Below are 144,179 nucleotides of genomic sequence, written 5' to 3'. Positions count from 1 at the left end.
ATATATACTGGCATGTACATTACTTTTGAAATGTCAGTTTGAAACACCCGCGTCGTTACCTAACTGTGACGTCATGAATGTTAGTGGCGTTCCGCGTACTTGGGTCCCTAGTGGTGGAGTGAAATCTCTCGAATCTTGTTAAATTCGGTCCTTTGTTCACCTAAAATGTAATGCATATCATTTTTACCCATAAATAATTACTTAGGCACAAGCAGGAGCCGTACATATTCACGCCTAGAAGGCGAGCTGGTGTCGGAACATTAGTATGGTGATGCCAGCCGCGCTTGGTTCTTGAGCCTTATCTAGCTCCGAATGGTGTTAGCATTACTTTGGAGCTTCATCTAGTTTGCGGTTTGTCCCTACGTTTGTCCACGCCTAACATCCGCCGTTTCGCCGTTCTAGTAATCTTTTATAAAACATATCATGAACAGTTACCCAACCACCCTAATATTGATGTCTGATGTCACTAAAGTCAGAAATCGTCCCTAAATGGTGTATGTGTGGCCAGCTTTAATGCGATTGGCACTTTTAAGGTATTTCACGTACTTTCCGAGGGTTAAGTGTCTAATTCCCTAACTTTTTCGCGCCAAACTGACTTACTGTGCAGCCCGTGGCTCTACGCAGTCCATGCTACTGTGCAGCCCTTGGCTCCATGCGCCGCTCTTTAAGGAACCTCTTTCACGCCGACATCAGTATTCAAAATCAGTATGTTCCATTAGTTATGCACCTCTTTTCAATGGACTTCTTTGATGCCAACTTGTGCCATTAGATGGCTGCCGCTCTTCAGTGAACGTTTCCTACGCCCGCTTTATGCACTGTTGATGCACCACTGGGAATTGGCCGCTTTCATTGGCCCTCTCGGACAGCTCACTATGGCACTATGGTAATGACAGAAGAATTATTTAAAAGTTCTGCGCGGCTTGAGTGGAATCGTCCAAGTCATTGATGGAGTGTTAGCTAAAAAGGCGAACCATTTCCATTAAGCTTATTTGCATTACATACATGGAATACGAGAGCCTACGCTAACAATCACATTAAAGTGCCTTCTTGTAAACATTTTTATGGGAAGAGATCATTGAAATTTAATTGGGCCATAATTTGAAATTATACGCCGAATAATGTTAAAGCTGATCGCTTTTTACCAGCAATGACGAAAAAATATAAATTATGGGGCTTTACGTGCCAAAATCACTTTCTGATTATGAGGCATGCCGTGTTGGAGGACTCCGGAAATTTGCACCACCTGGGGTTCTTTAACATGCTCCTAAATATAAGTACATGGCCGTTTTCGCCTCCATCGAAATGCGGCTGCCGTGGCCGGGATTCGTTGCCGCGACCTCGTGCTCAGCAGCCGAACACCATAGCCACTGGGTAAACCAGCAATGACGAGGTTCTCATTCAATATTTAAATAAGTATTTTTGACAAGAAATTACGAGCTTAATGTCCAGTTATTGGTATTTTTATAGGTTTTGTTATGCGCCGTATATTATGTTGCTGCAAATAAAAAGTACGCGTTTCGCTAAATGGATCCACCATTAGCGGCGAAGGTTGTAGGCTGCAAGAATAATTTATGTATGTTTAGTGAATTCCTTGGCGGAAATAAATGAAAGCAAAATAAAAACTGAAATGAATCTGCAATAAATCTACATAAATTAAAGTTGTCTGAATGTACATTCAGACAACCATCACAAGCGCGGACTTCGCGGCGTCGTCACTGAATGACGCTGCGTGTTCAGTCGGAAGCGCAAGGTTATGAATACGCACCCACCCACGTCTCAAACGCAACGCGTCTCTGCGGCGGCAATACAGTGGATCGCCGCATTGCGTCAGTGCTAATCGCATTACCGTCGACATTCATCGTGAGACGAATTCTGCCGGACCTCCTGTTATTGTGCCTTTAAGAAGCAGCTTAACTTTAGCGTGGTTTCTACTCTAATGCCACCCATTGAAACATTGTAATATGCAAAAATGCTTTTTCTGAGGTAACGTCTTGGCTAATATTATTAGAATATTCTTATTATTACTATTATTATTATTTTTAGTTGCAATTCAGAAAGAAAGTTATATTGGAGTCACTGTGGGCTGCGGAATGTTGACTTAGAACATCAATGTTTTTACATAAGTTAGAAGCTTACGAATACGTAACTTTGCAACGAAAACAAATATTGTAGATGTATAAACTGTATCTGGTAAATAAATTTAAAGCGCGCAAATTTGATGAACTAGTTAATGTTACGTGATTCTTTCACAACGTTTAGAAGTGTTTCGCAAACGTCCACTGATATAATATTGGTGTTATTAAAAGCCATGTGTCATAAATCAAATTTTTCTGCTTTATATGTACCGCTAGATGCAATTTACAGGGTTGTTATATCAGTATTCGTCGCTGAGTAGGAGATTCAAACTTGACAGTGTCATTTTCTGAAAGTTTGCAATATTAAACAAATTTTTGTTGAACTATTACTGCCTAAATAAAAAAAAAACCGCTTGCAAGAGTCACTGCAGACTATAACTCTTTTTCGTTTACACGCAACAAATCTCGTGAAATTTGGTGGAGTGCTTAGCGAGAAAGTCGATTTCTCATTTCCCATGTATTTACATAGAAGCCCCGGGGCAAGAGCTCCGTCTCAAACTGCACGTGGAGATAGTTCCGATGGATGTCTTGTCACCAAGAATAAAGGGGTCGCAAATGATAAGATACGGAGGGACGCCACCTTAACCTTTGGGCGCCTACTCCAACCAGCGTTGTTGTTTATGAACTGTCGTGCCATAAACTAATATTGCACCCACAAGGAAGGCTTGCATTGATATTCGAATGGTACCAGCGACTGAACTTAGCTAGCACAGATAACTTTCCCTCGCCCAATATCCAACAGTTATATATAAAAAACTTTGAAAACCGTGACGTCACATTCACGTAACGAAGCAAAGGTTTGGGCGCAAGTGGAAAAAATAAACCTAGGATCTCCATTTCCTTCCCCAGTAATCTGCAGTTCCCGCCAAAGAAACTGGCAAACAACTCTTAAATAATATTTTTTTTCCGTTATGACTTTGTTTAGTGTTGCCCAATAGTGTCTTTTTAGGCAACGACCCTCCTAGTTACAGTTACAGCTGCTGCAGCTGTTGTGCCCTCAGGTAGTTCTTAATAATAAAAGCGCTCGTCTCCACATTTTTCGTAGATTCCGACATCAGGACTGCCTCCGTCGCGTCGTAGGGCAGAAAGTGTTCGCAACAATCACTCTTCCAGTGGCTTCACTTCTTTCTGTACATTATGTGTTACAAATGTGATAAAGCGACGTCACTTCACTTTCGTTTGATTTCCGAAGGTGGTGCTCAAAATAATTCGTGGTTTCAAGTGCGGAGACTTTCACGATTTGGCACGTAGTTCTAGAAGTGCAGCGTACGGAAGCACTGTCACGTTCCGTAGCTGTGCTAGATAATTTTGAAGACAAGGTCTTCTAAGCCGATTTCACACGGTGTTGGCGCATCTGGGATCTGGTAACCTTGTAAGCACTTCCAGATGAAAAACGGCCCTTTTGCGCCCCCAGAACATCGTAGGTAGTCGGAACAAATAGGTAAATGTATTTAGCGAATACAGTTAGGCTAGTCGGTGTTTAGTATAGACTTGATGCACTAACCAGCGCGAGAAAAACAAAGGACGACAGGACGAAAGCGCACTGTCCTTTCTGGTTCTTGCTGTTGTCCGATGTTTCTCACGCTATAGTTAATGATGTCTGCAGTATGAAAACCTAGGTGTCAACGCGACAAAAGAAAAGGAAGACATAGTCGCAAAGTAGGTAAAAGAAAATATGATGAGGGCGTAATTAGCGCCAATATAGTCGAAATTCACCGCATGCGGGCATAGTGCCCCTCTAAAGCGTGCACCGCCCCAGGGAGTGTCATGCTGAGGCAAAGCCGCCATACGGCATATTTTTGTGAAATAGAGCGATCTCGTTTGGGCTAAGTTGCGTTCGAGCGAATCAATCATGTCTGGAAAGCAGCCTCGCGGGTGCCTTCATGAAGCGAGAATTAGTCGCTGAGTAGATAAAATTAAGAGAACGAACGTAATTAGCTCCAATATTGTCGAAATTTAAGCACATTGCACCATAGACTACGTTATTTGCCGAATTGGCTCGCCTGGCGGTCTCTTGGCAAGACAAATTTAGGTTCCACCAAGCGCACTCACTAAGCAGGAAAGGTCGCCGTAATTGCGAGTGAAATGAATAAGGTACGAAGTGAGCGAATCAAGATGGAAACAGAGACCTAAGGAGACAGTAGAGAGAGATATCGTCAACGTCGAATCAATAATCGAAGTATTTGAGCCGCCGCGTGCCTACATTAAACGCGGGTCTATTACGACCAGGTGACCGCGCCGGGCCCGACGGTCCCAGTCTCACCTCTTCAAAAAACCTCAACGAGAAGCTAAGGCACTCCAGCGTCCCTTGTTCACTGTCGAAGATGCACGCACGCTGCCCTCGTACTTACTGGCATCGCCGATATCCGGTGGTGCTCGGGTCTCATCACGGCAGCCGTTTTGCTTTGGTTCGCTTTGCTTCGCTTTGCTTCGCTTTACTTCGCTTTGCTTCGCTTTGCTTTCCTCCGAGACTGGCTCACACCCACTATGGCCTATTGGCCAAGAATGGGGTGATTTAAGAAAAAGATCATCAGAGTCTCAAAAGAATCACCATTGATAAATTTTGAATGAATAAAGAAATGAATTGCAAAAAAAATTTGAATTTTAGAAGGAACTCGTCCTGATTTAATTATATACCCCATGACAGCTGCACCAACATCCATATGATAATATTCATGTTCCTGGTCTTCTTCCCTAGGGAAATGGAGCAACCCACCTTGGGGGATCGGCCGCGGATCGCGCGGTGGAGGAACTGTTAGCATTTTTTAAAAATAAGCTAGGGTGAAGTGAAATAAGCATCTTGCAAATGGAATTTAAGATGTCTACCGTTGCAGGTATGATAAATGAATTATCTAGGTATCTTGTGAATTTGTGAGCATATTAAGTATTTGGAAGAATTCTAACATGCAGTACGTTTTGTCTCATGCAGAAAGATGCAGATGGCTTCACAAACGTTCCTGTGGCTGTAACCCAGTACTTGCCCCCAAGAAAGAGCTACAGGAAAAGTCAAATTCAAGCCAAAGTTTTGCAAGAGTCCTTCTCAGAAATCTGTTCCGCTGAGTAATGAAACGGCGGCATGTCGAAAGGAAGTGCTCTGGAGATTCATTCTAATTGCATAAGGGGCACAAGGGCGATATAGCCAGACCACACCTGTGGAGGTAAAAGTTCTTTGGGGGGACTCGGCACCGTTGTCTTGCAATCGTTACTTTAATTCTTCTAGAGGAGCACCATTTGTTGTTACAAGAAAACTGCGAGGCGGGAAATCAGATGTTGATATTAATAATGAGTGCGCGAATTTATTTGTAGTAGTACATTTTATGAATCGCGCCACAGTGATTAAAGCTGACGTAGGTAAAGTGGGGATTATAGGACCATCGTGGGATGCTACTGCGAGGGTGTCTGCATATTCGTTCAACGCTAGAGAAGAGTTTGTTGGCTTGCTCTTCTACTTCAGCTAAGGCTATGGCGCATGCCCACTGCGGCAGGTTGCCGTAAATGATGTACCAAATTTTTTCAAAGTGGCACGATTGAAACGAAGGATGAAGAACATCATGTTGGCTTTAATTTAAACGACGAAGTATTAAGGACGGCGTAAGAATGAAATTGGAGGGAAACATGCGTTGCCGCAATCGGGCGACGAATCCAAATCGCTCGCGCGCGGCCATAGTACACAAATCTTGCGGCTCTTTAGCTATTAAGCTATCGCGACTGCTACCCCTTCCATCAACGTTTTCTGGGTATTTTTGTAGGCGTACAAGATTAGTTGGCGGAGTTTTAACTGGGAGGCAGTGAAGGAACACGCCTTGTGGATGCCATAGTGGAAGCAAAGGGAGAAATTGACACTGACGATTGCGTTCTGGCAGCATTATATTATATTTATTGTAATGAAAAATATATTTCGATGAAACGGCATTTTAGTGCTTACAGTGTATAACCGAAATTGTAATGGTGTGTTGGAAGGGGCCCTGTAACCGCGGGCCGCACGTAGTATGTCAGTATAACAACAGCCAACTTATCGGTCAGTTACCTGAATGAAGCTCACTTATTGGTTAAATAAACACTAAAGATAAACGCTTAAATCAGGTTTGACTAAAATGTGATTTCGCCGAAAGCTACATTCTTTAATTTGATGTAACATCATCATTCAAAAAAAAAACGTTTTTTAATATTTTCACGACGAAGCACCATTGCCAGGCCGTTAGCAAAATGACATTTATTTTCCTGTATTTGCTTAGTACGCCTGCCGTTGTAGAGCCTAGCAGACGTTTTGAAAACGTGCTAAGTTCAGTGTTTGACTCATTCAGAGTACAATGTAGTCTAAATTTAGTGATAAAATGTGATCTACGTTTAGCGATAAAGTGCCTACAACACCCAAACAGGGAATGTTAAATATGCGTGACGTCATAGCAGGCTAGTGCGGAAACTTCAGGACGGTGGCGCCGGCTGACTTCTGTTCGTGGCCGCTATTCGAGAGCTTGTCACAGTCCACCATATTATTACATTTGGTGATGGCGGCATTTTGAACCAATAAGAGAGGCCATAGCAGCCATCTGGGCCTGTTCTGGGCCAATCAGAACTGAACGAGATGGTTTTTTGTCTTGCTACTTGTCGCTGGGCCAGTTGGCGTATCTCTGTGTGTAGTAAGATACGACAATGGATTTTTGTTTTGCTACTTGTCGCTGGGCCAGTTGGCGTATCCCTGTGTGTAGTAGGATACGACAATGGATTTTTGTTTTGCTACTTGTCGCTGGGCCACTTTGTGTATCCCTGTGTGTAGTAGGCTACGAAACGGGATACAAAACTGTCGCGGTGTATATTTATTTATTTGCCAACCCTTGTGCACGCGGCACATCGATCGTGGCTATGGTCGCGCAGCGAGTGACGGCGCGGCTGAATTCGTTTTTCTTAGGCCCTACGCACGTTGGTGGCAAGGCGCTAAGACCATCGCCGTGTTCTGTTTTAGTTTTTGCAAAGAGAACTTGAGAGTCCCCACGAGACCACTCTTAAGCAGCGCATCCTGGAGAGAGCCGCACGACCTGCCGCCCGGGTATCCTTTTGCCCATCTTACAACCTGGTGGGTGTCCGGTGATGGGGTTCAACCCACTGACGTTCCGGGCCACGATATCCCCTCGTTAACGCTTAACGTGTCGGCACTCTAAGCGGAGACCAACGCTTTTATTTCCGCAGTTTGTTCAAAGATTAGCTTGGAAATTCGCCAATACCTTACGTAAATATTTAACCACACGTAAAACACGTCATTAGTACAGCTACAAGTTGATACACCACCAGCATTTCTCTTACTTCCTATTAGAAATTTGCAACTGGAATCATGCATGCTTCAAGACCTTCCGAATGTTGCTAAGAATTTTATAGTTCTAAGATTTGAATCGTGATTAAACGTTATAATGCTACTTTTTAACAGCTAATGTTACGCCGCTCGTCTCCACGTCGTAAGTCGTTAGGATGGCTTCGCTTTTGCACCGGGGAAATTGCAATGAAGAAGAAGAGCGCAAGAACAAGGCCAGCCAGATCGTCTGTTCCGTGCCTGCATTGGAACCTGTAGGCCAGCCGGATCACCAGTGCTTAGCACGAGCGTGAGCCATTCGGGCAACCAGCTGTTCCTGCTCTGCGCAACCGGCCTTCCCGATTACGAACAGAGGCTACCAACTGAACTGTTCAATACGCCAAATTACACCCAAATTACGTATTGCATATGGTTAACTGTTCACTTCAATATACATTGATCCCGGACTCTTGGAAAATTGCATGAATTGTGCGATTACTTAAACATCAAATCGGCTGATATATCTTGGACAACATTCAGCAAATTTCCCTTACAGTGAATCGAGTCAAAATAACAGAAAAAACGTAATTCATGTCCGGTGCAATGAATTTAATTCTTCTGAGGTTATTCTGTGCTCGACAAAAATCGTATTAAGGTCTCAATGTTCCATATGGTCAGCTCACATTGACTTAGAAAGCTGTATTCGACTGCCACGACTATCAGGATATGTATTAACTTTGGTAACTTTAGATGTTGCAAAAGCATATGACACATGTCGAGGATGGACTTTTAATTTCTAGATTAGCCAGCCGTGCTGCTCTACACCCTATAGTGGCCTAGATTAGAAGAGTTGCTTTCTTACAGTCAATTCTTTTATTTCAAGGATTGGGTTACGTCGGGCTCACATAAACAGACAAAAGGCGTTCCGCAGGGGTCAGATCTTGCTCGGCTTTTGTTGTATATTTTATTATGTTATGGACTAGTTCCGCGGGATGTACAATTCTTTATTTTTATGGTGATGAAATTGCATTTTCCTTCTCATCGTGGCATGGCACTACGTTAGGCCAAATTTTGCAATCTTATTTGGCTGCACTCCAGTGCTGTCTGCACGGACTCTTTCTGCCTTAACGTCACGATATGTGAGTGTCTACATTTTGCGACAGTAAGGGCTCCTAACCAGGTCTGGTTATTTTGAGTTAACAAGCAGAGCATACAATGCGCGATAACGGTTGTCTCTACAAAGCATTACATCCCTACGCGCGGCGCAAAAATCTTAAATTTCAAAGCGAACGCAGCTTTCCCTTCCCCTCGCAGCCGCTGCGCTCCAAGCCGGAGGTGGACGTGCACGTGCTAGTGGGCCTACGTACACGTGTTTGCTGTGACGTCACAGGTGGCGACACGTGACCTCGAGAATTATTCTAGGTAACATCTGTTATTTATGTAATATGGTGTTTGAATAGACGAAATAAAACTTAGAAAAATAATAAAACACACAAACCAGATGTATGCATGTTTTTGTTTTACTTCGCACCGCAGCAAGAGAGATGTACTTCAGTTTCGTCTGCTTGTTCCCCCGTCGTGCAATTGCGCTTGAGATCACGCTCCCACGTCGTGCACTGGAGATCCGCTTGTGTCTGCCTCAGTATTCGAGTAGCACTGACTTATAGCGTTAGTCAGGTGTCCGCGTGCACAGCGCGCAAAATGATGCGCTGCGCGAAACGAGACAAACGCAAGAGCTTGCGCGAGAGACCGTCAGCGGAAGTGCGCTGTGGCGCAAAAAAGCGAGGGGAAAGCAAATGAAGACGGCGCTCCTGACGTATACGTCACGTGATTCTCGAGGTGCTGTATGGGAGAGTGCAGGGAAGGCATTTCGCTTGTGGAGGTTAGACGGGGAAAGGGGAGAGAGTATCTCGCTTGGCAGCGTAGCTCGCTTCCTGAAATCATGCGTTCGTGGCAGTGAAATATTTCCATGTTGGCTAATAATGAGCCGATTCGAAAAATTTTTGCTGGAGAACGCTCCCTAGAGGACACGTAACAACTTCCAGAGTATAACCAAAATTTGCTATGGGGGTTGGCGAGGGGCCCTTCAAGGGAAAAATAGCCTGTCCAGCCGGAACTTGATCTGGCATTGCTGCGACTACACACGCCCTACACTCTTCGACATCTCTTGGGGGTGAGGGGGCACATCTGAACGCTCAAAGACGCCTAGCACGTAATTTTAGAGGTAGGAGGCACAGATGACCGCTGATACCCTGGCGAGCCAAGAAGCGCTCATCCAGCAAGTCCAGCCATGGCCAGTGAAGTCCTAGAATAAGGACACATTCACCAGCCTCAAGAGCAGCGACCTCGGTATCCAAAATAAATGTTTTCTCTCTCTCTCTCTCTCTGTCACTCTCTTGCTTAACGTCAAGAAATGGCCGTAATTAGTGTTTTCATTATCAAACCTTGATTTCATTTCTCTTCATTATCGGCATGAGGTGATACAGCAAGTTGCCGCCTTGAAGAACTTAGGGATAACATGTGGTGCCACGCTGAACTGGCAGCTGCAAATCGAAAGAGATGGTAATAAAGGAGAACATGCAATGGGTTTGTTACGCCGTTTAAGTAATAAAATGACTGGTTTGCGTAGGGCTACGTTGCTGATTATTTATGAGCTTTACGTCTGCCCCGTTCTCCAATTCGGTGGTGTCCATTTTTCGGGATGTGCAGCAAACCAAGGTGAGATCTTTAATATTATTAGAAATGTAAGCCTTGCCTTGGGCTGCAAGTTTTGTGGGTGAGAATGCGATTTATCTGGAAGCTGTAATTCTTACCCTTGACTGCAGATGTAAGCAATTTACTGTCCGGACTTTTCTCAAAAGCTCTACAATGCATCCCTCTTCCGTTTGCAGTCCGTTTTCACAAATTCTCCCGATTCATTTTTCCCAACACGTTGACGGCATTATCGACAACCACAAGTTCGTTTTCTTCAGACGCTGTTATCAAAACTTCATATTCGGCTACCTCGCCAGAGTTTTCCAAACAGTAATGCGTTAAAGGTGAAACTAATTTTTTAGATTTTTTCCAAAACACGCAAAGCTTCCCGTAGCCGCACTTGAAGGTCGCCTTCAAATGTGCCAGCTTAGCTAGTTTCCGTCTCACTTGGTGATATCTACGGATGCGATACAAAATTTAGAGATGGCAGGAGTTGCCATCTTTTCAAATCAGCTTAACTGCTCTTTTGCTCTCTGTCGCTCTGATTACACCCCATTATTTCTTGTAGAATTTTAGGCAATTATTCTGGACATCAGAAAATTGTGTTGACAGACATCTAAAGTAACAATTATTACCGATGCGCTTTCGCTTTGTACAGACTTCAAATAATTGGTCCCAGCTGCTGAGCATATTTTCGAATATTGCTCCCGACAGTTTGTCCGACGTTCGCTTTGTCTGGATCACCGGTCATAGTTAAATGTTTATTAAATTAGTCAGCTGTCTCACTCGCATCGTCGTCACTAAATGGCGCAGTCTTAAGTATTCTTCCTGATTTCGCCTTGATAACAGAAGCTAGATTTAAGCAACTTTTATCTCTAAATTGATATTAACGATGCCTACTTCACGCAGATAATTTTCAACACCTAAATTTCGGGCCGAACACGAGCAAATGCATTTCAGGACAATGCGAGGTGACCTTATCAAGCTTCCGTTGTAGTGTGCCATGTGCACGTGTCCTTCATAAACTACTAATACTGTCCGGAGACGTCGAGTTAAACCCAGGTCCAAGCACCCGTGCAAGCGAAACGCAAACATCCAGTGACATAATGACAGCACTGACTGAAATTCAATCTGGCCAAGCTTCACTACTAAAAGAAATGAAATCCCTGCAACGTAAGCTGTCCCAGAGCGACAGCGCTATAAAGGAGATTAAAGACCGCCTTGTCAAAATTGAAGAAGACTGCGCATCCCTGGTAGTAATAAAAGAACAAGTTCACGATATCCGGACGCTTGCCGATCAAAATGCAAAAGATATATCATTGATTAAGGCCAGGCTGGACGACTCGGAAGACCGCGTGCGTCGCTCAAACCTAGTATTCTTTGGATTAACAGATCGCGAACGTTAAACGTGGGCCGAGTCAGAATCGTTAATAATAGATCTATGCCGTAAAGAATTAAATATAACTATTCAGTCGGTGGACATCGAACGTGCCCACCGTTTGGGCAAATCCAAAGTAAACAACAACCGGCCAATTATTGTAAAACTTTCACATTTCAAAGTAAAAGAACAAATTCTTTCACAGGGTAGGAAACTGAAGTGCACTGAATATAGAATTTCAGAAGATTACTCTCCTAACACTCTAACAGCTAGAAGGCGTTTAGTCGAATTCGCCAAGACACAACAGAAACCATTCAAGCTCCGACATGACAAGCTAACTATTGGAAACAAACCTTACACGTTTGACCGCAACGCCCAAAAGGTTGTCCATCGTGCTTTAAATGCCTAGGCCCCTGCAATGCTAACTCCAAGAAAAATAGTTTTCGTTTGTTTTTACTAACATTAGAAGCATTTTTCCGAAGCTTGACGCTCTCAGTAATCTTGCCGACACAACAGAGTCTGACCTAATTGTTATTACTGAAACTTGGCTGAATTCTACAATAGAAGACTCTGAAATATTGCCATTTTTCCCTAATTTCAATATCTTCAGACATGATCGAACTACCAAACGTGGTGGCGGCGTATTCATTGGCGCTCATAAGGGCCTTCAATGTACAGAAATTAAGACATCGTCCTCCCTAGAAATTCTGTTCGTCCTGTGTAATGCCTTTTACCCACCCACAATAATCGCAGTCTGCTATCGCCCCCCTGGTAATGATCCTAACTTTGTTGCAGAATTCCACGAAACATTGCGTTCGGTAACTGAATTGCATCACCACTCTCCGATGTTACTGTTCGGTGATTTTAACTTCCTCGCCATAAACTGGACTAACCTAACATCAGCAACTTCGCAACACAGTACCGAAAGCGATTTTGTTAACTCCTGCCTATCCTTTGGATTAACGCAACTTGTCACTGAACCTACACGTCAAAGTTGTAATTCTTCTAACATACTCGACCTCATTTTTGCCTCTGATCCTGACAAAGTTTATGCAATGACGCATTTGCCTGGTCTTTGTGATCATTCTATAATCCATGCATCGTACTCCTGTCAGCTTACACAACCTACAAAGATAACCAAAGTGATCAAACTGTATGACAAAGGAAATTACTCGGCAATTAACTCGGAACTCGCACATTTTGCTGCTTCATTCCACGCCAGTTTTTTTATGCGTTCTGTCGAAACTAACTGGCTGCTTTTTAAAAACAAGATGCTCGATGTGTTCGCGAGATACGTACCCGTTATTACCCTAAACGAAAAACAGTCATCCCCATGGTTTAATATCACACTAAAGCGTCTTAACAATAAAAAGAAAAGGCCTTTTCGCTCGGCTAAACGATTTAATAATGCAGGCGCATGGAATAAGTATTACCTTGCAGAAAAAGAATTCGAAGCTCTAGCAAATAAAGAAAAACGCACTTTTTTTTCGCAAACGCTGCCGTCTATGTTAAGAAATAACCCCCAAAAATTCTGGAAGGTTATTAACCCTAATAACTCCCAACCATTAGCTCTGTTTGACGATCAAAACAATCGTATTCCCGATTGCGAAATTGCTGAACAACTTAACCGTACTTTTTCTTCCGTCTTCACAACTGAACCAGTGAACATATTACCTCGCTTCCCTCTTTCGGATCATGAAGCCATGCCTGATATTACCTTTTGTCCTTACGGCATTGAGAAACTAATTGATTCATTAAAACTTACATCATCCTCTGGCGTCGATGAAATAAATGCTAAAATGCTGAAAAACACCAAAACAAATGTGAGCGCGATGTTATGTGCTATTTTTCAGCAATCATTGTCATCAGGAGTGGTGCCGGAAGACTGGAGAGTAGGCAAGATTGTTCCAGTCCCCAAAAAAGGTCCTCCATCGCTGTGCTCTAGTTATCGCCCCATTTCACTCACCAGTGTTTGTTGCAAATTAATGGAGCATGTTATTTACTCTCAGATCGTAAAGTTTTTAGTATCCAATAACCTCTTTCACCCAGCTCAACATGGCTTCCGTAAAGGTCTCTCATGTGACACCCAACTAGCTTTATTTTTTCATGATCTAAGCTCTAACCTCGACTTGAACGTACCTGTAGATGCTATTTTCTTAGATTTTGAAAAGGCATTTGACAAAGTTCCACACCAACGGCTACTCCTAAAACTTTCCCGTCTCAAGATTAATCCATTTGTACTAGACTGGATACGTAGCTTCCTCACTAACCGACAACAGTTTGTATTTGCTAACACACAGTCATCTAAAAGATCTTCTGTCCTTTCGGGCGTACCACAAGGCACAGTTCTCGGACCACTACTCTTTCTAATTTACATTAATGATCTTCCTACTGCGATCTCTTCTAACATTCGATTATTCGCAGACGATTGTGTAGCTTATCGACGCATAACTAACACTTCAGACATGCATTTGCTTCAAGATGACCTAAAACGCATTGAATTATGGTGTAACAAATGGTTGATGTCTTTGAATACTAAAAAAAACCTCGCTAGTTTCTTTCCATCGCAGACAGCATCACCAATCGGGGAAATACACCATATACGGCGCCGAAATCTCATCCGTAGACTCGTATAAGTACCTCGGCATAACCTTTTCCACTAGCCTAAATTGGTCACATCATGTCATTAACTTAGCCAATGCCGCGAATCGAACCCTCGGTTTTCTCCGCCGGAATCTAAGGCTTGCTCCCCCATCAGTAAAATTGTTAGCTTATGTTACACATGTCCGCCCTAAGTTAGAATATGCATGCTCTGTCTGGGATCCTCATCAACATAACCTATCTAATACACTGGAATCAATTCAAAACCGTGCAGCCCGGTTTATCTACACTGAATATTCTTATCATGCAAGCGTGTCTGAACTAAAATCCCGTGCCTGTCTTACTAATCTAGAATCGCGACGTCTTATTTCTAGACTGTGTCTTTTTCACAAATTCTATCATTCACCACTCCACATTTCACCGATATTACCAGCTCATCGTCAGTCCAGCCGCATTAACCACAGCAAAGCCGTGTATCCTCCCCCGGCGCAGACTACCTTTCATCTACGATCATTTTTTGTTAAAACCGCCAGGGACTGAACGGTCTGTCCGCCGACATCACGCACCACTCCGACACTGATCACTTCAAGGCTGCTCTCGAAACAGTGTTTTGTTAAAGCCCATCCCTCATGTAATACCCCATCTCTGGGGCCTTTGAGGTATAATAAATAAATAAATAAATAAATAAATCAAAATGTTTATGTTCAGAGATTTCGTTTATCCATTGCTTAACGTGTTCTTTTTGCAATGAACCGAATACTATGGAGGATTTCTTTTTTTCCCGCCGATTCGTCTCGATTAGTGGAGTGTTTCGCGTATTTACAACCTGTAATCTGGGATTAGCACTTACTGCAACAAACATTTTGTGCGTTGGTTCCTGTCAATTAGGAACAAGCCATGGCGCGGTGATTGCTGCTATACGCAAATTCATTGAAGCGTCGGGTGTGTGTGAATGTTTGCCTCCACTCATTTTGATATTTTGTTGGATGGTCTTTTCAATCAAACTGTTGTGGCCAATATCACCTGTGGGTACGAGCCATGTTTTGAGGCAACTACAACAACTTCAAAGCTGTGCTTCGGTAGAGACGGCCAACATGCAATGCCGTCAAATTCGTTTGGAAGTAGACAAACAAAGTTTATGCGAACCTTAGTTAATACGTGTCATATTCAGAAAGCTAATAATCATCATCACCATTGTACTAGACGCCTTTCGCATGCAGGCTAAACCGCCATGCTTGCAGCTTCTGTTTGCAGCTCCAAATTTGCGCTACCTTTTCTTTTTGCGGGAAGCTTTACTGGCGCTTCTACTTTCTAAGCTATATTAAGGTGTTTTGTAGCTTTTGTTTCGATTTATTGCGTGGTGCACTGGCCTCCTCAATTCTTGTTTACTTGCGCTAGGAGGCATCTATGACTGTCACCCCTAATACTGCACCCCGCATGGATATCATTTAATGTCAAATGTCGCGGCGTTTGGTGCAATACGCGTATATGCGAGATTAGATGCTAACAGTTATTTCTGAGCAACTTCTCCCGTTTCGAGTCTGTTCATGTTCGTAGGAATTCCGGACCGAAAACAAAACAAAATGTTCCACATAATTGCAGGGAGAATTCCGCTGGTTTCTTGATAAAAACGGCTGGTTTCAGTCGCAGTATTAGGTCACCGCCCTAAATGAAGCTCCCGAAAGACCACTGTCGACGAAACAAAGCGTGAGAAGAAATCGCAAACAAGACGCGCACGTGTTTCCGCTGATGGTGGTATATATGCAGTGTACAACCGGAATCGCGTGCCTTCTCGTTGCGTTCGGGGCATCAGGGGTTCATACTGGAACCCTTATTGCAGTGAAACGCCGAGACGAAGCTCGCGGTCCCTCGAAGCGCCGCGTTGCAGTCGAAGGAAATCCGCACCCTGCTCTGACTGTGACAGTAGCTGATGAAGAACATCATTTCCGGAGAGAATGTCTTGTCGTTCGCTAGGTGCTCCTGGTGCGCCTGGAAGGCGCGAAAAGCCGGAAGGAAGCCTGGCGCTGCGGTCTCGGGGAGTGGACCTCGAGGCCTGGACATGGAGGCGGCTTTGTGTGGTGTTCGCATGCTTTCGTTCGCCGTGACCTCCTCCAGAGTGACTGCCGGGTCCGCTGCTTCTATTTCAAGCGCTCCCGCAAGCAACACTGAAGAGAAGGCGGCTCCCAGACCTCCGTAGTTGACGGCAACGTCACCGTCGAGATTGAAGAACGGCTCGCGTGCGAGCAACATCGACACCGTGGCTTCGTTGAGAAGCGAATCGTAATAGATCGGTTCCTTCGAGAACGAGTGAGGCAGCCTCTTGTCTTCGAAGTAGGCGTCGCTTCCGATGAGCTTCGCGTTGGCTCGACGCTCAGTGATCCAGTGGTCTAGCGACGTCGCCTTGCTCGTGTAGTGCGAGGCATAGATGCGCTGAAGTTTCTCCCGAGAGCGGTACTCGGGCTTCGGCCATAAGTTGATGTTCATACTTCGCAGCTTGTGTCCGACGTTCTTGCCGGCGAGCGAGCCCGACTTCTCGAACAGGGCGGCTGTCTCTTCGCGAACGTTGCGGAAAATTTCGTCGACTTGCTGCCTGACTTGGTGGGGAAAGTTGAGGGCGACGTGCTTGGAGAAGAGCAGGATCTTGAAGGAACTCTCCATCTGAGTCTCGCAGAATAGCGGTCTGATTAGGTCGGCCAGTTCTTTCGTGCCGTACTTTTGGACGAAAAAGCGGGCGTCCGCGATCGGTGCGTATATCTGGAGCACCCACCAGCCCATGTGACTGCGGAGAAGTGCGGAGTCGTGGTTGGTCGTGATGTAGCGTACGGCTTCGCTGGTGCCTCTTTTCTGGACGATGGCCGCATCACCTGGCCCGAGGGCTTTTGTAGGTCGAAAATACTCGTTCATTAGGTTTATAAAGTGATCGGGAGGCTGACCGAAGGCCTTCGCCAGCGACTCGAAGGTGTGGAACTCGGGTCCGGCGTTTTTGTGAACGGCCTCCAGCATGAACGTCACGTTTCGTGTGAAGTTGAACGTCAAGTAGGAGTCGATGATCTGCGATGCGTTTTCCCCGTAGTCCTCGTCGAAGTAGAAGAGGTACTGGCCGATGTACTGGCGTATCTCGGCTTCGCTTCCCATCGACCTGTACTGGCTGCCCCAGAACTTTGCGTACACGCTCGGACCGATGTAGACCGCACGTCTGCTTTTGAGCGCGTCTTCTGGAAGGAGCCTGACGTCGAACCACAAGGGGATGTTCCAACGAACGCAGAGGTTGAAATGGACGATGAACGGGTCCGCGTTTCCTGTGGGCACTTCGGGCCACGGAATGTTGAGGATTCGCAACAGCATCTTGAACATGGCGCGAGTCTCGAGCGCGTTCTCGGCAGACCGGCTTTCGCAGGACCTGAAGGACGACGCCACTATGCTCTCCGGCGGCGAGGCGTAGTGCGGGCCGCTAATCTGTCTGGCCGACGAGCGCATCCATATGTACTTGACGTCCCACTTGTATTTCCAGTACTCAGTCGCGTCGCTGTTTGGGTCCGGCAGCCAGCGTGACGTCACGAACGCCTTGAAGTCATGGCACGGATCCGCGCTAACGTTGAGCATTTCGACTAGCAGCCCTCCGGGCGAGAAGCAGTCGTGGCAGTCGAGGCTTCCGAGGTACTCCTGTCGACTGGACTTGCCGAGCGCACCCGCGAAGAGGTAGGACACCAGGAGTCCCGTGACCAGCGCGCATGCGGCCACGAAACATAGAAAGCTGCACACCCAGCAGTTCAGGTTGCCGAGACACTTCCTGTCCATGTCGCTGTCCCGTGGCGTGCACTGCGAGGTAAGAGAAAGGGCACGAATCAATACAGCAACGAGAGAGGGCGGCGAGAAGGGGCGGGCCTTTGGCGTGCTCGCATCTGGGTAAAAAGTGTTGAGTAAAGCTCAAAAAAGTAGAAAGGGGCGAGAAAGGGTGGAATAATACGATATCATAAGCATCGCCTGTTCGATATGTCAGATTCTGCCATGTGTCGCTGACAACGACACCGCGATAACATAGGCGAGGAGACGCGTTTGTGGTCACAGCATGCACTTCGTTAGCTGTGTGAACCATAAATTGCTCATTTGCACCTAACGAGACACAATAGAGGGATATTTCGTTAAAAGGGTCTTGTATAAATGGAAACCCAAAACAAATATATACTGGCATGTACATTACTTTTGAAATGTCAGTTTGAAACACCCGCGTCGTTACCTAACTGTGACGTCATGAATGTTAGTGGCGTTCCGCGTACTTGGGTCCCTAGTGGTGGAGTGAAATCTCTCGAATCTTGTTAAATTCGGTCCTTTGTTCACCTAAAATGTAATGCATATCATTTTTACCCATAAATAATTACTTAGGCACAAGCAGGAGCCGTACATATTCACGCCTAGAAGGCGAGCTGGTGTCGGAACATTAGTATGGTGATGCCAGCCGCGCTTGGTTCTTGAGCCTTATCTAGCTCCGAATGGTGTTAGCATTACTTTGGAGCTTCATCTAGTTTGCGGTTTGTCCCTACGTTTGTCCACGCCTAACATCCGCCGTTTCGCCGTTCTAGTAATCTTTTATAAAACATAAACCCAACCACCCTAAGATTGATGTCTGATGTCACTAAAGTCAGAAATCGTCCCTAAATGGTGTATGTGTGGCCAGCTTTATTGCGATTGGCACTTTTAAGGTATTTCACGTACTTTCCGAGGGTTAAGTGTCTAATTCCCTAACTTTTTCGCGCCAACCTGACTTACTGTGCAGCCCGTGGCTCTACGCAGTCCATGCTACTGTGCTGCCCTTGGCTCCATGCGCCGCTCTTTAAGGAACCTCTTTCACGCCGACATCAGTATTCAAAATCAGTATGTTCCATTAGTTATGCACCTCTTTTCAAAGGACTTCTTTGATGCCAACTTGTGCCATTAGATGGCTGCCGCTCTTCAGTGAACGTTTCCTACGCCCGCTTTATACACTGTTGATGCACCGCTGGGAATTGGCCGCTTTCATTGGCCCTCTCGGACAGCTCACTATGGCACTATGGCAATGACAGAAGAATTATTTAAAATTTCTGCGCGGCTTGAGTGGAATCGTCCAAGTCATTGATGGAGTGTTAGCTAAAAAGGCGAACCATTTCCATTAAGCTTATTTGCATTACATACATGGAATACGAGAGCCTACGCTAACAATCACATTAAAGTGCCTTCTTGTAAACATTTTTATAGGAAGAGATCATTGAAATTTAATTGGGCCATAATTTGAAATTATACGCCGAATAATGTTAAAGCTGATCGCTTTTTACCAGCAATGACGAAAAAATATAAATTATGGGGCTTTACGTGCCAAAATCACTTTCTGATTATGAGGCATGCCGTGTTGGAGGACTCCGGAAATTTGCACCACCTGGGGTTCTTTAACGTGCTGCTAAATATAAGTACATGGCCGTTTTCGCCTCCATCGAAATGCGGCAGCCGTGGCCGGGATTCGTTGCCGCGACCTCGTGCTCAGCAGCCGAACACCATAGCCACTGGGTAAACCAGCAATGACGAGGTTCTCATTCAATATTTAAATAAGTATTTTTGACAAGAAATTACGAGCTTAATGTCCAGTTATTGGTATTTTTATAGGTTTTGTTATGCGCCGTATATTATGTTGCTGCAAATAAAAAGTACGCGTTTCGCTAAATGGATCCACCATTAGCCGCGAAGGTTGTAGGCTGCAAGAATAATTTATGTATGTTTAGTGAATTCCTTGGCGGAAATAAATGAAAGCAAAATAAAAACTGAAATGAATCTGCAATAAATCTATATAAATTAAAGTTGTCTGAATGTACATTCAGACAACCATCACAAGCGCGGACTTCGCGGCGTCGTCACTGAATGACGCTGCGTGTTCAGTCGGAAGCGCAAGGTTATGAATACGCACACACCCACGTCTCAAACGCTACGCGTCTCTGCGGCGGCAATACAGTGGATCGCCGCATTGCGTCAGTGCTAATCGCATTACCGTCGACATTCATCGTGAGACGAATTCTGCCGGACCTCCTGTTATTGTGCCTTTAAGAAGCAGCCTAACTTTAGCGTGGTCTCTACTCTAATTCCACCCATTGAAACATTGTAATATGCAAAAATGCTTTTTCTGAGGTAACGTCTTGGGTAATATTATTAGAATATTCTTATTATTACTATTATTATTATTTTTAGTTGCAATTCAGAAAGAAAGTTATATTGGAGTCACTGTGGGCAGCGGAATGTTGACTTAGAACATTAATGTTTTTACATAAGTTAGAAGCTTACGAATACGTAACTTTGCAACGAAAACAAATATTGTAGATGTATAAGCTGTATCTGGTAAATAAATTTAAAGCGCGCAAATTTGATGTACTAGTTAATGTTACGTGATTCTTTCACAACGTTTAGAAGTGTTTCGCAAACGTCCACTGATATAATATTGGTGTTATTAAAAGCCATGTGTCATAAATCAAATTTCTCTGCTTTATATGTACCGCTAGATGCAATTTACAGAGTTGTTATATCAGTATTCGTCGCTGAGTTGGAGATTCAAACTTGACAGTGTCATTTTCTGAAAGTTTGCAATATTAAACAAATTTTTGTTGAACTATTACTGCCTAAATAAAAAAAAATCCGCTTGCAAGAGTCACTGCAGACTATAACTCTTTTTCGTTTACACGCAATAAATCTCGTGAAATTTGGTGGAGTGCTTAGCCAGAAAGTCGATTTCTCATTTCCCATGTATTTACATAGAAGCCCCGGGGCAAGAGCTCCGTCTCAAACTGCACGTGGAGATAGTACCGATGGACGTCTTGTCACCAAGAATAAAGGGGTCGCAAATGATAAGATACGGAGGGACGCCACCTTAACCTTTGGGCGCCTACTCCAACCAGCGTTGTTGTTTATGAACTGTCGTGCCATAAACTAATATTGCACCCACAAGGAAGGCTTGCATTGATATTCGAATGGTACCAGCGACTGAACTTAGCTAGGACAGATAACTTTCCCTCGCCCAATATCCAACAGTTATATATAAAAAACTTTGAAAACCGTGACGTCACATTCACATAACGAAGCAAAGGTTTGGGCGCAAGTGGAAAAAATAAACCTAGGATCTCCATTTCCTTCCCCAGTAATCTGCAGTTCCCGCCAAAGAAACTGCCAAACAACTCTTAAATAATATTTTTTTTCCGTTATGACTTTGCTTAGTGTTGCCCAATAGTGTCTTTTTAGGCAACGACCCTCCTAGTTACAGTTACAGCTGCTGCAGCTGTTGTGCCCTCAGGTAGTTCTTAATAATAAAAGCGCTCGTCTCCGCATTTTTCGTAGATTCCGACATCAGGACTGCCTCCGTCGCGTCGTAGGGCAGAAAGTGTTCGCAACAATCACTCTTCCAGTGGCTTCACTTCTTTCTGTACATTATGTGTTACAAATGTGATAAAGCGACGTCACTTCACTTTCGTTTGATTTCCGAAGGTGGTGCTCAAAATAATTCGTGGTTTCAAGTGCGGAGACTTTCACGATTTGGCACGTAGTTCTAGAAGCGCAGCGTACGGAAGCACTGTCACGTTCCGTAGCTGTGCTAGATAATTTTGAAGACAAGGTCTTCTAAGCCGATTTCACACGGTGTTGGCGCATCTGGGATCTGGTAACCTTGTAAGCACTTCCAGATGAAAAACGGCCCTTTTGCGCCCCCAGAACATCGTAGCTAGTCGGAACAAATAGGAAAATGTATTTAGCGAATACAGTTAGGCTAGTCGGTGTTTAGTATAGACCTGATGCACTTACCAGCGCGAGAAAAACAAAGGACGACAGGACGAAAGCGCACTGTCCTTTGTGGTTCTTGGTGTTGTCCGATGTTTCTCACGCTATAGTTAATGATGTCTGCAGTATGAAAACCTAGGTGTCAACGCGACAAAAGAAAAGGAAGACATAGTCGCAAAGTAGGTAAAAGAAAATATGATGCGGGCGTAATTAGCGCCAATATAGTCGAAATTCACCGCATGCGGGCATAGTGCCCCTCTAAAGCGTGCACCGCCCCAGGGAGAGTCATGCTGAGGCAAAGCCGCCATACGGCATATTTTTGTGAAATAGAGCGATCTCGTTTGGGCTAAGTTGCGTTCGCGCGAATCAATCATGTCTGGAAAGCAGCCTCGCGGGTGCCTTCATGAAGCGAGAATTAGTCGCTGAGTGGATAAAATTAAGAGAACGAGCGTAATTAGCTCCAATATTGTCGAAATTTAAGCACATTGCACCATAGACTACGTTATTTGCAGAATTGGCTCGCCTGGCGGTCTCTTGGCAAGACAAATTTAGGTTCCACCAAGCGCCCGCACTAAGCAGGAAAGGTCGCCGTAATTGCGAGTGAAATGAATAAGGTACGAAGTGAGCGAATCAAGATGGAAAGAGAGACCTAAGGAGACAGTAGAGAGAGATATCGTCAACGTCGAATCAATAATCGAAGTATTTGAGCCGCCGCGTGCCTACATTAAACGCGGGTCTATTACGACCAGGTGACCGCGCCGGGCCCGACGGTCCCAGTCTCACCTCTTCAAAAAACCTCAACGAGAAGCTAAGGCACTCCAGCGTCCCTTGTTCACTGTCGAAGATGCACGCACGCTGCCCTCGTACTTACTGGCATCGCCGATATCCGGTGGTGCTCGGGTCTCATCACGGCAGCCGTTTTGCTTTGGTTCGCTTTGCTTCGCTTTACTTCGCTTTGCTTCGCTTTGCTTTCCTCCGAGACTGGCTCACACCCACTATGGCCTATTGGCCAAGAATGGGGTGATTTAAGAAAAAGATCATCAGAGTCTCAAAAGAATCACCATTGATAAATTTTGAATGAATAAAGAAATGAATTGCAAAAAAAATTTGAATTTTAGAAGGAACTCGTCCTGATTTAATTATATACCCCATGACAGCTGCACCAACATCCATATGATAATATTCATGTTCCTGGTCTTCTTCCCTAGGGAAATGGAGCAACCCACCTTGGGGGATCGGCCGCGGATCGCGCGGTGGAGGAACTGTTATCATTTTTTAAAAATAAGCTAGGGTGAAGTGAAATAAGCATCTTGCAAATGGAATTTAAGATGTCTACCGTTGCAGGTATGATAAATGAATTATCTAGGTATTTTGTGAATTTTGTGAGCATATTAAATCTTTGGAAGAATTCTAACATGCAGTACGTTTTGTCTCATGCAGAAAGATGCAGATGGCTTCACAAACGTTCCTGTGGCTGTAACCCAGTACTTGCCCCCAAGAAAGAGCTACAGGAAAAGTCAAATTCAAGCCAAAGTTTTGCAAGAGTCCTTCTCAGAAATCTGTTCCGCTGAGTAATGAAACGGCGGCATGTCGAAAGGAAGTGCTCTGGAGATTCATTCTAATTGCATAAGGGGCACAAGGGGGATATAGCCAGACCACACCTGTGGAGGTAAAAGTTTTTTGGGGGGACTCGGCACCGTTGTCTTGCAATCGTTACTTTAATTCTTCTAGAGGAGCACCATTTGTTGTTACAAGAAAACTGCGAGGCGGGAAATCAGATGTTGATATTAATAATGAGTGCGCGAATTTATTTGTAGTAGTACATTTTATGAATCGCGCCACAGTGATTAAAGCTGACGTAGGTAAAGTGGGGATTATAGGACCATCGTGGGATGCTACTGCGAGGGTGTCTGCATATTCGTTCAACGCTAGAGAAGAGTTTGTTGGCTTGCTCTTCTACTTCAGTTAAGGCTATGGCGCATGCCCACTGCGGCAGGGGCCCGTAAATGATGTACCAAATTTTTCAAAGTGGCACGATTGAAACGAAGGATGAAGAACATCATGTTAGCTTTAATTTAAACGACGAAGTATTAAGGACGGCGTAAGAATGAAATTGGAGGGAAACATGCGTTGCCGCAATCGGGCGACGAATCCAAATCGCTCGCGCGCGGCCATAGTACACAAATCTTGCGGCTCTTTAGCTATTAAGCTATCGCGACTGCTACCCCTTCCATCAACGTTTTCTGGGTATTTTTGTAGGCGTACAAGATTAGTTGGCGGAGTTTTAACTAGGAGGCAGTGAAGGAACACGCCTTGTGGATGCCATAGGGGAAGCAAAGGGAGAAATTGACACTGACGATTGCGTTCTGGCAGCATTATATTATATTTATTATAATGAAAAATATATTTCGATGAAACGGCATTTTAGTGCTTACAGTGTATAACCGAAATTGTAATGGTGTGTTGGAAGGGGCCCTGTAACCGCGGGCCGCACGTAGTATGTCAGTACAACAACAGCCAACTTATCGGTCAGTTACCTGAATGAAGCTCACTTATTGGTTGAATAGACACTAAAGATAAACGCTTAAATCAGTTTTGACTAAAATGTGATTTCGCCGAAAGCTACATTCTTTAATTTGATGTAACATCATCATTCCAAAAAAAAAAAACGTTTTCTAATATTTTCACGACGAAGCACCATTGCCAGGCCGTTAGCAAAATGACATTTATTTTCCTGTATTTGTTTAGTACGCCTGCCGTTGTAGAGCCTAGCAGACGTTGTGAAAACGTGCTAAGTTCAGTGTTTGACTCATTCAGAGTACAATGTAGTCTAAATTTAGTGATAAAATGTGATCTATGTTTAGCGATAAAGTGCCTACAACACCCAAACAGGGAATGTTAAATATGCGTGACGTCATAGCAGGCTAGTGCGGAAACTTCAGGACGGTGGCGCCGGCCGTCTTCTGTTCGTGGCCGCTATTCGAGACCTTCTCACAATCCACCATATTATTACATTTGGTGATGGCGGCATTTTGAACCAATAAGAGAGGCCATAGCAGCCATCTGGGCCTGTTCTGGGTCAATCAGAACTGAACGAGATGGTTTTTTGTCTTGCTACTTGTCGCTGGGCCAGTTGGCGTATCTCTGTGTGTAGTAGGATACGACAATGGATTTTTGTTTTGCTACTTGTCGCTGGGCCAGTTGGCGTATCCCTGTGTGTAGTAGGATACGACAATGGATTTTTGTTTTGCTACTTGTCGCTGCGCCACTTTGTGTATCCCTGTGTGTAGTAGGCTACGAAACGGGATACAAAACTGTCGCGGTGTATATTTATTTATTTGCCAACCCTTGTGCACGCGGCACATCGATCATGGCTATGGTCGCGCAGCGAGTGACGGCGCGGCTGAATTCGTTTTTCTTAGGCCCTACGCACGTTGGTGGCAAGGCGTTAAGACCATCGCCGTGTTCTGTTTTAGTTTTTGCAAAGAGAACCTGAGAGTCACCACGAATCCACTCTTAAGCAGCGCATCCTGGAGAGAGCCGCACGACCTGCCGCCCGGGTATCCTTTTGCCCATCTTACAAACTGGTGGGTGTCCGGTGATGGGGTTCAAACCACTGACGTTCCGGGCCACCATATCCCCTCGTTAACGCTTAACGTGCCGGCACTCTAAGCGGAGACCAGCGCTTTTATATCCGCAGTTTGTTCAAAGATTAGCTTGGAAATTCGCCAATACCATACGTAAATATTTAACCACACGTAAAACACGTCATTAGTACAGCTACAAGTTGATACACCACCAGCATTTCTCTTACTTCCTATTAGATATTTGCAACTGGAATCATGCATGCTTCAAGACCTTGCTAATGTTGCTAAGAATTTTATAGTTCTAAGATTTGAATCGTGATTAAACGTTATAATGCTACTTTTTAACAGCTAATGTTACGCCGCTCGTCTCCACGTCGTAAGTCGTTAGGATGGCTTCGCTTTTGCACCGGGGAAATTGCAATGAAGAAGAAGAGCGAAAGAACAAGGCCAGCCAGATCGTCTGTTCCGTGCCTGCATTGGAACCTGTAGGCCAGCCGGATCACCAGTGCTTAGCACGAGCGTGAGCCATTCTTGCAACCAGCTGTTCCTGCTCTGCGCAACCGGCCTTCCCGATTACGAACAGAGGCTACCAACTGAACTGTTCAATACGCCAAATTACACCCAAATTACGTATTGCATATGGTTAACTGTTCACTTCAATATACATTGATCCCGGTCTCTTGGAAAATTGCATGAATTGTGCGATTACTTAAACATCAAATCGTCTGATATATCTTGGACAACATTCAGCAAATTTCCCTTACAGTGAATCGAGTCAAAATAACAGAAAAAACGTAATTCATGTCCGGTGCAATGAATTTAATTCTTCTGAGGTTATTCTGTGCTCGACAAAAATCGTATTAAGGTCTCAATGTTTCATATGGTCAGCTCACATTGACTTAGAAAGCTGTATTCGACTGCCAGGACTATCAGGATATGTATTAACTTTGGTAACTTTAGATGTTGCAAAAGCATATGACACATGTCGAGGATGGACTTTTAATTTCTAGATTAGCCAGCCGTGCTGCTCTACACTCTATAGTGGCCTAGATTAGAAGAGTTGTTTTCTTACAGTCAATTCTTTTATTTCAAGGATGGGGTTACATCGGGCTCACATAAACAGACAAAAGGCGTTCCGCAGGGGTCAGATCTTGCTCGGCTTTTGTTGTATACTTTATTATGTTATGGACTAGTTCCGCGGGATGTACAATTCTTTATTTTTATGCTGATGAAATTGCATTTTCCTTCTCATCGTGGCATGGCACTACGTTAGGCCAAATTTTGCAATCTTATTTGTCTGCACTCCAGTGCTGTCTGCACGGACTCTTTCTGCCTTAACGTCACGATATGTGAGTGTCTACATTTTGCGACAGTAAGGGCTCCTAACCAGGTCTGGTTATTTTGAGTTAACAAGCAGAGCATACAATGCGCGATAACGGTTGTCTCTACAAAGTATTACATCCCTACGCGCGGCGCAAAAATCTTAAATTTCAAAGCGAACGCAGCTTTCCCTTCCCCTCGCAGCCGCTGCGCTCCAAGCCGGAGGTGGACGTGCACGTGCTAGTGGGCCTACGTACACGTGTTTGCTGTGACGTCACAGGTGGCGACACGTGACCTCGAGAATTATTCTAGGTAACATCTGTTATTTATGTAATATGGTGTTTGAATAGACGAAATAAAGCTTAGAAAAATAATAAAACACACAAACCAGATGTATGCATGTTTTTGTTTTACTTCGCACCGCAGCAAGAGAGATGTACTTCAGTTTCGTCTGCTTGTTCCCCCGTCGTGCAATTGCGCTCGAGATCACGCTCCCACGTCGTGCACTGGAGATCCGCTTGTGTCTGCCTCAGTATTCGAGTAGCACTGACTTATAGCGTTAGTCAGGTGTCCGCGTGCACAGCGCGCAAAATGATGCGCTGCGCGAAACGAGACAAACGCAACAGCTTGCGCGAGAGACCGTCAGCGGAAGTGCGCCGTGGCGCAAAAAAGCGAGGGGAAAGCAAATGAAGACGGCGCTCCTGACGTATACGTCACGTGATTCTCGAGGTGCTGTATGGGAGAGTGCAGGGAAGGCATTTCGCTTGTGGAGGCTAGACGGGGAAAGGGGAGAGAGTATCTCGCTTGGCAGCGTAGCTCGTTTCCTGAAATCATGCGTTCGTGGCAGTGAAATATTTCCATATTGGCTAATAATGAGCCGATTTGAAAAATTTTTGCTGGAGAACGCTCCCTAGAGGACACGTAACAACTTCCAGAGTATAACCAAAATTTGCTATGGGGGTTGGCGAGGGGCCCTTCAAGGGAAAAATAGCCTGTCCAGCCGGAACTTGATCTGGCATTGCTGCGACTACACACGCCCTACACTCTTCGACATCTCTTGGGGGTGAGGGGGCAAATCTGAACGCTCAAAGACGCCTAGCACGTCATTTTAGACGTAGGAGGCACAGATGACCGCTGATACCCTGGCGAGCCAAGAAGCGCTCATCCAGCAAGTCCAGCCATGGCCAGTGAAGTCCTAGAATAAGGACACATTCACCTGCCTCAAGAGCAGCGACCTCGGTATTCGAAATAAATGTTTTCTCTCTCTCTCTCTCTGTCACTCTCTTGCTTAACGTCAAGAAATGGCCGTTATTAGTGTTTTCATTATCAAACCTTGATTTAATTTCTCTTCATTATCGGCATGAGGTGATACCGCAAGTTGCCGCCTTGAAGAACTTAGGGATAACATGTGATGCCACGCTGAACTGGCAGCTGCAAATCGAAAGAGATGGTAATAAAGGAGAACATGCAATGGGTTTGTTACGCCGTTTAAGTAATAAAATGACTGGTTTGCGTAGGGCTACGTTGCTGATTATTTATGAGCTTTACGTCTGCCCCGTTCTCCAATTCGGTGGTGTCCTTTTTTCGGGATGTGCAGCAAACCAAGGTGAGATCTTTAATATTATTAGAAATGCAAGCCTCGCCTTGGGCTGCAAGTGTTGTGGGTGAGAATGTGACTTATCTGGAAGCTGTAATTCTTACTCTTGACTGCAGATGTAAGCAATTTACTGTCCGGACTTTTCTCAAAAGCTCTACAATGCATCCCTCTTCCGTTTGCAGTCCGTTTTCACAAATTCTCCCGATTCATTTTTCCCAACACGTTGACGGCATTATCGACAACCACAAGTTCGTTTTCTTCAGACGCTGTTATCAAAACTTCATATTCGGCTACCTCGCCAGAGTTTTCCAAACAGTAATGCGTTAAAGGTGAAACTAATTTTTTAGATTTTTTCCAAAACACGCAAAGCTTCCCGTAGCCGCACTTGAAGGTCGCCTTCAAGTGTGCCAGCTTAGCTAGTTTCCGTCTCACTTGGTGATATCTACGGATGCGATACAAAATTTAGAGATGGCAGGAGTTGCCATCTTTTCAAATCAGCTTAACTGCTCTTTTGCTCTCTGTCGCTCTGATTACACCCCAATATTTCTTGTAGAATTTTAGGCAATTATTCTGGACATCAGAAAATTGTGTTGACAGACATCTAAAGTAACAATTATTATCGATGCGCTTTCGCTTTGTACAGACTTCAAATAATTGGTCCCAGCTGCTGAGCATATTTTCGAATATTGCTCCCGACAGTTTGTCCGACGTTCGCTTTGTCTGGATCACCGGTCATAGTTAAATGTTTATTAAATTAGTCAGCTGTCTCACTCGCATCGTCGTCACTAAATGGCGCAGTCTTAAGTATTCTTCCTGATTTCGCCTTGATAACAGAAGCTAGATTTAAGCAACTTTTATCTCTAAATTGCTATTAACGATGCCTACTTTACGCAGATAATTTTCAACACCTAAATTTCAGGCCGAACACGAGCAAATGCATTTCAGGACAATGCGAGGTGACCTTATCAAGCTTCCGTTGTAGTGTGCCATGTGCACGTGTCCTTCATCAACTACTAATACTGTCCGGAGACGTCGAGTTAAACCCAGGTCCAAGCACCCGTGCAAGCGAAACGCAAACATCCAGTGACATAATGACAGCACTGACTGAAATTCAATCTGGCCAAGCTTCACTACTAAAAGAAATGAAATCCCTGCAACGTAAGCTGTCCCAGAGCGACAGCGCTATAAAGGAGATTAAAGACCGCCTTGTCAAAATTGAAGAAGACTGCGCATCCCTGGTAGTAATAAAAGAACAAGTTCACGATATCCGGACGCTTGCCGATCAAAATGCAAAAGATATATCATTGATTAAGGCCAGGCTGGACGACTCGGAAGACCGCGCGCGACGCTCAAACCTAGTATTCTTTGGATTAACAGATCGCGAACGTTAAACGTGGGCCGAGTCAGAATCGTTAATAATAGATCTATGCCGTAAAGAATTAAATATAACTATTCAGTCGGTGGACATCTAACGTGCCCACCGTTTGGGCAAATTCAAAGTAAACAACAACCGGTCAATTATTGTAAAACTTTCACATTTCAAAGTAAAAGAACAAATTCTTTCACAGGGTAGGAAACTGAAGGGCACTGAATATAGAATTTCAGAAGATTACTCTCCTAGCACTCTAACAGCTAGAAGGCGTTTAGTCGAATTCGCCAAGACACAACAGAAACCATTCAAGCTCCGACATGACAAGCTAACTATTGGAAACAAACCTTACACGTTTGACCGCAACGCCCAAAAGGTTGTCCATCGTGCTTTAAATGCCTAGGCCCCTGCAATGCTAACTCCAAGAAAAATTGTTTTCGTTTGTTTTTACTAACATTAGAAGCATTTTTCCGAAGCTTGACGCTCTCAGTAATCTTGCCGACACAACAGAGTCTGACCTAATTGTTATTACTGAAACTTGGCTGAATTCTACAATAGAAGACTCTGAAATATTGCCATTTTTCCCTAATTTCAATATCTTCAGACATGATCGAACTACCAAACGTGGTGGCGGCGTATTCATTGGCGCTCATAAGGACCTTCAATGTACAGAAATTAAGACATCGTCCTCCCTAGAAATTCTGTTCGTCCTGTGTAATGCCTCTTACCCACCCACAATAATCGCAGTCTGCTATCGCCCCCCTGGTAATGATCCTAACTTTGTTGCAGAATTCCACGAAACATTGCGTTCGGTAACTGAATTGCATCACCACTCTCCGATGTTACTGTTCGGTGATTTTAACTTCCCCGCCATAAACTGGACTAACCTAACATCAGCAACTTCGCAACACAGTACCGAAAGCGATTTTGTTAACTCCTGCCTATCCTTTGGATTAACGCAACTTGTCACTGAACCTACACGTCAAAGTTGTAATTCTTCTAACATACTCGACCTCATTTTTGCCTCTGATCCTGACAAAGTTTATGCAATGACGCATTTGCCTGGTCTTTGTGATCATTCTATAATCCATGCATCGTACTCCTGTCAGCTTACACAACCTACAAAGATAACCAAAGTGATCAAACTGTATGACAAAGGAAATTACTCGGCAAATAACTCGGAACTCGCACATTTTGCTGCTTCATTCCACGCCAGTTTTTTTATGCGTTCTGTCGAAACTAACTGGCTGCTTTTTAAAAACAAGATGCTCGATGTGTTCGCGAGATACGTACCCGTTATTACCCTAAGCGAAAAACAGTCATCCCCATGGTTTAATATCACACTAAAGCGTCTTAACAATAAAAAGAAAAGGCTTTTTCGCTCGGCTAAACGATTTAACAATGCAGGCGCATGGAATAAGTATTACCTTGCAGAAAAAGAATTCGAAGCTCTAGCAAATAAAGAAAAACGCACTTTTTTTTTCGCAAACGCTGCCGTCTATGTTAAGAAATAACCCCCAAAAATTCTGGAAGGTTATTAACCCTAATAACTCCCAACCATTAGCTCTGTTTGACGATCAAAACAATCGTATTCCCGATTGCGAAATTGCTGAACAACTTAACCGTACTTTTTCTTCCGTCTTCACAACTGAACCAGTGAACATATTATCTCGCTTTCCTCTTTCGGATCATGAAGCCATGCCTGATATTACCTTTTGTCCTTACGGCATTGAGAAACTAATTGATTCATTAAAACTTACATCACACTCTGGCGTCGATGAAATAAATGCTAAAATGCTGAAAAACACCAAAACAAATGTGAGCGCGATGTTATGTGCTATTTTTCAGCAATCATTGTCATCAGGAGTGGTGCCGGAAGACTGGAGAGTAGGCAAGATTGTTCCAGTCCCCAAAAAAGGTCCTCCATCGCTGTGCTCTAGTTATCGCCCCATTTCACTCAACAGTGTTTGTTGCAAATTAATGGAGCATGTTATTTACTCTCAGATCGTAAAGTTTTTAGTATCCAATAACCTCTTTCACCCAGCTCAACATGGCTTCCGTAAAGGTCTCTCATGTGACACCCAACTAGCTTTATTTTTTCATGATCTAAGCTCTAACCTCGACTTGAACGTACCTGTAGATGCTATTTTCTTAGATTTTGAAAAGGCATTTGACAAAGTTCCACACCAACGGCTACTCCTAAAACTTTCCCGTCTCAAGATGAATCCATTTGTACTAGACTGGATACGTACCTTCCTCACTAACCGACAACAGTTTGTATTTGCTAACACACAGTCATCTAAAAGATCTTCTGTCCTTTCGGGCGTACCACAAGGCACAGTTTTCGGACCACTACTCTTTCTAATTTACATTAATGATCTTCCTACTGCGATCTCTTCTAACATTCGATTATTCGCAGACGATTGTGTAGTTTATCGACGCATAACTAACACTTAAGACATGCATTTGCTTCAAGATGACCTAAAACGCATTGAATTATGGTGTAACAAATGGTTGATGTCTTTGAATACTAAAAAAATCTCGCTAGTTTCTTTCCATCGCAGACAGCATCACCAATCGGGGAAATACACCATATACGGCGCCGAAATCTCATCCGTAGACTCGTATAAGTACCTCGGCATAACCTTTTCCACTACCCTAAATTGCTCACATCATGTCATTAACTTAGCCAATGCCGCGAATCGAACCCTCGGTTTTCTCCGCCGGAATCTAAGGCTTGCTCCCCCATCAGTAAGATTGTTAGCTTATGTTACATATGTCCGCCCTAAGTTAGAATATGCATGCTCTGTCTGGGATCCTCATCAACATAACCTATCTAATACACTGGAATCAATTCAAAACCGTGCAGCCCGGTTTATCTACTCTGAATATTCTTATCATGCAAGCGTGTCTGAACTAAAATCCCGTGCCGGTCTTACTAATCTAGAATCGCGACGTCTTATTTCTAGACTGTGTCTTTTTCACAAATTCTATCATTCACCACTCCACATTTCACCTATATTACCAGCTCATCATCAGTCCAGCCGCATTAACCACAGCAAAGCCGTGTATCCTCCCCCGGCGCAGACTACCTTTCATCTACGATCATTTTTTGTTAAAACCGCCAGGGACTGAACGGTCTGTCCGCCGACATCACGCACCACTCCGACACTGATCACTTCAAGGCTGCTCTTGAAACAGTGTTTTGTTAAAGCCCATCCCTCATGTAATACCCCATCTCTGGGGCCTTTGAGGTATAATAAATAAATAAATAAATAAATAAATAAATAAATAAATAAATAAATAAATAAATAAATCAAAATGTGTATGTTCAGAGATTTCGTTTATCCATTGCTTAACGTGTTCTTTTTGCAATGAACCGGATACTATGGAGGATTTCTTTTTTTTCCGCCGATTCGTCTCGATTAGTGGAGTGTTTCGCGTATTTACAACCAGTAATCTGGGATTAGCACTTACTGCAACAAACATTTTGTGCGTTGGTTCCTGTCAATTAGGAACAAGCCATGGCGCGGTGATTGCTGCTATACGCAAATTCATTGAAGCGTCGGGTGTGTGTGAATGTTTGACTCCACTCACTTTGATATTTTGTTGGATGGTCTTTTCAATCAAACTGTTGTGGCCAATATCACCTGTGGGTACGAGCCATGTTTTGAGGCAACTACAACAACTTCAAAGCTGTGCTTCGGTAGAGACGGCCAACATGCAATGCCGTCAAATTCGTTTGGAAGTAGACAAACAAAGTTTATGCGAACCTTAGTTAATACGTGTCATATTCAGAAAGCTAATAATCATCATCACCATTGTACTAGACGCCTTTCGCATGCAGGCTAAACCGCCATGCTTGCAGCTTCCGTTTGCAGCTCCAAATTTGCGCTACCTTTTCTTTTTGCGGGAAGCTTTACTGGCGCTTCTACTTTCTAAGCTATATTAAGGTGTTTTGTAGCTTTTGTTTCGATTTATTGCTTGGTGCACTGGCCTCCTCAATTCTTGTTTACTTGCGCTAGGAGGCATCTATGACTATCACCCCTAATACTGCACCCCGCATGGATATCATTTAATGTCAAATGTCGCGGCGTTTGGTGCAATACGCGTATATGCGAGATTAGATGCTAACAGTTAATTGTGAGCAACTTCTCCCGTTTCGAGTCTGTTCATGTTCGTAGGAATTCCGGACCGAAAACAAAACAAAATGTTCCACATAATTGCAGGGAGAATTCCGCTGGTTTCTTGATAAAAACGGCTGGTTTCAGTGGCAGTATTAGGTCGCCGCCCTAAATTAAGCTCCCGAAAGACCACTGTCGACGAAACAAAGCGTGAGAAGAAATCGCAAACAAGACGCGCACGTGATTCCGCTGATGGTGGTATATATGCAGTGTACAACCGGAATCGCGTGACTTCTCGTTGCGTTCGGGGCATCAGGGGTTCATACTGGAACCCTTATTGCAGTGAAACGCCGAGACGAAGCTCGCGGTCCCTCGAAGCGCCGCGTTGCAGTCGAAGGAAATCCGCACCCTGCTCTGACTGTGACAGTAGCTGATGAAGAACATCATTTCCGGAGAGAATGTCTTGTCGTTCGCTAGGTGCTCCTGGTGCGCCTGGAAGGCGCGAAAAGCCGGAAGGAAGCCTGGCGCTGCGCTCTCGGGGAGTGGACCTCGAGGCCTGGACATGGAGGCGGCTTTGTGTGGTGTTGGCATGCTTTCGTTCGCCGTGACCTCCTCCAGAGTGACTGCCGGGTCCGCTGCTTCTATTTCAAGCGCTCCCGCAAGCAACACTGAAGAGAAGGCGGCTCCCAGACCTCCGTAGTTGACGGCAACGTCACCGTGGAGATTGAAGAACGGCTCGCGTGCGAGCAACATCGACACCGTGGCTTCGTTGAGAAGCGAATCGTAATAGATCGGTTCCTTCGAGAACGAGTGAGGCAGCCTCTTGTCTTCGAAGTAGGCGTCGCTTCCGATGAGCTTCGCGTTGGCTCGACGCTCAGTGATCCAGTGGTCTAGCGACGTCGCCTTGCTCGTGTAGTGCGACGCATAGATGCGCTGAAGTTTCTCCCGAGAGCGGTACTCGGGCTTCGGCCATAAGTTGATGTTCATACTTCGCAGCTTGTGTCCGACGTTCTTGCCGGCGAGCGAGCCCGACTTCTCGAACAGGGCGGCTGTCTCTTCGCGAACGTTGCGGAAAATTTCGTCGACTTGCTGCCTGACTTGCTGGGGAAAGTTGAGGGCGACGTGCTTGGAGAAGAGCAGGATCTTGAAGGAACTCTCCATCTGAGTCTCGCAGAATAGCGGTCTGATTAGGTCGGCCAGTTCTTTCGTGCCGTACTTTTGGACGAAAAAGCGGGCGTCCGCGATCGGTGCGTATATCTGGAGCACCCACCAGCCCATGTGACTGCGGAGAAGTGCGGAGTCGTGGTTGGCCGTGATGTAGCGTACGGCTTCGCTGGTGCCTCTTTTCTGGACGATGGCCGCATCACCTGGCCCGAGGGCTTTTGCAGGTCGAAAATACTCGTTCATTAGGTTTATAAAGTGATCGGGAGGCTGACCGAAGGCCTTCGCCAGCGACTCGAAGGTGTGGAACTCGGGGCCGGCGTTTTTGTGAACGGCCTCCAGCATGAACGTCACGTTTCGTGTGAAGTTGAACGTCAAGTAGGAGTCGATGATCTGCGACGCGTTTTCCCCGTAGTCCTCGTCGAAGTAGAAGAGGTACTGGCCGATGTACTGGCGTATCTCGGCTTCGCTTCCCATCGACCTGTACTGGCTGCCCCAGAACTTTGCGTACACGCTCGGACCGATGTAGACCGCACGTCTGCTTTTGAGCGCGTCTTGTGGAAGGAGCCTGACGTCGAACCACAAGGGGATGTTCCAACGAACGCAGAGGCTGAAATGGACGTCGAACGGGTCCGCGTTTCCTGTGGGCACTTCGGGCCACGGAATGTTGAGGATTCGCAACAGCATCTTGAACATGGCGCGAGTCTCGAGCGCGTTCTCGGCGGACCGGCTTTCGCAGGACCTGAAGGACGACGCCACTATGCTCTCCGGCGGCGAGGCGTAGTGCGGGCCGCTAATCTGTTTGGCCAACGAGCGCATCCATATGTACTTGACGTCCCACTTGGATTTCCAGTACTCAGTCGCGTCGCTGTGTGGGTCCGGCAGCCAGCGTGACGTCACGAACGCCTTGAAGTCATGGCACGGATCCGCGCTAACGTTGAGCGTTTCGACGAGCAGCCCTCCGGGCGAGAAGCAGTCGGGGCAGTCGAGGCTTCCGAGGTACTCCTGTCGACTGGACTTGCCGAGCGCACCCGCGAAGAGGTAGGAGACGAGGATTCCCGTGACCAGCGCGCATCCGGCCACGAAACATAGAAAGCTGCAGACCTAGCAGTTCAGGTTGCCGAGACACTTCCTGTCCATGTCGCTGTCCCGTGGCGTGCACTGCGAGGGAAGAGAAAGGGTACGGATCAATACAGCAAAGAGAGAGGGCGGCGAGAAGGGGCGGGCCTTTGGCGTGCTCGCATCTGGGTAAAAAGTGTTGAGTAAAGCTCAAAAAAGTAGAAAGGGGCGAGAAACGGTGGAATAATACGATATCACAAGCATCGGCTGTTCGATATGTCAGATTCTGCCATGTGTCGCTGACAACGACACCGCGATAACATAGGCGAGGAGACGCGTTTGTGGTCACAGCATACACTTCGTTAGCTGTGTGAACCATAAATTGCTCATTTGCACCTAACGAGACACAATAGAGGGATATTTCGCTAAAAGGGCCTTGTATAAATGGAAACCCAAAACAAATATATACTGGCATGTACATTGCTTTTGAAATTTCACTTTGAAACACCCGCGTCGTTACCTAACTGTGACGTCATGAATGTTAGTGGCGTTCCGCATACTGGGGTCTCCGTAGTGGTGGAGTGAAAGCTCTCGAATCTTGTTAAATTCGGTCTTTTGTTCACTTAAATGTAATGCATATCATTTTTACCCATAAAGGATTACTTAGGCCCAAGCAGGAGCCGTACATATTCACGTCTAAAAGGCGAGCTGGTGTCAGAACATTAGTATGGCGATGCCAGCCGCGTTTGGTTCTTGAGCCTTATCTAGCTCCGAATGGTGTTAGCATTACTTTGGAGCTTCATCTAGTTTGCGGTTTGTCCCTACGTTTGTCCACGCCTAACATCTTTCCGGCCCAGTTGTGTCCCTCGGTAGTCCACTGTCTAATGGGACGATAATTGGGCTGCTGTTCAGAGGGAACCGGGTTTCTACCCACTTCCGGACCTTTTGGATATGTCCCGCTTTTCGTTGAACCTTTTTGATGCCAACTTGGGTCAAAGTGCATTTGTCACTGTATGAGTGCAGTTCGTCACTAAACTTCTGTGATACCAATTTTGGTCTCCGGGAATGTACCAGGGGTATGTTCCGCCGTTTCTAGTATTCATGTTATAAAACATATCATGAACGGTTACGCAACCGCCCTAAGATTGATGTCTGATGTCACTAAAGTCAGAAATCGTCCCTAAAAGGTGTACGTGTGGCCAGCTTTAACGCGATTGGCACCCTTAAGGTATTTCACGTACTTTCCGAGGGTTAAGTGTCTAATTCCCTAACATTCTCGCGCCAACCTGACTTACTGTGCAGCCCGTGGCTCTATGCAGCCCATGCTACTGTGCAGGCCTTGGCTCCATGCGCCGCTCTTTAAGTAACCTCTTTCACGCCGAGATCAGTATTTAAAATCAGTATGTTCCATTAGTTATGCACCTCTTTTCAACGGGCCTCTTTGATGCCAACTTGTGCCATTAGATGGCTGCCGCTCATCAGTGAACGTTACTTACGCCCGCTTGAGCCACTGTTTATGCACCACTGGGAATTTGCCGCTTTCTTTGGCCCTCTCGGACAGCTCACTATGGCACTATGGCAATGACAGAAGAATTATTTAAAATTTCTGCGCGGCTTGAGTGGAATCGTCCAAGTCATTGATGGAGTGTTAGCTAAAAAGCCGAACCATTTCCATTAAGCATATTTTCATACCCTACATGAAATACGAGAGCCTACGCTAACAATCACATTAACCTGCCTTCTTGAAAACATTTTTATGGGAAGAGATCATTGAAATGTAATTGGACCATAATTTGAAATTATACGCCGTATAATGTTAAAGCTGATCGCTTTTTACCAGCAATGACCCCCCAAAAATTAAAGGGCTTTACGTGCCAAAACCACTTTCTGATTATGAGGCACGCCATGTTGGAGGACTCCGGAAATTTTCACCACCTGGGGTTTTTTAACGTGTTCCTAAATCTAAGTACATGGGTGTTTTCGCCTCCATCGAAAATGCGGTCGCCGTGGCCGGGATTCGATGCCGCGACCTCGTGCTCAGTAGCCCAACACCATAGCCACTGAGCACACCAGCAATGACGAACTTCTCATTCAATATTTGAATAATTATTTTTTGACTACAAATTATGAGCTTAATGCGCAGTTATTGGTATCTCGATAAGTTTTGTTATGCGCCAGATATTATGTTGCTGCAAATAAAAAGTACGCGTTTCGCTAAAAGGATGCACCATTAGCCGCGAAGGTTGTAGGCTGCAAGAATAATTTATGTAGGTTTAGTGAATTCCTTGTCGGAAATAAATGAAAGGAAAATAAAAACTGAAATGAATCGGCAATAAATCCATATAAATTAAAGTTGTCTGAATGTACATTCAGACAACCATCACAAGCGCGGACTTCGCGGCGTCGTCACTGCATGACGCAGCGTGTTCAGTCGGAAGCGCAAGGTTATGAATACGCACACCCCCACGTCTCAAACGCAACGCGTCTCTGCGGCAGCAATACAGTGGATCGCCGCATTGCGTCAGTGCTAATCGCATTACCGTCGACATTCATCGTGAGACGTGTTCTGCCGGACCTCCTGTTATTGTGCCTTTAAGAAGCAGCCTAACTTTAGCGTGGTCTCTACTCTAATGCCACCCATTGAAACATTGTAATATGCAAAAATGCTTTTTCCGAGGTAACGTTTAGGCTAATATTATTAGATTATTGTTATTATTATTATTATTATTTTGTTTTAAATATTATTAATATAATAATAATAATAATAATAATAATAATAATAATAATAATAATAATAATAATAATAATAATAATAATAATAATAATAATAATAATAATAATAAATATTATTATTATAACTATTAATATTATTATCATTATTATTAGTTGCAATTCAGAAAGAAAGTTGTATTGGAGTCACTGTGGGCAGCGGAATGTTGACTTAGAACATGAATGTTTTTACATAAGTGAGAAGTTTACGAATACGTAACTTTGCAAAGAAAACAAATATTGTAGTTCTATAAACTGTATCCGGTAAATAAATTTAAAGCGCGCAAATTTGATGTACTAGTTAATGTTACGTGATTCTTTCACAACATTTAGAAGGGTTTCGCAAACGTCCACTCATATAATATTGGTGTTATGAAGAGCCATGTGTCACAAATCAAATTTCTCTGCTTTAGATGTACCGCTAGATGGAATTTACAGAGTTGTTATATCAGTATTCATCGCTGAGTTGGAGATTCAAACTTGACAGTATCATTTTCTGAAACGTTGCAATATTAAACACATTTTTGTTGAAATATTATGGCCTAAATAAAAAAAAATCCGCTTGCAACAATCACTGGAGGCTGTCACTCTTTTTCGTTTACACGCAACAAATCTCGTCAAATTTCGTGGAATGCTTAGCGAGAAAAGCGATTTCTCATTTCCCATGTATTTACATAGAAGCCCCGAGGCGAGAGCTCCGTCTCAAACTGCATGTGGAGATAGTACCGATGGACGTCTTGTCACCAAGAACGAAGGGGTCGCAAATGATAAGATACGTAGGGACGCCACGTTAACCTTTGGGCGGCTACTCCAAACGGCGTTGTTGTTTATGACCTGTCTTGCAAAAAACTAATTGTGCACCCACAAGGAAGGCTTGCATTGTTATTCGAATGGTACCAACGACTGAACGTAGCTAGCACAGATAACTTTTCCTCGCCCAATATCCAACAATTATATATAAAAGACTTTGAAAGCCGTGACGTCACATTCACGTAACGAAGCAAAGGTTTGGGCGCAAATGGGAAAAATAAAGCTAGGATCTTCATTTCCGTCACCAGTAATCTGCTGTTCCCGCCAAAAAAAGTGCCAAACAACTGTTAAGTAATATTTTTTTTCCGATATGACTTTGCTTTGTGTTGCCCAATAGTGTCTTTTTAGGCAACGTCCTCCCAGTTACAGTTACAGCTGCTGCAGCCGCTCTTGTGCTCTCAAGTAGTTCTCAATAATAAAATCGCTCGTCTCCGCATTTTTCGTAGATTCCGACATCAGGACTGCCTCCGTCGCGTCATCGGGCAGAAAGTGTTCTGCAACAATCACGATCCTAGTGGCTTCACTTCTTTCTGTACATTATGTGTTACAAATGTGATAAAGCGTCGTCACTTCACTTTCGTTTGATTTGCGAAGGTGGTGCTCAAAAAAATTCGTGGTTTCAAGTACGGAGGCTTTCACGATTCGGCACGTAGTTGTAGAAGCGCAGCGTACGGAAGCACTGTCACGTTCCGAAGCTGTGCTAGATAATTTTGAAGACAAGGTCTTCTAAGCCAATTTTACACGGTGTTGGCGCATTTGGGATCTGGTAACCTTGTAACCACTTCCAGATGAAAAACGGCGCTTTTGCGTCCCCAAAACATCGTAGCTAGTCGGAACAAATAGGAAAATGTATTTAGCGAATACAGTTAGGCTAGTTGGGGTTTAGTATAGACTTGATACACTAACCAGCACGAGAAAAACATCGGACGACAGGACGAAAGCGCACTGTCCTTTGTGGTTCTTGCTGTTGTCCGATGTTTCTTACGCTATAGTTAATGATGCCTGCAGTATGAAACTCTAAGTGTCAACGCGACAAAAAACAAGGACGACTTAGTCGCAAAGTAGGTAAAAGAAAATATGATGCGGGCGTAATTAGCGCCAATATAGTCGAAATTCACCGCATGCGGGCATAGTGCCCCTCTAAAGCGTGCACCGCCCCAGGGAGAGTCATGCTGAGGCAAAGCCGCCATACGGCATATTTTTGTGAAATAGAGCGATCTCGTTTGGGCTAAGTTGCGTTCGCGCGAATCAATCATGTCTGGAAAGCAGCCTCGCGGGTGCCTTCATGAAGCGAGAATTAGTCGCTGAGTAGATAAAATTAAGAGAACGGGCGTAATTAGCTCCAATATTGTGGAAATTTAAGCACATTGCACCATAGACTACGTTATCTGCGGAATTGGCTCGCCTGGTGGTCTCTTGGCAAGACAAATTTAGGTTCGACCAAGCGCCCACACTAAGCAGGAAAGGTCGCCGTAATGGCGAGTGAAATGAATAAGGTACGAAGTGAGCGAATCATGAACATGGAAAAAGAGACATAGAGAGATATCGTCAACATCGAATCAATAATTGAAGTATTTGAGTCGCCGCGTGCCTACATTAGGCCCGGGTCTATTACCACCAGGTGACCGCGCCTGGCCCGACGGTCCGAATTTCGCCTCTTCGTCAAGAAACCTCAACAAGAAGCTAAGGCACTCCAGCTTGCCTTGTTCACTGTCGAAGATGCACGCACGCTGCCCTCGTACTTACTGGCATCGCCGATATCCGGTGGTGCTCGGGTCTCATGACGGCAGCCGTTTTGCTTTGCTTCGCTTTGCTTCGCTTTGCTTTCCTCCGAGACTGGCTCACACCCACTATGGGGTATAGGCCACGAATGGGGTGATTTAACAAAAAGATCATCAGAGTCTCAAAACAATCACCATTGAGAAATTTTAATCAATAAAGAAATGAATTGCGAAAAAAAAATTTGAGTTTAAGAAGGAACTCGTCCTGATTTAATTATATACCCCATGACAGCTGCACCAACATCCATATGATAATATTCTTGTTCCTGGTCTTGTTCCCTAGGGAAATGGAGCAAACTACCTTGGGGGATCGGCCGTGAATCGCGCGGTGGAGGAAGTGTTAGCATATTTTAAAAATAAGTTAGGGTGAAGTGAAAGAAGTATCTTGCGAATGGAATTTAAGATGTCTACTGTTTCAGGTATGATAAATGAACTATCTGGATATTTTTTGAATTTTGTGAGCATATTAAGTATTTGGAAGAATTCTAACATGCAATGCGTTTTGTCTCATGCAGAAAGATGCAGATGGCTTCACAAACGTTCCTGTGGCTGTAACCCAGTACTAGCCCCCAAGAAAGAACTACTGGAGAAGTCAAATTCAAGCCAAAGTTTTGCAAGAGTCCTTCTCAGAAATCTGTTCCGCTGAGTAATGAAACGGCGGCATGTCGAAAGGAAGTGCTCCGGAGATTCATTCTAATTGCATAAGGGGCACAAGGGCGATATAGCCAGACCACACCTGTGGAGGTAAAAGTTCTTTGGGGGGAGTTGGCACCGTTGTCTTGCAATCGTTACTTTAAGTCTTCTAGAGGAGCACCATTTGTTGTTACAAGAAAACTGCGAGGCGGGAAATCAGATGTTGATATTAATGATGAGTGCGCGAATTTATTTGTAGTAGTACATTTTATGAATCGCGCCGCAGTGATTAAAGCTGACGTATGTAACGTGGGGATTATAGGACCGTCGTCGGATGCTACTGCGAGGGTGTCTGCATATTCGTTCACCGCTAGAGAAGAGTTTTTGGGCTTGCTCTTCTACTTCAGCTAAAGCTATGGCGCATGCCCACTGCGGCAGGCTGCCGAAAATGATGTACCAAATTTTTTCAAAGTGGCACGATTGAAACGGAGGATGAAGAACATCATGTTAGCTTTAATTTAAACGACGAAGTATTAAGGATGGCGTAAGAATGAAATTGGAGGAAAACATGCGTTGTCGCAGTCGGGCGCCGGATCCAAATCTCTTGCACGCGGCCACATTACACAAATCTTGCGGCTCTTAAGCTTTTAGGCTATCGCGACTGCTACCCCTTCCATCAACGTTTTCTGGGCATTTCTGTATGCGTACAAGATTAGTTAGCGGAGTTTTAACTGGGAGGCAGCGAAGGAACACACGTTGTGGATGCTATAGTCGAAGCAAATGGAGAAATTGACACTGACGATTGCGTTCTGACACCATTATAGTATATTTATTATAATGAAAAATATATTTCGATGAAACGCTCCTAAGACGGAATTTTAGAGCTTACAGTGTATAACCGAAATTGTAATGGTGTGTTGAAAGGGGCCCTTTAACCGCGGGCCGCACGTAGTATGTTAGTATAACAACAGCCAACTTATCGGTCAGTTACCTGAATGAAGCTCACTTATTGGTTAAATAGACACTAAAGATAAACGCTTAAATCAGTTTTGACTAAAATGTGATTTCGCCGAAAGCTACATTCTTTAATTTGATGTAACATCATCATTCCAAAAAAAAAAACGTTTTTTAATATTTTCACGACGAAGCACCATTGCCAGGCCGTTAGCAAAATGACATTTATTTTCCTGTATTTGTTTAGTACGCCTGCCGTTGTAGAGCCTAGCAGACGTTGTGAAAACGTGCTAAGTTCAGTGTTTGACTCATTCAGAGTACAATGTAGTCTAAATTTAGTGATAAAATGTGATCTATGTTTAGCGATAAAGTGCCTACAACACCCAAACAGGGAATGTTAAATATGCGTGACGTCATAGCAGGCTAGTGCGGAAACTTCAGGACGGTGGCGCCGGCCGTCTTCTGTTCGTGGCCGCTACTCGAGACCTTCTCACAATCCACCATATTATTACATTTGGTGATGGCGGCATTTTGAATCAATCAGAGAGGCCATAGCAGCCATCTGGGCCTGTTCTGGGCCAATCAGAAGTGAACGAGATGGTTTTTTGTTTTGCTACTTGTCGCTGGGCCAGTTGGCGTATCCCTGTGTGTAGTGGGATACGAAACGGGATACGAAACTGTCGCGGTGTTTATTTATTTATTTGCCAACCCGTTCGGACGCGGCACATCGATCATGGCTGTGGTAGCGCATCGAGTGACCGCGTGGCTGAATTCGTTTTTCTTAGGCCCTACGCACATTGGTGGCAAGGCGTTAAGACCATCGCCGTGTTCTGTTTTAGTTTTTTCAAAGAGAACCTGAGAGTCGCCACGAGTCCACTTCTAAGCAGCGCATCCTGGAGAGAGCCGCACGACCTGCCGCCCGGGTATCCTATTGCCCATCTTACGAACTGGTGCGTGTCCGGCGATGGGGTTCAAACCACTGACGTTCCGGGCCACCATATCCCCTCGTTAACGCTTAACGTGCCGGCACTCTAAGCGGCGACCAACGCTTTTATCTCCGCAGTTTGTTCAAAGATAAGCTTGGAAATTCGCCAATACCTTACTTAAAAATTTAAGCACACGTAAAACACGTCATTAGTAGAGCTACAAGTTGACACACCGCCGGTATTGTTCTTATTTCCTATGAAAAATTTGCAACAGGAATCATGCAGGCTTCAAGACCTTCCAATGTTGCTAACAATATTATACTTCTAAGATTTGAATCGTGATTAAACGTTATAATGCCAATTTGTCAATAGTCATACGGCCGTGTTTGCACGTCAAAATCAGTTTTTGTCTTAAACATTTATAGTTACATTCTAGGCTCCCATTTTCTATTGCTTTTCCTGCTTGATTTGCCGTACTCGTCTAATAATCAGGAAAGATCCGGATTTTAGCTTCTATGCGGTGCTATAGCCCGGGCTCCAGAGATGGCGCCACCATGCTGCCTCATGGGAATACGCCTTGCGTGTGTCGTTGCAGCCATAAAGCTTCGCTAGCATCGCGGCTCAACCAGCGGGAGAACCTAAGGAGAGGACCTACCCCGTCTGCGCGCTAGGAGAAAAGTGTAGTGGAAATGACGTTGTAGTTTTTTTTTTTTTTTGACCCGCCGTGGTTGCTCAGTGGCTATGGTGTTAGGCTGCTGAGCACAAGGTCGCGGGATCGAATCCCGGCCAAGGCGGCCGCATTTCGATAAGGGCGAAATGCGAAAACACCCGTGTATTTAGATTTAGGTGCACGTTAAAGAACCCCAGGTGGTCGAAATTTCCGGAGTCCTCCACTACGGCGTGCCTCATAATCAGAAAGTGGTTTTGGCACGTAAAACCCCATAATTTAATTTTTAAATTTCTTTTCCTGTTTTCTTTTATTTCTTTTGCTGTAGCGGCCATGCTTTCGGGCAACCATAACGGCTTTGTTATGGTTCTGCGCGCTCACGCGTGTTGCCCATAGCTTTCGTACCGTGGCAAAGGCGTCGTGTGGGCAATTATGCGTTAGTCTCCGTGTTTTGTGGCGCTGTGTTGTCTGGAGCATGCTCTCCCGGATGTTGAGGCGGTAGAGTAGGAACTACTAAAGATCTTGAAATGAACGCGCATGTCACGCTTTACGCAATGTACCGCGCCACGGCAATGGCAACGGCCGAAGAAATGTCCCCGGGAAATTTTGCCCTCTGCGGCGGGATCATGCTAACGTGTCATCGAAGGCGGAAACCGATACGTTTCAGAATCTGTGCAATAACGCCTTGCAGCTCAGTAACTCCTGCTTTTGACAGCGCATGGTGCATTTGCGGCACGTAGAAAGTACATTATGCAAGAATGATGTCCTGGTTTTAGAACATTCGCGTTCTGTAACAACTTGCTTTTGTGCATATTAAAACATATGTTGCTTAGCCGTTGCTTCTTCCTTACAGTACTCGCGAGAGCACAATGTCTTTTAAGCAGAGCGTGCTCGACGTGCATGCACACCTGCACAGGTGTGCCACAATGCAGGTGCGGATAGAGCGGTAGGCAGAATATGTGCATTTTTCTTCCGTGGGCACCGTGCGCCGACCAGTCGACGCTTCATCCGGGATGACAAGAAAGAAGCGGCTGCTTTCACGTATTAAGGAACGAATATCCCCCTGCCGCAGGCGTCTGTTATCTGTGCGCCTGAGAAGCGCAGGGCAGTGAAGGTTAGCGGATGCGCTGCAAGTGTGAGCAAGGCTCCACAGAACGTACGCCCGCGAACACATGAAACGGCTGTTCCATGGTCGCACCCCTTACAAAAATGACTTCAGACTGTCTATAGAAAGTCTATAGACCTTTTATTGACGACCTTACCTTTCTTTAGATTTGGTCTTTTGTTGATACAAAGTCTACAGACTGTCTATAGACGAAAGTCGATAAAGTTTCTATCTCTTTTTGTCTATTCGCAGTCAGTAGACGGTCTATGGAAGAAAGTCGATGCGGTGTTTGTTTCTTTTTTGTCTACTTCCCCCCTGTAGACTACCTATAGACAAAAGTCGAAACAGGCTCTATTTATTTTTCTCCATTATTTATCTATAGACTTTCTATAGACGAAAGTCTATAAGATTTCTATTTCTTTTTGGCTATTCGCAGTCTATAGACGGTCTATAGATAAAAGTTGATAAGGTGTTTTTTTCTGTTTTGTCTACTTTCTCTCTATAGACTACCAACAGACGAAAGTCGATACAGCCTCAATTTTTCTGTTATTTGTCTATAGACTTTCTATAGATGAAAGTCGATAAGATTTCTATTTCTTTTTGTCTATATACGCAGTCTATAGACAGTTTATAGAAAAAAGTCGATAAGGTGTTTGTTTCTTTTTCTCTACTTCCCCTCTGTAGACTACCTATAGACTAAAGTCGATACAGCCTGTATTTATTTTTCTCTGTTATTTGTCTATAGACTTTCTATAGACGAAAGTCGATAAGATTTCTATTTCTTTTTGTCTATTCGCAGTATATAGATGGTCTATAGAAGAAAGTCGATAAAGTGTCATACGGCAGTGTTTCCACGTCAAAATCAGTTCAAACAGACACCTATAGACAAAAGTCGATACAGCCTCTATTTTTCTCTGTTATTTGTCTATAGACTTTCTATACACCAAAGTCGATAAGTTTTCTATTTCTTTTTGTCTATTCTCAGTCTATAGACGCTTCATTCTTCGTCTTTAGACGAGAGTCCATAAGATTGTATATTTCTTGTGTATTACTACTCTACCTAGTGCTTCACAAACACGCATCTTCACACATTCACGTACACCGCACCCCCATATATATATATATATATATATATATATATATATATATATATATATATGCCGCGCGACCGGCGGCTCGAGTCACATTGCATGTAATCGCGGGCTTCTTCACGCTCGGACAAACACTGCTATGGAGCTCGTATTGAGCGAAAGAAAGCTGTATCGGGAGTTCCTAATGTTACTCTACAAGTTTATCATTGTGAATATTCGTCTATTTAACATAATTTGGAAGTTAATTAACACTAATTATCTAATCAGGGGAATGCAAAAAAATAATCTGAGTATCTCCAAGCGATGGCAAACAACATTACTTTGGTTCTCTCCAGCTACGTAGCATTTGCATATGTTAAAGTCTGGCTCAAATACGTGGAACATCCCGTATACTTCTTTGCGATTCCCTTATTTTTATTTTTATTTATACATACTGCAGCCCGTTAGGGCTATGGCAGGAGTGGGTTTACATGCGAAGAAAACTGATTATGATATGGAGAAACAAGAACATAGAAATATAAAGATCTGAAGGAACTATACATCAGCAATAGCATATTAAAAATTGAGAAATGGGTAACAAACGAAATATAAAAATCTGAAGGAACTATACATCAGCAATAGCATTTAAAAATTGAGAAATCGGTAACAAACGAACTTCGGCAGGTAACAAATTCCACTGTTCAATCATGCGGGGAAAAAAACTGTATTTGAAAGTGTTAGTGCGTGGATGGAGTGGTCTGATATTAGAGGCGTGATAAGCTCTAGTTGAAGTCGGGCAAGCAGGCATTAAAAGGGAGGGATCTGATAGGTGAGAAAGAGAGTTCTTATAAGAATAGAAAATCTTCAGAGATTCTATGTGCCGCCTCCTAGAAAGAAACTGGAGGCTTAATTCCGTAAGAGCAGCTGACGGTGAAAAGTCTCGGTCGAAGCGACGGTAAACAAAACAAATAGCCTTCCTCTGGACAGACTCAATACAATTAATTTCACATTGTTTATATGGGCTCCATACGGAGGAAGCATATTCTAAAATTGGACGAATCAGTGTTTTGTATGCTACTAATTTAGTGTCCCTCGGAGCAGGAGACAACGTCCGGCCGATGTAACCAAGTTTTTTTAACGCTTTAATACAAATGTAATCTATATGTTTAGACCAAGACAAGGTGGGTGTAAAAATGACGCCTAAATATTTGTATTGAAAAACTCGTGTTAGTGGTACACCGTTGCATATATAATCATAACATACGGGCATGTGTCTGTGAGTAAAAGACATTAGAACAGTTTTATCAAAATTTATGCTCATTTTCCAAGTCGCACACCAGTCACAAAATGAAACAAAGGAATCTTTAAGGCGCTGATGATCAGCGAGTGAGTCAACTGGGCTGTACATAACACAATCATCTGCATAGAGGCATATTTTAGAAGTAACATGGTCTGGAAGGTCGTTAATGAACAATAAGAATAGTAGAGGGCCAAGTACGGATCCCTGTGGGACTCCTGAGGTGACATCGACTACCGACGAATCCGCAGAATCATAGCACACGAATTGGGAACGCAAAGAAAGGAAACTGGAAATCCAAGACACTAACTGAGGGTTATTTAGAATATTATGGAGTTTCAAAAGCAATTTAGAATGTAGTACAGTGTCAAAAGCTTTGCTAAAGTCAATGAAAATGGTGTCAATCTGATTACCTAAGTCGATGTAATGGGAAAGGTCATGAGTGAACTCCGTAAGTTGTGTTACAGTAATAAAACCGCGCCTGAAGCCGTGCTGAAAGCTGTTCAATAGGTTATTATTTTCAAGGAACAGTATTATATGCTTATATATTATGTGTTCTAGTATTTTACATGAGGTTGCAGTTAAAGAAATGGGCCTATAGTTAGATAAAAGCTGCCTGTCACCAGATTTATATAAAGGTAGTACTTTAGCTCTTTTCTAGGAAGAAGGCACAACGCCACTATTAAGGGACTTCTGACATATAATAAACAGATATTTAGATGTCCATTGCGAGAATCGTACTAAAAAGGAATTCGGAATTCCATCAGGGCTGGCTGGCTTTTTAGTATCTAAGTTTAGTATGAGATTCAAAACACCTTCTAGGCTAATGTTGATATCATCAATTGCATATGAATCGTTAGTTGCAAATGTTGAACGACTGGAATCATCCGAGGCGAATACTGACTGAAAATATGTATTAAACGCTTCTGAAATCTCTAATGGATCGTTAACAACACTGTTGTTGATTTTAAAAGATGTGGAAGAAGAAGAGCCAGGAGATATGAAAGACCAGAATTTACGGGGGTTAGACTTGAGCAGTTTCGGCAACTGAACATGATAGAAGAAATTTTTGGCCGAGGTGGTTTTTCTCCACGGTTTTCTATATTTATTCTCCACGGTTTCCTATATCACCGCCGATGAAGGCCATAGGGTGGGATGTCACGAAAGGTCTTGTTAACATGTGCGAACAGCCCGTATACCGACTGTGGTAAGGCGTGAGGTGAAGTAGAAAACAGCCGATACTGTAAAATTATTATTGCTGCAGGTTTATATGCCGTCTATATATGGACAATAGACAAAAATCGTTAATCTGGGCCCAACCCGTGTACGCTGTAACAAAGCGCAGGTACCGGTGGATAATACGCAGCTGCGTTTGATATAAGCCACTGAAGTTGTATACTGTTGAGATTGCTGTAGAGCCTGTTTGTAGATTTTAGTATACACATAGTGTATACCTCCACATTTGTTGACCACATGATATGGTCCACGTATTCGCTCTCAGCAATTCCAAGACAGTCTTCACAGTTGTCATAGCATGACTTTTGCGGCAGTAGAATAAAGAAAGCAAAACGCCGATCCAATTGTGATAATAGATGGTATGAACGCCAACTTTAGCTAGAAGCGGATTCCAAACAGGCATCAAGCAAACAGCACAGAAACTCGTAATGTTTGTAGCTGACAACGCGGAGTTTGTGAGTGTGCGATTAACCGATGTCGCGCATGTGGTGTGTGCGTTGTGTGTCGTCCGATTCTGAGACACTTTTCACATTGTCTTCATATCTCGGCTGCATCACTAACACCACGCGGTTTTTCGTTGACTGATATCCTGCACTATAAACTCATCAAAGTTTCTCATTCACTTAAATTATGTGCCAAATTCGCTGATCCCACCCAGTATTTCGCAGGCGGTATGCCTGCGCGGCCACGCATATGAGTACCTCATTGCCGTACTGATTGCTTTGAGCTATCATCGGAGCGGAAAATTAGCACTAACGTACGTGCGGGCATCACATTTGGCGGTACGCTAGAAGATATGCTACAAATGGGCTGTATTACTCATCGTCACTGGCGATAATCCAAGCGCCTGAAGGGCCCTGTAACGGGTTTTACAGACGGCGCATTCATCCATGTGGGCGTTCCAGTCTCATACGATAGCCCACAGCGTTTGTAATACAACATGCGCATTTCCTTCGTTCATGAAAAAGGATGAAAAATAGAAAAGAGAAGCAACCAGTTCCGGCGCGCATGGCGCGCAGATAGAGAGAGAGAGAGACAACAAAAAAAAGAGAAAAGAAAAGGCGCTCACAATCCTCGGAGCGCACACGCCCGGCGCGCGCAGCTCCTGCGCATGCGCGGAGCTCTTGCGCATGCGCAACGGCGCGCCGTCTGTCCGCGTCAGTTTGAATTATCAACGAGTGCGCCAGGCACGTAAACGCTTGTAGTGGTGTGCGGTGTCTGCCTGAACGTTGGTGTCTGTGTACGCGTGTCTTCTTTGTGGCATCACACGTCAACTACACTGAACGGTAAGCTTTAACAAAAATGTTTTGCGTCAATAGATCATTATTAGGCAAGCGCATTTCTTAGCGCGAACCGGCTGCATGTAGCGGAGGCGACTCGGGTATAGTGTCGGTTTGTCGTTGACATGATTTGATAACGCGCTCTTGTTCTCTCTTCTACGATGCGGTACGTTTTACGGTGAGCGATCGCTCGGGCTTGTTGATTTTAGCGTTATAGTTGATGTGCGTAAAAAAGGAAGTACAGCATGGTTTAACTTGGTACTGAGCTGCCACTAAAGGCCAATCCACGCGATGGACCAAGTCTGCGGGCCGATCGGTCACGTGATGGGACGTCACGCCCCGCCGCGGTCCGGTCCGGTGCAGAGCACATCCACACGGTGGACCATCCTAGCAGATGGCAGAGCAGACCAACTAGCTACACTCTCCGCCACAGTATTATCATTGTAGTGATTTCGGCTAGAGTCCCACAATGCCGGGAACTGCTCCACAAAGGATAGAAAATAAAAAATCCTCCTCGTCACTCCAAGAGGACATGGTGTTTAAAAAATATATCTACTGCACGCACGTGTAGGCGGAACGGCGGACATGAAACGATTGGCTTTTGCTGAGCCGAAAACTAGACTGGATTTGGCTGAAGACTCTGTTGCCGGACAACATTCGTTGGTTACGCCAAAATCGCTGCGGTTTGCATACGGTCCGCCGCCAAAACTGAAGCGGGAAAAGCCTCGACTATTTGTTGGACCGCGAGGGCCAGCGGTCTTGCGCGGGCCAACGGCGGTCCGCACGAACTGGTGACGTCCTATCACGTGATGCGCGGACCGCGGTCCAAAAAAGCAATTTGGTCCGTCGTGTGGATCGGCCTTAAGCGGATTGTGTGTGTTGAGCAGCCAGTGTGGTAGATCTCATTTCGAGGCGCTTGATCCGGCCGCGATGAATGCTGCGCCGCATGTGTAGTGAAATTCTTGTGACACGCTTTACGTATGTATCTCAAAATTGTGTTAGCATGACTTTCCAAACAGAGACGTATAGTTGTATAACTGCTAGCGTACTCGGATGAAGGGCCGTGTTTGCGGGGCATGCTGCAGCAGTGTGTGCGCTGCCGTTTTCGTATAGTTTAATAGTATCAGTATTTTTAAGCTTCCTAGCAACCATTCTAAATAAGTTTAGTTAGTTACCGCAAGCAACACACGAGACTTGAAGAAATATCTAGCAGAAACATCTAGATTCACCCTATCTAAATATATGCAACCACAAACGCTTTTGGAGCATGAGACCTGCTATAAGCTCAGTTACTCGCAGCTTCGCAACTTAGGCGAAAAAATTAGAGAACAATAAGTTAGTCGCTCGGGGAATCACCTTTACACGTTTTAAACTGGATGCATTGTTTGATGGTAGTTAGGTTTTTTTTGTCTCTTTCATAAACAGTTTAGCAGCAGAAGTTATCTTTCGGGCTATATGAAAAGCGTTACACGCCTTTCGATGCTTCGGCGTTATGCAGTTTACGTGCTGTTAATCACTAGGCAGCTGCTGGCGCAGATTCGCACTGTGCCAGTCGTGCATGGTATGAAGCCCTTGTCGTGCGTAATATGTGTTCCGGTTTTCATTACTGTTGCATTTAGTGTCGTCATCTTGCACAGACTGTATAATATATGCGCTGTGCAAAAGAAAAAGAATAGCCAGATTATCCATTTGGTGGTGTTTTCTTAGTAGATAACGCACAGATTATTCAAATAGCTTAGTGCACATTGCACTTGTTCGACCCTTATCAACGCACCTAAGGGATCGTAATATGTTTTAGCTGGTAAGTAACCTTATCAATACGTCTCCATTCATGTGCATTCTACTGAAAGTGTGGCAAATGTATTCATCTCGAAGTATGAGAAAAGAGACATTGCAGACTTTTCTAACTGGAAATAAATTGCAATTCTTAACGTGATTGTTCATAACTGCAGTCACTATGCTGAGCATGTTCGTTCGGCACGGGCATATTGCATTAACACTTGAAAAATGTGCACAGTCCAGCCGGGTATCTTTGTTTCAACGATTACTATATTAAGAATCGTCTGGGATTCTCTTATTTCTTTTATTTTTATAACTACACTGTGTGTCATATGAACCTGTCTTAAAACGAAACGTACCGTTGCTGGCACCGGCGACCATTACGGTTGTCTAACTGCTTATCATACTGTAATATAACGAAACGACATAATGGTACTGATTCATATTGCCATGTAGTCTTTAGTCAGAGGTAAACAAAGTTAACTAGAGGCAAAATTGATGAGAGCAAGTTATATAGAAAACTACTATTAAACCGTCAAATAACTCATCGAATAGTTTTCCCTCACCTTGTTGCATTTGCTTTACGTGTGTGTCTCAGTGCCCTTGTCTTGGCCATCAATTAATAACTTGCCCAAGCCCTTGTCAGCTTTATTAAACAAGGCATTCAAGTCAGTTGGATCTAATACTGCATGTCAACCAAGACCTCAAGGAACACAACGCACGAGACTGAGGTAGTGGCCGCGTCGCGGTAAAACCTTGTCCTCCCTGCGTGGAGGGAGCCTCACCGATTCTGCAGGCATATTCAATAAAGTTGTTCTCTCTCTCTCTCTGTCATGTGACTGACGTGTTATTCGTTTTGTCTAAATATTATGGACTGGCAGTACTTGGCAAGCATTTAATCACAACATTTTTAGTGCACTTAAGCTGCAGGCCTCATAGATTGCCAGAAATTTTTTATGATAATAGCCAGGGAAGGCTTGGAAAAAGATCGTGAAATGTTAAAATGACCACATAGGTATGCTGTCTTGTTATACTTCATACAGAGTTTCCAGAGAATCTCTCTGGTAAATATATTTTTAAAACGTTTCACCTCATAAAATGTTCAGGAAAATTTGCCCATTTATTGAAAAAAAAAAGAGTCAACGATACTGACATGGCATTTCTTACTGAATTTATCTTTTTTTTTGCGTTAACTAAAGTCCTGAGCCTCGAAACCCTAGAAAACCTTCTCATCTTTGAAAGCACCTTAAATAATTTACTGTAATAGAATTCATGCTAACTGTAGTATCAGTTCTGTTTCCTAGGAGGTGCATGTCTGTCGTGCCATAACAAGTGCTCGCGTGGTATTTCAGGTGCTCATGTCGTATACCTAACTTGGAAACCTGTTAGCATGCCCAAGAGGCCTCATTACGTGTAACAAAGTGATCATATTAAATCCATCTCTTTTAGGTTGAAGTTATAGCCAAACACCCATTCATTTAAGAGTATGAGAAAGACATTTAAATGTGTATTAAGCAAAATGAATTACAATCTTTGGCATGATACTGTGAATACTCCACACACGTCTTCTGAGCATATCCCTCTGCACGGGCATACTTAACTACCAGCAAAAAAATGTACACACAGTCCAACTGGCTGACGTTTCAGCAATAAATATAGAGATCATTTGGGAGAAGTACACTAATGAATCATATATGAACTTGTCATAAAAGGGAACATACTGTTGCTGGCACGAGCAGCAGTTGTGACTGTATTACTGTTCACCATACCATAAAATAAAACATTCTATAATGGTACTGATTTGTATTGACAAGCAGCCATTAGTCATAGTTAAACCGCATGAAGTATTGACTTATATGGTTTGAGCAAATATATTAAGCTGCTTAATGAACATACAAAGAATTGTTTTTTTTTGTCTCATATTGCTGCATCTATCTACTTATTTGCAGCATACACCTGCATCACCTTTGTGTCTAATGACACAAAGGTCAATGCCAGCCTGGCGACCATGCTTGCCAAGGGGAAGTAGTGTAAATATATATTCTCTTTCCCTAATAGCATAAGACATGTATTTTAAGAAATTCAACTATTCACGCGATAGAAGCAGTTAATTCATTGCCGGTGCATTTGTTTTCTTTTTTGCACTGCATGATTCAGCACTAAATTCTTTCTGTTTATGCAACATATGAGAGTACAGCTAGTTCAGGAGCGCTATTAATCTACCAACATTTATGCACAACTGCAGATTAAAAGCAACAGGTGCACATGCATAACACATTCAAAATTTTATTGCTCCTATATGCAAACAAAAATGTAAACTAACTTGTAGATGGCAGACAGCTATGGACTTATGGCCTTATACACTCTTCGTAGACTTGTCTATAAAATGTCTGTGTCTGTAGATTAAAGAGCATTCATTTTTGTTGACAAATGTCTGCAGAATATCATAGAAATGTGTAAGGGATTATATAGTTCGGTTTTGTAGACCGAAGTCTATAGAATTTCGATAGACTATTTATACACATTTCATAGACTTAGTCTACAAAAGTAGAACTATATAACCCTATATGCTTTTGTCTATAAACATTCTGCAGACATTTGTGTCAAACAAATTTTCGTTAATCTTAGACAGTCTATAGACTCAGACTTTTTATAGACTAGTCTATAAAAAGTGTATGGCCATGAGTTTATAGACATTCTATAGACAGTCTATAGACTCAGAGACTTTTTATAGACTAGTCTATAAAAGTGTATGGCCATAAGTCTATAGACAGTCTATAGACTCGGACTGTTATAGACTAGTCTATAAAAAGTATGGCCATAAGTCTATTGACTGTCTATAGACAGTGTATAGACAGTCTATAGACTCAGACATTTATAGACTAGTCTATAAAAAGTGTATGGCCATAACTTTGTAGACATTCTATAGACAGTCTATAGACTCAGACTTTATTTTACAGACTAGTCTATAAAACGTGTGTGGCCATAAGTCCAAAGACTGTCTATAGACTAGTCTATAGATAATCTACAGACATTTGTCTATAGACATTCTATAGACTTCAGTCTACAAAAGTAGAACTGTGAGCCTATAAACTTGACCATAGACATTCTGCAGAAAACTCTCTACAAACATGAATTTTAATTAATCCATAGAGACTCCATAGACAGTCTATAGACTCATACTTCTTATGGACTAGTCTATAAAAAGTATATGGCCATAAGTGTATAGGGAGTCTATAGACAGTCTATAGACTCAGACATTTTATAGACTAGTCTATAAAAAGTGTATGACCACAAGTCTATAGACAGTCTATAGACTCATTTTTATAGACTAGTCTATAGAAAGTATGGCCATAAGTGTATTGACTGTCTATAGACAGTGTATAGACAGTCTATAGACTCAGACATTTATAGACTAGTCTATAAAAAGTGTATGGCCATGAGTTTATAGACATTCTATAGACAGTCTATAGACTCAGAGACTTCTTATAGGCTAATCCATAAAAAGTGTATGGCCATAAGTCTATAGACAGTCTATAGACTGTGACTGTTATAGACTAGTCTATAAAAGGTATGGCCATAAATCTATTGACTGTCTATAGACAGTGTATAGACAGTCTATAGACTCAGACATTTATAGACTAGTCTATAAAAAGTGTATGGCCATGACTTTATAAACATTCTTTAGACAGTCTATAGACTCAGACTTTATAGACTAGTCTATAAAAAGTGTGTGGCCATAAGTCCATAGACTGTCTATAGACTACTCTAAAGAAATGTCTATAGACAGTCTATAGACTTCATAGACAAATGTCTATAGACCTGTTTTGCACCATGCGCTGGCTATCGCAAAACTTTGGTTCTGTGAAGCTTCACTTACCGTGGGAAGAAGGCCCCTCAGGCCGCAGTCAATGAATCTAAACGCGGAGTCAGAAATGACATTCTGCCTCCTCGCCGTGGCGCTGTAGTAGTGATGCGCGGCCACCCAGAATTTGTTCAATAAATCACGACGATTCCTCAAGTCACAGCGAGAATACTTGTTTGTGCTAAAACTCCAAATGGATCGCAAATAGGTCGGAGTGTCCAGTGCGTTCTTTCAGTGCAGTAAGAATGCGTACATTTTCTTCGTATCGCCAGACGTCTAGCTCGCCAATCCGTGTGAGAGCCCCAGGAAGCCCAAGCAGAGAAAAGCAAGTAAAAGGGAGCAATAAAGCTGATCGTTTTTAAAAACACTCAACAACTGGAAAGCGATCGGTGCCTGGGCTCACGAGAACAGTCGACTGGCCTGATAAAGTATGTGTACTTTCATAAAAGCCGGCAAACGCGGCCGATTCGACCTCACAGCCCAATTTACGAAGTTCATTATGAACTTCTTTCAACAAGACTTCGGCAACGGCAATGCCATGAGACATCGCGATTACATCCTTTTTGTTTGGTATCGCTGCGTGGCGCGCGCGTCCGAGCGGCCCGGTTGCGCGAGAAATGTAAACAAGAGATGAGAAGTGGCCCGATATGATGGCAGAGCAACGCCAACATCCGGCTTCACTTCCAAAGAGTGTTGTCAGGGCCCCTGTTCAGCTTTCCTTCCTCCATAGGAAGAGCGATGGGTAATTATTACACAGATTTTACTAAATATATTTTTGTCGTCTTCTATATTCTGTATTCTGTTGTCTATATATTGTATTCTGTTGTCTACATTCTTGTTGTCATTATTTTCCAGAAATTCAGTATTAGAAAGCCATCTTGCGCCGATTATGTGCATGCATGTTTAGTCTTACTGGACCTCCTACATTATAGAAAAAACAAGTTCTGCGAAATTCTGTTAAATAACTGCAAGTAGAAGGTATTGTACGTAGCTACAATAACGTCCGGCCCCACAAGCACGAATGTCAATATATCCATGTACTAATCATCATTTTCATGGTTCTTGAAAAATCGCAGCGGTGAACCTCCCTCTAGTAATTATTGTTGGAGACTCTATGATAGCAACAAAATTGGCACGACAACGTTCCTCTATAAGGACCGCGTTGTTCATGATGATGATGCTCAAGTTGATGTGCCAAGGCGAGTCTTCCTTCAGAAGCTCTCGCGTTCACATTCGCAGTCAAGGAAGATAGGACCAGTCGGTTACAAATGTCTTGGGACATGCTTTTCCACTGGCTCAAATTCAGACAGGACGAATGTCGAATCTCAACCGGTATTTGTAGCCCAACGATACGTGGCCACCAGTCGCTCTGTACAACATGTCACTGTGAACAACTCTTACATTAATCAAATTACAATTACAATTACATTAATTAGAACTTGTTTACATGGTTCGCGCACTCAAGCGAGGGATCATATTGTTTAGGTTTGCTGTTGACTTTCGACAAAGTCATAGAAGCAGTGCTAATACAGTTTACCTTCCTGCCTTGTGCAGTCGTCCTGAAGTAATTCCCGTGGGTTTGCTTCTTGGACGCTATACGGTTGCTACTCTCCCCCCCCCCCTCCCTGGAACCGCTCCCGCCCCACACATACACACGCACACAGGAGGTACCATAAACCAAGGGAAGTAAAGCTAGTTGAAAGGTGCTTTTGTTAAAAGAAACCGGATGCCGCACTAATGCGTCCGGCGAGACCTTGTTCCTTCGATGTCGACGACTGTTGAGCCGTGTTTCTTTCCTTCTCATGTCGCACAGACTTCTGGGTTTTACCGAAACTTTCTTTTTCTTCTCACAATTCCAACACTATTTGTTCTACACTTTCAGGCAAGAACTTGCAAAAGTAGTAGCGACAGTACAGCGAAAAAGACCATTTTTATGCACGTTGAAGAAGAAAGAGCAAGAAACAAGCAGACAAACCGAAATGTTCTATTCGGTTGCCTGGTGACGTTCTAAGACTTCAGGCGTAGGCTTCTCGTCTTGGCCAGCAACAAAGCGAGCTCGAGTGGTGACGGACAACTTGGAGCTGCCACCCTGGTGAGCGAACGAAAATACTGCCTCACTTCAGCAGCTCGCTTCTTATGGCTTTCAGTCGAGGGAACACTCCTTCGCCACAGCTGCCGACGCAATCGTCCATTTCCACTCGATAAGCCATTATGCCCCCGAATTTGGCTGGAATGAAGCGTTTCTTCCGAAAGGCGATCTGGGGGCAGGATCAAATATGAAGCCGAGTTAGCGCGACTGGCGTAAAATTAGTGCTAAACAGTCGATCTCTGCTATGAAGACGCCTTTAGAACGAAAGGACCTGTGTAACGAAGGGTCCTGCATTTCCTGGCCGTATTCGTATCTTTATCATTCATTTATGTATAATGAACGGCACTACAAAAAATAATATGAAAGGAGGATCACTACAGCGAAGTTCTCTGTACAACGAAGGAAAATGGCGTCCCACATGAGCGCACGTAAGTACGCAACCACTGCCCTCCCAGGCCGCCAACTAGATTCGGTGTGCGTAGGACGCTCCGGTCGACAGCACGACGGAGATCACACGGGAGGGCCGCGACTCCACTGTAGCGGTGCTAGCTGGGTTTTGCAACAAATAATACTGCGAACCTTGATGCCACGATGTAGCCAGACTAGAGCTTTTTTCCAGTGAAATTTGCCACAAGAAAATTAGCCACTTTCACTCTGTATTTCTTGAATTCACCTTTCAGCGCCTGGGAAAACTCCTATTGAAATATGCAGGCATTGCGCCAGACACATTCGTGCCTACTAAAACAAGGAAAGTTAACAAACACACGCCTTGGATGACAAGTAGCATAATTTACCTACAGGGGAAAATAAAACAAACTAAAAAGCACCACCCACGCACGAGAGTTATTACTGAAATAAAAAACAAACTGACGTGCGCTGTGAGAGACTCAACATATTTGTATTTTAATTCAACGTTGCCCAACTTGAAAAAGAACATGCCAGATAACCTTATGGGATACCTATGCCGTAATAAGAAGTCTCTCACTAAAAGCTTAGTTGATGATACCATCGTTCATGAGTCGAATAGAATCACACAAATATTTCGCCATTGTTCTCATAGTCTATCTTCTCGTACAATAAATTCAGAGCAAACTTTGAATTCTGCAGTTTTTCAACCACGTCAGTCAAATCTCATCTTTTATAATGTTGTTGTGTCTACGGTATGAAATTTAAAATCCAATACATCCTCTAGCCCCGACAACATTCCGAACGTCTTTAGGCGCTCCGCTGAAACTGTTGCCAAATTTTTAGTTGTACTCTGCAGAAACCTTATTTGTGCAAAATTTTCTGAAGATTGGAAGATATGCCAAGTCGTTCCCGTTTCTAAAAACGACTATCGTCTATCGCTGAAGAATTATGTTGATGTAACGGTCAAATTACTGCTCTCTTTTTGGACCTAAACAAATCGCTCGATTGGCTAATTCATGAAAAACATACAAAATTACGAAGCACCAATCTTCCATCATAATTTTTTGATTGCTGGCTATATGGTTAATCATAACCGGTAAGTTTTAGTCGATGGAACAACGCAGGCTGTTTACCGCTTGCATCAGGTGTTTGACAGGGCAGTGTGCCGGGGCCACTGCTCTTTCTTTTACGTAATTATGAGCTCCTTACTATTGCCAATCCTGGAAGACGATTAGAGTGTTCTTATATGGTTTAGTTGTATTTCGCTCAATTGTGTGTAAGATCAGAGAAAAGTTCATGTAAGCTTCAATAATATATTTTTGTGGTACAAAGAATGGGACATCGCTGGCAACACAGATTTTTTTGTTTACCTTTGCGTAATGTGCAAAAATATGCATTGGAGCAATTCTAAAAGATGGGGCCAATACCGCTAAATAAAATTCATAGTTGTCACCGTACCAACTCGCTCTCTTACAGTCCTTGACCTCGTAGTAACCATACACGCGGAAAATAAGAACAATTATGCGCTTCAAAGTATAATTGATATTAGAATGCTGCATTGTGAATTTTCTTCAACAAATCAAGTTTCCGAAGCAAAAAAGAAAACGTAATTGGTTATTCGCCCGCAAAGTCTGAAATGATAAGCAACGAAATGTCATTCTTTGCGGTAGACTTTTTATGTTCATTTCATCTGAGCAGAATAGATGAAAACTGGAGAATTCTTCCAGGCAAACTTACCTCATTAAAGCGCAAATAGATTCCGAAGGTTGCAATCACATCATCTATGCAAAACACCTGGTTTACCACGAAAGTTAAAGTTGCATATACAGTGCTTATACTCAAAAGCGAAACTTATGGGGATCTGATGTAACTTGGAAACTGCACCGTGAACATGCAGATCTTTGTGAAAATGAAATTCGAATAGTTTAAGATAAGTTCTACAATCACGAAATTTCCACCCTTCTACGAAGTAACCCCCCGAAAAAAATTTGGAAACTGAATAAAGCAAATTACTCTTCACAGATGTCTATACCGATTAATAAGAATGGATAGTTTCTTCCCCCGGCATTGACAGCTGAGGAATTAAAAAGTTTTTTTCAGCTGCGTGCTTACCGACGAACTTCCCCTTCCCTCTGACCTAAAATGGATCACATAACCATCAACCCTCAGGGCATATCAGCAGCTATAGATCGATTGCCATTTATCTCTTCCCCAGGTGCTGATGGCATAAGCCCAAAACTTCTAAATTTAACTCAGCCTTCCCTGTGCCACACTTTAGCCGCTTCATTCCAGCAGTCTGTCGAATTCGGGTATGGGCCAGATGACTGGCAGATCGCTCACGTTTTTCATGTGCCAAAATGCCGTGACCCTTCAATAGCTTCGAATTACAGACCTTTTTCGCTAACTAACATCGTTTGCAAACCTCTAGAGCATATCATATCATCAGCAGTTATGAAACTCCAAACGAAGCAAGATTTTTTCCCTCCCCCTCCAATCAGCATGGCTTTCTGAAAGGATGTTCTTCCCAAACGGCGTTGTTCGAACTAAGTAATGATCTCCATATGGCGATACATTCTTCATCGGAAATACACGCCGAGTTAATAGATTTGAAAAGGGCTTTTGATAAAGTTTCACATATCCGCTTATTAAAAAAAATTTTCACACCTTAACATAAACACGATCACTCTGAAGTGGATCGAAAGCTTTTTAAGGAGCCGCTCACAGAAAGTGTCTGTAAATCAACCCCTAACTGAATTCGCCGAAGTCAACCCTTGGGTGCTCCAGGCAAACGTGCTTCGACCGATACTATTTCTAATAAACGTGAACGACCTAAACGCCAACATATGCTCTACCGCAGGACTGTTTGCAGACCACTGCGCGATATAAACAGCGGTCACTAATACCGCGGATGTCGGCACTTTCCAGGATGGTGTGAACAAAATCAATAAATGATGCGAAAATGTCGCAAATGGAAATAAATGTTTTAAATACAAAAGCCATTGTGTTTACTAAATCAAACATCGCTGTCGAATTGCGTTACACAATAAATACCCTGCTTAACGAAGTGGTGCCTAATGTAAAACATTTAGGAATTAATCTGACGCATACTTCGTGGAATGGCCATAAAGGTAAAGTGGTTAGCAAAGCATCTCGCGCACTCAAGTTCATTAGGCGCAACCTACACTCTGGTAACACCGATACGAAACTATTAGCTTACACTACGTTAACATTAGCACGTTCGAAAACAGAGTACGCATCCATAATATGCAACCCTCACCACTAGTACCTAATCAACAAGCTGGAATCGCTTCAGAACAAAGCGCCGCTCATTTCCATGCAAGGAAGCAGTCTCGAACATTTAACCTAACGGAAAATGTTCGAGAGTGTATGTCTTCTGTCGATATCATGTGTTTTTTCATTTGACACCGACGTTGCAATGCATTTTATTTTACTGACTTGCTGACTTAGTGAGGCGGGGACGCGGGGCTAGTCAAGCCGTTTTGCTGCAGCTTTTCTTCCCTTGTCCCAACCGCTCATGCGAATTTCCATGTATGTGGTAAATAAATGAACTTGAACTTAAAAATTAAAACATCCCTAAGATTACCTTCCCTTGCAGATCGCAGGTGTCAGGCACTGCTGTCTTTCTTGCAAAATATTTATCACAGTAATTAACCCTTCATCACCGGCTACATTACGTAGGCTTGTCGCGTTTTTCCTCGACTAGACCATACCTTTAATGTGCAGCCTAAACATGCACAAAACAACTTTTTTGCTACTCGCCACTTTTCTTAGCGATTAACGAGCCATTCTTATGAACATTATTGATTTTTGTTTCCTGCTTCGGTCACTTTCAAATTCAGTTCACTTGTGTCATGTTACCGTTTTATTTCTATTTCCTGTAATTTTAGATTTCTGGTACCCTCTTCGGTTGAGTGTACTGTTCCGAGTAGCTGGAAACTGCAGACCCTGTTATAGGTTATTTGGTCATTGTAATTCTTGCTCCCTTGTTTTAAGTTAACTGTAATGTGTATAGCAAATTATATTGCGACATTTGCCTCATTGTGCATTTGGTGACAGTTTCATGTCAGCTTTAGAGATTCATTGTCTTGTATCGTGCTTCCTCTACCTCTTTTTTCTGCCGTTATGTAATTATTCGAAATGACTTACAGCGAATTTCGTTTTGTTATCATTTTCTCCTTATGTAGTGCCCCCACCTGGAATTTAGGGTAAATAAATAAATAAATAAATAAATAAATAAATTAGCACCTTGCCGTAACATTCACTAACAACTTTTCTTGAAAACTGCATCTTGACGACGTATATTGTTATGCCTTTACGAGAACTAGGTTTTCTGCGACACAAGCTTAGAAATTCCCTTTTAAATGTTGAGCTACTCAATAACCTAACATTTATCCACCCGAAGATAGAACATGCTTTGCACTGCATGGGACCGGTAGACTAAAGAGAATGTTAACAAACTTGAGAGTATCCAAAGAAAGCTAGCACTTTAAAAAATGTGAAGCACTTTTTTTTTGCGAACTAAGGGCGTTTTCAGTGTCTGTCTACTCGGAATTGTACGCCGGCCGGCCTGGCAGTGCCTACAAACTTGGGCTGCTGAGTACATGCTCATGTTCGTCTTCCTGGAGTGGATACTCCACTCCAGGAAAACTGGTTCGGTGGATACTCGCATCCATCGAACCAGCTGACCCGCTTAACAACATCCGGGTATGTCAGCGGCGGAACAACGGGTCTTTCCATCCGTACGAACAGCGATCCAAAAGCGAGTTTACAACAATTGTGCATGCCAACCGGCTCCAGACGCTCACAAAGAAGCTCTTGGAAGACCGCAGCTTCAAACAGAAATGTGTCAACTGGGACATAGCGCTCCTCAGAGGCTTAGTTGAGCAGCTTGAGGATGGCGTACTACTGGAGTACTACTTGATCGCAGAGGAAGGTGAACGTTCGCAATAATGAGCGTGAATTCACATACGAGCGCCTGCTCGAAGTAATGGAGAGGGTCGAAGAGCCGGTCGAGGTGCGCCGCCGCATGGTATATAGCGATAGCCAGGTGCCTGCACAATACTTGGCATAATTTGGATTCTTACGTTGAACGAGATTTCAGTGAAATTCTGTGCATCCGGGTAGACTAGTTAGGTTATAGTGACTACAGCAGGGAAAATTTCGAGCAGTGGTTTGAAACTTTAGAAAATATTGCCAATAACTTGGCGTGCTCTCAGAAACGAGAAAAAAAAAATTCACCGACCATTATGATACTCCCTAATGCGAAATTGGAGTGCAGCTAGGTTTTCGATTTCGCGATACATTTGGTGGCGCGGTGAAACTTGCTGTGACTTGGAGCGATGTGCGGCGCGAGTAACTTGCTAAACTGGATATGCGAGAGCTAGCGCATGGATAACGCGTGGGGCGCGATTCGCAGTAGCCGCCGCTGACAGGCCATCCAGAAAAACGCGCGCTACTCTGGCGCCATCTCATAGCTAATATCGCTGCACTCCGGTTTTACTAGGATACCAAATATGTGGACACTCGAGGCGCATTTATGCCGTCGCCATCGCCATGAGGTTGCCCTAAAGTCGAAGGGTTATGAAATCGCCGCAGCCTGTTATACGGTATGTGCGAGTGAGAAGGGTGCGAGGGTGAGCCGGCGAACGCGGCCCAAAGACTCGATCTAAACGGCAAGTCGGGCCAGTTGGTTGGGATTCATAGTATGTTACGGCGCAACTTAAGACAAGGACAAAATAAGATATAAAACGACCAGCGCCGTGTTGTCGTTTTATACCTTCATTTGTCCTTGGTCTTGTGTTGAGCTGTAACAAACTTATTATGGACACGGTCTAGCGTGCGCGAGCGAGCAAGGCGGGCCGAAAGCGTGCCTTCCCCTGTCGCGTGCGAGGGTGGGGGGCCTTATTTTCGGGCAGCTGCTACGTACAGCGCGGTAGCGCGGGCGCTGAATCTTGAAAGCGATATGCGACGTGGCCAAATTGTGCGCCCTCAGAGTTTTATCTGCAAAGAGATCTGCGATGTTTGCAGAACGCGCGTAGTGCCGGTAGGTTCCTATGCGCTGTGCTTTCGATGTTTCCTTCGCGCTGAAGCGAGAGATCAGGATGGTCAAATCGATCCCTGCGGTTGCAGCGATTCCACTCTCCAGTATTTGGACCGCGAGTATCAGCGCCCAATGAGTGAGGTGTGTTCATGTTTGCCTGGGCGCGCATGACACCGTGCTTGTCGTTTTGTTAAAACAAGCTGGCGGGCTACTTGGTTGAATGGATGGATAGATGGAAAACTTTATTGGGTCCTGCAAGGCTGTAGGGTGACCCATGGGAGGGCTAATCCCACGCCGGAACCGGAAGACGGAGCATCGCGGCCGCGCCAGGGGCTTGATGGACTGCCCAAAGCTGGTCAACCAGACCCGGACTGCGAATGGCAGCCACGAACTTGGCCAGGTCCTGAGTGTAATCGGCTTTGGTGGTTCGGTCGCACGTCCAGAGCGTCTACGATATCTATGATATCTATGATAGCATGTGTGAGAATGAACGAAGACGTAGAAGCAGACACACATAGACAGCGTTGTTTCTGTGTGTTGTGGATGTGTGGGAAATGGCATCCATCTAACGTATTCAGCTCAACAGCAAAACCCGCCGTGTGCGCCATTTACTTTTAAAAGTTCGTGCCCGTAATCCTAAACGTACTGTGTGATCTCACTTACCGCGTACTGAAGTACTTCAAGCATATTGAACTCCAGCACGGGGGTTGGTCCACACGCTCACATCTTACTTCGGTTAGACATCGCGCCTGACAAAACCGTCTCCTCGGGCATACCAGAAACGATCCGCTTCCCAACGCAAGTCGTTTCCCTCGATACATCACTGCTGCCGCATCTGCGAACTCCAGACACGCTAACAAACGCACACCTGCTGCAAGCGCAGAAACTCTCGTTGCCATTTCTTTCTACGTCCTGGTTCAGTCGCACTTACACATTCTATCATTGCTAATTAAATTAAAAGTGAATATTTACAATATTATACGGCCAATAAAAATCTACTATCCTTCTTTGTACAGCTAACTGCTAATTTTCTGTCGTAGACGGTGCTTCACCTTTCGTGCGAAACTGCGTATTTTTCTTCTTCTGCTTTGGCCATACCATCCTCCGTTTTCCGTCTTATGGTACAGCTGCACTTTCTCCTCCGCTTTCCTCCTCTCCTATTGCAGAACCCCCTGTGCTCCACTTTCACTTTCATCTTTCACTACGCTCGCTCGCTCGGTTACGGCGACGCTCACCGCAGAAAGGGGTGCCCTAATAGTTGCGCTTTAAGACGAACGAATTTGGCACAAAGTTGCCAAATTCTTCACTGAAAATTTTCAGTGACGCTTACGACACTTCCTAATGTGAAACTTGAGCGCTGCTTACACGTGTTTTCATTTGGCCATACATTGGCTGGCGCTGACAATCTGTCCATTGCGCCATGTTGGTAATGGAGCGATGTGTAGCGTGGCTGCCTCGCTAATCGGGATATCGCGAGAGGCATAGGTTTGGTGACGCGTGGGCGCGACTCACAGTAGCCCCGTCAAACAGATCCCTGTTACTGGAGTTTTGTTTTCGTATATGGTACCGTTCGACGCGCCCAACGCGTGCCATCGCTGAACACACCACGCATGCTACTGTGGCACCATCTTGTAGCCACTGTAACCGCAAAGCGGCACTACGCATTTCTCTTCCAGCTTTCGGCCATACCTCCCTCCTCCGCTTTCCTCCTCACGCTCTCTTCGCTTTTCATCCCCAGCTATGCTCTGCGTTCGCTCTTTCCTTATTTGCTCAGCTACGTTGACGACGCTGGAGCTGGAGCACTCCGACGCTCAACGCAGACACGGGCGCTTAACAGTTGGGCTCTGGAACCGGACATCGCAGTTCTGCCAACTTGCGTCCAATGGAGCATTAAAAGCGGACTAACTTGATGCTGTCACACTGTGGTAACGGTGAAGAACACAGAAGTGAAAAACTGATTCACAAAAGCGACTGTTATTTGGGCAAATCTGTGCCCAGGAAAACAAGTGGACCTCGATGCACAACGATATCGGCGTGCACAGCGTGCGATCGTGGAAAATCTGATGTGCGGGTCAAGCGTGTCGGCTTTTATTCACGACTCGTTGAATGTTCCCTCGCAATCGCTGGTGCGCGCGCGCTCTTATGAAAGTACTACACAATGCGTGTCGCGCATACAATCTGATTAGACAAAGTTCCGCGAGAATGTCCACAACAAATAGAATCAACGATATCATTTGCGTAACGTATAAATCATGTGGGCGAGTCTTACCCTGGTCAGTGACATTTAAGTTGGCGGGTGAAGCACAGTCTCAATAAAAAAGATTAATAAGGAGACGCGTCAATAAATATTCTGTTATTTTCTTGCGATCTCTACGAGGGATTTGCAAGGTCCTACCGCCATCTTATTGGCAGTAATCAGAGCGGGGTTAAGATGCATCAATTTCGTTCACATTACACGTATTCTTAGGTGCTGCATTCGGAATTACCATAGTTATTTTTTTATTGTTGAGTGAATGTGTTGCAAACTTCATGGCTTCGTGCTTGAAGTTTTTCAGTTTTCATCATTTTTTTCATAGGACGCAATATAATAAATAACAGAATGTTCTCAGTATCCACTTTATTTCCGTTTTTTTTTCTTTTATATGCACCTTACCTTATCAAATTTGGGAGATTGGTTGGCGAGAAAAACGATTGCTCCGTTCTTATGTATTTAGATGGGAGCCCCGCAGTTACAAGCGTCCTCTAAATCTTTCTTAGGATTACACCACGCCTGTTTGCATATATTTCAGTCATTCGTGATGCATCATTTTTCTTTTGGTGGGCAATGGCAGCAGTGTCAGAAGTATTCATATTCTCCGTAGCATTGCCTGCCGTGTATGAAGGGCTACACTGAACATCTCCGTTGCCGGAAAGAGGAGGAGACCAGAAATACACGTCATGTATTCGCTCGCCGCCCGGTTTTTGCAAGGAATGTAATGCTTGCTATAAATTAGTCGTCGGTTGTCAATACATAAGATATGCCAGCCACACAAATGCTGCCCTCACCTTGTCTTTTACATTTTGGGTCGTGTCGAAAATTGCCAGAAACTTGTTCGTCGCATTCGCCACGTACGAGGAGCCCGGGTCCACGGAGTCATCGGCAATGTTGCTGTGTCTACATACCTGGAAAAAGCAACCCACGAAGTCAAAAAGAACGACAACATTGATAGTCTCTGTATGAAAATAACAGGTCTTCATGAAAGCATGAAACGTGTACAACTGTAATAAATGCGATAGTCCTATTTCATTTTTCGTATTGTCCTCAGCGTTAAAGGAGGCTCGTGAAGTGCAGTGCTCTTGCTGTCGACGAGATTGGAGCTCGTGTTTGTCTAGGCCTGTCTGTAATGCTGTTCGTGCTCGATGACGTGAACCGACTGCTTGAAAACGTTTCGAGGAGGCCCTACGACCCAAAGACCTGTCGCGGTAGCTCACTGAATCTTGATTTCGATCTGATCAGTTTCTGGTCGCAAGCCCGTTCCCGGCCACAGAAGAAGCCGCATTTTGAAGGGGGCGAAATGCGAAACAGGCTCGTCCATTCGGGTCACTCTTCTATCTATCCGGTAGATAGCTCTGTTGTTTATTTTTTTTTGTAATATGTAATATATTTATCTATCGTCCAGCGTACGATGTGCTGTGATATGTACGACATATCAACGACAGCCTGTTGGTGTTAGCGCTGCAACAGGTGTGTTAAAGAAGCGTTTTAGTAGCGAAAAAGATGTGCATAGAACAAGGCACTGCATTTATACTACTCGACAAGGGCGTCTGTTGGCACAGATGCGATATTACACAGAGAAACTAATATAACTATTTTTTGTTTTATCAGGTTAATTGCACGAAATAATGCAGCTTATTGATGTACGTGTGTGTGTGTGCGTATGTTTGCATTTACTTCATTTTTCTCTGCCTTTACGTTTCGCCCGGTACACATTACTGGAGCGAGATTGCCCGCTGTCGCCCGTTCTCTAAATCCTTTGCGTTGTTCTTGAGTTGTCCGACCAATTGCGCAAGTTCGCGCTCTTTGATCAAAGTAAGCAGGGCGTGAACCGCTCTTTGGGACACCTACGCCCACTGGAGGCACGTTTCCATGGTTTCGCTACTCCTCCACGCGAATGAGCGAGCCAGCGGCTGAATGATTGCGTTCAAATGTTATAACACTTGCCTCGCCACGCGCAGATTGCACGTAACAAGGCGCTGAAATTGTATAGGCGTCAATTTTATTCTTAAATCCCCGATCCATTCTCATTTATTGTGCTGCCTGTTCGAGCAATCCTGTTGGATGTTTAGACTTGGACGATCTGCCACAGGTAATTATCATTTTTTTCTAAATTAGCTATATTCCTAAGAGCGCCTTGCATGGCTCGACTTTCCCTTTCCACTCACCATCCGGTATTCCACGATGACGCCTTTTTGAGCGGGGGTGTTTCTATTTTCGGCATCAGTCCACCTCTTAGGCAATCGGTACGTCCGCGCGAACATGGCGAATGATAGCAGGGCGTAGCGTTGGCCGCTGCCCGTCAGTTCTTCCATGCGCTGCTGTGCCTTCTTGCCCAGTAACGGCTGGCGTAGAAAAAAAAATAGAAAGAAGAGAGAGCGTGAGAGAAAATAAATAAATGAAGACAATGCGTACGCATTGTACGGGCGTTGCGGGTGCAGCGCTAGCTGCGGCTCTTGCAAGTCACTGCTTATTACTACTATTATTACTACTATGGAAGTGGGTGGCGAAGCTGTCACCGAATACTCATCGCCACGTTTGTCTTGGCAGGTGCTGCTGTGGTCGCTGTGAAATAACCTGGAACAAGCTTCTGCGGCTGCGCAATTCTTCGTTCCAGGCCTAGCCAGAGCGTTCAGCTGGAAAGTTTGGGCGATGTTTCTGATAGCCCGCTAAGCTGCTGTCGAAAGTAGCCAATGCTAGCTTCGACATCGCACCGAACCGTGGCGCCTTGATTTTTCATCGGAACATAAAAGACGCTCCCGAATCAACAGTGCTTCGCAGTCGGTGGCGAAGCTGTCACCGAATATTCATTGCCATTTTTGTCTTGGCACGTGGGCCATTAATTTTAAGAGCATAGTTGTTTGCCAGTGCTGCCTGACTGCTGTCTAGTTACGTTGAATCTTGTGCTGATGCTATAAGTATATCGTGCTTTATTGTGTTGAACACTGTGCTGACGTAATGGGTATTTAGCGAACAGTATATTCAGCTTTGTCTATTTTTGTTTGTGTACGTGACCATGCCTGAGCGAAGCAAATGTCAATCGTGCTCGGAGTAGCTGCCAGGTGATGGCAGATTCCTCACGTGTTTGGATTGCAGACTAGACTATCACCTTGGCAAAAAGTGTTCGGGTGTGGCTGAAAATATGTTTGCATCAAAGGGCGTGGCCAAAAGAGAGGCTTGGAAATGTAAGCAATGGAGAACACCTGCGAGCGGTAACAGCTTATTGACAGCCCATAATCCTGAAGGAACTGCACTGGCTGGTGATCCTGGCTCTTTCGCTAAGGAATTAAATGCTCTCAGAGAAGAACTAAGGGGTATTAAGGACATGATGGTTGTTCTTTTGCTTCCTCGAGAAAAGCTCGACGAGCTCCTAGCTCTGAAACCAAAAATAGATGAAGTGCTATCAGTGAAAGAGACTGTACTCAAAACTTGAAAAATCTGTACAGTTTCTGTCTTCATCCTATGACACTGTTGTGATACAGACAAAAGAGTCTCACTCGGCCATGAAAAGCCTAGAAACTCAAGTGGTGTGGCTGAGGGAAACAGTGAATACCCAATCCACTGAGATTGTTCAGTTACGCGTTTATATTAATGGCTGTGAGCAGTATAACAGACTATCGAACCTGGAGATACATGGGCTTCCATATTGAACGGGAGAAAACTTGCGAACTGCCGTCGCGGATCTCGCGCAGAAGCTAGAAATAACAGGTTTTGAACCTTGTGACATAGTTGCGGGACACTTGGCTGGCGGCTCGTGGCAAGATTCGTGCCTTGGCACAGAAAAGAAAAACGTACCTGCTTTATATCTCAATGCAAACCTGACCAAAGGTACTAAGCAACTTTTTCAGAAAAAAATTATCTAAGGGCAAAGAAAACAGCTATAAATTTGCCTGGGTAAGAAATGCAAAGACCTTTGCACGGAAGGAAGGCGGAGGCCCTGTCATCAGGATTTTCTCCGTCACTGACATCGATAAGATGCTTTAAACTCATGGGGATAAACTATATTTCTCTCCCGGACGTCGGTTCATTTGGATCTATTTTTGAAAACATTAATAAGCCTCCGTTTTCAGTTGTTGACATAAACGTAAGAAGCATAAGAAAATACTGGGATCAGTTCCTTGTCGATGTTGATGACGTTATGGCCTTAGTGTATGCATTTATACTGTCGGAGATAAATGTTCAAGATATGTTGTCGCAGTTTCGTCTAGCGAATTTACACGAACACTTTTTACTAGAACGGCCAGGAGAGGTGGTGGAGTAGGAGTATTCTTCAAGACTAAATGGGTGACTACAATTACGACGTTCAGTTTTGTGGGGGCGGAAAGCCTCGCCTTCCCCATGGAAAGTCCCAACGTAACGTGGCATTCTTGTTAGCTGCGATTTATCGTCCCCTCTCCGCACATATGCAAACATTTTTGAATGAGCTCGAGCAAAATGTCAGTTGTTTCAGTTGTCGAACGTTTGTCTCATTGGAGACATTAACATGGACATTTTAAACTCAGACAAATCCATGGCTACCATTTACTTGAACATTTTAGGTGGCTATGGCATTGAGTCAGTTGTTAACGAGGCTACGCGAGAGGAGCTTCTTATGTCTCGTGTTGTGACTGTATTGACCACGTGATGGTCCATTCTATAGATTTGTCAAATAACAATTCCGTCCGAGTGACAAAAAGCTGGCAGACCACTATTTTATATGTAGCCAGCTTTTATTCGCAAGTTTCCAGCAATCCCAAAGTAAAGAATCCCAATACCTTGAAATATTTGATTGCTTTAAATGCGACTGACTAGTTTTTCTCTATGACTGAAAGGCAATGTTAGGAAATAGCTGTCCCAACAGTGCATTTACTAATTTTATAGCGCTGATTTACGATTTAAAGAAGGCATGTAGGAAAACAGTCTTGGTCCAACAGAGATGGCCACACCTATATTGGCTGAGCAGTCGGATAATAAAAGCTACTGAAGAAAAGGAAAAGTTGTGGAAGCGGTGTCGACAGCACCCTGATGACGAAACTCTAAAATGTCTATCGAGAAGCCCGGAACAAAGTTGCAGCACTGATGCACTGTTCTAAGAGGAACTACTATCGCAATAAATTTTTTTCTTCGCGTTACAAACGCGCTAAAATTTGGTCCATGGCGAATGAGCTTAGAGGCGCTTATTAAGGTACGTATTTGGACCAGATAACAATGAGTTTCGGATATATCAATAAAAATTGCTCGGACAGCCTCAATGATTTCTTTTCTTCAGTTTGCGCTGATAATAATGGACCCACCGATCCTGTTCGTCTCAACGTTCGCTTTGGTTCAATACTAGATTCGGCTTTTCTTCCACCATTAAATAAAGAAGACATATATCGATTGATGCATCTATCTGGAAAAAGCCGCGCTGTCGGACTTGATGGCATATCAGCAGAATACATATGTAGCAACGTCACAGTTCTGGTCGATCCGCTTCATTTTATCTTTAATAGAATCCTCATTACTTTGCATAATACCAGATGCACTAAAGAGAGCACGCGTGATACCGATATTTAAATGCGAAGGTGCTTCGAAGCCAGAGAACCATCCCCCCATCTCTGTTCTTCCTATCTTAGCGCAACTGTGGGAAAGGCAAGTCTTTGGAACGATTGATGGGTTTGTTTTAAAATATGATATTTTATCATCTTCCTATTATGGCTTCGGGTCTAGTAGAAGCATGCATGCGCTTTTTGAAGAACTCTCTGTCTACATCAAACATTTGAACTTAACAAGGTAGCCTGTGGGCTTTTTTTATATATATCTTAAGGCTTTCGATTCGGCAACCCACAGTATTTTATGTGCGAAACAACCCAATTACGGGTTTCGGGGACATTTCCATTAATTTATACAAAACTACCTGGTAAATCGGCCTCAGATTGTATGTATTGGCGACCAAAACAGTTCTTTGCAGTTTCTAATGCAGGAGTTCCACAGGGTTCCATTTTGTCTCCGCTTCTTTTTAATTCGGACGTTGGCGACTTGGCACAAGTAACTAGATGTGCGATTTTCCAGTATGCAGATGATACGTTGCTTGTTTCTAAGCACATGCAGAACGAAGCAGCTGTCGTTTTACTTCAAAGCGACATAAAAAATGTGATGAACTGGTTTGGAAAAAATCGCATACAAGTCAGTGCTCAGAAAACTCGATTAGTATGTTTGAGAAATCCGTTGAAGGCGCTGGTAAAAAGTCAACATGCGTTCCTTCACGGTTCTGATTGCTTAGCCTGTGCCTGTGCCCCAGTACAACATGTAGATAGTGTCAAGTACCTTGGAGTATACTTTGAGACTGACTTATCATGGAATATTCAAATGGATCGAATTTACGCGTGATTACGTAATGTTGCCTGTGTCCTTTACCGTATAAGGAGTTAGGCACCGACCAAGATTAAAAAAGTGATAGTGCATGCCATAGGCTACTCGCATCTAAGGTACGACATTTGCTGCTTTTTGAATTGCAGCGGATTTTGGAAACATAAAATTGAGAGCCTATTAAGCATACTAAAAAAGTGTTGCGTACAATCAAACCACGGATAACTTATTTCGAGATTTAGGAATACCCGATTTCGAGTCTTTGTCTCGTTCGACAATTGTGATGCGTTATTTCTGGAGAAATGCTTTCCGAGAACCTCTCCATAAAAGTGTTGCTTTTCGTAGACATCCCAAACATGTAGTTCCTAGGAGAATAACTCGTTATGGAAAAGGACAAAGAAGGTACTACACCCCCCACCTGTTCATTTACCTTCCCAGTGCTGTACTGGATCAGACGAATTTGTCGGCATTAAAGAAGACCCCAGAGGCAATGATAGAATTATTTTCACATGTACAAAGTCAATTTTGTAGTAGTGTGATCTTTGCCAAAATTAATGTGGGGCTGTTTCCGCTGTTATCCCATTTATTTTTTTATTTTTGTTCTCGATAGGTTGTAACTTTGTTTACATATTGCGCCATGTTTTCTACGTTGTAATGGTTATTGTGTGCTACGTGTTTTCATTTTAACATTAGGTGTTGTTTACTCGGTATGTTTACCTGAGGAACCTGTGATAGGTTCTTTATTTTTTTATTTATGTGTTTTAGTTTGACATTTAGTTTGTCTGTAATAAGGTTACATAATGCAATGCCCTGAATGCCAGGTTTCTGCCATACAAGCCCACAGGAGGCTTCGGCAGACCTAGCAAAATTGTATGTACAAATTGATTATTTGTAATAAAGATTATTATTATTACTATTATTATTATTATTATTATTATTATTATTATTATTATTGCCCAGGCTTATTAACGGCACACTGATGAGAAACACCCAACGCTTAAGTTTCGCCTTAAGGAGTGGAACGAGGTACCATTCAAATATCCCTGACTGCTTTTCACGCGTCCTGGCAACTGCAGCTTATGTGACCGTAATGGTCACCGGGGAACGCTGGCGGTAAAATCTACAAGCAGAAAGCTCGTAAACGAAGACGAGATTTCTTGCGGAAACAAGGCTTCTTGCGTGGGCCCACCTTCTGTTATGGTTTCGCACTTTTGATATTTCAGTCAGAGAAAATTTGACATAAAAGGCATGTGCTGCCGGTGTGTTTTTTACATACATAGAAGAAAGATGTTTACTTTTTTTCAGAATATTAAACACAAGTAACAACCACTGGTCGGACCTGTAGCCGAAGGCTAGTTGAAGGTCCGATAAAAAAAATGTAAAGGAAATTCTAGCATAGGAGGAATAAAAAAAAAAGAGCAACAGTAATTGTATATACAAAGTTGATTGTCAATTCACAAGTCAACGAAAAGTAAGTAAATACATCAGAGCACCAAAGAACAGTGTAAGGGGCACAGTTCAAATACAGGAGAATACATATCTCAATGTAATGATGTGTACTATGATGTCAATATTGGCACGTGTACTTATCTTTATCGGGCGACCAAGTTCCGCCACCTAACAAATGTTACCGCGCAGCGCGGGACACGTCTGCATGTATCCGAAGTTTCTGGAAAGTTATCGATGCTTCTATCCGCTGTCTGTTGTCGCCGAGCCTTATGTTAACTGATTTCATCGCCTGACGCGAATGGTGTAGAACTTTGTGGAAGGCACGCAGGTCCCAACGATTAGTCTAGAACGTTCGACGACTGCTGTATAAAAACCGACGCGCTTGACCCGCTGATCAGATTTTCGACGATCGCCGACCGTGTTCGCCGCTATCGTTGTGCTATAAGTGTAGCCTGTTTTTGTGGGCACAGGTTCGCCCAATAAAAGTTAGTTTTGTCTTTCACAGTATTGCTACTGTGTTCTTGAACGTCACCACCACGTGACGATATCTTTTACGTATCCCACAAAAAATTGCAAACAATAGCGATTAGTACTGAACTGGTTGATGAAACATACAATTTTTGATATTCAATACGTGCATAATGAGCAAGAACTAGAGCAATATGCCATTTCAAGGCATAAGAAAACATCACCATCGCGTGATACTAATTTACATATAATAAGCAGAAAATAGTCTAAAAATATAATTCTTCTTGCTTTGTACAGATCTCTAAAGAAATTCATGATTTACTCTGTCTTTAACAAAGAAGGGAAATATTCTTTCAGGGCACCAGGGAAGTTCGAGGAATTAATGACTCCCGCTGATAGTCCATTCCAGGTTTATTGCCTGTGAACTGTAGCATACGCTCTCCGTATATATTGCTACATTGTGCGAGATTAAAATGATCTGCAGTTACATTTCTTGTGCAACGCGAAGACCAGTAAAGTATGGATGAGCTGAATGGGTGGTTGAATCTAACAACCCTATAAACACACAATGAAACGCTCTGCTGGCGTAAATAGCGAAATTGTAATATGTGATATTAGTGCCGTGTTAATTATACGTCCACTTGTGCAACCCATCTGATTATGCATTTGACTCCTTCCTCACAGCACCTCACGTCAACAAACGTGACGGTCGACATTTTGACTTTACATTATCTGACGTCCCACACGTCACATACACCTTTATTTTTCGACGTATAGACGGAGTTGTCATGCCTTGAGCTTTGAGGGAGTGATCCACTGTTTCTGCCAAACTGCCCCATAAGCCACATTTTGACATTAATAATAAAGAGAAATGCCGCGTTTCGTTTTACTAACCGCGATATGGCGGATTCAGCTGTACCGCTGTTTTACAATGTGCTGATTTGCCCTTGGCTGCAGCTTGCCCAAGTTTTACTGCAACTGCATCAATCAATTTTTATGCATGTAGTTTTTCTTGGAAGGTTTATGGCGAAGATTTTCATTTCTTTGTAGATGCCACACAGATGATGTCGTGCCCCATAAGGCGAAAATGAATGTAAAGGAGGCAAGTCAATTTTGGTAAGTGCTGATTTTGTGCGTATGTGCGTGTTAATTATATAAACGGGCTGATTTTTTAATAAACTTTAGCTGTAAGCACCAACCAGTCAATAGGCCTTGGCACATAGCTACGGTTGCACTGATGAATTGGCGTGACCTGTGTTTGTCTCCTTGAACTATACTCATTGAACTATACGCTGCATCTTCATAAAGGTAACTGGGAAGCTCTATTTGTGTTGGTGTTAAAACAACGTCTAGTTCTCTTAGGAATCTGTTTTGACTAGGACAAGAGAGTAACAATGGGGCCTAGCTTCGCAAAGGTCTCCATGTGCAGGCTTTCATAACAGTTGTTCATAACTGGCCAGCAGCCTGGTTTCTGCCTACTTTTCATGGGTGGACCAGTCCCACTGGAATATTGACGAACCACTCGTTTACAAATTCTTGCACACGAATGCTCTTGGAATGTGCTCTCTGGTTACTTGTGCAATCCTTACTGTTCAGAAACCCTGAAATGCTGTGCTGTTACGAAAACTGGTAGCATTATAAATGTTTGTGTTCATTCTGTTGTCTCTGTAATAGAATATAGGTGCTTCGCAACCGCTTTTGAAAATGCCTGGCTTCTGCTTAGAGGTATGGATTAAGCCTAACTTTTATTGAACAATATCAAATAAGAACATAAAATGGATTTAATTACGCGTTGCCAGGCCATGTTTATTGTAATCACAGATATTTCCGATAAGTAGGAACTATATCTGGCAGTATTTGTACCAGTAACATCACAGATGCAAAGTGTATGGCTCACAATACATCTTCTTGCTTTGCAGCAGCAGACCGTGGCTGCTTGCAGCCTGCTATGATTTATATGTGCTAAGTGCACAAAAAGGAAGCTGTCTATGTACCTAAATATGTAGCGTGCCGGATTGTGGCCTCTATATTATTTCTATATATTCTGCAAGAGGACTAACACTGCCCTGCAGCAACTAGTAGATCTATACAAGAAATGGCAGATGCGGTTTTATGCAGAATTTCTTAACTGACTTTATTGGCCACCTGGTGTGTGGCCACCTGGTGTGTGGCACCTGGTGTCTGGCTTTGTCCATCTGGTCATCATGTGGTCCAAGACGCCGGCTTTTCAATTCTTCTGCAAATCATTGCGCGTGAACGGTTTCTGTCAATGAAATTTCTGTTTTATGTCGCAGAGCTGTTTCATATCAGTGAGCCGTAGCCCAAATATGTATGACCAATACACGTCACATGGTAGGAACCAGGACCCTTTGACCTGTCTTTTTACACAGTTCGGCTAAAAATATTATTACGTGGATGTTAGGGATATAAGACTCTATTTACGAGGTATATACACGCAGAGTCTATGGTGATAAAAATGACTGACTAGTAACAACACGCAGCAGCCAGCGTCTGGCGATCTTCTTCCTCTCTCTGTCTTCTTTCATCCTTCCGTAACAGGACCCCCGGGTGATGAAGCGCCGTCTCGGCGCATGGTAGGCGAAGAACTGCTAGTGAAGTATGGCTTCAGCCGCGAAACGTGCACGACGTCAACAGGCAGCAGACTTGAGGATGGATGAAACTGTAACGGCGCGATCTCGTAGTTGACGGCGTTAACTTAACGTAGGACTTCATAAGGCCCTGTATAGCGAGAAAGAAGCTTCTGGGAGATGCCGACCCGACGACATGGTGACCAAAGCAGAACACAAGCACTCAGGGCGAACTGAACATCACGATGGCACCCATCGAAACGCACTTTTTGCAGATGCTGCGAGGCTAATAAGCGAGATCGGGCGACTTCACGCGCCATGAATGCGCGTTCGATCACTTCACGAGCGTACTCAGTGGCAACACGGGGCACAGAAGGTAGGAATGTTTCAAAGGGCAAAGTGGGGTCGCGACCATACAAAAGATAAAAAGGTCAATATACTGTGGTGTCATGTCCGGACGAGGCCAGCGTGGCGTCCCAGTCGCGGTGATCATTGGAAACGTACATCGACAGCATCTCTGTGAGTGTTCGGTTGAGACCTTCCGTAAGCCCGTTCGTTTGCGGGTGGTAGGCGGTGGACAGCTTGTGCCCAGTGGCACAAGAGCGGAGGAGATCGTCCACAACTCCAGACAAGAACGAGCTGCCGCGGTCTGTGAGTAACTGTCGAGGTGCACCTTGCTCGAGAATGACGTCGTGAAGGAGAAAATCGCCGACGTCAGTTGCGCAACTAGTCGGCAACGCCTTTGTTATCGCGTAATGTGTCGCGCAATTAGTAGCGACAGCGACCCTCTAGTCGTTGGAAAAGGGCCAAGCAGGTCAAGGCGTACGCGAAAAAAATTTTTCGGAGGGAACTTGGATGGAGTCAGCCGACAGGTGGCAGGGGAGGTGTCCTCCGGCGCTGACGCAATTCGCAAGTTGCGATATAACGATGCACACGGCGGTAGAGATCCGGCCAGAAGAACCGGCGCCTTACGTGGTCGTATGCTCGCAAAACTACAAGGTGTCCTGCCGTCGGTGCATCGTGAAGTTGTTCGAGAACGACGGATTGCACATGGCGAGGAAGGACAAGGAGCAACTCAGGGCCATCAGGTTTGATATTGCGGCGGTAGGGGATGCCGTAACGCAGCACGAACATGCGGTACGTGCCGTCAGTGCGGCTAGATTACACTCCGGTGATGATGGACTGTAAGGATGCTGCGCGTTGTTCAGCGCGCATTTCGCTCATGTCGGTCAAAGCCATCACGCAAGTCACCGCATCATGCACAACAGGTTCACGAGGATCCACGGGGTGACGCGAGAGACAGTCAGCGTCCTTGTGCAGACGTCCAGACTTATAGTTGTCAACAACTGAAAATTCGTGGAGCTGCAAAGCCCAGCGACCAAGCCGTCCTGTGGGGTCCCGGAGGGAAGATAGCCAGCAGAGGGCGAAAAACGTGCGGCCGTACAAATATGGCCGGAACTTGGCGACAGCCCAAGCTAAAGCCAAGTGCTCCCGCTCGGTGATGGAGTAATTTCTCAGCAGGTGAGAGCAGGCAGCTGGCGTAAGCTATCACGCACTCGGTATCATTCTGCTGATGCCGTGGCAGCTTGCATCAGTGTGGACTTCAGTCCGTGCCGATGGATCGAAGTGGGCAAGTATGGAAAGGGTGGTCAGAAACCCAATGAGAGCGGTGAACGCGTGAGCTTGCTCAGGGCCGCATTATAACGGAGCGTTCTTCTTAGAAGATCTGTCAAAGTGTGAGCAACGTCGGCGACGTTTTTGACGAAATGGAAAAAGTAAGAACACAGGCAGACGAAGCAGCGCATCTCAGAAGCAAAATTTGGCACAGGAAAACTGCGTACGGCGCAAATTTTTTCCGGATCTGGTTGGACACCGGATGCTCAACGAGGTGTTCCAACACGGTAACCTGGCGGCGCCCGAATTGACACTTCGTGGAGTTCAGTTGGAGGCCGGGTTTTCAGAAGACCGCAAGAACGGCAGCGAGTCGGGTAAGGTGCCTGCCGAACGTGGGAGAAAAAACAATAACGTCATCTAAGTAACAGAGAGAGGTGGTCCATGTGTAGCCTCGCAGAAGAGAGTCAATCACATGTTAAAATGTCGCAGGAGCATTGCACAGACCAAAGGGCATGACTTTGAACTGATATAAGACATCCAATGTGATGAAGGCCGTGATCTCGCAGTCTAATTCATGAACTGAAATCTGCCATTAGCCTGATAGAAGATCGATGGACGAGAAGTATTTAGCTCCGTGCAAGCAGTCAAAGGCATCATCGATGCGTGGTAGTGGGTAGACGTCTTTTCGTGTAATCTTGTTTAAGTGGCAATAATCGACGCAAACAAGCCAGGTACCCTCTTTCTTTTCACAAGGACGACAGACGAAGCCCAATGGCTGGCTGATGGCTCGATGACACCTTTGCGGAGCATTTTTTCCACTTCTGATTGGTTGACTCGACTTTCAGCATGCGATACCCGATAGGGACGCCGACAAATAGGATTCGTGCCTACAGTGTTTAAACGGTGGTGAACAACAGATGCTTGGCCTAAAGGCCTCTCGCCGAAATCAAAGATGTCACTGTGCGACTCAAGCAGCAGACGTATGTCCGTGGCCTGTGCAGAGGTGAGGTCAGGTGCAATCATTTTCGCGAAGTCAACCTTAAGGAACCGGAACTGTGAGCTGCAATTGGAGCTAATAAAACACTCTCGGCATTCAGGCTATCAATGTCAAATTCGGAACCACTAGAAACGCTGGCCAAGAATATGCCGGCTGGAAGCACTTGAGGGCACAGGCTGAAATTCAAAAGCGGAAGAACTACGTTGTTATTAGTAATCGTCATCACCGCATGTGAAAGAGCATCATTCCGGTTCAAAAGCAGGTCGACGATAGGGCGAAGGACCTATTCACCGTCGGGAATCTTTGGTTGTGTGGTCAAAGCGACCTAAGTGACGGGCCTCAGGTGAAAGACACACATCTTGAAGCGAACATAAGTTCGGTGGAGTGGTGCTCAGACCATCGGCGACTTGAGGCAGTTCTAACTGAAGAACGCTGGTTGCCCAGTCGATGAGAGCAGAATGATGGGATAAAAAGTCCAATCCAAGGATAATGTCGTGAGGACAATTGTCGATCACACCAAAGAGAAGTAGGGTGGCCGGCTATACTTCTGCGCGCAGTACACATCCCACGTACAACCAGCACGCCACCGTAGCCCACACGAAGCACTCGGGCCGCTTTAAAGGACCTTCTTTAAACGTCTACATAGGCATACACTCATCACAGATACATAGGCTTCAGTATGAGTGCTTGGATAGGAAAGCCGTCTATCTTAACCTCAATTACACTTCTCTTCGTAGACACAGATAGAGAATTCGCTGCAGTAGTGGGCAATGCAGCAGCACCTCCGAGGGCTGCATTTCTTAGTTTTCCGGAAGGGTGGGGCCGAAAGCCACAGGGGACGAAGGGCGACGTGGCTGCGGCGAACGGGAAGATGGGCGACGTGATTGCGATGAGTGAGACTGGTGTCCGCGCGGCAATGGTGAGCGACTGTAGCCCGTGTTCCTAGCAGAGTTGTCCGCGCTGTTAGACTCGGCGGTGGGCGAAACATTGTGGGCATTCCCATTAAAACGACTCAGGTTGGTCGGCGTGCGAGGTGTTGAGGGCCATGAGTTGCGACAGTATCTGTCGGCATGACCAATGTGACGACAAGTTGAACATATCGGCTTGTCGTCCGTAGTTCTCCACTCAGTCTGGTCGCGATAACGCGGAGAGAAGCGTCGGGCTGGAGAGAAAATAGTAGAAGGGCGTTCGTTGGCTCTGGGGTTGGTAACGGCACAGACAGAATGTAGGCCAAAGTATTTAAGTTCCTGACGAACAATGGCTTGCACGAGGGGAACTGAAGAAAGGGTAATATCAGGGCTACGCGTACAGAAAGCTGTGGGCGCCATCGCGTCTAGCTCACGTCGAACGATTCGTACCACGTTCTCTGATGGCGACGCACGCTGCTGTGCGGTCCGATCTCCACACATCGACGTTGCGGCAGTATTGGCAAGTCTGGTGAATGGGTGTAGAAGGCGTCGGCTTTCGGCCTGCTCGAATTGTCGGCACTCTTTGATGATAGCATCGAATGTAGAGCAGCTTTTGTACATGAGCAGATTAAAGGCGTCATCAGCGATTCCATTCAGCACATGCCCTACCTTCTCAGCTTCTGTCATGTCGTGATCGGCTTTACGACAAAGCACCAGAACGTCCTGGATATACGAAACATAGAACTCTGTGGGGGATTGGGCACGAGAGACCAGTTCCTGCTTTGTGGTCATATACGGCCGGCTGGTTTGCCAAACAACTCTGTTAACTTCTCTGTGCATGTGTCTCAGCTGCTCAGCTCGTCTTCATGGTTTTTGAACTGCACCTTTGCCGTGCCTCCTAGGTAGAATAACAGGTTAGCTGGCATGAACGTTGGGTCCTATCACTTGATTCCACTCACACGTTGGTACATAGCCACCCACTCTTCAACGTCGTCGCCATCAGTCTCGCAGAAAGTTCCGGGATGCTTGTGTTGCACAACCACAACCGAAGGGGACAGCGACGTAGCGGACGAAGGAGACGTTGGAGGTGGCAACGACGTTGAGCCCGAGTGCTCACCGTCATTCATGGTGAGGACGGTGACGCGACGTCCACTGCGCAGCCCTGTTTCCAGCCGTGGTACCCCGCACCTCCCTCAAATATGTTACGGGGATGTTGGGGACATAAGACTCTATTTACAAGCAGAGTCAGTGTGGTTAAATATGAGTGACTAGTAACAACACGCAGCAGCCAGCGTCTCGTGATCATCTTCTTCCTCTGTCTCTTCTTTCATCCTTCCGTAGCAATATGTAAGCTGCGCAGCGTTCGTAGGTTGTGTGAGGTTTAACTGCAAAGGTGTTGTTTTGTTCATACCCTGGAGATAAAGTTGCGGCAGGGGAACCCTTGGTGACACTACTATTGATTGGTTAGTGTTTGTGGATGATGAACGGAGGCCCACCCGTAACACTGTTCAATCTACCAAAATGCGTGTCGTGTCCTTAGCAGGGCGTAAGAAAGGGCTGTGAAAGTGAGCTTCTCTATAATGTAGCACGATGCAAAGATGCCGTATTCAATGTAAAAGCGCCTACTAAAAGATGGCCACGCAAACACATGGCAGCACGGACCCTGACAAGGTGAGTGGCTTAAGCCGACACTAATAAGGCGCTTCTTGGCACATCAGTAAGGTAGCAGCACTGAGGAGTCTACTGATCTCAACTGCACATGCATGAGATGTCTCCCACTCCCTGGTGTGCATTTCTACCTCATTATTGTTGTAGCTGTTGCTTTCGACTGGGTGCTCGCACCATGTTGGTAATCGTCTTTGGTATCTGAGCTGTGAGCTGATTGCTTATGCCAAGTACGTAATTAAAATTTTGCTCACAACTATTTTACTGTAGTCTAGAATAAAAAATGTATGTTGATGATAGAGTGACAGGGAGGAGGGACACGAAGACAAACATGCTCATTTTGTCACTAATATTTGAGTCAGTTGTCCTGCAACATAGCCCAGTCATTAATGTTTTGATGGCCCACAGCTAGTGTACCTGTTTTTAAGAACCTGTCAAGAGGCAAGGTTGAGTAATGAAAAAAGTTACGTGTCCTGACACACTGTGACATGATTGCATTATCTGACTAAAACCACTGCTTCGAGGAACGCCCACGTATTGTGTAGAAATGTAAAGTTTTTTATAGGACAATATGATGAATAGCTACAATTCAGCAGGGTGTCTACCAACCGGGATAACTGGGAAAACCAGAAATTCTCAGGGATTTTGAGTAGTCTGGAAAAAGTCAGGGAAAACTCAGGGAATTTTGGCCTCTACCAGGGAAAATTAGCGCCAATTTTATTGAAAGGGTCGAAAGTCGCGGTAATGCTGGCTCGAGCAACAGACAGGAATCGTAATGAATCGTCTTTGACGCGCTGTCGTCGGCTCGAGGAGTTGCCAGTGTGCAGTCAACGACCGACTTTCCGGATTCCCGATAATTTGGATGGCTTCACGGCACCGCCACGTAACCCATAGAGTCAACGTATCAGAACGTGTGAAATTTGAGACGCAAGAACTCTTCGCCGACCGATTTTCGGGACGTTGTGCCGTGACCGCGGCTACGAAACGGCAATAATCAAAGGTACCACCGCTTCCGTTTTGATTACTTCGCCACCTTGAACCGGCACTCTCGCACGCAGATCCGCTGGCAGCCGTTGCCACCACTGCGGCAACGCTAGGCCTAGCTGCTTCGACGTTCGCTATGAAGCTTCTTGCCGTTGGGTGCCGAGTTCTTTATTGAAAGAATTAGCTGCTGTCAGCGATGGCACGGACTCCGAATTTGTGGTCCTCGTGATTGGCTTCGGAACTTAGAAAACACGGTGCGTTGCATAATGCCGGTTCCCGAATGTCAGCTTCGCCTGTGTACAGGACACACAAAAGTATTGCAGTGAAGCATAACAAGTGTCGGAAGGGGCCATTGGCACGGAACACAGTATGCACTCCTTAATTATACACGCGTGCACCCTGTATTTCCTGCCACAGTACAAGCGCCGATATGCCTAATATGTGTACCGACAGGCCTTCAGAGCGTTTTCGAACGTGCCTGTCGCGGTTTGAGCGCCTAAGGGCAGTAAATGACACGCATTTATTTTTTTCCAACTGGCCGATTTTTCGAACGTTTTCCCGACCCCTAGGAAGTTCTAAAGATCGGTCGTGGACTGTGCAACTGGCCAAGATGCTTCAAATGGTCCTTGGGGTGAACGAGTGGCACAAGGAGGACAAGAACAGAAATGATGTATGCATTGAGGAATAAACGGGAAAGGAAGCTTGCAGCCACCGTTTTGAAGAAGTTTGAGCTCAAAAAACTAAATTTTGGCTGATGCCGAGATGCAGGTGTCCCTCATCCAAACCAAAATAAACTCTTTAAAGCAGTGAAACACAACACTCAGGCGTCGTGCATGGGCTGAGAATATGTCAGGACAGTTGAGGTTGACTTACGAGCGGTTGAGAGCGAATCTCAATTGTGACAGAGTTCAAGCCTCATACCACTGAGCTTGCTGTCAGTTGATAGAAATAGCTCATATTCGGATATATTTGCTTCTATGTGCATCTCCTTTTTATTCGTATTTGTGAATGTCCGACTTCATTTGCAATTTTTTTCGAAGATACTTTATTTGATGTGCATTTTACTAACCCCTGCCTTCTATTCTCTTTTTGAATAACATAAACACTGCTCCTTAGTATTCAAATTAAATTAAGTCGCTTCTTTATATTTTTCATATGCTTACTAGAGAGTGACAGCATCAGGCGATATGGTTTCAGCCCGTCTTGACATAAAACATAGTTCTGCATCACTCAGGGAAGTGTGCAACGTCACTCAGGGAAAACCTGGAAAACTCAGGGAATTTGGAAATGTCAACTTGGTAGACACCCTGATTCATGCGAGCCACAGATTTGCTTTAGGGCCAGCAGAAGCCACATAGTGTTGCCCATACACGTGATACTTCTTAGCAAGCCACAATGGTGCTCATGGTCATGGCGCATTAGAAAATTCTTAGCTGCATAAATAAATTAAAAGGGTGCAAATAAAGGAGCGTTATCATCAAGTGATACAAATACAAATTAGTCGTTTTCGCATTTGCGCATGGGTGCTGCCTAGTTGAATAACACAGACCTTGTGTCACAGTTCTGCTTTCTTGGCAGTAGACGGGTTGTGAAAGGCATCCATGACATGAGCCGCAAAACTTTTGCTGCCGCTCACCATAGAATTTTATCCTCATCCACCACTTGTTGTCACATTTAAGATTACAGTAGGTTCGACAATTCGAACTCGAGGGGACGCCAGAATTTGGCTTAAATTATCAGAAATATGAATAATCAGATTAAAGCATAAACATAACATGGGGCAGCACACCTGCTCCTACGGCAATGAAATATCCCGCTTCTGAATTATTGGGATTCTGCTGTTATGATGGGCAGCATGTTATAATGTTCATAACTGCAGGGAGGAATACAAAGGGAGGGGACGCAGGTACGCACAAACCAGCGAAAAAAGCAAATGGAATGGCGTGAAAAAGCAAAGCAGATGCTGATCGCACGACATGAACAGCGCTTTAGGGACCCAAGTGAACGCGTTCCTGCTACTCCTAAATGCATCCTTATCACCGGGCATTGCTGGAAATCTGCAAATTTTTAGGTCTTGTTTATTTTTGCCTTATTTCAGTATTGGTGACATCCGTGATGTCCAGGTGATACACACTGCCGAATCCGCATCTAACCTTTAAGATAAGCACGCAAAATCATGAGCTTGAAAAGCATTTTGAGAACCGGAACAGAGCTGTGCAATGACTTTTCTAAGACCTCAGCTAATACACACTGTAAACCTCCTAAGCATGACATTAGCTTGTTTATTACATTTCATGCTCATTCCTTTGATGACGCTTACTGCTTGTTTGGCAATGCTGTTTTTTATGTTGTTCACAGTGTTGGTGTGTGGTGCACACTTAAGGCCTCTGCGCATGTTTTCTCACTATCAACTGCACGTGCAGCTGTCCTGAAGCTCAATTACAAGAAAAGGCTGTGCCCTTATGTGTGCACAGACTTGCTGTAAAAAAAAAAAAATAGTGAACGTCTGCGCACCTGCGATTTGCATTGTACCGCCTTCCAAACTCGCTCTCCTCAGTTATGCTAACATTTCTGATGCCGCACACTACAAATAATTTTCGTGGAGTGACTACATATGGTGGTATTACGGCATAATTTAAAGTGATATTTTCAGTTTTCGCATTCGCACTATGCTGACACAGCAAAAAATTTCCGCTTGATTTTCTTACATGACGCTTTGGTGTGTAAATCAATTTCTTTCATTTGTGCTTCTGTCGGCTACAGCCCAAAGTTTGTCACCTACTGTTCGCAGCATAGCAAAAGTTTCAAAGTTTGGCAGTCAAAGGTTGAACAGGCATGTCCTCGGAAACCAGCCACTGAGAGGATACTGTCGAGACTGTGTCTTCCAATTAGTTTTCAGACTTGCACTTGTTCTCTCATTGCTTGCCGAAAGCAATGGCTTTTCATAATGCTGCACACAGTTCGTGAAACAGTGTATGGAGCGTTATCACATGAGGTGCTGCTGATTTGTACAGATTGTATGTCTGTTCGATTGGAAGTCACCTTCTTGAGCTGCATCGAAGCCTGCATATCAGATTATTTTCCTGTTCGCAATGTTCGCACGCACGCTTGCTGTTTAACATGCTCCGGCTGAGCCCTCTCAAAAAACGCCATCATCTCCACCTTTGATAAGCTTAGGTCCTTAGCCACTGCAGCCAAGCGTTCCCGCTCCATCTCTGCAACTCCTGATAATCGGTGATTGGGCTGATGAAACCTGGCAAGGCTCGCCAACGACGTGGATCGGAGGTTTGTTTTGAGCTTGCTCTTTATTGACACGCGTGATGTTCGCGTGTTGCTAAGTGGCGAAATGTGTTCTGCGGGCTCGTTTAGCTAGCGCTGAAAATTTTCCTTAAATGACGAAATCAGTGCCGATAATCAACGCAATGGCCAGTTAATTATACGAATGATTCAATCCAATAGCTCATGCCAACATTTTACCCGAATTTATGCACTGTTCGCCTCATACTGCTGAGTGCTTGTAGCCTCTGCCTCTCGGGGGTACGGGCCATTGCATTTGGAGGTATAGGCCATTCGTTATGATAGCTTTCTGTCTATGTTACAACACGAATAAATCTCGAGATCCTAGCCACTTACAGGTTGGCTATAGATTAATGAAAATGGGGCAGGCCACGTTAGTGTGCGTTCCCTACTAAAAATTCGCTCACCAGTGACAGCGTGTAATAAGCTGTTATGTCCACACGGTCGGGGTTCGGTGCAATAGGGTACAGCCGACCAATGTTTCCGGCTCTTTCCGTGTGTACTTTGATAACAATAAGCGTTATTTTTGGGAAATCTCTGGAAGGAAAAACAAGGAAAGAAACATGGTGGCGACAGAGATTATGGTGGAGCGACAAGACGCTTCTTATATATTCTTAGCGAAGTTCGCCCGCCGGCAACTTTCCGAATGTTTGTTCGGAAGATAACAGGACATCGCAGGAGTAACGCGTGTAGAGCGAGGGGGAAAATGGGCTCCCTTTTATCTTACGTTTTCATGCTGAAGTGAGAACTAAAAATTACATTTCTGATTTTAAACTGAAACGGAGAGCTACATATGACTAGTAACAACTGCGCACACTTAAGGCATGTAAATGACACCCCATTAGGCGACCTTACCTTGCCCCGATTGCAGTCTTACAGCGTGTTGCGGTTAGGGTGGCGTTCAAGGCATGCAATCCACCAAGCCCATCGACTACGGCGTGAAGTTGTAGAAAATGAAGAAAAGAAAAGGTTTATTACGAAGTGTCCTCTCTTGTTGAAATCCTTTCTCTGTTGCTGCAGGAATAAGGACGTATGACCTCGTGATACACAATTCGGCAGGAGAAGCCGAGATTCGCTTTAAAAGCTCTAGGCTGGACGGCGGGATTCCGAGGATGCGTTAATGTAGTGCTGCGGATTAATTGTTACCGTCTCAGTTTCTTTTCCTTCCGTGGACGGAACAATGTCCATAGTCCATTGCATAGAAAGGGCCTTGAGTTTCGCCAGGGTTGAAGCCTCCTGACACGGCATTCGAGGCTTCATTGGTGAGCTGCATACTCGCAAAGTTCACCTTCTAACGTTACAGCGTCCGTCTATACGATCTCCGACATTTCCCGCCGACGTAAGGCCACGGGGAGCGCTAGCCACCGCCTCCTAGGGTTAACTACCGTGCACATAAATATGTGAGAACGCGGTCGTGGGAACAGCAACCGACAAAACACAAGTTGGCAGTGCTAAGCACGCGTCCCGCAGAGGTTGTGGGTTCGCATTCCAACAGTGGCATGCTATCAGCTTGTCATTTAGGCTTTTATTACCCAAAAAGTATGAAAGCCATTGTTCACGCTAGTGGACACGGAGTCGGAGAAGGCGAAAGCTCATCGAAACAGGGTACAATGCCGTTTTTGTATACGCTGCCTCTTTTAAAATCCTGCCGCCACAGCCGTGTAACGAACCCACGACCTGAAATTCAAAGCAGGTTTAGGTGACGGCTCCCATCCGGCAGTTTATACTCACTCGGTGGCTAATTTGGCTTTGTCCAGGATCAGTTCACCTAGTCTTCCATTCATGAGCCCTACTCCCAAGGCGCAGTGGTGGCCAGGTGTAGTTTGGAAATCTCCCACAATCTGGACGAAGCGGGGGTCGAAAAACAGCGAAATGAGGCTTCATCATCTCGTTGTCATTATTATTTTTCTTTTAGCGCTTGTTTCATATTCTATGTATAGCGTGACGTACCAAACTGGCCCAGCATACATTTTACTCACTGGTACGATTTTCTAAAAAAGAGTTTTACTCCTCAAGTTATTTCCTTCAATGCGCGACTGAATGAATTAGCGGCACAAGCAATCAACGTCTAGTACCATGCGCCCGCTAGACGTTTTCTTTGAGTACTTTTCTTTAACCGACCGAATCCGACAGACCAGTTATTATTGTTTCCTGATGGTCTCGCGGTAACTATGTTCAGTCAACAAGCTTTAATTTTTATACCGCATATAGTTGACAGAACATGAGCAGGCGGGATTTGGCTGACATTAACTGCTTTCGCGGTGTTTCTCGGCATAATATTTTGCTGATCGAATAAATGCTGAAGGATGTTCACTCTACAACTACGTGATTACAACGCCCAAAGCTGGCGAAGGGCCCATCAGGATTCTCTCAAGTGCAGCTGCTAGCCTTAAGATTGATATTACTTTACTACTGCTCAATTTGCATTAACGCCTTCAACCTCACCAGATGTCCTAAAGCGAATCACTAGGGAACGCAAACAGTGAATGTGTTTAACTAGAGCCGTTGGGACTCCTGCATTTTAACCTTCGCGGAATAGATTGGAACAACCGATCACACGACGGCCGTGATGTCGCAAGTTCAGAATCACTGCTAGATGTATCGTTTCCGTTTTCACTGAACCAAATGGTAACTGATAACTGACCCGTATCACTTCAACATCATCAACTTTACTTGACTGAGTTCCTATAAGTAGTACTACTAGAAGTTCATATATATATATATATATATATATATATATATATATATATATATATATATATATATATATATATATGTGTGTGTGTGCGTGTGTGTGTGTGTGTGTGTGTGTGTGTGTGCGAATTATCGTACTTTCTAGGTCTGTGGGTTTGTGCGCTCGGGCTCTTTGTATAAGCAAGCGGAATGGGTACGCCGATACTTAAGGTATTGTAACACCGGCCATGGATTGCCAGGGAAGTACGCTGACCGGCTTTGCAATGCAGTCGTACAACCTCGTAAACCTTAGTCTACTTTTACGACGTATACACTGTGCTATATCCTCCTCCAGATTCTAGATATACAAATTTCGTTGGCGTAATATGAAAATAGGCATTCTGATGCGGACATGAATAGATCTTCTGTAAAACTACTCAGTTCACCTCGCCTGGGCTGACGATTCGAATAATGAGCGCCTGCGGCGCGCAGTGCTGTGTGGCAGAGCTGTCTTTTGTGGGTTCGCAACTTTTTTTTTAACGAATAGAAATTGTTTCTTGCAGTACTGACTTTTTTTCGCCGATCATGGCGGAATGTGCAGCAATGCTAATATTCAATCTTAGTGCTTTCCTCCTAGTAAAAATATGCGCAATATAAATAAAAGTGAATAAGCACAAATTGTATGCATGGGACTAGAAAAACAAAGCAACTTTATTCTGGTAAAGAAACTGAACCGCCCACAAAAATATAAGTACATCGGTGTCCACATTTAATGCAACCTGCTTTGGAGTACTCACATTTAATGTGTCATTAAGAATACTAAGTGCATTCCATATGCTCTTCCTACGCGATCTGCAAGGTATGGAATACTTGTATATACCGTATTCGGTCTACTTTAGGCGAATACGCTTTAGAGGTAAACTGTTTGCATAGCTCGGTCTCCCAATGGGCCTGTCGCGTTCTTGGCAAAAACTCAAAACAGTAGGCGGGAGGCGCCCGATGCGTGCAAAGTTGGGTTTCTAGTAGCACCACTAGATGGCGCTCACTTCCTCGCCTCCCCGCAAGCAAGAGCTTGGTGGCGCAACCCGCCGCCCCGTTCCAAAGGGGACGCTCATAACATCCATCCATCCATCCCCGGCAGCGGCGGCGCCGGCAGTGCAGTAAAGTGGAAAGTTGGGCTAGTTGGTGAGTGATCATCATACCTTGCTGGTGAAGCAGCGCACTGACACGGACAAAGTGAAAAGAGCAGCACGTAAGGACAGAAAAGAGCAACACGTAAAGAATCTAGTGAACTTTGGAGTGAAGAACGATTTACGGTTTCTGACTTCTGATGAGGAAGGTTGTTTTGTAGTCGTGCCTGAAGGTCTCTTCCAAGAGAAGGCGATGGCAGCGGTCAGAAAGAATATCGTTCGTGTCGACGTAAAAGCTAAAAAGGTGAGGGATAAAGCAGTCACATTACTGGCAAGCAAGAATTTTGAGCGACTTGCTTCAGCAGTTAAGCGCTCGTGCAGCTACACATTGAATTGTTTTTCGTGGTAAAAACACATAAGGTTGACGTTCCGTTCAGAGCCATAGTATCAGAAAGGGACTCGTGGCAGTTGGTTGTCTCTTCATTTCTTCAAGACCACCTTAATGGCTTGATAGTTACCGATCCGTTCGTTTCACCAAACTCTGAAACGTTAGTAACGTACTGAAGCACGTCTAACCCTGGACGATGTGAATTCTTCAGCATAGATGTACAGGATCTGTATTACAATATTCCGCATGGTCCCTTATTATCGAGTGTTAGGCATTGTACAACGGAAGACAACGACGAGATGGAATTTGTCAGCAAATGTGGCGTATCAGTTAATACTTTGCTTGAACTATTAACCTTTTACCTCGAGTCCACCTTTGTAATGTGGAATAATGTTATGTACAGACAAAAGTCCGGTATATGTATAGGCTCAAAAGTAGCTCCGGTACTTAGCAAAATTTTTTTAGGTAGCATAGACAAAGCGATAGATGCAAACCTTAAAGACCTAGCGGTAAAAGTGTTACGCTTTGTTGACGATGTTTTGGTTATAGTCGAACATGGTGTTTTGGACGTAAGAGTGAATGAAGTCTTAAAAGTGTTCAAGGACAACAGCCAACGAATGGCTTTCACTGTTGAGTTGCCGAAGAATGGCAAGCTACAGTTTTTAGATTTGGCGTTAACTTCCACACCGGACCATGTTTGCTGGTCATACAATCCACGATCAGAAAAGCCTTTGCTTAGCTATAATTCTGGACACTCTAAAATTGTAAAAAGTGGCATAACTTTCTCGTGCCTAAGGGCGGCCTTAACTAAGTCTTGCCTGGAAAAAATAAAAGAAACTTTCAGCCAACAGGTTATCAGACTAAAGAATGCAGGATATGAAAAACATGTACTCTGTACATCAGCTTATAAGTTGATTCGTTATGTGCGCAATGACTATCAGAAAGAGCGCAACAGAAAAGAGATTGATAGCAAAAAAATTGTGTCACTACCATATGCCCACAAAATTGCGCATAACTTAAAAAACGTAGGTGGCAGATATGGTCTACGAGTAGTTTTTTCAGCGCCGAACAAAACTAGGAAAAATATGTGCCGGACAGGATCGTAGAGTTTCAACAAAAGTAAAAGTAAATGGTCGTAAGTGCACAGTCAAGCATAAAGAAAAACTTGTCGAGTGCAGGTCATCTGTAGTCTACTGTTTACCCATATCGTGTGGAAAAGTATACATCGGCCAAACGGGTCGATGTGTAAACACGAGACTTTTGGAGCATGAAAGGTAACTGGGAGGAAACATTCATTCCCACATTAAGGGGCACTGCTCACAACATGGGTGCTGGCCGCTTTACAATGATACCACAGTTTTATCACACCATAAGGACCAAGTAACCAGGGATATAATCGAAGCCTTTCATATTCACAAGAGGAGAGAAGGTTGTATCAGTCAGCCATCTGTACATCTAAGCCATGGTGAGGTTGCCTTTTTGGAAGTACACTAAAGAGAAAAGAAAAAAAGTGTGATAAAAATGGTTGTTAGGGCTGCAACAAATTATGATAGGATTGCCACACCATGATAGATAGGTGCCATATCTTTGACGCCCGAGTATGCGCGGGCAAATGATTTTTAAAAAATGCCTTTAATCTTGCCTTGATTTTTCTTTGACGCCTGAGGGTGCGCGGGTATATAAATATGACGTATGTGTTCCGAAATAAAATAGTTGCGAGTGAAGCGAGTGTCTTTTCCTGTTTGTCTTCACTGTGTCCGTGTCAGTGCGCTGCTTCACCAGCAAGGTATGATGGCCGGCAGTGCGGGGAATATGAAGGATTACCGCCCAAGCACTCCGTGCGGAGGCGGTGTTATTCGCTCAGTTAATCCCTACGGTCCATTAAACAACGGCTTGCTAGGCTGCCGCTTCTCGGTACGCAGGTGCTGCTTGTGCTCGGCTGCACGAGCCTCTTCTTTTGCCCGGGCTGCAGCATCCATACGGCGCAGACGAGCTCGTTACCGCTGCTCGCGGTGCTGCAGATCGAAAGGTGCCTGCTCCTCAGGAGTACATATGTCGCGTGGCCGACGCATTTCGCAGCCGGAGAGAAACTGATGCGCGCGCGCTCGACAGCTACGCAAAGCAACAGCGTCACTACTGGTGCAGCCAATGGCGCACTTCATTTCTTTTTCGCGCGTGCGCATGGGGTTGCGACGAAGGCGTTTTCGGCGTACAGGCGACAGACGGACGGACAGATGAACCTGCTAGGCAGATACATCTTCACTGTAAGAAAAGAAACAGAAAGCTCGTCTTCGAGCATTGCGGTCGCCGCAAGAAATTTCCGGTAAGGATTACGGTTGGATAAGCTACAGTCGCCAGGAAGCCGAAACTGCAGGGAGCGATTAACAATGCTTTCGTATTTAAAAGAAGAACCCACCTGGAAACTGATTTGGGTTTTCGCATGCCATGAGAAGGCTACAAAGATTCCTGAAGAACAGTGTGCTCAAGAAGCGCGACGAAAGGGTGGTAAAGTGCGAACCTCTATTCTTTGTTTCGCTTCGTAGATGCACTTACTAGTGGCGCAAGCGATGTCGCAGGCCGGTAAAGCATCTTAGTCAAACACCAATATCACCATGTGATTAATTTCAGGCTACGTCTCAACGAGCAATCGTTTTAGTTCTCGTTTAGGACTTCGCAGTCCAACTACCTCCACAGCGTGCATTGGAGACCAACCTCTTTTTCACATTAGTGTCCGAACTCCAGGTGTCGGCCTATGATCGATAGTGAAGATTTACGGTAACCACTAGGAACTGCCGACCACAGAAGCGCGAACACCACGGCGTAGAAAAGTAGTCACTGTTTCGCCAAAAAGGTGGCGCTTTGCTAGCGATAGTAAGATAATTGCCACTTACACCAAATGAAGACTCACGCTTTATCAGCCTTGCATATTGAAGCAAACACTCGCTTACTAATAAAAATCGTAGTATCACGTGAGCACAGATAAACTTGACCATATCTCACTCGTTGAACGCGAGTAGTCGCCGGGACAACGCTGGCATAATTAAGAGCGTCGACAGTGGGGGGAAAAACGCTTCTCGCTAATTGGATATCACGTGACCTTCAAGGCCAAGCGGGGATGGAGCCAGAACTATCTCGGCTGACCATTTGCCGCCGCACCCGCCGCAGTTTACCTCGAAGATACGTTGTGCGGGTGGCGTGTATGCCGGACATGCGCTCAGGCGTGCGTACAGCTGGGGACATCCACGGTTAGGCTGAATAATGGTCTAAGGGTATTGGTGGCACTGAAAGAACTTTACTGAAAACTCGACTATTGCGACAATACAGTGTCTCGAACGATGCAGGCGAAGGGTAAAACAGTGTTCTGTGGCTGGAAATCAGTGGTAAAGAATCTAGCGATGTCGATAAAGATGCCGAGTGAAGTTTGCAAATGCTTGCAACGAGCGTCGAAAACAGCGACAAGATGAATTTTTTCTCAGACGAACACCTTTCTTTTTACTGTGAAAGGAGAAAAAGGCGAAAGCGGGATCGGACGTTTCGAAAAGTTGAATTTGCTCTTTCAAGGTGTCATATGTGGACATGTCAATTCCAAGGTGGCCTATGCTATCCTTGCATATGCAGCTTTGAAAAAGACAAGTCCACTTGTCGAAATTTGGCTCGCGTTTTGCTCATGGTCTTGAGTTTTCATTTTCCGCCTTCCCCATGGTTGCATCCCCCGAGTGCGTTTCCAGACGGGGTACCACAGCCGACTTACGTCTGTATGGGCGACAGTAATAGAAGTTAAAATTGTCAGATTGTTCAGCACAGGTGCGCGAGGGTGCATGAGCTGGCTGGTTTCGCTTACGCCATAGACGCAGGAAACAAATGGGCAAATTTGGAGCATTTGAAATAACTGCTTCACGAACGCTTCGCTTCCGTTGATTCTAAGGTGTGCATTGGATGTGCATTATTATTTAAAAAAGATTTTCTGACTTTCCAAAATTTGGCCGCCATCATAGAATCGAGGCCAGCTTAGATTCGTGGGCATTCGGTTTAACGCTTCTTCGTAGTAAACCTTAGTTCGCCGCGTCGTTATGGGAGCTGTGACAAGACCCAATTCGCTGGAAATGTCGCAGAAGTCTTCGGCCTTATTCATTTTATCTTATCGGTCATATCTCTAGTATAACGCAAACATAGTAACGTGCTTCTCTAGCAAGCCTCATATATCGCCGTAGACTATTTCATTGAGGCATCACCGTGACCTGCGCGAGCGATTCTAGACAGCCATATTTAAATTCATATGTGCCCCCATATCGATCGACTTTGATCACCTTTCCCCATCACTACTTACTATTGAATGTGGTAATGCATTTATGAAACTATCAGTTACCATTGCATCATTTGAATATTAGATATTATATATTTTCGGGCCCCCTTTTTCTCGCAATTCGCTGTGTTCTTTTTAATCAAGAATAATTCCCACTTGTGTTTAAGCCTCCCATTTCATATTAAATTATTTTTACCAACCGTGCGGGACCGATTCCTTCTATAATAATATACCTTGATGGTATAATAAAGAAGTAAAAATAGGTATAGTGGCCGTGTATATATGTATGCTTACCTTCAAGTACTGGAGTGGGCCCGGTTTGGGCGTGTCGTAGTCCTCTATTTTATCTACGTTCAGCATGCCGAAGTGCACGAAGTTGTCGTTGAAGAGCTTGGTCATGGCGCCCTCAATATCCTCCTGTTTGGTGCTTACCAGATCACCGATCGCCCTGCGCAAAATGACGAAAGAAACAGGCGAGTGCATTTTCCTATTCTTTTCGACAACAACTGAACTGGAACAACCGCTCAGCAACAATCGAATGCTACACCCTCCTTAAGTCAGCCTCCCACTTACACCGTCAACGACACACCTCCTACTGCCTGTTTCCTCTTATTGTATCTTGGAATATGCATGTCGATTTTGTTAATTACGTACGCCAGCCCCGTGTCTCTCTGTTTGCGCTGAAATTTCCGTTACGCCCATACCCATGCACCCCTGGTGAGAGTCAAACTCAAGTGCGCCAGTTCTGTCAAGGACCGATGCACAGCTACCTTATCGCATGCTTTCTCCAAAGTGTCCAACCGCGCCGACCTAATTGTTGTATCGAATTAGTTGGGTGAAACCATTGTATCTTCTATAATATGACTGCCTGGTCTTTCTTGCCTCGAATCTCGTCGCATGTGCTCGTGTTTCCCTTGGTTGCGAAAGGCATTTTACTAGCCCAGTAATTCTATAACAGCAAATTCTGGCTCCTATACTACCCCTTTTTCGCGCAGGGACCAGGAATTCCAAGCATGAGTTCGCCTCATGCCGAAGCAACCTTTTTTTTCCAATTCCTTAATAATACCCACATGTAAACGAATGAAATCATCTCCCTGGTTCCGTTGCTGCAGTTTTTGATGCTACCACCTTCAAGAAAGCCACGTTTGAAAATTTTTTGCTTACAGAAAAAAAAACCCACTCCTCTACATTAAAGGCTTCGGGACATTACGTACGGAAACAAATAAATAAGAAAGATAAATAAAGCAACGGCAACACTGACACTTCCTTAAGCTAATGCGAAGATTCAAAGATCACGCGACCAACACAGATTCCACCGTATTCGAGAACGCTTTTTCATTCGGGCTCCACTTCGGCTGAAGAAAGTGCATGGTGGCGCCGCCACTCGACAGCAGTGAACAAGGCTTGTCATCAGCGGCTCAAACAATACGCCCTGTTATTGGCAGCAAACTACGAGCGAGGGTTGCCTGCTCCGTCTGCATTGTTTGCAAATAATGGTGCATTGACCCGTCCTGTCAAACATGCCACAAGTTAAATTATCTTCTGCAGCAATTCTATGCAGTCTGAAATCAACTAGAATGAGAATATATGTGCAAGGGACAAAGTATCGTGAAGAGGAGTCCGTGCTTCTTGCCTCACCAGCAGTGAACAGACTTGGCAAAAGCAACTCGCGTGCACTTTTGCGTACAGTCACTGCATAAAAAGAATAGATTATGGAAATATTTCTTCATTACCCTCAAGAGAAAGCGCTGCCCGTGGCCTCCGAGATGTGGCTATCACAAGACCTTTCCTATCACAAGACCTCTCCGAACCATCCACGTTACAGGTGTTATCGGCTTCTTAATGCAAGACGTCATTTTACACAACCGCACCCCTCATCAGCTTTTCAAAGAGCTGCGTTTGGTGTAAAGTTAGCGAAGCGTTACTTCTTTCTTGTGCCAGCATACAAAAGCTTATGAATGCGTACCGCCCTTATAAGAACGGTTTTATCGAACGCTTGGATCGCACGATCACTGATATGTTGTCAATTTATCTTTCATCTAATTACCGAGACTAGGACATTCTGTTACCTTTTCTCACCTATGCGTACAGCTCCTCAGGCCCTGACAACCACGGCTACTCTCATTGCATGTTCTCGCTGGCGCCTTTTGGCAGGCTTCTTCCGCACCCTGCGCAACTGTCATGAGAATAGGCTTGCGACGCCATTGCTACAACAAAGAGACACATCCGATTGCGCGCCTTCACCTATGCGATGTACACACGCCGGAAGTTGTACCACCCCAACCACTGGCAAGGCCACTTGAGTGCGTGCGATCTTGCCCTTTTCTGGTCCCCTTCTCAGCCCGTTAGCTTCTCCGAAAAACTACTTCGCGGTACTGCGGCCCTTACCATGTAATCGTGTCCAGCACGCCTTACCACGGCAAGTTGCAGACGTTACTTTAGAAATAGGCGCCGTTCGATCCTACCACGCCTTCTGCTTCCTCAAACATGATGCACATTTCCGCCTAAAGCTGTACCCCTCGCCTGCGAACCTGTCTTTGGCACCTGGTCGACGCTTTTCCGGCCCGAGTCAATGTCGTGAGATTGCAATCAATGTGACAAAGATTACACTGGTCACTGTGTAGAAGGAAACGATGATTGTAGAGATTTTTTTCCGCCATCTTGGCTGTGTTCTAGCTTGGTGAACAGAGCTTATCAAAACATTTTTCTTTATACCTTTAGCTGTGGAAATTGAACCGAAATCCCCTAGGGTTAAAAAGCAGAAAACATGTAGCCCCTTTGTCACATGCTATACAGGGTGTCTTTCTTTAGCTGCACCAAATTTTCAGAGATTGCCTATGTCCACAGCAGATTTCTAACTTTTAATATCAATTACTCAACGAGATGGCCATTCCTTCTACGAAAAAGCAACATATCGAATTGTATAATTAGCGTAATTAAGCTAATGAACCTTGCGATTATTTATTTGCGTCAGATACTTCAATGCACGAATTATAGGCTCTGAGTTCGCAAGGCGTATACAATTCAAATGAATTCTCTGGAGAGCACAAGTTCCAAGATAGTAATTCTTAATGTGTCCGACGATATTCATTGGCGTTGCAGTTACTTATTTAGGAAGGCGCTGGTTTTTGCGTTGAAGCACAAAAGTAACTGAAACACGAATGCATTTCGTCAGACTTTCTTAAAATTCACATCACGGAACTGGTGCTGTCCATAGAATTCGTTCCAAGCGGTTACGTCTTGTGAACTCAGCGTCGATAATTCGTAGGTCGAAATATGTGGTGTAAAGCAATTAGGTAAAATGTTCAATAGACTAATTACGTTATTATTCAACTGATCATTTTGATTTCTCGTAGAAGTAATGGCCACTTCATCAAGTGATTTAGACTAAAGGTTAGAATTGTGTTACGTGCCATAGGTAATCATTAGAAAATTTGGTGCGGCTAAAGAAACCACCCTGTATATGAATTCAGCGTAGATTATGAAAAAGCCGTATCACAAGGGTGAAACAGATGTGAAAAAAAAAACCAAAGACTTCAGCGATAGCGACTTCAAAGACTCAAAGACTTCAGCGATAGGTTCGGCTTTGAAGTCATCTGCTATGACAGCAGTATTCACTACTCTGTGAAGACTATTATCTTGTTTTCATTACCAGCGTCTTCCGCAAAAGCGGCTGACGTCAGGGACATCGGAGTGGCATATAAAAGGTCAAATGTACGCTATAGAAAAATTAGGCTCATGCCTAGCCGCTATCTAACAATGTTATTTCTGAAAGAGGGAAATTAGGGCCATCATATAACCGCTTATTACGTATTCATGACTCTTTTATGTGCTGCTGCTCTTTTTTTTAATGATAGGCATCAACAGCTCACGCACTGTCGTACGCTCGTATGAGAAATCGAAAAAAATAAAGACTTGCGGGGAGCCACAGCTACAACAGTGAAGGCTATACATCAAGTGAGAACGCGCTACACCTTCAAATGAGCCATCACGCTGTTTCTTATTTTGGACTTACTATCCCAGTGTGGCCAATGTGCTTGTACTGGAAGCACGATTCACCGCATGTCCTGAAGAAGGTCGTTCTACTTCACTTATTATGGTGCACGCTGCTCTCAATCACGGAGTTATTAGGTCACGTTGCATTGAGGTGTAATGAACTCCTCCTATTGCTAGTGGGCTTTTCTGTTCGTCACAGAAACAAAGCAGATTGGGAGGCATGGGTGAGCTCACCCCGGATACATCGAAGTTCCGAACGTTGTCTTCGAGTACGTCGCTGCGGCGGACCGGACCACCTTGAAGGCGGTGTCGCTGTACAGTGGCTCTATCATGTTGTTCTTCTCGTTGAAGAAGACGTCCGTGTAGAATATGTTGTCGCATGTTCCATCGGGGGGCACCAAATCCGTGATCACGGCTTGGCGCCCGACCGTGCAAGACAACATGGGCGGTTTTACTGCGAAATACAAAAACCCACTGTATACACTGGATCACTCTAATGCGCCATTTCGCGCACATGCTTATTGAACTTTATCGAGCGCGGACGGGTATATTAACGAAGTAAGAGTTGAGATTTAGTCGGCAAGGTGTGCTACGCTATAGCAGTGTGTTGGTAGTGAACCAACCACTGCTAGTTCGCCGAGCTAAGTGCCAATTAGGTGGTGTAAATATATATGCTGTTAAACGATAGTACCCTCACAACGCTGCCAACTTAACCTCAATGAAATGAGCAGCTCTTTTTAAATATAGTTTTTGGAAAGCGCTGCTGAATAACTTACGCTGGTGTGTTGCGGTGAAGTTCAACAGGTGGCTGAAAGTTCCATGAACATCATCTCTGTGCATGAATGTTGCTCTTACTAGATTTCTTGAATCACCCAGAATAGATTGATAGGTTTTAGGCCAAATAGGAGAATCCGTGTTTTTCTTCGTAAAATATAGCAAATAGAACTTGCGCAAATTCAGAACTCTGCGAACTAAACATAAATCGACTTTCATTTGAGACGAGCATGTGAATATTTACTTATATGGAAGCGTGGAGCACCCCAACTGGAAGAATAAAGACTTCAAGGAATGTTTAATTACGGTACCACGCATGTGAGAGTTATTTCGCACCATAAACGTAGCTCTTTAACTTTGGTAAATGAGTCCAATAGGAGCATTCTGCTGGAAGTGTCAAATAAGTCTTAGAATAACAGTTATTAGCAGCACATACATGAGCACGCTAACTTGTCCAGCTTTCCACCTTTGATGTTGGTATTGAACAACATTACACTTCAGGTAAACATGACTTTGTGTGTTGTCATTCGTCTCTTTCTTGTAATAAGCTCGTGTGCGCCGGTCAGGTTCTGCCATATATAAAGCCCAAGGCGCATTGGCATGTCTGATGAGTTTACGCCATTCTCTCGAAATAATTGACTTGAAGAGTATTCAACATTTTCCGCAATACGGCCGCGTAGATGATCAAGAAAAAAAAACGGTGATTACAGCTGAAGGTGAGCTTGGCCACATCACACTGAGCGAAGCTTCAGAGCGGGTCAAATAAAGGACGCAAACACGTTTCTCGACTAACTGCCGATGGCAACAGAGAAGAACACACGCACGCCCAATATATAGCTTGTACAAACACATAATGCCTCGATTGAATAAAAACACTGAATCCCTCTGCCTCTTTAAGTAACTAATTTCGGGAAAAAAGCAGCAATCTTAACTTAGAGCTATTAAAAAATGAAATCTAGAAAAATGAAAGAAGTCACAAAAAACATCGTAACCTAACGCAGCTTCACACACCTGCCACTAAAGCTCCCGTAAAGTCCATTGTCGAAGTACCGATGGGATCCGAAGCCTCAACTGCTACATACAGTTTGCTCAAGCAAAAGCGGTATAGGTGGAAAAGCGCACCTGTTTCCTCCGCTTCTTATAATAACGAGAAACAATCGTCTTTCGAAAATTCGCAAATTAAAATGTCGCATTGAAGCTATAGAAGTTTCCATTGGCCCACAGTACACTTATGTGGAGGAAACTACACAAAAGTCATTGCTTGTACGTATGAGGCGCAGTTTAGAAGTTTATTGATGTATATATAATGTGTATACAGATCGCATTGACAAGTATTTCTTTTATTATTATTATTATTATTATTATTATTATTATTATTATTATTATTATTATTATTATTATTATTATTATTATTATTATTATTATTATTATTATTATTATTATTATTATTATTATTATTATTATTATTATTATTATTATCAATCTTTAAGGATTGAAATGTTGCGTAACGTGTATATATTTTTTCAACTTACTCGTGGACTTCGCACCAAAGTACATTATTTTTCTACATCATATTTTCGAAACTAGGCTCTGCAGTGAAAGTTTCCCTTTGGGCCTTTTTTCTACGCACTAGAACGCCTTCCGCAATCGGGCCTTCTGCGAGTTGGAACAGAAAGGTGGTGGCGTATCGATTATCGTTGACAATTTGGCGAGGCACTCCCGGCGAGACGACATAGAAAGTTTGCAGGAGTCCGTTCATTTAGAAATCAGCCTAACGCACGGCGAGAAGTGGTTTATTGTATCTCCCTATGTATCGACGAATGAATATTTCCCCTGTCCTCTTTGATGAGATCATCTCTTGTATTGAAAGTATATTATCTTTCCGTAGCGAGAGTGGAGTAACCGTTATTCGTAATTTTAGTACACCCGGAATTGACTAGAGCATGCCAAGTGGCGCCTGCTATTAGGCTTTCGAGCCTTCTGCTACTTTACGCAACATAACATTATCGCGAATTTCTCTGGTAATTTCACAGACCAGTGCCTGTTAAATGCTCAAGCTAAACGAAATGACTCGTACTGACATTTCATTTGTGCGTCCTTTCCTGATAGGTTTCGTTCGTTACTAAAAAATAACTGCCTGTGTGTCAGCGCTCAGGCAGAGCTCCTCCAGTTGCATAATTGAATTTTTCCGCTTTGCTTTCAAGCGAGGTGATTATGTCGATTTATATGATACCTTGTCCGCTAACGAGTGGTTACTAGATAAAGACAAAACCAAACTGCATGACTAAGTAGGTCAGTTTACAGACCTGGTTTTGAAGACGATGCGAAAAGGTGTCCCCCTGTACAAGGTTGGTAGCTATAAATATCTCCTCTGGCTTTTGTCTGAACTTAAAACTGGCCTAAAGTACAGTGATGGCGTGCACAGAAGATTCAGAAATCCTGTGCCTAATGGGTGGCGAGAAGAATTCCGCTTTATTTTTCAGGCTCTCAGCAAACGTCTATACAAGTCGGATCACGACTCATATATTCTATTCTTGGACAAAAGCATCCTGTGACCACACGGTGGAACTTTGGAAGTATATCGCCCAATTTGTTTCTTTTTCTGTGCCACGTCTATGACTTTTGTGCTTGCTCCTCACAAGCTATTATCTTTTACCGTGAAGAACTTATTGATTCTGAATGAGCATGGATTTCGTTCTAGCCTCTCCGCTATGACAAATATCTTAAGTGTCATGACGCAGGACTCCATACCGGCACTTTAGAGTGGGCAAGTTGACGCCATTTCCTGTGACATTAGCAAAGTTTTTGATGTAGTCAGCCATTCATTGTTTATTTTGTATATGCTGCCATCTAGTGAAAGCGTGGAGACATAATTCGCCGTGACTGCGCGTGGTCGGCGATCTGGCAGCGCGTGCTTTTCTTCTTCTGGAGATAGAACACGTATGTGATACCACTAAGCGTGTTTGCATGTGTCTCCTCGTCTGGCCGACTCGCTCTTCCTTCCTGGCTACAACATGGTGTCAGAAGAAGAGGTTCTACCAGCAGACATCGGCTCCCAGTCCTCCTCCGTGCGAAGGACGAGGCCAGCAACGAAACGTCGGCGAGCTGCTCCCTATACATACACTTCGGTACTCAAACAACGCGGCCCCTTAACGTTCGAGGCCACGGCGTCGTTCATAATTAAAGCCCGGACGCCTTCAACTTTTCGTCGCCGAACGAGTGGCCGAAGTGGAAACAAAGATTTGAACGTTTCCGAACCTCTTCAGGGTTGTGCGTTCAGTCCGAGAAGCATCAAGTAGACGCGCTGCTCTACATCATGGGCGAGCGAGCCGAGGAAATCTACGCCAGTTCTACTTCTGCTCCATCTGAAGAGAACTCCTAGAAGTTCGACCGAGTCACGGAAAAGTTTGATAAATACTTGATCCCGTGACGCAACGTAACCAATGAACGAACGAGATTCAACTCCAGAGTACAACCAGACGGTGAGTCGGCTGAAGATTTCGTTACAGCCCATCGCACATTTTCGAAAGACTGCGACTTCGGCGCTCTTCGAGAAGAGTTCGTGCGCGACCGCCTCGTGGTTGGGATAAAAGATAAGCAGTTATCTGCCAGGCTATAGCTCCGACGCATACCTCAATTTTCAGAAGGCTTTTGAGTCTGTCCACCAGATCGACAGCGTCCGTCAGCAACAAGTCGATCTCCGCCAGGAAGTGCCATGTGTGAACAAAGTTGCGTCCGCACCCCAGTCCACTTGGCGTACAGGACAAAAGCGGCAGCTATTGACGTGGGACAAACAAGCCACCTTCATCTTCAGGTAAAAACAGCATGCGAAAATCATGTCGTTGGTTCGTAGAAGAGCGTCACCCTCGTACTCTGTGCCCAGCACGCTCGGAAGTCTGCAGGAATTGCCAGAAATAGGGTGATTACGCCTCCGTATGCATGTCGTGGAGCCTCGATTGTGTGGAAACGCAACCAGTAAATTTAGAAGCAGGATTCCTCGGAATAATGAAGACGTTGCATGCTTGAACGTGGGAGGCAACAGTCCTGGTTCAAGGTCAGCCAGTAAACTTCGAAATTGGCACTGGCGCGATGAAACAGTCCTCCCGAAGCAAGTATTCCACATGCTCAAGGACAGACCTTTTCTCTCAGCTCCTCCTCGCCAGATAAATGGTCAAGGCGGAAAGCTTCCTCCAGCCGCAGGAGTGGCACAACTCGAGCTCATCTACCGCGACCGTACGATTACTCAGGATGTCTACGTCTTAGATGAGGTCCGCACTCCGTTGGTAGGCGAGCCGGCGATCGAACTCCGAATGTTGACATTCGTAAACGCCATTGCTGAGAAAGGGAATCCGAAAGAAGAATTTCCAGCGTTCTTCTAGGGACTCGACAATGTGCACAAGAAACACCGAATTCAGCTGCAAGCAGGAGCGAGACTTTTCGCACTCAGCTCTCTGCGGCGCATCCGAATTCCTTTATAGGAAAGGATAAAGTTGGAACTACAAAGAATTCAGAAACTCGGCGTCATATCACCTGTTGACGAGCCGACTGAGTGGTGTGCACCAATGTTAGTCGTCCGAAATCCCTCCGGAGACGTGAGAATCTGCGTTGACTTCACAGAACTGAACCGCCCCGTTCTGAGAGAATGCCATCCTATCCCTTGCGTGGAGCACACTCTCGGACTTCTCTACGGAGCTAAGGTGTTCTCCAAGCTGTACGCTACTCTGGATTTTGGCAGATTCAACTTTGTTAAGGCTCTAAAAAGTTCACCACGTTCATCTCACCTTTTGGGCGCTTCTATTTCAACCGGTTACCGTTTGAAATTGCGTCTGCTCCTGAACACTTCCAGAACCAGATGTCGTGATTTTACAAGGCGTCAGTGGGCTTTTCTGTCACATGGATGCCATCCTTATGTGCAGTTCGAATGAGCATGAGCACAATGAGACACTCAGAAATGTGCTACGGCTACTCGTCAAGGCTGAACTGACATAAAATGAAACCAAATGCTTTTCCACAGCCTCACGTTTCTTGGACACTGGCTAGACCAAGGGGGCATAAGCCCCGACAAAAAGAAAGTTGAAGCCATTATGAAAGTGGAGAGCCCAAGAAAAACGATCGAGCTGCAGAGAATTCTCGGAATGTCAACATACCGCGCCAGATTCATTCTCAATCTCCCTGAAGTCCTGCAACCACTTACTCGTTTACTGTCAAAGAAGCAAGAGTTTGCTTGAGATGGTCCACAATAGCAGGCGTTCAACAAATGGAAGTCGCTGCTCACGTCTCGCCCTGTCCTTGGAGTGTACGATCCATCGAGAGAAACGATCGTCACTGCAGATGCGTCGCCCTTCGGACTTGGTGCATTATTCCGGCAAAAGCAAACGAACGGCAAGTTTTCTTTCATCGTTTATGCTTCACAATTGCTCTCAAAGACCTAGAAGCGATAGGCTCTAATCGAGAAAGACGCTCTTGCCTTAGTCTGGGTAGGTGACAAGTTCAGCGATTATCTGGTCGGCAAGCTGTTCAAGCTGGAGACGGGCCATACACTGTTGGTTTCCATCCTCAATTCAAAGAGCCTTGACGACCTGACAGCCAGATTACAGTGGCTAAAGGTGAGAATGATGCGATACCAGCACGACATTGCATACGTTCCAGGCAAATAGCTTCTAGCTTAGATCTTTCCAGAACGGCTCTCCAAAAATTAGAAGACACAGAGCTCGAAGAAAACGTGGGAGCTTTCGTATGTTCTTTGAGAACCTGTATTCCTATAAAGAAGTACTGCCTTCAGTAGTTACCGGCATCCCATCAGACAGACCCTGTTTGTGCAGAAATTCGCTGGTGGAGCAAGAAAAAGGAGTGGCCCTGCAGGCAAGATTTACCAGTGGACATAAATCCCTTCTACGAACATCGACACCACTTGACACTAGAGAACGATTTACTCCTCTACACTGACTGCTCGAGGTGTCGTTCCGGCCTCCTGCCAAACCGAAGTCCTACGACTCTTACATTAAGGACACTTCGGCATAACAAAGACACTTTCTCGTGCCGGAGATTGTGTCTGGTGGCCCACTATAGGAGCTGATGTCACGTCCCTGGTGAAGCAACATCAGCAATGCGTCGATGCAACAAGTAACAGGAAAATGCCACTGAGAAGTTCCAAATTTGCAGAAAGACCCTGGCAACTCATCGCAATGGACTTGTTTCACTTTAAGAGCCAGTGGTGGTTGATAGCAACAGGTTAATATTCAAGATACCCTGAACTGGCTAGGCTCGAGAAGCTTACGTCCGCAGCTGTAGTCAACCAGTGCAAGTTAATTTTTGCACGCCACGGGATTCCTGAGGAAGTGGTTTCCGACAATTGCCCGCAGTTCTCGTCGACTGAGTTTTCACTCTTTGTTCAGGACTACTCCCTCAAGCACGTCACCTCTAGCCCTCAATATCCTCAGAGCAATGGACTTGCTGAGGCTGCGGTAAAATCATCAAGGCTGCCATGACAAAGACGAAAGACCCTTACTTAACGCTTCGAGCTTACAGGTCGACTCCTTTGAAGAATGGGTATAGCCCTGCGAAACTACTGATGGGCCGTCGGCTACGAACCATGCTTTCTCTTAGTTCAACCAAGCTTACACCCCAACTGCCGTATCAAGAGAGCCTTCGGATTTCGATAAACAGTACTGGAAACGTCAAAGGAAATACTTCGACTGGCGTCACAGAGTCCGCGACCTGCCGTGGCTATTCTACGGAGATGACATCTGGTTGACAGACCTCAAGTGCCAAGCTACAGTACAAGCCCCAGCCGATGAGCCTCGGTCCTACTGGGTTAACACCGACGCTGGTGTCGTACGCAGGAACAAGACTCTGCTAGTTCGCTATTACCGTGCTGAAACCAATGCAGAAAATGTTTGTGTCAGTGACCGGGCAGCAGGCGCCCGTTCGTGTTGCCAAGACACTTCCCACATGCATACTAGAAGTGGGAGGTGCGTGGAGCCGCCTGCTGCACTGAAATTCGGTTGCTCTGTTGGGGAGATATAAATGCTGCCATCTAGTGAAAGCGGGGAGACATACTTTCCCGTGACGGCGCGTGGTCGGCGATCTGACCATGCGTGCTCTTCTTCTTCCAGAGATAGAGTAGGAGGAGGAAGTAAACTTTATTGCTCTAGAACGGGTAATTCAGAGGTAAGGCCGGATGTCTTCATCTTCAATTTGTTGATGACGATCTCCGGCCTGCATGGTTGGCGCCCCTATTCCAGGGCACCACTGAGCGTGGTTACTCGCCGGGCATGATTCACCACCCTCTGTTGGAGGCTAGGGTCGCCGCTGAAGAGCACGCCATCCCACTGCTCCGCACTCGGATTTTCTATTTTGTGGAATGTCTTATTCGTATTGCACTCCTATGTGATGTGATAAAGTGTGGGTATTGCGCCTCACCACGGGCATGTGTCCCTGTATTGACTTGATAACATTTCGCATAGTATATGTAAATTAGGGAAAGTTCCTTTCTGCAGCTTTTGCCAGTAAACTGGCTGTTGTTGAGTGACAGAACACGTCGGAGTTAATCTTTCAGACGCAGTCTGCACAATTCTGTACAGTAAGATAGTGAATCCTCAGCAAAAGCACTGATGAAAGTAAGGATGGTTAAATTGTGTTGCATACACCTTGGAACACTTGTTATAACTGTGCTGCAATTTCGAATAATGTGCAGAATACTTTAGCAAAATGAGTGGGAAGGTAGACGGTTGGGTGTTTTTACTGTGTGCCAGTATGTTGTATGTAGCGGCTTCACTTCTTTCATTGTTTTTCACAATGTCATACACCAGGCATAATTTGCAAGTGGCTGGATAAGTGCTTTTTAAGCTTTTGAAAACACGAAGTAGTTTTTGTTCTCATATTTGATTTCTTGTAGCAAGTTTTTGCATGGAGTCGAAATTCTGTAAACTTGACAAAGCTCACTAAGCAATTGGAAATTCTAAATTTTTTCTGCAGCTGTACAGTCTCTATGATTCTGCAGATGCAAGAGATTTGGCGAAAGCAAGTTTTCAATCAACAGGATAAAGTGGTGTCTGGAAAGGCTAAACGTGTCCGTACATGACTCCTCGTCTGGCCGTCTCGCTCTTCCTTCCTGGCTACAACAGTTTCTGATCAAGTTTATGCACTTTGTTATTGACTCGTAAGTCGGTAAAGCTCTTGAAGAGTGATTGTCTCGATAAACTACGTCTTGTTAATGTCAATGACCAAACGCCTGTTTTATACGTGGCGTTGCGAGCTGGTACCTGTTGTCACGTAGAGGGAGTTTTGGCGACCTTCATCAGAGTCTGCTTGGAGCTCGAACCAGCTCGACCATAAAAGTGGGTCCGGCAGGAAACGCGAGATGATGTACAACCAAATAACGGAAGCTTAATACACCGTTACGGGTGAGCGGTGCGCTCCAAGACAAATACAGAACGTTGGGTGCGCGTGCTCCTGTATGCAAGGGCAGAGATGATTTGTCTTCACGTGGCGTCGCGCTGGCTTTCTTATACCCTCCACCATCCGGGCACCCTCATTCTCTCTTACTCCCAGGTAGCGGGCCTTGTGAGGACACGCCATTCCTACTCACACAGACAAATTCTGGAGAAATCACTCGCTGACGTGTAGGGGGTGAACGTATAGGCCACGTCGGGTCAGTTCACACAGAGCAATTCGGGGAGAAACCAGTCCCTGGCCTATAGGGAGCGAACGTAGGACAAAAAAAGAGTAGGACTTGCACTGGTGCGTAATACTGTGGCACGTCGTTAGTCACATCGCGTCTCAGACGTTTAGCATCCGTTGCATTCATAATCACACAAAGTAAACCGTAGCCATGGCAGCTAGCGGCGTCTCTCTAGGGTCAGCAATAGGTCTACTACTTCGGGAAATGTTTATTAATGACGTTCTTTCCACTATTCAGAAGTCTTCGTTTCTTCTACATGATGATGAAATCACGATTTGCGAGGAAATTCTTACTGCTAATGGCTGTCGCATGTTGCAGCCTCACCAGATTTCGCTTTGTAAACAGTTCAATGATAAAGCTATTAAAATTTATGTAATGACATTCGCTCGCAAAACAGCAAGAATTTCTATTTTTCATTTCGTTGGTCTACACCATTCTTGTCAGAGTCAAAAAACGAGTTCTTTATGACTCTGCATGTACCATTTACAAAAATACAGAAGACAAGCGGTCCAAAGATAAATTGCAGCACTGACAGCTTCGAACGTGCTTGCGAACTCCCCGTTGGAGGTGACACAGCGTTGCTGATCTCACAGGTAGTCCTCAGAAATGGCATTATAGATGTACAAACGTCGGTTTCTTAGCGTTCTCGCAGAAATGCGGCATGAAAGAAAAAATTAAGCGCCTTACTTTGGTCACTGTAAACAGTGTCAAGTTGACTACTGTCCTCGCACTGCCGAACCGCGATAAACCTATGTACATGCGAATAATGTGTGCAGGACGGACTCGAAGATTTTAAAGGCAAAGAATGGGGAGATATTCTTTAGTTTTGTATGTCTGTATTCAAGCCAGATTTGTCGATCAGAGTGACACGAGAGATTTCCCCATGATATAAGAAATTTTAGTGCCTTGAGGCAGGTGTTGTATATGCATGTTAGGATTAAACTAAGCCAATCACTGAATCGTTTAGATAAAATCATGAGATATAGACAGGTTGGCAATGTGCGAAGGCAAGGCAGAAAGTAAGGAGACGTTCAAGAAAAGGCACATTTGTTCTAATTACAGAAAACTGAATCCTGCATTATTTTTCTACATAACCTCCCTGCACTTCAATGCACTTTGCCCAATGTTTCAAAAGTTAGGATTTCCTTCCTCTAGTAATTATGTTAAAATACGATAATAAAATATTATTACTTGTACAGTTGTACTATTGCGCTTACTCGGAGGAGGTGGTGCTGTTGTTGTTGCTCCTGGTTTTGATGTGCTCGCTACGCCAGGGTCAGTTGCAGTGCCTGTGACAAGATAAAGAGAGGTCATGAGAGGTTTAATCCTGTCACGTTTTTGAGTGTTCCCATTACGGCTATCAATAATTACAATCAATCAATCAGTGATTCGATCAAGCGATTAGCCATACAATGCTTAGAACCACATGAATCTGTATGAGGCTTGTACGTAAGTAATTAAGTCATTAGTTATTTGTATTAAAATATGTTCTGGGAAATTTTGTAGTTCAACGATTATATTTACAATTTAACGTTCATCGAAATTCAGTTACTTCATTAAGTAACCAAATACATGCAACCAATTACATTTTTATGAAAGAAGCTACAACAGACGATGCTGCCTTGTGCTCTTAAATTTTTCATTAAAATCTTTCATTTAGGCACCTATAAGTTTGGCCTATGTATATTTTACCGCGTGACGGAGGTACAGAGTCAACTACATTGCCCATTAACTCAACAAAACGTGTGCGTTGCTGTGTAAAATAAGTGCATCATCACCACCGCTCTTTCTTCCTTTTTATGCGTCTGACGCGTGTTTCCGAAATGACACTAATTTGAGGCTATGCGTCATCAAACTCGATGCAAAAATGCACAGTTGGTTTTCATTCTTTAATAAAACGGTCTTGTATGCACTGAAGCAAGAAAGTAACTGGAACTGCCATTTATTCTGTGAGACACTTGAGGAAATGTATGGTAACTGCTGTCATCGTGGCAGTTATTTTCAAGCGAATGAGTCTGGGAAACTCTTTCTACAATTTTTCAATTATAATATGTAGTGTAGATTGATCAGTTAAGAAGTAAATAATCGTTTTGGTAAATAGTGTAATATTTGTTTAGATTTCTCTTGCTAGTAATGTCTGCCTCTTCGAATAACCGAGTTCAACGACAAGAATTATTCCATCTGCCACAGCCCGTTTATAAACATTTCCCGACACCTAAACACGATGACATGACCTAGTATACGTAACTCATTATTATGAATAGCATTGTTAGGGGTGAATAATATGCACCTTTATATCGAAATACATCACAAATTTCCATAACTTTTCAAGGAGCGTGAACAGTTGCTTGAGTGCGTTACGAACAGTAATCTAAGTTGTAATCAAAGTAATGACGCCGGAAGGAGGTGCTTCCCATGTTAGCGGATGAATTCAATTCGCACTACTACGTAGCGATGGCCCTCCCTTCAGTTGTTGACCCTAAAGAATTTGCAGTAGGCGATTTTCCACTTCTCGACTGCCGCTATCGGGAGCGCCTTTCCCTGGCTCCAGTAACAATGAAATGCTTCGCTTCATACAGGACACAGTTCCTGGCATCGCGGTTTTGAGTGACCACAATCTTCTGCGGGACGTGTATTGGTGAGATAAAATACAGCTCTTATCAAAAGCGTGCTCGTAGAGCGACGTTTCGCTGTTGCTTCGGATGTCCCCGCACAAAGAGAGAGAGAGAGAGAGAGAGAAGATTACCGAATAAAAATTTGAAAGGCAGTTCTTATCGAAGATAAGCAACGTGCGAAGGCCTGCAGAGGATGCAATTGAAGAGGAGGGCCAGCTCAATCTAGGTGCTTCATTGTGCAATCTTAATAAAATATGAATAAAAGTAACGTTAATGTGATCGATTGCTTTGAAGTATTTGCCCAATTGATATTGTGGGGCAGCAATTGGTAATCGTAATTAATCAGATTTTTAAGAAGAGTGGTTGTAACTGTTATCGGTTACATTTTTTTTTCTGTATAGCGTAGGAGTCTGGTGAGTGAGCAGAAGGAGATTCCAGAGCACAAGGCCGTAAAGCGACCTACTGTTAGATAACGCAAAGCCTATTTCAAGGATACGACGCAACAGTACATAGTATGTTAGATAACGTTAGAATTGAACAATTACACAGTAAACGCCGGTAAAACTAGAATAAATATAATCTTGGAAACGAGTGTAGAACAGTAAAAACTATCGGCAAAATTTTGAACACGAGACTTTGAGGGCGTTAGTGAATAAGATGAAATCTTTTGTTTATAACGTAATAAAGGTCGCAATTGCATGATACAAGGTTCGTGCGCCAAATTGAGATTTTCATTGCAAATCAAATAATCATTGCTTTTTGATTTGTATTTAATGCGTATTAGATTCCTATCCGATTTCAGAATTCGGTGGTCGAGCTTCTCGAATACTCCTTTCGTTCGAATACTGTAAAAGAGAGGAACAGTTCTTGCTGCCTACGTGGTTCAAACGTAGAGTCGTTGGAAGGATTCTTTAGCGGGAGTGCTGCAGATGTTGCTCAGATGGTTCAGTTGTTGAACAAACACGTATGGGAGGCCACGTGCGAATAATTGTTTCCAGCCATTCAGTAGGTCTGTGTAGCCTTTCGAAGCCCACGAATTTGGTGTCTCTATTTAGATAAAGCAGCTCATCTGATTCATTTTCAATCTCTGCACGTTTGAATATCTTAATTACACATCCGACAGTGTAGTATTGCCCTTAGTTCTTTCACCGAGCACTTCACGCTACTACGAGGTTCTCGGACACGCTGTTCCATTCTTTTTTCTTCTTCTCTGTCGTTGTGCCGCAGACATGATCGTACATTGCTTTGTTTCAAACTTTTGGGTTCTGCATTCATGGCATGCTCCACTCGATGTTTCGGATATACAAGCTTCTCAGCAGATGAGACATCATGTTTTCGACGTTGTTAAGAGTATTAATTAATGTGTACTGGCCTTTTGTAACTTAACGGACGCCTTGGAGCTCACAATGTAATCTTTTAGGTATTCTGAATGTTTCACATTCAATTTGATTGTGAAAGATCACTTTCTCGAATATTTGTATTCGAGTTTATATAAAAGTTCGGCTATACAAGTAACCCTGCTTAATACGTAATAAGACTGTTGCACAAGTTAGCAGCGTCAAAGGTCGTGGTGACCTTGTCGCACTTAGTGCGCACCGAAGCTAAACGAAATTTGGAAGCTAACCTAATTGGGTTGAAATATATTGTGCAGGTGTTATTACGGACACCAAAGGGGAAGCTGCGGTTAAGTGTTCTGTAAAAGGGTTTTCCAAGCTAAAACGGGGTTTGAGCACGTGTCTTCTCTGATGGTCGTATCTGCCAAGAGGAACTTATCTGATGTTTTCCTTAACGCATAGAAGCTCTAAGTTTCACATTCAGTGTCCATTCATTTATTGCAACGTAGGAGAGTGTGGTAACGTAGACTTTGACCTGTTGATGCCGCTTTCGTGGTCGGAGGCGGTGCTTGATACGCGGGGGGGCCATTACCCGAGTTGCCTCCGGAGTCACTGTCACCGCCGCTGCCTTCTGCTTCCCCAGCAGTCGGCTCCACTGAAATCAGAAACAAGCGAAAGAGGAGAGTAGATCAATTGTCACGGTGTTTGATGGACCACCGCGAATAATTTTTACCACCAGTGGTTCCTTAACGTGTATCTGAAATTGATTTCGTGAGCGTTGTCGCAATTCATGCATCGTCGATGTGCGGCAGGGAATCGAACGCGCAACCTCGTGCTCACACAGACAACACGCGCGGGAGCGCGTGCGCGCACACACCCATAATCGGTGCCTCAGTTGCCAGCGAAACGCGTGTCGTAGCATGTGAGGATTGATCAAAAAGAAGTTCAAGTTGTTGCTAAATTTTCAGGATTTCGCGTGAAGGTAAAGATAGAGCTCTATTAAGTTTTAGCTGTCATTGACTGTCGTAGGTCAAGAGCATGCGAAAATGTCTCCCAGTTGACCAGACACACTGTGGTTAATTTCGATGAAACAGCCACTTATGACAGAGTTACTGAAATAAGTTGTGCTCGTTTGTCTACTATCATTAGTTATCATTTATGTGCAGGCTGACCCCTTACGTAAATGTAGGAAGACATATTATATATATATATATATATATATATATATATATATATATATATATATATATATATATATATATATATATATATATATGAAAGAGGCAATTAGTCCTAATTGCTGCTCTACGGTAAAGTTAGTGACTGGTGCAATCAATACCATTGTGAGCATGGCTATGTGATGAACTTCTGTTCAGGCGAGCACGGTTAAACAGAATATGAAGAATGCCATGTGAACACTTGGTTGGTTCCTGATAGGCACAGCGCGAAACTAATAACACGCCCCACAGCAGGTCAGTCGCTGTGGCGTTGCGCGGCTGACCACGAGGGCGCGGGTTCGAACGCTGCCGCGGCAGCCGCTTTCCGCTGGGGGCGCAATGTGGTTAGAATTAGATGCACTTTGAGGAACCCCGGGTGGTAATAAAATATTGTGTTCTTTCCGAAATACTGCGTGCCTCCTAACAAAATCATGGTTTGGGCGAGGAAATCCTCGACATTTGATTAAAATCAGGGTGTCTACCAACCGGCAATTCTCAGGGATCCGAAGTCGTCTAGAAAAACACAGGGAAAACTCAGGGTGTTTGTGCCTCTATCAGGGAAAATCAGCTGCAATTTTATTGAAAGGGTCGAAAGTCGCGGTAATGCTCGCTCGAGTAGAAATGGTAATGAATCGTCTTTGAAGCCCTGTCGTCGGCTGCAGGAGTAGCCAGAGTACAGTCAACGACCGACTATCCGGATTCCCGATAATTTGGACGGCTTTGCGGCACCACCAGTACCCCATAGGGTCAATGTATCAGAACGTCTGAAATTCCGGACGCAAGAACACTTCACCGTCCGATTTTCTGGACGCTTTCCCGTGACCACAGGTCCGAAACGGCATTAATCAAAACCTCCACTGCTGCCATTTTGATTACCTCGCCGCCTCCAACTGGCGCTCTCGCACGCAGATCCGCTGGCAGCCGTAGCCACCACTGCGGCAACGCTAGGCCTAGCTGCTTCGACGGTCGCTATGAAGCTTCTTGCCCCTGGGTGTCGTATTTTTCATTGAAAGAATTCGCGGCTGTCAGCAACGGCACGGACTCTGCCTCTGTGGTCCTTGCGATTGGCTTAGAAGCTTGGAAAGCACGTACAAGCCTCCGTACAAAAATGTCACTTGGTGAAGCATACGCAAAAGTATTGAAGTGAACCATAAATAGCTACTGGGAAGGGGCTACTGCCACGGGATACAGTATGCATTCTTTAATTAAACACGCGTGTACCCAGTATTTCCTCTCACAGTACCTGCACCGATATGCCTAATACGTTTACCGACAGGTCTTCAGAGCGTTTTTGAAGGTGCCTGTGGCGGTTTGAGCCCTTAAGGGCAGTAAATGACATGCATTTATTTTTTTTTCCAACTGGGCCATTTTTCGGGCGTTTTCGCGGCCACTGAGGAGACCGAAAACTAGGACGTGGAGTGTGGAACTGACCAGGAAGATGCTTCAAGTTGTCCGTGGGGTGAAGGAGTGGCGGAAGGTGTACAAGAACAGAAAGGACCTACGCATTCAGGAATGAACGGGAGAGGAAGTGTGCTGCCGCCGTTTTGAGGGAGCTTGAGCTCCAGAAACAGTGTCGGCTGATGCCGAAACGCAAGTGTCCCTCATGCAAACCAAAATAAACGCTTTAAAGCTTGTGAAACACAACACTGAGGCGTCGTGCGCGGGCTGAGAGCATGTCAGGACAGTTAAGGTTGACTTTTGAGCTGTTGAGAGAAAATCTCAATTGTAACAAAGTTCGCGCCTCATACCACTGAGCTTGCTATCAGTTGATAGAAATAACTCATAGTCGAAAATGTTCGCTTTTGTATGCATCTCCTTTTTCATTCGTATTTGACAATTTCCGATTCGGTTTGCAATTTTTTTCAAAGACAATTTATTTGCCGTGTATTTTACTAACCCCTCCCTTGTATTCTCTTTTTGAATAACATAAACACTACTCTTTAGTATTCAAATTGGATTAAGTCGTTTTTTTAATTTTTTTCATATGCTTACTAGATAGTAACAGCATCGGGCGATATGGTTTCAGCTCATCTTGACATAAAACATAGTTCTGCATCACTCATGGAATTTTGCAAAGGCACTCAGGGAAAACCCTTAAAATTCAGGGAATTTGGACATGTCAACTTGGTAGACACCCTGAAAATACTTCCTTGTGCCCGGAGCGCACAACTAATAAATAAATTGTATGACGTGTTATGCTGAATCACTCGAGATTGTCTTAATTATTTCAGTACCGATCATCAGCGCACAGCTTCAAAAAACTACATTCCTTCTATGCACAGTCGTCCAGGGTCGGATATAGGAAAACCGCCAAAAAGACAATGCTCGCACATATGATCGAATTTTAGAACGCAACCCTTAAGCGGCCGTTCCTGCGGCGAACGTCGTTGGCGGTGCAAACCGAGCACAGCGAAAGATGAAAGCGAACGTGGAGCGCAGCGGGAGATCAAAACCGCGAGGAGTAAAGAGGAGAGAAAGGTGCACTGAAACTCGGAGGTGAAACTCCCGTCAGCGCGAGCGAGCAGAGTGGCTTTTACGACGCGCCATGCGGCGAGTCGTAGAAGCGTTTGCAAGCGTGGTCTACAAGCATGGTCTGCGGCAATTCCTGGGGGCGGCCGTTAGCTCACATCGAGAGATTACGTCTGCGAGAAGCAATTCACGAGCAACATGATGAGACGTGATAAGTACTACGGTGAGCTTAGAGGCTCATAGCGGTTATGGAAATTAACGCGTTTTATTTTTTACTGTGCTCAAATGGCTGGAGCGTAGCAGCAGTTGCTCTTCGGTCTACAAGCGGTAAAGAAGCGCGCGAGAGTGCCCTCAATAAGAGTCAGGCGCGCGCGGCCGAACGGGAGCAACACGCTCGATAGGTTGCCCTGGCAACCGAAACGGCGGTAATTTCTTTCCAGGCCGCCAGGCGCCGCCAGCATGATAGTGGCTCCGCGGGCTTGTGACCTCTTCTGGGCGCCGCAAACAGCGGAGTTTCCACCCCTAAAGGTTTCTTGCTCCGTGACCGCAACCAAGAGGCGAAAGAGTGAGGAGGAACACGGCGAGCTGGCGAGGACAGGACAAGGCATGACGGCCAGCGCTGAAAAACAGCGCTGCTGTGGCCTTCGGACACACTGCGCATGCGCTTCTACGCTAGCAGCCCCGACGCCGGAGAATGCCCTCAGCGCGCGCCACGCGTTCTAGTGTTTATGCTTTCTTTCTGGATAGTGAGCGACGCAAGTTGTGGAAATGCTTTGTTTGCTGCTGCTGCTGCTGGCTCCTGCTGATGCTGCTGAATGAGCTGCCCGAGAAGACGCTCAGCGCCATCGCCGAAAGCACGCTCTCATTTAGAATCAAATTCGTTGCCCTAATGCACCGCGAATTCGAAAGACAAGCGGCTACGCTCGAAATTCGCAATATGGTGTATCGTAATCGTCTGTGAACTGTTCATGGCATGGTTTGTAGTTCTCACATTATAATCATTTGTGAGGGAAGGTATGTGCATATCCGATAAATATCCTCATGTTCCCAGTCATAGCAGATTTGTTCTCAAATGTGGTTGGCGCATGCATTTCTTGTTCTAAATTGGGAATCCTGCGATGACCCACCTTTAGTTCTGAGTGACAACTTGTTCAGCAAGTCAGTCAAACTTTGTTGAAGTGACCTCAACAGGATTATGACTTTCCGCGGGATATTGAAGAAATCTTGTTAGATACCCAAGTCAATGTTTATATAGCTTAATATAGCCATCATCACTAAACCTCACATTAATTCCAACGTGTGCGTTCGATCTGCATAATTTTTGTATTTCACTTGAATTGGTGAATTTTTGTAGGATGCTAAACCATGTGTTCACGAATGAAATGACTAAATGAAAGAAACAGCTACCACCCTTCGGTCGAATGAGAGAAAGTGGTTACACTCACCACTTGAACTTCCAGAAAATCCAATAAAATAGATCAATCCAATGAGAAGCAGGAGTAGCACAAGTGCGATTACTATGTACCCCACCTTCGAACCATTCTTTTCCTTACCGCCACCAGCTCTGCGGGAAAGAGAAAAGAAAATCTTTAGACACTCATCCCTGTGAAGGCAATTTGTCAGTGAGCTGTTAACATCATGACAAATGGCATCACAAAATGCAACACGCACACGCAGGCTTAAAATGTTTAGAATAGTTTGATTGAAGAGCATTGATTTCTGCTTTGTGATCACTATAGGAAGCTCCGAAAGGTTCCGCCGTAACCATTTTATGAATATTCTTGGACAATGTTAGCCCAGTGCACGCGAGATTAACTGTTGTTGTACTCTCGATTGGTGCAATAGGACGCTCCAAATTCTATAAAGGTTTGCTGCTTCCGAAGGGTTGGCGCGCCTACGTGATTGGGCCGGTATTGCAGATAGTTCAGTTTACATGTCAGAGACAGAACAAGCAGGCGCACAGAACCACAAACCCGGAAAATGAGTCTGTGCTGAAGTACCGTTGATTGATTTACTGCGAGGTTCCATAGATAACAGAGGCCTTGCTACAGGTCTTCTGTTGTAAGGTTTTTTCGCCATTCGATCCTCTCGACTGGTGATTCGTTACGGCGGTCGGTTTTCTCTCTCTCTTTTTTTTTTGCTGATAACGATGGCGATGACACAGAAAATTCCAACCAACATACCACTAACTGCTTCGCTTTATACACGTCGCCTTAGAGGCAGGATATGACCGATTTCTGGAATTGTGCCGGTGCAGTCTTTTCCTGCTACATATATATGAATGTCGCGAGATAGGAAAGAAAAAAAAAGCAAGTTTTTTGTACTACGTTGAGCTGCTACGCATGCCTTCGAAGGTGAAAGCCTTAAGTGGCTCATACCCCCGGTGATCTGAAATCACGGAGTGCAGTACAGAAAGCCATGTGAGCTCTGCTCATACTGACGCGTGCTCGCGCCTTCGTCGTCGCCTTCTTCCACAGCTGGCTCTGATGCCACTCATCATACAAAAGAAAGGCAATTTTAAATGTGATAGAATTGGTTTAGGCACTCGAACCTTCTACCCTCTGTGGCAGTCGAACCCTCGAGCTCATGTGGAAGTCGAACGCACGACGCTTCGTACTAAGGCGAGGTTAACTAGGACACTGTTAATATAGAATTATTGAAGGCACTCCAGCCCACGACCTGTGGTCGGAAAAAACAAGTAATATGTTGTAAGAAAGCATCTGAATGTAAATGTCAAGTAATTTTATGAAGGTCTCTTCAGCGCGCAAGCTTTTGCCTTCACATTGTTCGGCGTATGCTACAGTGACTGTTTATTAATGGGAAGATCGTTACGTGAAAACGCGATATATTTTGAAGAGAATGCCTTCTTAGGCGGCTACACATGGCTTTGGGTTACCTGGAATTTGGGTATCTACGTCTGAACACTCGGTCAAAAAATTGTCCCTTCGCTCCTCCAGAGAGCCGTAGAGAGCCGAGCTATTAAAATGTGGGTCTCAGCAAGCCATGTAGCTAGAATCAGTCGCGCCGTGGGTAAAATTGCCGGTACGTGTGTTCTGTGCCAATGTAGTCGAGAAGTAGCCACTATGCACCACAGACTTCCGGGTCTCCTGCATGTGCGCGCCTGGCCTCTTGGTAAAAGACAAAACAAAAGCAAAAACAACAACATGGAAAGAAATGCGTGTCAACCGAAATCGACGGCAAAAAAGACAACGTCTGCGTGCATGCGCGTAAAGAAAAAAAGGTATTATAGGACTCCACAGGAATAACGGAAACCGAGGGGTATGGAAAAAAATTAACGTCTGATAACGTAGGGAACAAAATAATGCGAGTAACGAAAAAAAATATAATGCATCTGTGCAACATTTTCAGCAAGTACAGATACAGTGTACCACGCGCGTTGTCTCGGCCTTTTTTTGACGTCGACTTTGGTTAGCACGCCTTTCTATTTTCAGTATGCGGCCACATCATGGAGGAAGGAAACTGAGGAGAGGCCCTACCCCCTCCGCGCGCTAGGAGAAAAGTGTGGAAGAAGTGACGTAGTACGTTCTCCTCCTTTTTGCAGATTTTTTATTTCTTTGCCGTAGCGGCCACGCCTTTCGGGCCACAATGGCGGCTTTGTTTTGGTTCTGTGCGCTCACACTTGTTGCTCCGTAGGTTTCGTACCATGGCAAAGGCGCCGTGTGGGCAGGTTTGCGTTGGTCTTCGTGTTTTGTTGCGCTGCGTTATCTGGACTATGCTGTCCCGGATGTTGCTGCGGCCAGGTGGGACAGGAGGAACTAAAATGCGTGAAATGAACGCGCATGCAGCGCTGTACGCAATGTACCGCGCCACTACAATGGCTACTGACGAATGAATATCCGCGGGAAATTTTTCCCTTTTTCGCGGAATCACGCTAACGTGCTAACGATTGCTTAGTATTGCTGCGGAGCGTGCGGGTCCGAGCAGCACGGTTGCGCGCTGCGCAGCGTGGTTTCGCGAGAAATGTAAACAAGAGAGAAGAGCTGGCCCGATAGGCGGAGCAACGCCATGAGAAACGCCACCTTTCGGCTTCACTTTAGCTTCGCAAAGAGTGACGTCAGGGCCTCTCCTTAATTTCCTTCCTCCGTGGGCCACATGCTCGCGCGCGAGGGACTGCCGGTTTGTGCGTCGAGAGACTGGCACCGCAGCTTTGATGAGCGGCTCTAACGAGGCGTCGCTCAGCGCCGGCGGCCTCTACGATGAATGCTTTACTGCTGCTCTGCGCGTATCGAGTGCTTCGTCGCCGAGCAACGACAATGATAGCGTTACTCATGGCGTCATATCTTGAACGTTGTCAGTGCTCTCCTTTCACAGGGTATATAGTATATATATATAGAGAGAGACGTGTGGCTTTCGCAGTAGCTTAATATACCCATCCAGCGCCTTGGAAACTTGTTCGCTCAGTTAACATCTAAAGCGCAGCCACAAAAAAGCTTTCATATTAAAAGAAATTATCGGCAAAGACGCTTAAGACTGTTTACGTGTGGGAACGCGAAACATTCTACCGTGCGTAGGCCTGGGAACATCACGAACGCACCCAATTTATGCACTAGTGATGTGGCTCCTACTCCTCGCCATTTTCTGAGCCGTCACATGCCCAGACACGCGCACACGAGGCCACACCTTCAGTCAGCAAGATGGCTGCGATGTGACGTGGACATAGATGCACTCAGTAGACAGCTTCAGTCAGCCACAACCGTGGAGCCGTCGTACAATCGGGGTAGCGCGCTGGTCTCCCACCCCGGATGCCCGGGATCGGCTCCCACCGACTCCGAAACGTGCGAAATGTTACTTTCTTTAAAGGAACCTCCTTGGAAAATTCGACGTCAGTCCTAGCACTTTTTCACATGTTTTTACTCTTGCGCCGTCGGCCATTTTTGGTAACTCCTTTCGATCACGCAGACGCCGATGAATTTTCTCGTAATGGGGCGTATAATGCTTTAGCATTAAAAATAAATTAAGTATTTGATTAATCCGCAAGACAATGTAGCTAATGGACGAGCCGCCTACGTCTTGGTACGTCCCGAAATTGGCATAGTACGACAAGAATGTATGACGAACATAGATGATCGGTTATGACATGAACATCATGACACCTGTGCCAAGTGGGTCATGTGACACCCGCCTACATCTTAGTGCTCTCATGGTCGTTTAGTTAAATGTTTATGTACCAAAATTGACATAGTACGACAAGAGTGTATTGGAAATATGAATGACAAGAATATCATGACATGTGTGTCATGTAGGTCTTCAGACAGGCGCCTACATCTTGGTGCTCTCATGGTCGCTTGGTTAAATTGTTATGTAGCAAAATTGGCGTAGTAAGACAAGATTGTATGAAAAATATAAATATTCCGTCATGACAAGAATATCATTACATATGTGTCATGTAGGTCATGATACAGGCGCCTTCATCTTGGTGCTCTCATGGTCGTTTCGGTAAATTTTTTGTACCAGTATTGGCATAGTATGACCAGAGTGTATGACGAATATAAATGGTTAGTTATGACATGGATGTCATGACATGTGTGCCATGTAGGTCATGAGACACGTGCCTACATTTTGGTATGTACCAAAATTTGCATAGTATGAAGAAGTGTATAACGAACATGTATGTTCGATCGTGACATGAATATCATGACACCTCTGCCCTGTAGGTCTTGAGACACGCGCCTACATCTTGGTGCTCTCATGATCGTTTCATTAAATTTTTATTTACCAAAATTGGCATTGTATGACAACAGTGTACGACGAACATAACTTGTCGGTCATGACATGAATATCATGATATTCTTGGGATGAAGGCGATGATACACGCCCCTACATCTTAGTGCTCTCATGGTCGTTTCGTTAAATGTTTATGTACCAGAATTGGCATAGTATGACAAGAGTGTATGGCGAATATAAAAAATTGGTCATTACAAGAATATCATGACATGTGCGTTATGTAGGTCATGAGACAGGCGCCTACATCATGGTGCTCTTATGGTCGTTTCGTAAAATTTTTATCTACCAACATTGGCATAGTATGACATGAGTGTAGACGAATGTAAATGATCGATCATGACAAGAATATCATGACATGTGTGACGCTGTAGTAGATGCCTTCGGCGGACGCCTTAGGGACATGTTGCCGGCACTCGTATGTCTTGAAAGCGGCCTGTGACACACGTGGCTGAAGTGCGCGCCCGCGCGGGCCCCATCTGCACAGCGATCTGCGATGTTTGCAGAGTGCGCGTAGTGCCGGGAGCTTCGTATGCGCTGTGCTTTGGACGGTTGGTACGTGTTGAAGTGACAGATGCACAGAGGTCAATTGGCTCGCGGCTAGAGCCGCGATTCTTAACCACAGTGTTTTCAGAGACAGTATCCGCTGTCATCGAGCGATGTGTGTTCATGTTCACCTGCGCGTGTGTGACACCGTGCTCGTTAATTTAGGTAAAACACTGACGGACTTCTTGGTTCGAATCCATGATAGAATGAGTAAGCGGGACTAAACAAGGAAATAGAAAGAAGCAGACACACAAAGACAGCGCTGTCTCCGTGTGTCTTTCTATATCATCGTTGAGTCACGCTTATATATTCTGTCATTGTTAATTCAGTCAGTAGGCGAATGTTTACAAGTTTATATGGCCGATAAAGCTACTATCCTTACTTGGTACAACTATGTATTAGTTTGCTATTGCAATCCGTGCTTCGGCTTTTTGGCGGAACTGCGAATTTTTCAACTGGGAGGCTTCCCTTTTAAGGAAACGGGTTTACTTTTTTAGCAATTGCTACGATGGGGTGGATGTCTCAGTTTCCGTTTCTTAATTACTTGTCTGCACCTTACGGGTTTCCGCAGAACTATTAGGCCAAAACTCTGCCTTTGCTTTGAGTTGTTTGTAAATTCGACTTCACTCTACCATCTGCAAGTCGTCTGTTTAAATGAGATGGTAGTACGGCTACCCCTGAAAGGCGGTGGTCCCGGTTTCGAGTCCCGGACTAGGACGAACGTTTCTTCAACTGCGAGGGTTTCCTTTCGACGAACCAGCATGGTTTTCCCTTGTAGCAATTGCTATGAGTAGGTGGATGTCTCACTTTTCCTTTATTAATCAAAATTGGCATAGCCATGAATCGCATGACGTGTGTCATGCAGGCCACCAAACAGCCGCCTACTTCTTGCTATGTACCCAAATTGTTATAGTATTACATGAGTGTAAGATGAATAAAAATGATAGGCAATCACATGAATATCACGACAGGTGGGTTATGCCATGTGGGTCAGGAAACAGCCGCCTGCGTTTTGGTGGCCTCATGGTTGTTTTGTTAACACTACTTCGCATAACACAGATTCCCACAGGGCGTGGGTTCTGTGCTCATTTTTCACTCTTGCGCCGTCAGGAATTTGTGGTATTTTTCGATCACGCAGACGCCGACGGATTTTTGTCTCATGCGGCATATAATGCTTTAGTATTGAAGAATTAAGTGTTTGAATGGCCCGAAAGAAATTTTCGACTTTAGTTATCCGAAAGCGGTATACACCACAACACCATGCTTTCATCACAAATTTTTGTGTCCACTGCAACACGGCGGTCCTTCCAAGTGATCTCCCTTTAAGCTTGTTTTGAAGCAGATGATTCCACCCCCCTTAAGCCTACAAATTAAATAATTTCATCATACACTTGATTCTTTGCCATCCTTGACTCAATTTCTATGCTTTGGCACTCATTGTGCGAATCTAATAGGTCGTCGGTTATCTACCCTACGCATTACACGGCTGCACAGGCGCATTTTCAAAGCGAAGTATCGTTTACGGTCTCTCGCGGATTTAGCTGACCGTGGCTCCTAGTCGCCTGGGTGCTGCCGCTGTTGGGGCTTTTCGCGAAGAATTGAATCCGCCTCCGGCTGCCCCCCCCCCTCCCCAAATAAAAAACGATAACATTTGAGCACTTATGAGCTGTGAATGCGAAAGCAATTATGTCCGAAAAAACGGTTCTTTGATTCCATCAGCGACATAACATGTCACCATTGATATTTGGGTTTCGTACTTGGTCTAATGCTCCTGTTTGTCGTAGTAAATCTTACCTAGAAAAAAAGTGCGCGTTATAATTGTGCCAATACGATTGATTTATAGCAAAAACTGTAATGGCAATAGTTGCAGTAATGGTAGGGTACTAAATGTTTCTGCTAGGGCCCGTTCTTTCGAGGCACCCGAAATATCTTAACTATGCGGAAGTGCTGCTGCGTAATGTAGATGACGTCTGCCACCATGGCACCTTTAAAAAGGAACCTGCAGAATAGGTGGCCTCCATGCGGAGCCGCCAAGCACGGCTCTAAGTAAAGAGTTCGGATCTCTGAGGCCCTGCTTCAGTGCACTGCAAGAGAGTGAAGCGATTCGCAGCAGCCGGAAACACTAAGGTGGTCGCGTTTTGGACACCATTATTTACTTCCAAATGTATTACGGGACAGGAACCTAACTCAGCGCTCGAATACCACAGAGCCGCGAGATGGTTGGGCCATCTGGCAGCGTGTTTACTACACATATACTACTCTCATCTAGGGTCGCACTTACATATGTCACATGGAGCGTTGACTTCAGCTTTGGTCATTATGTACTGCTAATTACTACCTTAATGAATATGATCCAACATGTGCGAATGCGGTTTTCGATTTCCTATGCTGGAATAGGCTTTTGGTCTAGAAACCACCTATTTATGAGGCGGCAGCTGCACTTGCACACAAAGGGAACATCGGTGCACTTGTGATAATGATAATACAGCTGCGTTAGTAACACCTATTCGGTTTTACAATTGGTGCGTGATCCCAGTTATTAACTTGTTAATAACGTGTACTTACTTTACGGTTAGATGCTGTCGTTAGTAATTTCTGGCTTTTCCCTTGTATTTTTTTATGGGGGAACAACACGTAAACAGACACAGAAATATAAAACACGTGCTGTTGGTAAGCCATATGCTCACACATCTCGGCCAATCTGATGGAAGCAGTAAGTCAGTAAGTACTGTGACTTTTTCTTTTTTTAAAGCGACGCCACTGCTTTGGTGCGGGCGACAAAATAGTAAACGAAAGAAAAAGTAAAGAAAGTAGAAGCAAGGTGTCACTTACTCGCTCATACCTTGAAAGAGAGAGAGAGAGAAAAAAATTTAGCTCACTTCGCGTAGCATACGTTTGCGACAAAAAAAAAAGACAAAAGAAGTTAGTTTAATTAAAAAAAAGAAAAGTCATGGTTCTGTCTCCGCGTTCATTTTGGTTAACGAATATGCTGAGCTGTTAATTTGATTCAAAGCTTATGAAGTGGTGCCGATCTAGAGGAGATTTCTTTCATCGAAATAAAACAGAACAAGAGAGGTTTTATAGAAAAGAAAATGGCTGGTAGAAAAGCAAGAACAGAAATGTGGCTTTGCTACGCTAACTGAATAGACGCAAAGTTATGAAATAGAGATCGCGCGCCTAACAAGCTATCCAGAGTCATTGATGCAGGTCTTTGTTAAGCAATGCTAAAGTCGTTTGTGCGGGTGTGTGGACTTTAGGAATTGTAAATCTGACTTCGTCACATGCTGCTATGAAGGCAGGATTGGTAGAACGACCATTTCAAATGTGGTTGGTCACCAGCGCATGCTATTCTAGCCTTTACCGATGGTCTTGTTACATCAGGAACAAGAAAGAGTGCGCGCTCGAACGTTACCTTGCCACCAAAGCCACTACATGCACAAGCCGCGTTGCACCCTTCCGCAGTTTCATTTTCGTAATTAAACTACACACTGCACCAAACGAGGCCGTCTGGTGATACATTACGTTTCAGCACTGGCACTTTTCTGACTTCTGAATTTTTGTCTGCTTAAATCTTAAATTATACACAAAATACTCTCCAGGCTAAATACAACTATAACCTCTTACGTTACCCGCCGTGGTTGCTCAGTGGCTATGGTGTTGGGCTGCTGAGCACGAGGTCGCGGGATCGAATCCCGGCCACGGCGGCCGCATTTCGATGGGGGCGAAATGCGAAAACACCCGTGTGCTTAGATTTAGGTGCACGTTAAAGAACCCCAGGTGGTCAAAATTTCCGGAGTCCTCCACTACGGCGTGCCTCATAATCAGAAAGTGGTTTTGGCACGTAAAACCCCAAATATTATTATTATTATTAACCTCTTACGTTACTATCTACGGCTTTCAGCTGTGCCGTTAAGCATTCGCCAAAGTTATTAGAAAGCATTTTCCTATATTTCTGTACGAACCGCTACAGTGTAGACGATATAAACTTTTATATGTGATGTGCAAATGTACTTGCGACTTGCCTCGATGCACCACATTACACATTGAGGCATGTCCATCAGGCGCCGTGGTTGCATAGTTGCTTTGGTGTGGCGCTGCTAGGCGCGAGATCGTTGGTTCGAATCCCGGCCACGGCGTCCGCATTCCGATAGAGGCGAATTGCAAAAACATCGTTGTGCTTAAGGTGCACATTAAGGAACCTCAGGTGATCAAAATTATTCCGTAATCCCCCCCCCCCACCATATGGCGTACCTCCTAATAAGATCGTTGTTTCCGCACGTAAAACCCAATAATACATCTGTTAAGGCATATCCATGCACCCCTCATGTCGGCTTAGCAGCTATGGCATGGATTTGTTAGGCACGAGATTGCGGGATCAAATTCCGCCGATGGCGACCGCATTCCAATGGGGGCGAAATGCGAAAACACCTGCGTACTTCGAATTAAGGTTCACGTTAAAACACCCCTGGTGGTTTTAATTATTCCGGAGTCCCCTACTGGGCAGCGTGCCTTATAATCAGATCGCGGTTTAGGTCCGCATTACCTCAAGATTCACTTCATGTACACTGTTCTCAACTTTACGAATATTTGTTAAAATCTATCCCCGTTTCACATAGTTGCCGTGGAGTATATGTATATTTTTTCATGATGTTACAATTGTTCGGGACCTTTTGACAATTTTGTTGAACCCGGGAAAGTGTCTCAAGTGCATTGTGCAGTTCAAGCAAGTCTACCTCATCATCAAAAAAAGAACGGTGGTGGACGAGCAACGACCTGCCCCCCCCCCCCCCCCCCCCCCAAGAGAAAGAGAGAGAAAAATTGCACCATTAAATAGAGCGTAGCCGGTGCATGTAAAAGAACTCACCACTCATGGATGACATCTCTGAAATACAAAAAAAAAAAACTCAAGTCAATAAAAACAACCAATGTGAATTGAGCATAATGTATGCTAGCAATGGGCGTGCCGGAAACGCTGCTCCGAAGCTACACTTTACATTTTCCTACTAAACCCAAAGTGCTCATGCTTAGATGTGCTAGTGTTGTGAGACATACACAGGTGTTTTTTTCAAGTGACACATGGTGTTTGAAATATTGTGTTGCCCTTGCGCAATCGGCAGCCCTCGCCTACGCAGTAGCGAGTGTTTCTGCACTCTTTCAAAAAAAAAAAATTAGGTTGCTGTGGCAGATATCAAAATTCTAGTCCATGAGCTGGTCTACTCGAAGTAGCGGACATTACTTGCACCAAAAATTGAAACGTATAATCTGATAATTACCAAAAATTCACTAATAACATTGTAAGTAATTACCTTTTGCGCATATTGCAATTTACAAATTCTCAACGGGGTGTCCGCAAGGAGGATTCACTTGAAAAAAAATTCTGAGGAGGACACCACTCTCGAGATATCTATTCCCAAGCTTTGCGGAGAAATGCAATGGCGTTCAGTTATTTTTGTGCTTCAATGCATAAAACGACGTTTTGATTGAGAAATTAGGTGAATCGACAGTGAATTCTTGCTGCAAGTTTGACGGTCCATATATCGTAAATGGTGTTATCCACACAATTGTTCTTCAAGTGGAAAGCCTTGCAGTCTCAACCATTGGAATTTTTAATTTGAAATACGTGCCGTAAGTAAATCAGGTAACATTTTAATTCGTGAAAGATTGTTAATTATTCAATTATGCATGTAATTTTTTTATAGAAGTAATGTCCGTTTCTTTGTGTAGACCAGCTTATGCACTATAATTTTGCTATCTGCCACAGGCAATTAAAATTGTTTTTTGGACGTGTTCGCCGAAACACCTTGTATGGCGTGTCCCAAAAGCGCATGCGCAGAATGAGCTATCAAGAGCTTTGCGGACTACGGACACACGCCATGTTTTAGATTTCGCTTTGCGGGCTTCGTGCGATTGGCGTGGCTGGCGTAGAAACGCGGCAGAGCAACGAGGCGTCCCGCATACATGCGAAATATGCCTTGGGCCCTATAACGTAAAAGAATTCTAATATGGTTTTATTCCAATCTCCTGACGTCAAATTAGCGTAACCGCCGACACAAGCACCTCGCGGTCACCCGGAGGGTTGTCTCAACAGATCAATCAAACGCTCTTTTCGTTCATAGGAGTTCACTTTTGTTTGCTTGAAAAACGAATAGCATTGCCTGCACTGAGCGGCATGTCTTATCTAACTGGCTCACAAGAGGCGAGGAGCACGCTCAAGTGGAGAGGGATTCGAAGGCCTGAGCCAGTGCAGTGAAAATCGATAACCGAATGAGAAGGCTGGTGCCGGCGTCTGTGACTGGTACGCTTTCCCTTAGCTTGCGGTGGCTCGTCGACAATAGCGGCGGCAGGCAACGGAAGCTTAAGGATGATGCTAACACGGATCCTCAGCAAAGAAGAGTTGGCAGAACGAGGTCGTAAACGTGCCGAAAATGCTCGAAAACGTTACACAGCCACGGAAAAAGTTTTATTACACGCAAATAAACCCATGCTCTCCGGAAGGTGCGAGTAGCCAGTGCCTGATTGACTGGCGGCAGCCATCTTTTATTCCTTTCGGTACAGGACAGCCTGCGACTATTCAGAAGAAAATCAAGTTTTGTTCGGTATATTAATGCATCTTTAACGCGTACGCGTGACTATGACGCGGTGAGTTTTTGCAGTTTTGTGACGTTACGTGACAGGAAGGTGAAGTGGGTGCAGCCCGAAAACTGTTGAGCGACAGCCGAGCGCTAATGATGAAAAGGCGCTGAATCAGGTATAACTATTTTTATTTATTTCGGACAAATCATGCATAATCAGTGTGTGCACGTCTTATCAGATGTTCAGCTATCGCGATCGGGACGTCGAGCGTCAGACAGGTGAAGCGGGGGTGGTCCAAAATTTTTCGACCGATCGCGGAGGGCTGACTGAAGATTTGGGATAAAAAGATTGGAATAGTTTTACGTTACAGCGCCCCTTGTTTCTTGCTCTTAATGAGAAACTTAAAAGGACGAATTCGCGTACTCTAAACTTCCACTGAAAACCAAGTTCTGGCCAAATTCAGTTTTTATTCGGGTGTGCCATTTGTTCTGACACCGAAGGCTTAATAAAAGGCGCTGCCATTGTCTCGAAAATGCGTTCGCTTCTATATAGTGTGTGCCAGTTTACTCGGACCAAGCTGTTGAAAAAAATAATAATAGTGCTACGAGTTACAAGGATGCGACCAATAGTAGTGCCGGGCATACTGGTAAAATTATATTGTTAACGACACTTATTTAACTAGTGAAAATTAATTATTTAAATAACGAGTTCCTTGCATAATTGCGGAAATTGGGGCTTCACATTCTGTATCGCATTCAATAACGTCGTAGTAAATAAAGTCCCGGCTCGGAATCATTCTTAGTTGTTCTTTTCTTGCGTTCGAAGTTTGTGGCGCAAAATGCGAAGAAACATGCAACCGAGCGCATAGCCACACTTCTCGTGCGAGCTGCTGTGGCAGGTTCGAAAGTGGCTACAGAGGACGTCTCTCGTAAAGTGAGCACACGACACAGAAATAACCTTCGTAGTCGCGCTTTGTCCTGGAACCTGTGGCGCTCCAGTAACGAGCATTACGCAAGCTTTTACATTGCCGTCCCGCGAGAAGATCGCCTTGTCCATCCAGACTATCTTCCCTAAGAAATCCCGATCTTCGTCTGTTCTTCCCAATAATCTAATTATCACAGGCCACCTGTGATTGGAAATCTCGGGCCTCAAGTATCTGTTGCAAATGGACGTAGTAAGGACGGAGCTTGCTACTTCTCAAAATCCACCATACTGTTGATTTGGAGGCCAAAGCATCGGCGCTCACACTTCTTTCCAGAAGTGAGGGGAAAACATGTCATTCTGTCATGGTGCCTCGTAGCGTCGAACGAATGTCGTCGGGCTAACTCGCGTTCAAGGACGCCATGCAAGAAACAATACCGCTGCGTTGCTCCTGTTACCCCTCGCCGCTCCTGAGGCAAGAATCGCACTGGCTCTATGGAGAAAGAATTTCAACGAGAGAGGACACTCGACGAAAACTGCCAACTGAATAAAAGTCACGCCTAGTGCTCGTCCCGTCCGTTAGGTGACGCGACATAGAACAAAAAAGACTGAAATGAACTTACGCAGCATGCTTAATTTTTACAGAGAAGCTATCTATGGCTAGTATCCCAGATTTTATGGCGGCCTGGCGGAAGAACTTTCTCCTAAATACCTTCCCCTAAACAGTGAGAGTAAAACAGTCAAGAACAAAAGGAAACGCATATCGCCGCTCGCGTTGGAGATCGCTCTAACGGCCACGTGCGTCTAAAACAGCGCTCCGTCGCAGCTCTCTCTCTGTGAATGTATGACGTAGTGCGTGACGTAGTGTGCGCCTGATAAGACGAACTAGGGGAACTTTCGCTACCATTTCGCTCAGCCGTTGCTATGGGAAGGGCACGCATGATCTGTACGCCTGGACAGCAGTGCATCCACGATGAGCGACAGCGAGAGCAGCGGCGGGAGAGAGACCATCGAACTCGTGCCAACCTGGTGGCCGGAGAATGACAGCGTGCTCGTGATGTGGTAGCAGACGAGAAATACCGCGACGCCGAAAATACCGCAAAGAGGCGTCGACGCCACAAGGGCATGGTGCCGGTATTCGACGATGTCTACGCAATGTTCTATAGAGACTTTCTCGATCGTAACGTATAATCAAGCTGCTGAATATATGATCGCCTACGGTTCGATAATGACCTCTCGGAGGTCAACGGAGTGTGGTCGGAAGAGCGAGGGCAGAAGGTGGTGGTTGTGCTGAGGCGGTGCTTTCCCGGCGAAAACGTTGGGCAGTTTCGAAGGAGGCGCTGATGAAGGGTATCGCCCCTCTGTTCAGTACAACACGTGCACTCTGGTTGAAGGTGCGGTTGCACGTTTCTCGACGACGAACGGTTACGCGTACGCGCATGTGCGGGCGCATATCCCGAAACTCAACGCCGATGGGATCAGCTTCGCTGGTCATATACCTTCAGAGAGTGCAATGGCTCATGGACATATAACGCGATAGCGTTAAGGAGCTCGTGTCGCAGAAAAGCCGGTGTCGTCGGCGTCGGTGTCGGGTGTCGGCGTCGGCGGCGTTGGCCGTGAGTGATAAATCATGGCAGGCACTTCATAAATAAAAAGCAACTTCCAAGATGGGCTGGGTGGGAATCGAACCAGGGTCACCGGAGTGAGAGACGGAGACGCTACCACTCAGCCAGGAGTTCGATGCTTCAAATCGGTACAAACGCGCTTTTAGTGAACGCGGTGTTGCCTTAAAAACGTGCCGTAGAATGTTATACTGCGGTGTATATCGGTAATTATGAGCACGTAACTTACAGAAGTAGCATTTACACGAATAGCGTAGTACGTTTCCGCTACATTTCTTCTGCGCTTACCGCACACGCAGAGCCATCTTGCGGCAAACACAGGAGACCCCTCCTCTCAATGTACGGCGCTGCCCCGACAGGTGGCGCGCCATGCGCGCATTGGGGCTGTGCTGTGCGCGGACCGGTGCCAGGCGCGTTGCGGCCCCGACTCCCTCTCCCCTGGCGACGCTTCGCCGTGCTCCCACGCGGGTTGCAGAATCGAGCGCCGTTCCTTTCTTTAGATTACTATCTGTCTATCTCTCTGCCCGTGCCGATCACGACGTTTGGCTGGCGTAGATCGTTTCCCCCTCCGAGACACCGAGTTCTTTGGTTCGTTCCGTTTGCTCAGGCGCACGTTTCGTTGCCGCTCAGAACGCTGCGTTGCTCGACGCTCTCCGTGTGATAGGTGGGCGCAAAGTCCGATGCGGGGCGCCTCGTAAGTGATCCCCGCGCCGTAGCGCTTTGTCTTCACCCCTTGGCGGGTCGATGGGAACACTATCGCGTTCCACTCTTGAAGGCGAAGCTTAAGCGTCCTCCAATTTTTTTTATTCTTTCCCGCAAAAAGTAAAAAAAGTTTTGCGTATAAATGAACTTATACTCTGCGACTTATTTTTGTTGCGTTACCTAGCGACAAGCTAACGGCACCCAAGACGCGCCAGATGCATGCGTCAAGCGCCAGTCACGCCACCGAAACGACAGCGGCCGGCTGCGCATCTTAAGTTCGCGGGCTTGACAACCCGTCTATCGAGTTTTTTCTTCTTTTTTCATGTATCGTGTTTGTTAAGCTCCCGGCGTATTCTTGCGTTCCTTCTACACTTAGACAAGGCGCCATTGCACTAATGGACTACGGCAAGCTTAGAAATTTTGTTTGTCAGTCTGCGACGCATTTCGAGCAATGTAAACTTTTACGGCACGGAATTGAGACATCTCATGCAGTTAGTGAAAAACATCTTTGCCGTCCTGTAGTAGTTATTTCGAGGTAATGACTCGTACTGGGAGATGTTTGAGACGCTGTCTATAGGCCCCAACGTTATTGTAACTTATTTCGGTAGTTTTCGGGCGCGACTCGCTGCACTCCGGTTTGTGGCGCAATTAGCGAGAAGCATATCTGGGCCGTGTAACGGTGTTAGTTTCGCGCATACGAAATCTTAGTGGGACAAGTTCGTGACGCTTTCTCTGACCCCCAACATTATTGTAATGAGGCTCGTTACTTTTGGAGGTACTTTTGAGGCACGTTCGACGCATCTGGCGTTGGGACGCCGTTAGCAAAAGCAGCTCGGCCGTGGTGACAATTGATCTGGCGTGTAATGAAGCTTAGTGGGACAAGCTTGTGATGCTTTCTATGGCCCCGCAACTTATACTATCTTTCGGGATTCACACTTGTCGGAAACGCGACGAGCGACTGCCAAGAGTGATAGCGCGGGAGTGGGTTGCTTGCGCCGGCAGAACGCGCAGAAGATAGCGCAGAACGGCTCCAAAACATGGAGCTCTAAGATTCTGCCTTCTGAACCACTGAAGAAAGGCTTTGCACCGACGAATCTATCTTGGCTGCGAGTGGAAGGCATTCTGAGAGCTTCTAACATGGTCTGGTTGAGAGCCTGTGTTGTGGCCAGTGACCCATGTATTTGTGCTCTTAAAGAGAATGAAATCATGCCCGGGAAGCGGGAATTGCTTGGAAATCTTACATATTCTTCATATATTATGGTACTGTTTGAGATGAGTGGGGAATTTCTGTTGTTTGTAAAGTCGTCGATTCACCACTTTCGCGCGTTTCGCCTCTACCCTTAGTTTTCCAATAATGACTAATTACCCAAATGACACATGCCTGTAATTTACTTTATTCACAGGTACCGTCCAATGGAGCTTCGTACGGGAACTACCGCTGCTTACCTGGTACCACAGTGATGGAAAAATGCACGAAAAGCCTGGAGCGAACATATATATAGAGCGAAATAAATAGTTCCGCATTTACAAGGTGCCTCGGTCTACTTTACGAAATTGCACGTCGCACATATTAGGTGGAGACTTGTAAAAGTGTGTCCGCAATGATTTTTTGAAAATAACGAAACGATTTTGCACAAAGACCGTGCGCGCAGTTGAGCAGTACAAGCACAAATACAATACGTGCCGCGCCGATCAGCGCAACCAGCGTAACGCGTGCCAGCTAGCGTTCAAAACGCGTGAGCCCAGAACCGAAACCGGAAGTGTGGTTCAGGTGTTAATCGCAACCGCTTGTAGAGACAATTTTGCCGCTGGGCTCTATGAGAGTGTCCGCTGTTGTTGGATGTCTTCCTCTGTGTTGGCTCTTTCTTCGTGAAAGTGGGGCATGTTCTTTTTTACAAGACACGCACGCGAAAGGATTCTACATTGTAGCGCGTCGCTTTGAAGTGCGTAGCAATCGCGAGTATAGCATATCCGTGCTCCGAGGAGGCACATGACGTCACATCGCGTTCCTCGTCGTTGCGTTCGCCTCCGCTCGCTTCGCCAGCTGCGTCGCGTGCCTGATAACATGTCAGAGGATTGAAAAGGAGAGCTCGCTTCCGCCGCAACCACAATTGAGGCGGCAGTATGGACGACGACAATTCTGACAAGCAGGAGGATGCCTGGAATCGACATCGAAACGAGATGAAGAGGAAAGTAATCGCCCAGGAAACAGACGAACTGCGCGCCGAACGACTGGCTAAACGCCGCAACCAGACTAATAGACAACCAGACTAACCTGGACTTGCAATTAAGATTAACCAAGGCGAACCATGCTATGCCTTAGCTTTCGCTACGTATATCCTGGCATAGCCGAGCTAAGTCACTGCCAATTTTTTCTAATAGTGCTTCGCTTCCCTCTTCTTTTCCTTGTTAAGCAAAGAGCAGCAATCAAGAAACAGAATTCTTTTCTGTTTTTCGGCTTCGCTTCCGTCACGCTTGTTATCGGCCGCCTAAGCCGTGGCTCATGAGTGAGATGCAGCGACCCGAGGAAGCTTTCTCGTTCGTGTGGTCAACAAAGACACCACAGCCTTGTCACGTTTTGGCGGCGATCAGGGCAGCAGCAGTGCTAGTTATTTGAACCCGCAGCTATAGCACGCTCGAGTTGCGTCTTCTCCTTTTGCGTCACAAATTGTAATGTATACAGAATGAGTAATTAGGAATGATGTAGTGGTCTCCAAAGTTCTGGAGCATGATTCTGGAGCATTATTTTTCGATTGCGACGCCGAATTGGACGTCGGAATTTCCGCAAATATGCAAGTAGGCAACTATTGAGAAAATTAAATTTCACAGAATAGATAAACGGTGATCAACAAAAATTACTAGTATACACGCTAGTATACCACGAAAAAAAAAAAACGCTTTCGCGCGCACCTTCGTACGTATCTCGTTGCATATTTATTTTTTATTTAGCTTAATTGGCCCGAGTTGGGCCTGGGACACATTGTATACTAGGTGGGGCCCCTGTGTATTTGGCATTGGTCACTTTTTCAGGCATGCGGAATAAGGTTCCTTGACGTCCTCCTCGCTCACACACCTGGCGGAGGAGGAGGTGTGCCCTGGGTCACTCCAATAAGGAACGATCTGCTAAAGGTCTCAATGCGTATAGCGTAATCATTGCAGTTTCGTGTGCGTCAACACGTAAACGGCCCAACGTTACACCAAAGCCAACGTTTGCTAAACCTGCCGCCTGCACTCTTTTTCCGTGTGGTGCCTTCCACTGCGCGATGGCTTGCTACAGTAAAGAATTCAAACACGGCTTTAAAGGGCCCCCACAAGACCCCATATCAAATTTCGGTTATACGCTGGAAGTTGTTACATGTCCTCTAAGGAGCGTTCTGTCGCTAAACATTTCCAAATCCGCTCCATTAACAGCCGAGATATCAATATTTAAGCGCCCCGAACCCATTCATTTCAGGAGGCAGGGTCCACTGCTAAGTGAGACGCTTTCTCCACTCGCCACGTCTAGTCCCGGCAAGAGAAATTCCTTCCTTGCATTCTCGTATACCGGACCTCGAGGATCGCGTGACGCATACGTCATGGACTCCACCTTCATTTTGTTTTTCTCCACGTTCTTTTTTTTTTATTTTTCGCGGCGCGGCGTACTCTGTTGACGGTGTCGCGCGCGAGCTCTTGTGATTGTCTCGTTTCGCGCTGCGCACGATTTTGCGCGCTGTGCAGCAGGACACCTGACTCGCGGTGTAAGTCAGTACTACACGAATAGTTAGGCAGGCAAGTCGAATCACAGAGCACGATGTTACCTTAACATCGTGCTCTTAACAGATGTTACCTTTAATAATTCTCGAGGTCATGTGTCACCACAAGCGACGTCACAGTTCAAACGCGTCTAACGTAGGCGCACTAACACGTGTACGTCATCCTCCGGCTTGGAGCGCGGCGACCGTGAGGAGAAGGGAAAACTGTTCGGATTGAAATGTCAGATCTTCCCACGGCGCGTAGCGATGTATTACTTTGCAGACACGATCGTTATCGCGCAGTGTAAGCTCTACGCTTCTCAGCTCAAAATGGCCAGACCTGGTGATGAGCCCCTAAAGAGACAGTTTTGGAATGGCGTATGGGGCCTCAGGCACCCGAAGCGTAAGCACCTTGCGTTGAAGCTTGGGGCTCCAAGCGAGCGTCCGGGCATGCAAAAAAAATGTTTATGGCGTCGATGTCATGCCAATCGATGTGATTAGTCGACGTCGCCCAAAGGCGCTTCAATGGGGAACGCTGATGGTGGACTGCCAAACCTGCTCACTCTCCTTTGAACAGTTAGTGCGGAAACCATCGTGGTCGCTTAGCGACTTCGGCGCTGCACTGTTCAGCACGAGAGGGCCGGTGCAAATCCCAAACGGTGCGGCCGCCTTTCGATGCGGGCGTATGATGTCAAAAACCTCCGAGCACCGTCTAGTGGGTGCACGCTAACACTGCCCAGGTGGTCGAAATCGGTCCACAGTCGCGCACTATGACATGCCTCATATTTACAACGTGCTTTTGGCACATAAACCCCGGCATTCTTGTTTTAACAGTTACTAAGGAAAAGCAGTGGCTGCGCCCTGGCAGCTGGTAAGCAGCACGTACGAATGATGGGTTGAGAATTCGCCCACGGATTCACAAATCTTTCCGCATTTGCTTATAGCAATGACAGTGATAATTCACCGTACTTACCTGACTGGGGCGCTTCAGACATCATTGATTCCTCTGGAACATAGAACAGGGGAAAGGTCAGACAACTTGCCTGAAATATCCGCCAAAATAAGTAAAGTATCATTATTATTTATAAACCGGATTTAAAGGTGAAACAGGCGAAACGATTCTGGGAATAAAATGTGCCACACGGTATGCACCCCAGACATTAACCAATCACGACATTTTGCTTTGAGAAGAAATGGCACAGCGGCAACTTTCTTGTTTCCTACTTGACCAGGGAGAACTACTACTGCAGTTTTCATCTTTCTTTGAGCCTACAGTTTGTGTCACTGACCATGCTTGTGTATAGGGTTGATATATATATATATATATATCTTGCGCAACGTAACCAGAAGAGGCAGGTATTACTTGCAAAACGAGTCAAATTGACTTGCCGTGAAATTAACACAATTTCAGTAACCAACCTGTTGGCTGTAAGCATTAGAGCTTACATTGCAATTTGTGAACACTTAGATCTAAAGGCCTACAGAAATGAAGCAAAATTTGAAAATAAGACACGTTAGATACGTGCGGTCAATCATGTGGTCAAAATGAACTGTTCTTCCACATGTTTTTTTTTTTTTTGCGAACGGCACTTTTCTGCATTAAAGCACGAAAAAGAACAGTAAGATCGATGTGTTTCGTCAATATTTTGACAACGCATATCTCGAAACTGGTGTCATCATGAGTATTTGTTCCAGGTGTCTATGCCTTGTGAACTCACCTCCTATACATTAACGGCAACGCTATCCTAAAAGAATTAGGTAAGAAGTTAATTAGCAAGATTTTGTTGTCTAGCCGTACATGCATTTTGGATTGTGCAAGGAATATCCACGTCGTCGATTAATCCAGCTTACCGAGTATATTTGTGCTGTATATCACACACAATGGTGAAATATTATTACTGCCCTCGAAAAAAGAAATGCTTGGTATATGATTTCCAAGGTGCACAACAAAACATTGAGCTGCCCGTAACCCCTTATATCTCTTTGTCATGGGAGTTTTTTTTCTGCAATCTAATAAGGTTCTGCACCAAACGGACTAGTTAAATCCATCACATTACAGGATATGCTTATGCCACTACAAAGACCCATGTTTGAGATAACTTGAGGCAAAAAAAGAAAGAAAAAAGCTCTGTGGATAGCTTACTACGGTATATATATAAATTACACTGTCATGTTCATTATATAAAGCAATACATTCTTTTGCCTCGTCCTCGCACTTTTCGAGTTCTGTAATTCAGAGTCGACAACTCATTGTGCCACAGCACATATGCAACACTGAGTATGTGACCAAATAGACAACTTGGTAGACCGAGTACGTGGAACGTGGCATCTGACACGGGGTGTTTGCCCATTCTCGGTGAATGAGCCAGGATGGGTATCTGACGCTACGCATGCGTGCGAAGATACAAACAGAAGAGGTAAAGAAATAAAGAAGTCTCCATCAGAAAATTGAGGAAGTCGGGTCGGGAGAAGGTAGGAATTTTCTTCAATGTGTTGCATCTGTGATATGGCGTTGCGTTTGAATAAATACTGCGCTGGTTTTGCACCGATTACATTCGCTTTGCATAGATTTATATTCCAGTAGCGTCATTTGGTACACTTCCAACATTAGCGTTACGTTCGCATTTGTTTTCACACTCACACAAGCATCTCAGAGACTTCGTGTAGCACCGGTTCCCACATAAGCACAGGATCCACCGCGTTTGTTTTTTCTTTTTGAAGCGAAGGCATCCGTTTCAGCGAAAAATACGCCAAGGCTGCTGCTACCTAAAACAACATTGGGAGCGGCTATAGCGCCGGCAGTCTAGCAGGGCTAGGCAGGTACTGGCCAGCTGGTCTCTAGTATCCCTAGTTCGAACTGACCCGCTTTCTCGGTAGTGCTACTCGATTCCGAGAGGTCACTCAGCTTGCAGAAATAATGTAGTCAGTTCGGTCCTCTGAAGCTCCTAACTGAGTTTGGCGTTGTGCCTTTTCCTTGCTCTCAGAGAAAGCTAAAGGGCTGTAGGCAAAAGTCACTGCGTCTGCAGTTCATGGTTAGCCTCGACAGGTCTCTACGCGCTACCTTCCAGGGTCCTGTAAGCTCACTATCAGCAGCAACTGTGGTGAGGGAAGCGTGAAGGCAAAAGTGGTGGACTCTTACCCATGGCGATTTGCGGAGAACGCCGAGCTCTGCTGGATGCTGCTGTTTGGCGACCGTTGGGGAGCACGCGCTGGCGAGGCTCGCTCGATATCACGTCCTCTTCTTTCCTTAGTAGCAGCCAGGCACGAGAAGCTGGCTGTCACCGAAGAATTGTCAAATTCCTTTTTCTCGCAGATAATGCTCATTGAAAACAAAATGAATTCGCAAGTTCTCAGTTGGAAAGCGGCGGCTATCGCGTCGAAATTTGTCCAAATACAAACTCATCGTCTACAGCTCATCTGTGAGAGCATCTGCCAGGAGTATTTAGCCGATGCTAAATATGATCTCTCTTAATTAGGGTAATGTTTAGTATGACTTTTAATCTAATAACAGTCCAATTCCTCGAACAGTCTGTATCAGACTGTATAAATATGCCACCTGCCATATGCGACGTTCAAAAATTCTATTTGGATAGAAAAATAAAAAAGAGGAGACCGCGCCTGGTACATACTTAAACGAAGTGTAGTGCGAGCAACTATGAGTACGGCCCGAAAGGAACTTTTGTCTTGCTTCCGAAATACCTTCTTTCCCCACTGTAAACACATCTCGGCCTTTTTCGTTACGGTGGCAGAAATGATTCACCCGTTCTCTTTCCAATTCTTTATGTCCTTTTTAAATGTTGATAATACTTCATATTGAATTAGCGGGAACTTGGTCGTTTCATACTGTTTAGACTGCAAACCTTAGCCAGTCCCCGCTTTTGGGTGCGTCATATTCAAAATGCAACATGGAAAAGCGAATGTAGTTCACATTAGCGTGGTGCTAGTGTAAATTGTAAACAAAAAGTAAAGCCAGTCCAACGAAGTGAAAGCTGTCAATGTAGCGAAGCTGGTGGCCGTAAGGTAAGCCCTTGTGGTATATCTATCTATATTGTAATGGTAACGAAGAACGTCACAAGTGAAAGAAGAGGAAATGGGTGGCAAGCAGAACGATATAGTAGTTGGTCAGGAGCTCCGGGACCGGCCCCCTGCGTGACAACGGACAACGAACGGCGAAGGCTCGAATTAGAACAGCTCCATTTTTTAAAAATAACAGCCTGTCACTAACAGCAGTCTTTCGCGACTATCCCAAGTGACCTTCTCAAGCTTCCGTTTTAGAGTTCCCGCCGAAACGTTTGCCTTCATAGATCTGGTTTCTCCATAACTAACCACTGCTCTTCTTGCATTGAATTGGAAACTACGGACCATTTCATTATTTCTTGCCGTCGTTTGTCCTCCTTCCGCAGAATGTTCCCCGTATTTACAACTAGTAAGCTAGGATAAGCGCTAACTGCACCAAAATTTTTTTTCCTTTGTTGCTTGTCAATTAAGCGTAACCAATGAGTCAATAATTATTGCTTTAAACAAGTTCATTGTAGCATCAGGAAGGCTTCGCTGCTTGGGTGGCGAGTGTGGTACACTTTATTTTCATTTTATCCTAACTTTCTGTATAGACCCTCTAGAAATTTCTACCAGCATTTAGTTGGTTATTTATTCGTTTTGAATGGTTGCCTTCACCCCTATTTCTTCTTTGTAGATGCAATTTTCAATCAACTCAGTCTGGCCAATCCCCCCTGCGGGTACGCGCCATGTGTTGAGGCAGCAAAAACTTGAATAACTGTCTCCTAGTAGAAGAAGATGGAGAAGCAGTCCACCCGTGTGGAGGCGTCGTGCTGATCGACGTGTGTAACGCGAAGTGAAGGAGACGGAGCTCTGGTGTGCACGGTGGCCTAAGCTCGCGGGGACGTTGTTGCCGTAGTACACGCACGGGAATGTGACCGATACCGAGGAGGAGAGATCAGCACGACGAGAAGAAGGGCTGATGCCGCGAAAGAGGGACGACTCGACGATCATCATTGACGTCAACCCGATGCACAGAACGCCGCTGATCGTCAACGTGGTGCTCTTCGCATAGCCCTATGCCGCTCCTCGTATTCGTGCTGTTCATCGGGACCCCAGCTTTGCGTTGTCTATCCATAGTGGGGCTGCAAACACAATGAAATCAATGTCTCGGCTGTTTTATATATAGGAAGGAAGGAAATCAACTTTATTCAGGTCCTGCAGGCCACGAGAGCTTCGGGCTCTCATGGAGTGGGCGTCTCCCACGACGGAACCGGGAGGTTGAGTTTCCTGGCGGCGTCGTGGACCTGCTGGACGGCCCAGAGTTGGGGAGCGAGTTCTTCGCTCCGGATTGCCTCTTCAAACTTGCGCTTGTCCTGTTCGTAGTTTACGTGAGCTTGCGAGCACGGCCAGAGTAAATGATAAACGTTAAGGGATGTATTGCAATTGGTGCAATAAGACTTTTCGTAGAGCTCAGGCATGTAATGGTGTAATCTGTTTTGAGTGGGGTATGTGTCTGTTTGTAGCATTCTGAGTGTAACTGCTTGAGCTCGAGTGAGCGTGCGGTGTGGCGTGCTATATTGTCTGCGTTGTAGGTAGTAGTGTTTAGTGACTTCGTTGTATGTAGTGGGCGCGTCCTTATTCTCCGAGTGGTCGGGTGAAGCCGCGCGGTCTGTAAGCGCGCGCGCAGCCTCGTGTGCCGCCTCGTTAAGGTTGGGGACGTCGCCGAGCTTTGGTCCTAAGTGTGCCGGGAACCAGTATATGAAGTGTTTCTTAATCTCTTTCTTTGAAACAATTTTGAGAGCCTGTGCGCAGACCGTGCCCTTCTGGAAAGCCCTGATAGCGGCTATGGAGTCGCTGTAGATATGGGAAAGATTGTCGTCGGTGAGCGCAACAGCGATCGCAACCTGTTCGGCCTGTTCAGGCTTCCTTGCAATTACCGTGGCTGCATATCTTGTGGATCCGCGGCCGTCCACAACCGCCACTGCGAAAGCTTTGTTTCCCGTGTATGCCGCCGCGTCCACAAAAGCTGAGCGTTCACGTTTTGCCAAGGCTTGGTTAAGAAGGAATTGTCCTCTCGCTTGTCGTCTGCCCCTGTTGTTTTCGGGGTGTACGTTTCTGGGTATAGGGCGGACTGTGATCCTGGCGCGTATGTCCCGTGGGAGGTCCGCAAAGTCTTTTTCTATGTGTCCTTGTGCAAAGCCTAGCTTCTCTAGGATCGTGCGCCCCAGAGGCGTCGTCGAAAGCCTAGCAAGCTGGGCGCGCTGCTGGGCTTCGGCAATTTCTTCCAGGGTGTTGTGCATGCCCAGGTGCCCCAGCTTCTCGTTGCTGGTGCTGGTTGGAATGCCGAGGGCTTGCTTGGTGACCTTTCTGATTTGGGCATTCAGTCTGTCTCTTTCGGATCGTGTCCAATTGAGCATTGCCGCAACGTATGCGAAGTGACAGGTGACGAACGCGTGTATGAGTTTGATGAGGTTATGTTCCTTGAGGCCCCTGTGTCTATTGGCAATTCTTCTGATGAGTCCAATAGCGTTGTTGGTTTTGGTGATGAGCTTCTGAACCGTAGAGGCATTGACGTCTTTAGTCTCTACGATCATACCCAGGACTCTGATTTTGTCGACGCACGGTATGGCGTGTCCCGAAGTGGTTCGTACGATAATTTCTTGATTATAGTCGAAGTCTGACGAGTATGGCCTGCGGCCTTTCTGCGTGGGTCTGCGTACGAGCAGCTCAGACTTGGTAGGCGAGCATCTGAGTCCTGTGGGAATGAGAAATTCTTCTATGGCGTTCACTGCTTCTTGCAAAATGTCCTGCACCATGCCCGGGGTTCCTTTGGACACCCACATGGTGATGTCATCTGCGTATATGGTATGCTCGAGCCCGTGGATCTGCCCTAGTTTCTCAGCAAGTCCCGCCATGGCAAGGTTGAAAAGCATAGGGGAGATGACCGAGCCTTGGGGGGTGCCCCTGCTCCCCAGCGAGAGTGTCTCCGTGGAGAGATCGGCAAATCGGAGCGTAGCCGTCCTGTTATCCAAGAATGACTTGACGTACGAGTGGAACCTAGCTCCGAGGTTGAGTTCGGAAATGGTGTCCACAATGTATTGGTGAGAGAGGTTATCGAACGCTTTCTCTAGATCCAACCCAAGAATGGCCTTGGCGTTTCTAATGGGGTCATCAATGATTTGGTGCTTGATTAAAATCATGGTGTCTTGAGTTGATAGACCGGGTCTAAATCCGATGAGGGTGTGTGGTAACAGCCCCTTGGTTTCGAGGAATCTGGAGATTCTGTTTTGAATGGCGTGTTCCGCCGCCTTACCCACGCACGACGTCAGTGATATGGGTCTGAGGTTCTCGACGCCCGAGGGCTTGTTGGGCTTTGGAATGAGAACCGT

General features: G+C 45.0%; 1 protein-coding gene and 1 long non-coding RNA gene across 2 annotated transcripts; both read right to left on the bottom strand.

The window, feature by feature from the left end:
• Positions 1-36,111: 36,111 nt before the first annotated feature.
• Positions 36,112-110,606, bottom strand: LOC142587116 (uncharacterized). Its single transcript, XM_075698004.1, has 8 exons — positions 110,537-110,606; positions 100,097-100,316; positions 96,161-96,314; positions 89,104-89,213; positions 87,780-87,909; positions 69,244-69,420; positions 67,867-67,983; positions 36,112-36,193 (listed from the first exon to the last, which is right to left on the bottom strand). Exons 2-8 carry the CDS (start codon positions 100,303-100,305, stop codon positions 36,137-36,139), a joined length of 954 nt encoding a protein of 317 aa, XP_075554119.1. The 5' UTR covers positions 100,306-100,316; positions 110,537-110,606; the 3' UTR covers positions 36,112-36,136.
• Positions 110,607-128,104: 17,498 nt separating this feature from the next.
• LOC142587115 (uncharacterized) lies at positions 128,105-140,021 on the bottom strand. Its single transcript, XR_012829362.1, has 3 exons — positions 139,931-140,021; positions 137,765-137,797; positions 128,105-128,124 (listed from the first exon to the last, which is right to left on the bottom strand). It is a non-coding gene; the product is annotated as an uncharacterized LOC142587115 (long non-coding RNA).
• Between the last annotated feature and the right edge of the window lie 4,158 nt (positions 140,022-144,179).

This window comes from Dermacentor variabilis, chromosome 7 (genome assembly GCF_050947875.1).
Source record: "Dermacentor variabilis isolate Ectoservices chromosome 7, ASM5094787v1, whole genome shotgun sequence".
Taxonomy (NCBI): Eukaryota; Metazoa; Arthropoda; class Arachnida; order Ixodida; family Ixodidae; genus Dermacentor; species Dermacentor variabilis.
This window is presented reverse-complemented; position numbering and strand designations above follow the sequence as displayed.

Bases quoted from the DNA above. Each gene is read 5' to 3' on its own strand.
- LOC142587116 (XM_075698004.1), bottom strand. From the start codon at position 100,305: ATGTTGTCTTGCACGGTCGGGCGCCAAGCCGTGATCACGGATTTGGTG. The intron at 67,984-69,243 runs GTGAGTGGAAAG...TGCTTTTTCCAG, and splicing joins TCATCGTGGAATACCGGATG to GTATGTAGACACAGCAACAT. The intron at 36,194-67,866 runs GTGAGGGCAGCA...CTTCCCTCGCAG, and splicing joins CCCAAAATGTAAAAGACAAG to TGCACGCCACGGGACAGCGA.